Source organism: Eulemur rufifrons, chromosome 27, assembly GCF_041146395.1.
Source record: "Eulemur rufifrons isolate Redbay chromosome 27, OSU_ERuf_1, whole genome shotgun sequence".
Taxonomy (NCBI): domain Eukaryota; kingdom Metazoa; phylum Chordata; class Mammalia; order Primates; family Lemuridae; genus Eulemur; species Eulemur rufifrons.
Genome location: NC_091009.1, coordinates 26670360 through 26793861, shown reverse-complemented (window position 1 = coordinate 26793861; position 123502 = coordinate 26670360). Strand labels below are relative to the sequence as shown.

The 123502-nt window shown below is 38.4% G+C and overlaps 2 protein-coding genes across 8 annotated transcripts; both read left to right on the top strand.

Moving 5' to 3' along the window:
• The first annotated feature begins 8829 nt into the window (after positions 1-8829).
• Positions 8830-86609, top strand: LOC138375702 (complement receptor type 1-like). The gene is made up of 31 exons (XM_069459495.1): positions 8830-8929; positions 15980-16163; positions 16816-16911; positions 21380-21465; positions 21920-22315; positions 23375-23551; positions 23638-23740; positions 25077-25162; positions 26992-27210; positions 30255-30438; positions 30999-31094; positions 34246-34331; positions 36230-36628; positions 38027-38203; positions 38295-38397; positions 38815-38900; positions 40808-41035; positions 42736-42915; positions 43539-43638; positions 54099-54184; positions 56112-56510; positions 58606-58782; positions 58876-58978; positions 60303-60388; positions 62555-62782; positions 64149-64325; positions 67244-67429; positions 71228-71251; positions 72013-72088; positions 77199-77303; positions 86447-86609. The coding sequence occupies exons 1-31, from the start codon at positions 8830-8832 to the stop codon at positions 86607-86609; spliced, it is 4896 nt and encodes a 1631-aa protein (XP_069315596.1).
• Positions 86610-86769: 160 nt separating this feature from the next.
• CD46 (CD46 molecule) lies at positions 86770-117938 on the top strand. Of its 7 annotated transcripts, none has more exons than XM_069459729.1 (12): positions 86770-86973; positions 94657-94845; positions 95167-95269; positions 97265-97350; positions 98192-98389; positions 100697-100879; positions 101353-101397; positions 102208-102255; positions 108679-108714; positions 109235-109295; positions 113356-113448; positions 116288-116348. In XM_069459729.1, the coding sequence occupies exons 1-11, from the start codon at positions 86853-86855 to the stop codon at positions 113405-113407; spliced, it is 1122 nt and encodes a 373-aa protein (XP_069315830.1). In that variant the 5' UTR covers positions 86770-86852; the 3' UTR covers positions 113408-113448; positions 116288-116348. The 7 variants fall into 7 exon arrangements, with proteins under 7 accessions (XP_069315830.1, XP_069315829.1, XP_069315826.1 ...); XM_069459728.1 differs by lacking the exons at positions 101353-101397; positions 113356-113448 and adding exons at positions 105646-105687; positions 115257-115411 and having other exon boundaries at positions 116288-116335; XM_069459725.1 differs by lacking the exon at positions 113356-113448 and adding an exon at positions 115257-115411 and having other exon boundaries at positions 116288-116335.
• The last annotated feature ends 5564 nt before the right edge of the window (positions 117939-123502 follow it).

The following is a 123502-nucleotide window of genomic DNA, read 5'->3' as shown; positions in this document are numbered from 1 at the left end:
CTTTGACAGGTGGGTATTACCCTAAGATAATACAATGATGAGGAAATAATATCCAAGATAAGAAAACCAAGGCTGAAAGGTTCTCTTGGCCAAGGTCTTGGGTCCAGTAATTGGCAAAGGTAAAATTTAAGCTAAAATCTGACTTCAAACTGCTTCCTCCTATATAATCTATAAAATATAAGAAGGATACCACCTCTGCCCTCTTGTAACTTATTTTAGTAAGACAAATAAGACTTCTACATGTCCTAGTGTAAGAATAAGTACCATAAACAAGCTACAGAAAAGCTATTGTGGCAGTTGAGGAAGAACAGGTTACTTGCCCCTGATGAGTTGCAGAAAAGAGGAAGAGGAGAAGGGGGAGGGAGGATCATGCCAGTGACCTCTAAATCCAGACCAGTCAGAGTCTAGAGTAAAGCTATCACACAAATATTTGTTGAATGAATATGTGAATGAGAATGAGAATATTGCTTCCATTTTCCCCTCATTTAGTTTTACTCATATTTATCAATCAATTTCAACTATATATGTATAAAATGTAGTTATTATTTATTCCAGGTCATGTTTTCTGAAGAAGGATCTCTTAAAAGAATAATATCCTTCAATAGCCTTGATGCTTTATTGATTATAACAAGTATAATTGGTGTATGTAGAGAATGTTGACATTCTTATCTAAACTCGGAGTTGCATCACTGCTATTTATGCTGCCTCCTAAACAGAAACGATCGATTTCACTGTGCCTCGTTGCTTGAAATCCAGCTAAACATTGATTGGAAAGAAACCACTCTAATATCAGCAAGTCTCTTTGTGTGGTCTCAAGATCAATGAAACGATTTCATAAGCTATCACTTCCTATATGCACTTATTGTCAAGAAGAACATCTTTGTGGTAAAGATGGGAGCCCAGTTTCACTGCCTTGTGCTCGTCAATGACTTTCGGAAACCTCACTTATGATGTGCCTGAAGCCAGGCTATGGCCATAAACAATTACATGGCTCTAAAAGTGTTGCTTTTTTAAGGAAGGCACTAAAAAGAGCTGTCTCATATCTCGACCCATCTTGTTTTTGTGAACAGCATACTCAATGTTACCATATGCTTTGGGTTATAATGTGGTTTTAATTATTTAAACAAAGCATAAATGTTTCCCACGGTTCTGAGGGGTACACCTTTTTATTTGGATGTCTAGCTTTATTTTAACAGTAGCTTGCTTCTTTGATATCCGTAAACAATTCAGTTTCATCCCCACTTGGTTTGAGATTTTTGCACAATGCTGTGATAATCTGCCTTTCCATAGTCACTCAGTGATTCCAATTTGCACAAGTTTTTTGAAATTATGGGAGTCAAGTTTTAATTCCAAAGATTTGGTATGCAATTCAAGTTTTGGATATTTCCTCAGCAGTTTTGTCATAAGCTCTAGTTGTTTATAACGTGGCATTTAATACTATGTCCATTAGCCATTCAAATAAATTGTATGTATAAAAGAACATTTGCCTTACATGATTTTTGTGTGTGTGGAGTCAATGATCAATGCACTCTTGAATAACAGACATAGTCTCCGGGGTTTTAGAGTTCATGATCTAATCATTATTCAGTCTGGATCCCACCTCTTGGTCATTTTAGCCAAACTCTCAACCTACAATTCTGATTCCCTCGCCTTCAAGACTTTCTCCTGTATTTGTCCAGACAACACATTCACCTGGCCCACTCATCCTCTCCCACCACACCCTAGATCTAGCTGTGAATTTTCTGTTCCAGCCTTTAAACTATTGAGAAAATAAATCCTTGTTCACTGGTGACCGCAAATTTACTCTCTCTACTTTCCCCTAGACTAGGTATGTTGTTCAGCATCTTTTTTTGTTTTCTGAGTTGTGGTAAAAAAAAAAAAAAAAATCACATAACATAATATTTATCATCTTAGCCATTTATAAGTGTATAGTCCAGGAGGGTTAAGTATATCCACACTATTGTATGAGAGCTCCAGAATCTTTTTATCTTGTAAAACAGACTTTACATCCATTAAACAATAACTCTTCATTTCCCTTTTCTCCCTGCCCCTGGCAACCACCATCCTACTTTCTGCCTCTACGAATTTGACTACTCTTGGAACCTCATATAAGTGGGATCATACAGTATTTGTCTTTTTGTGACAGGCTTACTTCACTCAGCATAATGTCCTCAAGGTTCCCATTGGTTGTAGCATGTGTCAGAGTTTCTTTCCTTTTTAAGGCTGAGTAATATTTCATTGAATGTATATACTAAGTTTTGTTTATTCATTTATTGGTTGATGGGTTGTTTCTACCTCTTGGCCATTGTGAATAATGGTGCTACAAGCATGGATATGCAAACATTGCTTTCAGTTCTTTCAGATCCATACCCGGAAGTGGGCTGCATCTTTTATTCATTCACAGTCAGTACCATTTCCATCTCTCCACATTGTCTGTTCACTCACCTCAAACCATCTACTCTATGCTACCTTCATCCCTCCTTCCTCCTCTTAGGGGATGATGAAAACATCCCAGGGTCATTCTCTCAACTGCTCCCTCCACCTCCAAGCTTATCTACACCCACTGTCCCTTACCCTCACTTCCACCTACCACCTTTCACAGACTTTATCTTTCTCTTCTCATCCTTTTCTGCCACTTCCAGGGCATGGTTCCGTCAGTGTCTCCCCCCACCAGCTCCTTCTTTCCACCTACAAACTTCTTCCAGCCAGGTGTGCCTGCAAGTGGCAGTGAACCATCTCCCACTGGCTTAGACCAAAAACGAATTGTGTTATATCACATGACAGAGAAGACCCAGGGCGTCCTTGACATCTGTCAAAACAGGAATTAAATATTCAAATCATATCTTCGGGAATCTATCATATCTCCTGGTTCTGCTTTCCCTTGCTGGCTTCATCCTCTGACAGAAACCGAAAAGTTGGCAGAGTAGTTGCTGACAGTGTCAATGCACATCCTGTCAGCTTAGCATTCCAGTGTAGAGTTTCCCTTGTCCAATAACTCCCTCCAATGTCCTTTCAATAGCTCTCATTTGTCCAAATGGAGTCACATGCCCCCAAATAAATCAATTACTAGGGCCAGGGCAGGGAAACAAGCAGGTGACAAGGCCTGAGTTGCCTGCCCAGCCTCGGAGTAGTTCTCCAGTAGGGTGATTTTGCCCCCCAGAGGACGTTTGGTGGTGTCTGGAGATATCCTTGGTTGCTGCAACTGGAGGAGGGGAGCATTATTGGTATCTAGTGGGGAGAGGCCAGAGGTACCGCTAAACATCCAACAATGCACAGGACAGCTCCCCACAACAAAGAATTATCTGGTCCACAACGTCAATAGTATCCAGGTTGAGAAACTGTAGTCTGCCTGAACCTCACAGCACCTGGGGGAAGAGAGGATTTCCCAGTGGAAAAATCTGGGGGCAAACTGCAGAGGGTGGAGCCCATTTAAAGCAACAGATGTACACCATAACCTCCACCTGAAAACAAATCCTCCCCCAAGCCATCCATGCTTCTTTTTTAAACCATCTCTCTCCTCTTTACCACCAATCTTTCTGAAAGAGTAGTTGATCTTAGCTGTTTCGACGATTATAGTCATTCATTCAATAGATAATTACGGAAATCATTTTGTGTGCTAAGCACTATTTTAGGTCATGGAATTTAGCAGGGATAAACTGCCCTGTCCTCATACAGCTTTTATTCTTGTGGGAGAAACATGCAATAAGCACATTGCAGAGAGTAATAAAGTGAAAACATAAGTACAATTTTTTAAAATTATATAAAGCAGAGAAAGAGGAAAGGGATTTCTGAATAGGTGCACAACTTTAAATAGTGGCCAAAGAAAGTTTCATTGACAATGTCACATTTGAACAAAAGAACTCAAGGAGATGAGGTAGCTAGCCATGCAGACAGATCTCTGGGCAAAGAACATTCCAAGCAAAAGAAACATTAAGTGGAAAAAGAGCTTAAGAGGAAATACACCTGTTTATTTGGAGAAATAATTTGCATGCTAATGGTAAAATCCAGTAGAAAGGGGAAAATAATGATGCTAGAAAGAGGAAAAATTCCTGGAGTGATGTCTTTGAGCAAATGATAACAAAATGAATCCAGGGCACAAGTGGAGAGGCTATCCTTAGATAAAGGTGTGAACAGTATAACTCTACTAACATAGTTAACATATAGATAAGAAGGCTATATAGGCCAAATACAGCTATTTGGGTGGAGTGATGATAGAAGATTGTGGAAGTTTCCCTTGATTGCCTCTATTATTTTCAGTGAAAAAGAAACACAAAGCTAATAACAGAGATTAAAAATGATGGAGGAAATGTCAGAGTTCAATATCAAAATAAAAATATTCAGGCTCGGAGTAGTGGTTCACACCTGTAATCCTAACACTTTGGGAGGCAGAGGCAGGAGGATTGATTGAGGCCAGGAATTTGAGACCAACCTGAACAATATAGTGAGACCCTGTCTCTACAAAAAATAGAAAAATCAGCCAGGTGTAGTGGCTCATGCTCGTAGTCATAGCTTCTCGAGAAGCTGAGGCAGGAGAATCACTTGAGCCCAGGAGTTTGAGGTTGCTGTGAGCTATGATCATGTCACTGCACTCCAGCCCAGGCAACAGAATGAGACTTTCTCTCTAAATAAATAAATAGTCATTTAGGAGTATGGGGGAGTAAATGGACTAGAAAATAATAGTGGGAGTACCAGGCAGAATTATAACGATCAGTTTGAAATGAGTTGCCATTAAATTTAAACTAGTCATCATGGATATGTGTTTTTTCCCGGCCACATTCAGTTTCACATGTATAGGGGCAAAATAATGGGGAATTGAATCTAACCAGGATTGCTATTTTGTCTAATGAATATGGTAAAGTCAGAAAAGGGCAAGGGAGCTTAGGTTTTGTGCAAGATGGTGATTATAATAATGCAGCATGGAATTTAACCAGGATGAAAGTGAAGACATGAGAGACCAAAACATAATAGTAGGATCAGTGGGCTATCCTGAGTGAGACAAAGCTTGCTGGATTCAGTTTCAGGGTACTAGGAATGAACTAAAGGATAGGATTGGTAGTTGGAGAGTAGGACAGTTGAAATTATGCAGGGGTGTGACAGCTTCCAGGGTATGGGCATGAACATCAGTGGCAGAGTAGAGTGGAGGACAAGACCATTGGCAGAGAAGAGGTCAGGGCACTGACAGTTCAGGGATTTGAAAATACCATTGTTACGAATATTGAAATCACCAAGGAATATGACAGGAGTCATAATGGGGAAGGTGGCCATGAGCCAGGAGCTAGAACCTTCAAGGAGTGAGGGGAGAAAGCAGATGCTAGGAGATGAATGCAAACACGTGGTAAAAAGTGGCACATTCTGACGGCATGTGATGTAGGTGTGGGGAATTGAATCTTCTCCCCTTCTTTTTTCCTCAGCTTAATACAATCTGGCTACATCTCCAACTACTCTGTTGAGAATAACTTGAAAGGATAATATCAGATCCCTGAAAGAATGGCATTGGATGTATTAAAAAGGTGATAAGTGATATGATCAAAGTAGGTATTTCTGGCAAAGAGGCCCTGGGAGAGAGCCTAGTGGAAACCAGTGAAAAATAAGAAACATACTCAGCCTTGGAACACTTGACACTTTCTCAACTGATGGGGGGGGGGAGCTGACTTGAGTAAGAGGGACAGATGAAGTAAGGCAGTATTCTGGCATGTCTGTGTGAGCTAAGACTATCCATGCTGAGTGTATACAATTGTTGGACCATGCATATGTGTCTCCATTACTGAAGCTGCATTCAGTAGAGTATAGCTTTCTGCCTTAAGCATCTTGACTTCAAATGAATCACAGTTATACATGGAGGAGAAAAGAACTAACACATTTACCAAAATATCTGCTACAATATCTTTTCAACCATCATCCTACTTCCTTCTCTACAGCATTTGATATTTGGAATTACTCACTCTCCACACTACTCATTCCAACTCTAGCATTAGAAAAACCTGACTCTTGTTTCTTTCTACCAAGCCATAAACCCAGGGTCTTGTCTTAGGACCCACAGAATTTCAAAGGTCCATAACTAGAACTCTATTTCAATATAATTGGCTTTCTTTATAACCCCGTGTGCTTTATTTTATGTATAAAAAAACCAGCTCTTAGAAGGGATTTATAAGATTGACCAGCCAGGCAAAGAGATATACATGACACACAAAGATGTTAAGAAGCCCTGCATGGATGTCACTCATATATTTCCATTCTGATTTTCCTTTTATTTATTCTATATATTCTCACTTGAGAATATCACCAGTTCCTGTGATTCTGACCATTTCCCATCCATTTCCTTTTTAAAAGTCCTCTTCTTGTACCTTTCTGGAAGTCCAGAGTCATAAACAACAAATTAACCATATTCTCAACCTTTTTCTTAGTATTCCCACACCTCCTGGCCTTCACAAAACCCCATCTGTCCCATGCCCAAGTCTTTCCCCAGTTTAAAACAACAAAAAAAACCACCTTTGATGCTCTTCCTCGATGGAGTGACCCCTCGCCCCATTAGTTTCCTATTGCTACCGTAACAAATGAGCTTGTGGCATAAACCAACACATATTTATTCTTTTACAATTCCAGAGATCAGAAGTCCAAAATGAGCCTTACAGGGCTAAACCAAGGTGTTGGCAGGACTGCTTCTGCTATAGTAGAAAATGTATTTCTTACCTCTATCAGCTTCTAGAGGCAGCTAGCATTCCTTGGCTCATAGCAGCAATACTCTGACCTTGACTTTTCTCCCCGCCTTCTGAGCTACTGCCTTCCTCTTATAAGTATCCCAGTGATTATATCAGGCACACCTGGCTAATGCAGGTGATTCTCTCCCTACCTCAATATTCTTAATTTAATCCACCTGTAAAGTTCCTCTTGCCATATAAGGTAACACTCATATAAGGTTCTGGGGATTTGTATGTGAATATCTTTAGGGGGACATTGTTCAGCATACCACACACCTCCATTTCTCTCATTCTTGAATTTTTTATTATTAGTATGTTTTAAATTGACACATAATAATTGTACCTATTTATGGAGTCCAGCAAAGGAAACAACAGAGTGATGAGAAAACCTACAGAATGGGGGAAAATATTTGCAAACTATACAGCTGACAAAGGTTAATATTCAGAATATATAAGGAACTCAAACAACTCAATAGCAAAAAGACAAATAATCTGATTTTAAAATGGCCAAAAAATCCAAATAGATAATTCTCAAAAGACATACAAATGGCTAACAGGTATATGAAAAAAGGTCAATATCACTAATTACTAAGGAGATACAAATCAAAACCACAATAAGATATCATCTCATGCCAGTTAGAATAATTATTAACAAAAATACAAGAGTTAACAAATGCTGGCAGGGATACGAAGAAAGGGGAATGCTTATACACTGTCAGTGAGAACCCAAATTAGTACAGCCACAATGAAAAATAGTATGGAGGTTTCTCAAAAAATTGAAAATAGAACTATCATATGATCCAGCAATCCCACTACTGGGTACATACCCAAAAGAATTAAAATCACTATGTCAAAGAGATATATGCCCTCCTATGTTTATTGCAGAACTATTTACAATAGCCAAGATATGGAATTAACCCAAGTGTCCACCAATGGATAGACGGATAAAGCAAATGTGGTATATATACACAATGGAATACTATTCAGCCACAAAAAGAATGAAATCCTGTCATTTGTGGCACCATGTATGAAACTGGAGTACAATATATTAAGTGAAGTGAGCCAGGCATGGAGCGCCAAACATATAACTCGTACGTGGAATCTACAACAGCTGGTCTCATAGGAGTAGTGGGTAGGGCAGTGGTTCCCAGAGGCTGGGACGGGGTAGAGAAGGGGGAGAGACTATTAAAAGGGTACAGAGTCAGAGGTAGGTAGGAGGAATAAGTTTATCCTTGAATTCTTAACCCCCTACCCTAAGTTTGTCACTCCCTCCTATTTCTTGTTCCATTAAGTAGCACCACCATTCATTTCTAATCCTGGGGCTAACTCTTGATTCCTTTCTTTTTTTTCACCACCAACTTTAAGAAAGGAAGTAACCAAATCCAACTCACAAGCAAATACTGTTCCATCTCCAGTATCTTTGTTAATTGTCCACTTTATCAACCCAGCCAGGGCCACCATCAAACGTCACTTATATGATGGCAAGAGCTTCCTTACTGGACTTCCCCATGTATTATTGCCCCAATCTAATCTATTAATAGTCTCCTTACCACACACAGAATTATATTTTTAAAATGTAAATCTGATTGTCACTGCCTTTAAAAAAAAATCTTTCAATAGCGTGGCATGTCTCAGTGCGAGTTGGTTCTTCATATCCCCTGCACACACCGCCTGCAATTGCCCTTCAACACAGAGAGCAAGCACTTTGTTAGCTGTCTACCCACACGCATTCTCGCAGAGGGGAAAAAGCCATGCACGGCTGTGCGCAAGCCGAGCTGCGACGATCCGCCGCCTGTGTCTGTGTCTGGAAGCCCAGGTCCCCCTCGCGCCCGCGCGGAATCCATCGGGCAGCCGAAGCATTGTCCTGTTTTGCTGCTGTACGTGGGTCCCTAAGGTGGGCTCTGGGAGGGAAACTCCTTAGAAACAACGCAAATGGAGAGTAAACAAGACTTTGCCCATGAAGGGGAAGCTGTGGTCAAAAGCCTTTTGTCCCGGAACCCCGGAACCCCGCAGCCCTCCCCAGACAGTGGGCGCGGTGCCCAGCGATTGGTCTCTCTTGTTTTCGCTGCGCTTTTCTTTTATAGCGTTTTTCCTCCAGGTCATATCTGGTCTCTAGATGTGCTTGGGGAGGATGTCGGAGCCTGCCGGGCCGCCGGCGTCCCTTCTCCGCTTCTGCTGCCGAGGAGCCCGGCTGGCGGTTCTGGTGCTGCTCGCGCTGCCGGCGGCCTGGGGTGAGACGCGGGCGGGCGCGGGGAGGCGCCGGGCGGGCGCGGCAGCCGGGGCTCCGCGGGGGACGCGCGCGGCGCGCCGGGCACCCAGGTGCACGGGCATTGCCGCAGGTGGGCTGAGCGCGCGAGAAGGCAGGGCGGTCCGGGATCCCTCTGAGTACCGTAGATCCTCGCTGCCTCTGGGCCAGAGTGGAGTCCCCATCTGCAGGGGTTTGTGTCGTGCCCAGCGCAGAGGAGCGCAGACAGGTTAAATTGGCGCAGCAGGAATTCCTTGCCTTTGTCCGGACTGGCTGTAGCGGAGTGTGGCACGGATCACAGTGAAGAAAGGGGGTTGGAGAATCCGACAAACCTGGGTTCTAATCCCAGAAATTTAACCGTGAGGAAGGTCAATACATCTGTCTGAGTCTGTTTATTCATCTGTAAGATAGGGACTGCTCCCTCTATGTCATGGTGTTGCTACCTAAATGGCATATAGCGTGTCAAGTGCCAAACACAGTACCTGTGACGGAATCAATTTCTATCCTCCAACCATTATCTCTGTGCGTGGCTCCCAAGGGTGTCTAAACAAGCAATCCTAGGGATGCAATTCTCACCTGAAAACCGCTCTGCATCCAAATGGACTCACCCCTCAGCCCAAAACACCGCCACCATCATCACCGTGCACTCAGTTGAGAGCCCACTTTAAGACAGATTTCAGGCCAGGAACTTGGGGGTTAGAAGAGCAAATGAAGCTCCAGAACGCTCAGTGCAACTATTTGCAGGTAGAAGGGACAGGAAAGACGTTTACATATGGCAATTTAGTGCTAAGTGCAGTACAAAATAAAGCCTATTATAACTGTATGGAAATTTTGAGGCCGCATTTTCTTTTCCTCTCTTGTAATGTCAAATAGGTAAACATCTTTTATTAGAACACTTCTCTTACTAGTTTTGGCCTCCCCAGAGCTCTTCCTGGTTGCTTAGACTCCTTAGCAGCATCTCAGTTGAAGTGACAGTCTTGATTATTTTTGTCCAGCCTTTTCCTGACATCTCAGGGTTTGCTCTTCTCTGCCACTAGATATTTTGCATTTATCCTTTGAGTGTTCCTCTCTTCTAAGAGAGTAAGGAAAAAAGAAAACCAAGTTTCCACAAAAGTTATTACTATTTTATCTCCTTAGACAGTAGAAAGTAACCTGTCAGGTGAAGAGATGTGATAAAATTTAAAATTTTATTTTTAGAAGAGAAGCATCCCAAGTGAGTTAAGCAATCTGTTGTCAATATTTAGGTACTGTTGTCATTCTTTCAAGTATGTGGCCCCCTTCTTACTGGAATGTTGTTATAGTTTGCCCATGTTTATTAGGTTACTATTATAAACAATCCCAGGCACTATTAATTACAAAAATAATATTCATTGAGGTTATCACAACAACCTCCAAATATGAAACATCCTAAACTATCTAGTAATTTAGTTGCTGAAGTATTTTAAATTTCAAAAATGCTGTTAGAATGCCTGCAGTGTGCACCATACTCTGGAATTTAAAAGAAGCGTAAGAGTGAGCTATGTCTCCAAAGTGTATGCATATAGAAGTAGGTGGTGGGGTTTTATGAAATCTTAATTAGGAGACTTGAGCTCTGATTTTCCCATCCTCTGCTATTTACTGGCTGGAGTCTTGGACCCAGCAAGTCAACTCACATCCCTGACCCTCAGTGTCCACTTGTATAAAATGAACATAATTGACACTCTGCTCTCTGAGAGGGTTATTGTGAAAATCAGATGTGCATGTGACAGAGTTTTGTAATCTGAAAACCCCCATACATATCTATGAAAGCTTGGCTGAGGAGTCAGACAAGACTACAGGATCACTGAAAAGGGAGAAATCTTACCCCTAAGGACCAGAAAAGGCTGAGTGGAAGGAACATGGCTTTAACAGTACTTAAAGAGTGAATCCCAAAACAAGTTGTATAATTTGATTCATGGGGATATTTATTTTTACATTAAAAAACAGCAGAGAAATTAGGATTATTTTGTTATTATAAGAAATAAGACCCATGAAGTGGAATAGTGTTATTTGAAAGAGCACTTGGATTAGTTGTAAATATATATATATATATTTCAAACCCTAGGAAAATCACTGAAAAAAAGCACAAAAAGAAATATAACTGACATGCTAATAAAGGAGAGAAAATGGAATTATATAAAATGTTCACTTAAAACCATAAAGGGGGAAGAAAAAGCAATGAAAGACAAAAATTGGAACTAAGAACAAAGGCAACAAATAGAAATCTACAAAAATCATGGTAGATATTAAACTGACTATATCAATAATCACTTTAAGCATCCATGATCTAAATTCACCAATTAAAACACAGTGATTGTCAGACTGGATCAAGAAATAAGACCCAGCTATATGTTGTCTCTAATAACCCCACTTTAAATATAAAGACACACATATATTAAAAGTAAATGGATTGATACAGATATACCATGCTAACACTAGTCAAAAGAAAGCAGGAATAGCATATTAATTTCAGACAGAGCACACTTCAGACCAAGAAAAGTTATCAGGGATAAAGAAGGCATTACATAATGCAAAAGGGGTCAGTTCTCAAAGAAGACATAACCATCCTTAACATGTATGCACCTACTGATTGTGAGGCAAAAACTGATAGATCTGCAAGGAGAAATAGATGAATCCATAGTACAGTTGGAGACTCAGAACTCCTTTATCAGAAATAGGCAGATCTAGCAGGCAGAAAGTCAGTAAGGACAAAGTGGAACTCAATAGCACCATCAATCAACTGGGTATAATCGACATATATAGATTACTGCATCCAACAACAGCAGAGTACACACTCTTCTGGGGCTCACATTCAGGGAAGCAGACCACATGCTGAGGTATGCAAACAGCACACTAGTTAGGCACGTCCAGGACAATGTTTAATATAGGGTGGACTCTGGCGCCCTCACCTGGTCTCCCTGTTGAGTCCTGTTCTGTTCTCCCTACCGTGTAAAGATGCAAAGTAGAAAGAAGGGGCGTTGCAATATGCTTTCTGTGCTGGTGATCTATTTCAGTTTACATATGCTCAGATGAGTAGATTTGTGGTTTATTATTTTCTATTTTTACCTAAAATGAACTTCACCTTTGGACAAGTAATTTCAAAAGTGTCCTGCACAAAAATACTGGGTGAAGATATAATAATTCTAATAATGCCAACTCCAGCAGACAAGATGGCAAAATTGAAAATCTCCTCCTCCCTGACAAGGACACATACACATACATGCTTTTTAAAATTTTTTAAAATATATTTTTTAATCTTTTAATTTTTAATTATAATGGATACATAATTGTGTATGGTGGGGGTACATGTGATGCTTTGATACAGGCATTTAATGTGAATTAATCAAATCAGGGTAATTGGGGTATCCATCACCTCAGGCATTTATCATATCTTTGTGTTAGGAACATCCCAATTCCACTCTTTTAGTTATTTTAAAGTATACCCTAACTTATTGATTATAGTCACTTTGTTGTGCTATCGAATATTGTTCATTCTATCTAGGTATCATGTTGAGGTAAGTTCCTTCTATACTCAGTTTTTGGAGAGTTTTTATCATGAAGTGATGTTGAATTTTATTGAATGCTTTTTCAGAATCAATTGAAATGATCATATGGCTTTTGTCCTTCATTCTGTTGATATTATATATCACATTGATTTCCGTATGATGAACCATCCTTGCGTCCCTAGGGTGAATCTCACTTGATCATGATCAATAATCTTTTAAATGTATTCTTGAATTTGGTTTGCTAGTATTTTGTTGAGGATTTTTGCATCTATGTTCATCAGAGCTACGGGCCTGTCATTTTCTTTTTTTGTTATGTCTTTGTTTGGTTTTGGTATCAGGGTGATATAGGCCTCATAGAATGAGTTTGGGAGTATTAACTCCTCCTTGATTTTTTGGAATAGTGTAAGCAGGATTGATATTAGTTCTTCTTTGAATGCTTGGTAGAAGTCAGCAGGGAAGCTATTGTGTCCTCGGCTTTTCTTTGATGGGAGACTTTTTGTTACTGCCTCTATCTTGTTACTTCTTGTTGGTTTATTCAGGTTTTGGATTTCTTCCTGGTTCAATCTCAGTAGATTGTATGTGTCTAGGAATTTATCCATTTCTTCTAGGTTTTCCAATTTATTGGCATATAGTTGCTCATTGTAGTCTCTAATGATCCTTTGGATTTCTGCAGTATCAGCTGTAATTTCTCCATTTTCATCTCTGATTTCATTTATTTGGGTCATCTTTTTTTATTAGTCTGGCTAAAGGTGCGTGAATTTTGTTTATCTTTTCAAAAAACCAACTTTTTATTTTGTTGATCTTTCGTATTTTTCTGTTTCAATTTCATTTATTTTTGCTCTGATCTTTATTATTTATTTTCTTCTACTATTTTTTTGTTGGATTTTGTCTTGTTATTCTAGTTCTTTGAGATACATCATTATTTGAAGCTTTTCTACTTTTTTGATGAAGGCACTTATTGCTATAAACTTTCTTCTTATTATTGTTTTTGTGTATCCCATAGATTTTGACATGTAGTGTTTTCATTTTCATTGGTTTCAAGAAATTTTTTAATTTTTTTCTTAATCTCTTCACTGACCCACTGGTCATTCAGGAACATATTTTTTAATTTCCATGGGTTTGTGTAGTTTCCAATGTTCTCTGTTACTGATTTGTAGTTTTGCTCCATTGTGACCAGAGAAAATCTTTGATACGATTTCAATATTTTTGAATTTTTTAAGGCTTGTTTTGTGGCCTAACATGTGATCTATCTTTGAAAATGATCCATGAGCTGAGAACGTGTATTCTGCAGCTGTTACATGAAACGTTCTGCAAATATTTATTAGGCCCACTAAGTCTATAATGCAGATTAAGTCCAATGTTTCCCTGTTGATTTTCTGTCTGGATGATCTGTCCAATGCTGAAAGTGGAGTGTTTAGGTCCCCAATGATTATTGTATTGTGGTTCAATACAATGTGGCTCTCTCTCTTTAGCTCTGATAATATTTGCTTTATATATCTGGGTGCTCCAGTTCGTTGCATAAATATTTAGAATTGTTATGTCCTCTTGCTGCATTGTCCCCTTTATCATCATATAATGACCTTCTTTGTCTCTTTTTACAGTTTTTGTCATGAAATCTATTTTAACTTATAGAAGTATAGCTACTCTTGCTCTTTTTTTGTTTCCATTTGCCTGGAATACCTTATTCCATCCCTTTATTTTCAGGCTCTATGTGTCTTTGTAGGTGAGGTGGGTTTCTTGTAGACAAAATATCATTAGGTCATGGTTTTTTAATCTATTCAGCCACTCTGTCTTTTGATTGGAGAGTTTAGTCCATTCACATTCAATTTCATTATTGATACGTAAGGTCTTACCACTGCCATGGTGTCATTTGATTTCTGGTTCTTTTGTGGTCCTTTATGTCTTCCTTCCTTCCTGTCTTCCTTTGTTAAAGGTGATTTTCTCTGGTGGTATGTTTTAATTTCCTGCTTTTTACTTTTTGCATACATGCTTTTTGTCAGAGTCATTAAGAGGAAGAAATGCTGTTAGTCTAATCACAACTGGCCAAAAAATTGACAAAAACAAACAATCTAAAAAGTATCAAGAAGACTAGTTGAAAAACAGCTTTTACATTCACTAACAGAGAAACTCACTGTGACTGTATTTTGTCCCTCCAGATGTTAGTTAATGATCATACTAAGTCATCATGATTAGCAAAGCATTTAAAATGTTAATTTCATCTGCATCACATTTGTTTAAATTTCTATTTATGCATATAATTTATGTAATACATTTGTGTACTTATATAATTTATAACTTTATATTTTTAAAAGTGCATGATTTTTTTTCTGATAGAGATGCTTAAGCAAAGCATGTGCAGGTCCCTTTCTTAAAGAGTACGATATACAGAATGAGCAGCAGAGTGTATTTCAGGTTGACCACTTATATTTGGACAGATATAGAAGTGATGATGTGTTAATTGTGCATATATTACAGAATAAATCAATCTTTCTTGAATGGAAGGCTTGTATCAGGAGTATGTGAAAGTGGGCTGACTCATCCAAGACAAAAACCACAATGAGATAACAATATTTACCCACTAGAATGGCTAAAATTAAAAAGACTGACCATACCAAGGGTTAGCAGTCAGCTGAAGTAACTGGAAATAAAATATGCTGCTAATTGGCAGGTAAACTAATAACAATCACTTTAGAAAACAGTTTGGCAGTTTCTTAAAAAGTTAGACACACACCTATCATATGACTCAGCATTTCATTCTTAGGTTTTTACCCAAGAGAAATGAAATCCTATGTCCACGCAAAGACTTGTACATGAATTTTCATAGCAGTTTCATTTGTAATAGCCAACAGCTGGACACAATCCAAATGTCCTTCAGCAGGTGAAATTAAATCTACTGGACCTTAAGGGGCTTAGCTGTGTCTAGTATTTAATTTGAAATATGTATCAGAAAAATACACGCTGTCATAAAGTGAAGTGTAGCTTTACTTGTTGAGCTTTGTCTGCTTTCTCCTTGTGCTGAAATGATTGATTTGGCAACAGAGTTCCAACAGTCTCGACGGGTACCGAGGGCCAGAGAGGAGGCTTGTCATCCCGCTAGGTCTAGGTGCACCACCGAGACCAAAGATCGATGGTAAAATGCGTGAGTCCATCTTGCTACACGAGAGAAAGACAAATGAGGGTAGGATAAACGAAGCCTAAGCACAGGCACTTCCTGATCAACTAAGGAAAGCTGTGAACTGGAGTTTCTTCTTCAGTGAAAGATGATATAAATAGCTGAATTGCCTCCAAAATAGCAGGGACTGTTTAATAGGTGGAGGCTGATTTTTTATCTTTCAAAAAGAGCTCATTTCTAAGGTCTCTTATAAAGGAATAAACCCTTTGCCATTATTGAAGAGTTCCTTTTCTTTTGCTTTTTTAAAAAATCATGTCTATGAAGAACACTGGAGAGAAAGAGGCAATAGCGTAGAAGGTTCTCCATTAACGCTGTTTCTTTGGTCTTAATCTCCATCCAGGTCAATGCAGTGCCCCAGCCCAGCTCCCGTTTGCTAAGCCTACCAAACTAACCGATGAGTCTGAGTTTCCTATTGGGACATCTCTGAAGTATGAATGCCGCCCTGGCTATTACGGAAGACCGTTTTCTATCACCTGCCTGAAAACCTTGGTCTGGACAGATGCTACGGACAGATGCAGACGTAAGTAACACTGGACTGAGAACTCCCTTGTGTCAGTCAAATATCTGTAAGATGTCATTCAATTTGTTCAAATTTTGGACCTGAGACACATATAACAATAAGTTTGCCCAAAGAACAGTGCAGGTGAGAGTTATTCTTGTAGATCACATCTTTTACTGCGTTGACTTCCTGGCACCTTCATTACAAGTTCGTTTCATGAGAAATAACCATCACAGGCATGACTGAGGGAAAAATCCCTATTTTTTAGGGGTCTCCCATTTTCAGGACTAAAATTAAGTAATGAATAACTCAGACAAGAAAGAGAACTAGAATGGAAAACTAGGAGATAAGACAATCTCAGGCTTTGATATCTTTGAATTACACTGGTTGAATTACAGAGTATAACATTTTGGTAATAAACAAAGTTCACATTTTTCTGGGAGGCATAATGTGGTTATGAGACAGATCTGGATGGGGAGATTTTTTGAAAGTGGTGCTTAGTAGGCAGCTGATCCTGAGGCAGTCTGGTGAGGTTTCTCAAGGTGCAAAACTCTGTGGAATCATCAGAACTGCATATGCTCTTCAGTAAGCTACAGGCAGGTTGGTACTTTATGTACCAAAAAAAGTTTGGATTACCCTACCTGGCTCCAAAATTCTGTTTTCTTTCTCACAGGTAGATCATGTAACAGTCCTAAAGATCCTGTGAATGGCATGGTGCATGTAACCAAAGACATTCAGTTTGGATCCACAATCAGTTTTTCTTGTAATAAAGGGTGAGTTGGAAAAAACATCTCTTGGTTCAAGAATTCTAGGACAGGCCGGGCGCGGTGGCTCACACCTGTAATCCTAGCACTCTGGAAGGCCAAGGCAGGAGGATCGCTTGAGGTCAGGAGTTCGAGACCAGCCTGAGCAAGAGCGAGACCCCCATCTCTACTAAAAATAGAAAAAAAATTAGCCAGTCAACTAAAAATAAAAATAAAAAAATATTAGCTGGTTGTGGTGGCTCGCACCTGTAGTCCCAGCTACTCAGGAGGCTGAGGCAGGAGGATCAATTGAGCCCAGGAGTTTGAGGTTGCTGTGAGCTAGGCTGACACCACAGCACTCACTCTAGCTCAGGCAACAAAGCAAGACTCTGTCCCCCCCCCCCCCAAAAAAAAAAAGAATTCTAGGACAGTAATACTACCTTCTAGTCACATCTCAGAAAGAACAACTAGGCTATTACCACCTACTTTTAAAAGGCTTGGACATGGTTGTTTAACTCCTGATTGAAATGAACAAAGGTATGATATGATTAGGGGTAAAATCTGTATCCTTGCTGGAAACCACAGCAGTGAATATAAGAACAGTGTGGCATTCACTGGGAGGGAAGAAAGAAACTGGTGGAAAAGTGTGGTCAAAGCACACAAACAGCCTTAACCCAGAGTAAACATTGCTAGAAGCAATGGAAGCCATGGAGCAGTTGTGTTAGAGAATAAATCTTAATGTTAAAGCTCTATCAGTTTGCTAGGGCTGCCATAACAAAGTACCTCAAAATGGGGGTCTTAAAACAAAAGAAATTTATTCTCTCAAAATTCTGGAAACTAGAAATCCAAAATCAAGGTGTTAGCAGGACCATGCTTTCTCCAAAGCTCCTAATGGAGAATCCTGCCTTACCTCTTTCAGCTGTGGTAGCCCCAGGCCTTCCTTGGCATGTGGCAGCATAACTCTAATTTCTGTCTGTGTTGTCACATGGCCATCTTCCCTCTGTGTCTGTGTCTTCACATGGTGTTCTCCTCTCTGTGCTTGTCTAGGTCCAAAGTTCTCTGTTTTTATAAGGACACTAGTCATATTGGATTTGGGCCCATCTGAATTACCTCACCTTAATTGATTACATCTACAATGACTCTATTTCTGAATCAGATCACATTCACAGAGACTGGGGGTTAGGACTTCAACATACACTTTTGGGGAAGCAATTCAATCTGTAACAGAGCCCTCTTCGAAAATGTCAAGCATAAAGTACTCACAGGGCCCAGTCCTGCTGTTGATGCTCACCCTTGCTCAGTACACAGTGGAGGCACTGCCTCAATCACATTCTTAATGTGAACAGCTAAGCCAGTTAGAAATATGGGCTAAATTTGTGCTGCTACACAGGCAACCAAAGAAAAAAATTGATAAATTGGACTTCAAAAAAATTAAAAACTTTTTTGCTTCAAAGGACACTATCAACAAAGTGAAAAAACAACCCACAGCATAGAAAACATAATTGTAAATCATAGCTCTTATAAGGGTCTTGTATGCAGAATATATAAACAGAGCTCTTAAAACTCAACAATAAGAAGACAAATAACCCAATTTAAAAATGGGCAAAGGATTGAAAAGACATTCCTCCAAAGAAAATATTCAGATGACCAATAAGCACATGAAAAGATGCTAAACATCACAATTATTAGGGAAATGCAAATTTAAACCACAGAGAGAGAGAGAGGGATGAGCTACAGAACACAATGACTAAACTGAAAAATTCCTTAGAGAGTTTCAACAGAAGGAACAGGGAAAGAAAAAGTGACAGAAAGCTTTTTTAAAGAAATAGTGCCAAAAAATTCCTAAATCTAGAGAGGGACAAGAACATTCAGATACATGAAGCCAAAAGAACCCCAAAAAGATCAAATATAAAGAGATCTTTACCAAGACACATTATAATAAAATAATTCTCAGAAGACAAAGAGTAAATTTGAAAGCAGCAAGAGAAGCACAACCTATCACATTCAAAATAACATCTGTAAGACTATCAGCAGATTTCTAAGCAAAACACTTGTAGCCAGGAGAGAGAAGGATGATATATTCAAAATGACGGGAAGAAAAAAAAAAAACAAAAACCTGCCAACCTAGAATACTATACCCAGCAAGGCTATTCTTCAGAAACGACAGAGAGACAGATTTTCCCAGACAAACAAAAAAAGCTGGAGTTAATCACCGCTAGACCTTCCTTTTAAGACAATGATAAAGGGAATTTTTCTAGTTGAAATGAAAGGTACTAACTAACAACCTGAGAACATATGAAAGTATATAACTCACTATAAAGGTAAGAATATAGTCAAATCCAGAATATACCTCTACTGCAATGGTGATGTATAAATCACTTTTAATTGTAGTATAAAGGTTAAAGGACAAAAGTATTAAAAATAACCATAGCTACAATTTATTAATGGATAGGTAATATACAAAAGATGTAAATTGTCACATCAATAATGTAAAATGTAGGGGGAAGAGAAGTTAAAATGTAGGGTTTTATATGCATTAGTTAAGTTGTTATCAACTCAAAATAGACTTATAATAACTATAAGATATTTTATGTAAGCTTCATGGTAACCACAAAGAAAAGACCTGTAGTTGATATACAAAAGCTAATGAGAAAGGAATCAGAGCATAGCATTACACACACAAGAAAACCCATCAAAGCACAAAGGACAACAGCAAGAGGAAAAAAAAAGGAAACAAATGAACTAAGAAACTATCAGAAACCAATTAACAAAATGGCAGTAGTAACTTCTTACCTATCAATAATTACTTCAATGTAAATAGATTAGATTATCCAACCAAAAGACATAGAGTGGCTGAATAGCTTTAAAAAAAAAAAGATCCAATTACATGCTGCCAAAAGAAACACAGCTTTAAGGACACACATAGTCTGAAAGCAAAGGGATAGAAAAAGATTACAAGAAAATGGAAATCAAAACAGAGCAAGAGTGGCTAAACTTATATTTAGATTAAATTGACTGTAAGTCAAAAACTATCACGAAATACAATGGTCATTGTGTAACAATAAAGAGGTCAATTAATCAAGAGAATATATCAATGTAAATTCTTTTGCACCTAATATCAGAGCACCTAAATATATATAGCAAATACTAACAGAACTGAAGGGATAAATAGACAGCAATACAATAAAAGTGGTGGACTTGAATAACTCACTTTGAACAATACTAGATCATTCTGACATAAAATCAATAAGGAAACAACAGTCTTGAGCAATACCATATACCGAATATATATAGAACATTCCACCCAATAGCAGCGAATACACATGCTTTTCAAATGCACATGGAACACTCTCCAGAATAGATCATAGGTTAGGCTACAAATTCTTCTTAACAAATCAAGAAAATTAAAATCTCATATCAAGCACCTTTTCCAAACACAATGGTATGAAACTAGAAATCAATAACAGGAGGAAAATTAGAAAATTCACAACATTGTGGAAATTAAACAACACGTTCCTGAACAACCAATGGGTCAAAGAAGAAACCAGAAGAGAAGTCCAAAATATTTTGAGACAAATGAAAATAGAAATACAATATACCAAAACTTATGAAATGTTGCAAAAGTAGTTCTAAGAGGAAAGGTTATAGTAATGAACACCAACATTAAGAAAGAAAAAGTTCTCAAAAAACAACATAACTTTACACCTCAAGAAACTAGTAAAAGAAGAACAGACTCAGCTCAAAGTCAACAGAAGGAAGGAAATAATAAGTAGTAGAGCATAAATAAATGAAATAGAGACTAGAAAAACATAGAAAAGATCAATGAAACTAAAAGGTGTTTTTTAGAAAAGATACAAAATTGACAAACTGTTAGCTAAACTAAGCAAAAAAAGAGAAGACTCAAATAAATTAAATTATAAATGAAAGAGGAGACATTACAACTGATACTACAGAAATACAAAGGCTTATAAGACACTACTATGAACACTTACACACCAACAAATTGGATAACCTAGAAGAAATGGATAAATTCTTAGAAACATATAATTTTCCAAGACTGAATCATGAAGAAATAGAAAATTTGAACAGACCAATAATTAATTAGAAGATTGAATCAGGAATCAAAAAAAAAATGTATACATGTGAAAGGTTCCCTGCACTCAAGAAGCTTATTATATCTTTTTGAAAAATGAAGCTTGTAGGAAATAACTATGATTGACCTTAGATTTATAAAAAAGTGTGTCCTAAGGTAATAAAGAAGATAAATAAGAATAAGGAAGATAAAGAAGATAAATCCCATCCTGTTGAGAAGGCATGAAGAAGAAAGTAAAAAATTCCCAAGAAGAATGGGAAATTTTGGAAAGTGACATATAGGGCTTTGAGAGGTGGAAAATGTCCTTCTGAATTCTCCAAGATTGTAATCTCTGGGAAGTGGCAATTTGAGCAGGTGGACGACCTGTGTGTTTAGAATATAACATTCCTTATTCTCTGCCTCCAGATTCCGTCTCGTTGGTTCCTCCTCTGCTGCATGCATCATCTCAGGCAATACTGTCACTTGGGATGATGAAACACCTATTTGTCAGAGTGAGTTGAAATATTCCTTTCCATTCCTTTTACCAATAAGTTCTAATCTCCTCTGGAATTATAAAAATTTTAATCAAATTCCTTTTATGCAGTCTGTCCTTCTGACAGCTGAAGACAGTAATGTTTTCAAAATTCCTATGAGGACAGCCGGGTATGGTTGGTCATGCCTGTAATCCTAGCACTCTGGGAGGCTGAAGTGGGAGGATTGCTTGAGCTCAGGAGTTCAAGACCAGCCTCAGCAAGAGCGAGACCCCTTGGGAGACTGAGGAAGGAGGATCCCTTGAGCCTAGGAGCTTGAGACAAGCCCAGGCAACATAGCAAGACCCCGTCTCAAAAAAGAAAGAAAGAAAAGAAAATAATGAATGTAAAAATAGTTACAGTTTAGTGACTTGTTAGATTTTTCTTGTTTAGTATTTAAATTCACTATTATTTAACTTGTTTTCCCTTTTTGCAGGAATTTCCTGTGAGCCACCCCCAGCCATCGCCAATGGAGATTTGATCAACAATGGAGAATATTTTGAGTACGGAGTGGTGGTGACCTATCGCTGCAAACCTGGGAAGAGAGGGGAAAAGGTGTTTGACCTTGTGGGTGAGGCCTCCATATACTGCACCAGCGAGGACGATCAAGTCGGCGTCTGGAGCGGGTCTCCCCCTCAGTGCATTATACCTAATAAGTGCACGCCTCCACACGTGGAGAATGGAATCATGGTATCTGACAACAGAAGCTTGTTTTCCTTAAATGAAGTTGTGGAGTTCAGGTGTCAGCCTGGCTTTGTCATGAAAGGACCCGCCAGAGTGCAGTGCCAGGCCCTGAACAAATGGGAGCCAGAGCTGCCCCGCTGCTCCAGGGGTGAGTGTGCCTGAGGCCTGGAAGGGTCTACAGATTGCATGAGTTGTTGGAGGGTCAGGAGGTCAGTGTTTGTTCCAAGGGAGGGATGTGTGGTGAGCAGGGTGGGGGAGGAAATCTTCTTGGGGGGGAAACAGGAAATTAAGAATGCATGTGTGTTTATACATGTGTGTACCTGCTCATGTGCTCAAATTGAGAAGCAACGATAAATCTTGGCAAGGAATGTGATGTTTCCTTAGAATTCTCATAAACAGGTCTATCCATTACTCTTGAGCATAATAATTGCTAATATGTAATGAGTGATTCCTCTAGTCAGGCACCATAATACAGGCTATGTGTGCATTTAAGTCTTAAAGCTATGAGGTAGTCACTATTCTTTCCGTGTTTTGCAGAGAAAATGCGTCTTAGAGAGAGGTTAGATAACTTTCCAATGTGAAACAGACACTAATCTGCAGACTAAAACTGGAAGCCAAGACTGTCTGACTCCAGAGCCTTGGCTCTGCCAGTCAGCATCGAGTCAGGAAACCAAAATCCAGTCTAGGGGCTCAGACCTGTAATCCCAAGGCTTTGGAAGGCAGTCAGGAGGATCATTTGAGTCCAGGAGTTTGAGACCAGGCTGGGCAACATAGCGAGACCCCATCTCTACAAAAATGAGAAAAATAAGCAAGGCATGGGCGCACGCATGCGTAGTCCCAGCTACTTGGGAGGCTGAGGTGGGAGGATCACTCGAGCCCAGAAGTTCAAGGCTGTAGTGAGCTATGATCGTGCCAATGCATTCAAGCCTGGGTGACAAAGCGAGACCCCATCTAAAAAAAAAAAAAAAAAAAATCCCTCAAATCAGTCTGGATCATTCAAGGAGTGGGAAATTTCATCAGGGGAAGCTGCTGCTACTCCTGGGCTAGACTGCAATAAACCTCCCTCATGCTGAAATGGCCACCCCTGCTGCTGAGCAAGCACCTCCTTGAACCCTGCTAATGCTGCAAAAGCCACCACTACTGCCAGAATATAACTGATCCTGCTGAAGCCAGACTCATTGGCATGGCTTTGGTTCTCTTTCCCTAGTATGTCAGCCGCCTCCAGAAATCCCACACGGTGAGCATACACCAAGTGACAAGGACAACTTTTCGCCTGGACAGGAAGTGTTCTACAGCTGTGAGCCCGGCTATGAGCTCACAGGGGCTGCTTCTCTGCGCTGTACACCCCAGGGAGACTGGAGCCCGGGAGCCCCGACCTGTGCAGGTGCCTAGACTCTCGTTGGGTTTCCAAACCACTCTCTTTCCCCCTCACATGGGAATCTTATTCCTGTTTTGTTTTGTTCCTCCTAGTGAAATCCTGTGATGACTTCCTGGAACAACTCCCTAATGGCCGGGTGCTAGTTCCTCTTAATCTCCAGCTTGGGGCGAAGGTGTCCTTCATTTGTAATGAAGGGTGAGTATGAGCTTGCCTCACCTGCTGGGCATTGAAATTAGGATTTGGAACTAGTCCAAGAAAGGGAGGTTTGGTGTGGCTTGAATATATATATGTGTGTGTATATATAGATATATACACACACACATTCATACATACACACCTGCACACACACATATATATATTCACAGAGATAACTTTTGAAAGTGTATGTAGGAAGAGAAGGAACACGTAGAACTAATAACATGAGATATGAAGAAGAACCTGAGACATACATTAAATGGCAAGTTCAAAGGCAAATATATATAGGTGACACATTAAGTGAAAAAAAATTATATTTTCCAAGCTGGAAGGAATATACAAGTAATTTGGAGAGTCCCAGAAAAAAAATCTGATATGTAATGAAAAGCTTATTACAAATAGCTAATTTCATTTAACAATCATTTCAGGGATTTTTTTTTTTTAAATCATCAATAGTGAAATACATAATGACAGTGAAATTGTAAAAATAAACATTTTTTAAAATCCAATCATATATTATCTGGTAAGTAATGGGCTGTGGGCTCTGAAATGGGACCATGATGGCTGATGTTCGTACTCTGGGGAAGGCCATGAACTTGTTTATGTGAATCTAGTGTTCTTCACAGGGGTGCATATCCCTACGTGGGAGCTATCAGGCATGGGCAAAAAAACACATGCTCTGGAAATGTTCCAAAGAATCCTTGGTGGGCTCCAAATACCAGCACCCAGTAAGATTTAGGCGGGCATCAGGGTTCACATAAAGAATTTTGGATGATTTCATACAAAAGCCATCTCTGTTCTTTCCTTTTTTCTCCTGGAATATTCAAACTTACTCTTTGATAGCCCAGCATGCTGTTGTGAGCCCTCTTCACAGCCATCACAAATGTAGGGACAAAAGGACAGTCTGTGTTCTCGTGCCAGTTACTCTCCACAGTTCAGTGCAAACCGGGAGCTGTTTTACTTGCTGTTCCAGGGTCAGAGTTAGCAGGATGCTACAGCAGAAAACTGGCTTTCCAGTAATGACAAAGTGTAGATCTATCAGGGTCGTCAGTGAGACTGAGTCTGGGTCCAGGGTCAAGGAGACGGCGCCTATGCCATGACTGCCTTCCTCACTGCAAGCTAGAACTATCGTGTGACCAAGTCACCATGCTTTGGCATTCTATATTGCTCCCTTACTGGAGGCTGAGATTTTTCCAGAATGATGTGGCCTCTGCATCTCTGCCACCTGCTGGTTTCAGATCCTCAGGATCCTGAGGTTTTTGGCTGCCTCAGAGTGTGAATTCAGTGGCCTTTTGACTGAAACAACTCACCTATTTACTACCATTTTCTTCTTCAGGTTTCGATTAAAAGGAAGTTCCGCTAGGCATTGTGTCTTGGTTGGAATGCAAAGCCTTTGGAATAGCAGCATTCCTGTTTGTGAACGTGAGTAAAAGGAGCAACATTTCAGGCCAATCTTGCTCCTTAATCTGTTTACTATTTTGATCGATGGCTTCCCCCAGTGTGGTTCTTCTATTTTCTAGTCTGTATTATTGCTTATTTTAATAATATCTTGGTGTGAGTCAATGTGTGCATCACATCTGATCAGTCTCTCTCATTTTGAATTCTGTGTTCTGTTGTGATAAATCCTATGGCAGCTTGCTTCTAGGTCAGGGGAGATTAGACAATGTGAAGCTTTGACAAATTTTCTTCCTTCCTTCTGTCCTCAGTCCATCCTTCTCTCACTCCCCTGTTCCTTCCTTTCTTCCTTCTGTCTAGTTTTGCTCCCTCATCAAGGTGCAGTCACTCTGTGATGTGTATATATTTGCTAATACACAAGTATTAAATGTGCATTTAGTCAATTCATTATTTATTGAGCACATACTATGTGCTGGAGTTATAGCAATGAACAAGATGAGCTAATTCCTTGTCTGTCCCCATGTTGTTTATACTCAGGTGGAGAGATGGACAAGAAAAAAAATAAACAAATTAAATGCTATGGAGATGATAGATCTGAGCACAGAGGAATGAGGGAAAAGTAGGGATTAACATTAGACAGGGTAGGTGGTTTGATTCCTTAAACTCTCAAAACTTGTCCCTAAATAAATTATGCTGAGAGATCCATAAATAATGAGTTGATTTTAAAAAATGAGTCTCATGTTCAGAGTCACTACTGATTTCTCCTAATCTACCCATTTATGTTTTCCCCAATAGAAGATAGGACTTTGCTTCATTTCTTGATGCTAAAGATTGGAAAATATCAGCTTTTTTAACAATCAATTTTTACTAAACTATTTACCTTGCTAGAAATCTACTTGGACATCTTATGGTGCTTTTCATAATAAAACTTTATAAGAACACAAATTATATACATTAATACATCCTTGCTGTCCAAGAAACCCAGTGCTCCTTGAAGTAACATGGCACACGATGTTCTACTGTGCTATATTACAGTTCAGTTACTGATTGCACTACTCCGACTTTTTCTTATTTTTCACAACCCTTACTAGTTGAAGTAGCTTCTTCCAAATTCCAACCCTAATTAAAAATACCAATTTGAAGTAAGGAGGGGAGTAATCTAAACAAATAAGCAGATGCTAGAAAAAATTAACAATTTGAAGCTTGTCAGAAAGTAAAGAGAGAAAACAAATCATAAACAGACCTAGAAATTTTAAAAAGCAAAGGAGTATGAAACCATTTAGAGTTTTTTTTACAATGACTTTTGCATGTTTTAACTCATCGTGACAGTGCTAAGGTAGTGATTAGATTAACAGTCAATATAAATAAGTGATCAAGGAAAGGTTTCATCTATTTAGGGTGATTGGCACACAGGCATACATTTTAGAAATACTTCCTGGGAATGGAAGGCCCTTGGAGGACAAAGACTTTGTTTGTGCTACTCAGCACTCTGTCCCCAGGGCTCTGATGAGTGGCTGACACAGAATAAATGCTGAATTAATCTGTGGTGACTGAATGAGTCACCCTTTAAAATGGCAATTTTTCTTCTTTAAAAGTTGTGGTACTTAATTAAAGGTGTAAAGTTTCCAGAAAACTTAACTATCTGGAAGATAAAGGGTAGGCAAATTCCTTTTTGTACGATTGCAAGAAACTTTGATGGAGATCTCATTTCATTTGGTCCATCTCTTCAAAAGCTTAATGTCTACTGTCATCTCTTAGCTTTTTTGAAACAGCACCAATCATGGCATCCTGTGATTGTAGAATACCTCTGATAAAAACTCCCTGATGAAACTTAAGAGTTCTTGCCTTCTTTTCAGCAATCTTTTGTCCAAGTCCTCCAGCTATCCTTAATGGGAGACACACAGGAAAACCTCTGGAAGTCGTTCCCTTTGGAAAAGCAGTAACTTACACATGCGACCCCCACCCAGACATGGAGACGACCTTCGACCTCATCGGGGAGAGCACCATCCGCTGCACAAGTGACCAAGAAGGGAACGGGATTTGGAGCAGCCCCGCCCCTCGCTGTGGACTTCCGGGTTAGTGCACTTTTCCCCACATCTCAAATGGGTTCAGAATATCTAAACCAGGCCCTCTCCATATTTCTGTAATTACAATGTGGTATTTATAATACTTGTGCACCTGACACAATTAAATGCCAAACCAATAATAAATGGTTCCAAGATATGTCAACACATAAGATTCTGATGACCTTTGCACCTGGAGGGCTGGTGAAAAGGGAGGGAAGTGGTGGATGGTGGGAGTGTCCTTAATTAGAATTAGAAAAAAAAAATTTCAAACCATAAGAATTGAAAACAAATACCTATGAATCTTAGCTAGTGTAAGCTATACCATCTTCACAGATTTTGGAGGGAAGCACAGGCCAGGAGGAAGCAAAGTCAGGCAAAATCTATTTTAATTACCTATTTGTCCTGAGATCCCTGTGTATTCTTTTTGAAAATTGGGCTGCATTATCGACACACCACAAAGACTCCCTTAGCCCTCTTGGACTAAGTTCTAAATTAAAATAAGGTTTAGCCCCACACAAGTTTTAGCCCTTGCAGTCTTCCTACTTTGGTGGAAAGAAAAAGCAAAGGGGAAAAAGCAAAATAAAGAGACTGTGAATTTCTAAGATCCGGAGAAGCTTGATTAAGACATCCAATCCCCTAAGACACCCACCTTCAGGAAGTGAAGACAGGAAGGAGGAAGTAAGTTGTAGAAGGGATCCTAGTCCTGGCAAAATACACTGACCAGTGGGGAATTCTAAGAGAGAAGAGCTGTTCTAAAAGGAAAGGGACCTTCAGGTGTGGTGGTGCACACCTGTAGCTCCAGCTACTCCAAAGGCGGAGACGGGAGGATGGCTTGGGCTCAGGAGTTCAAGGCTTTAGTGAGCTATGATCACACCTGTGAATAGCCACTGAACAGTTTGGGAAATATATAGAGGCCCTATCTCTAAAAGTAATAACAATAATAAAAGGAAAGGAAAGGACAGGACAGGACAGGAAAGGAAAGGGAATGAGTACTAGTCACTCAGAAGCCATTTTTGTCCTCTCTCTCCCATCCAACACTCTTGGGCACCTATGAACCTATTTACAATGCAATACCTAGATTTACCAAATCGAGGGACAGAGGCAATCTTCTAAGTTCTATGATGCCTAGAAGAATTTCTCCTGCATTTTCTTCTCAAATTTTTATGGTTTCATGCCTCACATTTAAGTCTTTTATCCATCTTAAATTAATTTTTTTATATGGCAAGAGACAGGGTTTCTGTTTCATTCTTCTGCATGTGGCTATTCAGTTTTCCCAGCACCATTTATTGAATAGGGCTTCCTTTCCCAGTGTATGTTGTTGTCTGCTTTGTCGAAGATCAGTTGGTTGTAGGCAGATGATTTTATATCTGAATTCTCTATTCTGTTCCATTGGTCTATGTCTCTACTTTTATACCAGTATTATGCTGTTTTGGTTACCATATCCTTATAATATAATTTGAGGTCAGGTAATGTGATGCCTCCAGATTTATTCTTTTTGCTTCAGATTGCTTTGGGCATTCGGGCCCTTTTTTGTTCCACATGAACGATAGAATTATTTTTTTTAGATCTGTGAAATATGACGTTGATATTTTGATGGGAATTGGGTTGACTCTGTAAATCACTTTAGGCAGTATGGACATTTTAACAATGTTGAAATCTACCAATCCGTGAGCATGAGGTATTTTTCCATTTTTTTTTTTTTTTGTCACATCTGCAATTTCTTTCATCATGTTTCCTAGTTCTCCTTGTAGAGATCTTTCACCTCCTTGGTTAAGTATATTCCTAAGTATTTTATTTTCTCTGTACCATGTGAATGGTATTGAGTCTTTGATTTGACTCTCAGCTTGACTGTTATTAGTCTATAGCAATGCTAATGCTTTTTCTGCATCTATTGAGATGATCATCTGATCTTTGTTTTGATTTTTTTTCATCAGAACCCCATTTTGAGACTGCAGCTCTAATCTATTTGCTAGATTTTAGACTGGAGACCTGCCAGGTCAACATCATGTGTGATTTGGCCTGAAATGGTAGGTTTCAGTCATGATATAGACTCCTTGAACTAGAAGCTAGTAGAGCCGATATTCAAGCTCTAAGATAGCAAGAAAATAGGCAATTTGGTTGATTTCCTGTAAAGATGCTTTAAAAAAAGACAAAATTTTATACTGAGAAAAATTATTTAATTATGGTCAAGAGATGAAAAATTGTTTTGTAAGTTTTCTTCCAGGGAATTCTCTGGGTGCAGAATTAGCTCTAGGATGACTTTTACTCTTTGAATGATAATTGGAAGGGAGGTGGAGAACTGCTAAAACAGAAGCTAAAAGAGAAGGTGTTGCCAAAATCAAGTGAAAATGATTCCTAGTTTTCCAAGCATACATATTTTTCTGATTTCATTTTTCTTGAATTCAAATTCTTGAGCCTAAAGCTAATGGGCCAGAGGGCTGTGGAACTAAAGCTCGGTATGTTTGATATATTTGATTCAAAATATACTCTGTGCAATGCTTTGTTGTAATTAGGACTGTAGTTTTTTGCTGTTTGTTTTTGTTCTAAGGAGATGCTATTTATCTCCTCCTTGTTTTTGTTCTAAGGAGTCTCCTCCTTGTTGAAATAGCTGGCTTAGGAATCAGACCTAGAAGACTGGTAGCTGCTTCCCAGTTCCAGAAAACACCTTGAGTTCTTTGCCTATTGCTCTTGAGCCTCCCGTGGGAGTTTAGATGCCTTGAAGTACAAGGAAACCAAACAGAAAAGGTGGAACCTGGGCAGAGGCACTGTTTCTGGGTCCCTAAAAATGTGGAACATTAAATTGGGGCTATCTTTGCATTAAATTATATGAGCAGAAAAACAAGCTGGCAACCTAGCCTTCCAGATAGTATTAATATATTTTCTGATGAGAACATGGTAATGGAACTTTCACTCCCAAAGTTGTGAGGAAATTATTTTTCCATAACCAAAAGTTTATTTTGTTCTGCCATCAAATTTAACAAGGGAGAGAGAAAGAGGAAAAGCATTAGGTATCTTTTCATTAACTCAGACTTTCTTGATTTCTTGGTCTCTAGGTCACTGTACAGTCCCGGATCATTTTCAGTTTGCTAATTTGAGAACCCAAACCAACAAATCTGACTTTTCCATTGGGACATCTTTAACGTATGAATGCCGCCCTGAGTACTATGGGAGGCCATTCTCTATCACGTGTCTAGAAAACCTGGTCTGGTCGAGTCCCAAAGATGTCTGTAAACGTAAGTAACCCTGCACTGGAGCTTCTCAGTGTCTGCCAAAACATCTGTAGGACCTTATTTAATTTTTTCCAATTTTGTATATGAAAAACCTTTCCTCAAAAGTGTTCAGATAGGGGGATGTAAGAAGTGGTCTTGTAGGTCAGACCTGATTGTTACTTGAAATGCTCATTTCATGAGAATGTTTCAAGGAATATTTGCTGAGAAAATCTCCATTTCCTATGGGAAAGTAAATAATTCGTGACTCTCTAGACCAGGAAAAACAGTTATGTAAGGAGATGTAAATTCTGTTTGAATAACTAGGTGGGAAGAAATCCTTTGGGAACTTTAAAATAGAGTGGGAGTATATAAGGCCATAAATGACTTGCATTTTGATAAGGGATGCAAGGTGGAGATAAGACAGATCTGGAGGGAAGGTCCTTTTGAAAGTGGTGCTGTGACAACATGTGTGAGTCATCAGAACCGCATCCGTCTTCAGTAAGCTACAGATAGGTGGGACCTTATGTACTAAAAAAAGTTCAGATTACCCTACTTGGCTCCAAAATTCTGTTTCTTGCTCATAGGTAGACCATGCAAAAGTCCTCCAGATCCTGTGAATGGCGTGGTGCATGTGATCACAGACATCCAGTTTGGATCCAGAATCAATTATTCTTGTAATAAAGGGTGAGTTGGCAGAAACATCTCTTGGTTCAAGAATTCTAGGACAGCAATACTAGCCTCTAGTCGCATCTCAGAAGGGACAGCTAGGCTATTGCCACCTGCTCTTAAAAGGCTTGAACATAGATAGATGTTTAACTTCTGATTGAAATGAACAAAGGTATGATATGATTCGGGGGAAAATCTGTATCCTTGTGAAAAACCAGGGCAGTGCATATAAGAAAAACGTGGCCTTCACCGTGTGGAAAGGAAGAAAGTGGACGAAGAGTGTAGTCGAAGCACGCAAGCAGCCCTACCCCATTGCTGGAAGAAAGGGAAGGCTGTGGAGTGGTTGTGTGAGGGGACAAATCTTCATGGTCACAGCACCACCCGTGTGCTCCGGCTGCTGAGCGGAGGGCAGGCCTGCCTCGCTTTATTGCGCTTCACTTCTCGTGCATTGCAGATACTATATTTTTAAAAAACTGAAGTTTTGTGCAACCTTGCATCAGGTAAATCTATCAGCACCATTTTCCCAACAGCATGTGCTCACTTCGTGCCTCTGTGTCCCATCTTGGCAATTCTGACATTTCAAACTTCGTCATATTATTATATCTGTCACGGTGATCTGTGATAAGTGAACTTCAAGATTACTGTTGTCATTGTTTTGCAGCACCACGGACATGTAAGACGGCAGACTTGATCGATAAATGTTGTATGTTCTGACTGCTCCATGCACAGGCCACTCCCCCATCTCTGTCCCTCCCCTCAAGCCTCCTTATTTTCTGAGACACAACAATATTAAAATTAGGCCAATTAACCCTACAATGGCCTCTCCGTGTTCAAGGAAGGGTCACATGTCTCTCTATTGAAATTTAAAAAAATTTTTGTTTTAAAAAGCTGGCCATGATTAAGCTCAGTGAGGAATGTGGAAAGCTGAGCTAGGCCGAAAGCTAGGCCTCTTGTGCCAAGCAGTTAGGCAAGTGGTGAATGCAAAGAAAGAGCATGAAGTGCTCACAGGTTGGTCCCGCAGCTGTGCTCAGCTGGGCTTCAGCACACAGTGGTGGCGCTGCCATGGCAACAGCTAAGCCAGTTCGAGAACATGGACTACATTTGTGACACCACAGCAAACACTGAAAAGATCTCACACATTTGCCACCCTCGGCCTCGCAGTCCATAGTACCTAGAATCTGACAAGATAAAATTAGAATAAATCCAAACTCTTCTTTTCTCTTTTTTTTTTTTTTTTTTTTGAGCATTTTTAAGTACAATCTAAATTCTCTGACTACACCGTCTTCACGCATTACTGAATAAGGGTGAACCTCTCTATGGTATAAAGCAGAAAACCATTGAGCTTATGAAAAGTAATAAGAGATGAATATAAAAGAGAGCAACCTGAAAAATCAGGATAGATTTCCCCCTACAAAACAGAGTGAGAGCTAAGAAACAGAGAAAACTTTCAGAACAATCTCCTGTTCGTATTTTTAACAAGATTCGGTTGTACCATTGCTTCTGTGAAACTAGCCAGGAGAGTTTGTACATGAATGAAAGCATGATTTTCAAACTAAAATACACACACACATATGACAAACACACTGAATATTGCAGGAAATTAAAGCAGAGAGTAAGAAGAAGAGTTAATCAAATTCTCCCTGAATTCAGTGGGAAAAGATAAAGAAAAAAAGAAAAGAGAAGGCGTGTAAGACAGTACTAGGATTCAAAATTGATGTAACAGAAATTTCAGAAGCAGAGACACGGCCATATCTAGCCATCACTAGAGAAACTTCTGCATTTCAGGGATACACGAAAAATTTCAAGAATCCAAAATAAAATTTAGAAAATATACTACCTGCAAAAGAAATTAGTTTATATTGGCACCACATTGATTGTACATGAGACTAAATTGTAGGAGATAGTGCTTCCAATGAGCCAAGCTAGAATTCACATCTAGAGGCTTCAGATACACATTAAAAGATAAGCTAAGACCAAAATCATACTATTTAAGTATGCTTCTCAGGAAAAAAAGATTAACCCAGGCAATCCATATGTAAGTTTTTAAAAAGGAGAATGATGAATTCTAAGAGAAGTATCAATGAGAGAGAGAATTGATTACAAAAACCAAACATACATAGACAAAACATGGTCAATTATTTTTAGTGAAGTTATGAAACTAAATACAATGCAGAACTATTAATAATTCTTAAAAAGTGAAACTTTGCACTGTAATTATAATTTAATAATAATCTCTCTAAGGTCATAGAATAAATCAATAAAACTAGAAAATGAGACAAAGCAAGAAAAAGTAGGCTAGACTTATACTACAGAAGAGAGTGGTAGACTATACATATTTTGACTCTAGATTTGAGAAAATAGGTTTAAATATATGTGTTGTGTATGTATATAATACACATGCACATATATGATTCCTAATGGGGAAAAAATAGAATGTTTAACTTCCAAATTCTTAGAACAACTTAAAGAGCCGAACCTATCTGGTCCATATAGCAAATGAGAGGGAAAGAAAGGGAATATCAAGGAAAGTATCTTTCTCTTCCTCCAGAAATAAGCCCTGTCATGTTTGGGAAGATCCGTTTCATTCTTTGCTTCATCCTCACCACAATGAAAGGGGTAGTAGAATGATGACAACAGCAACATCAGACATAGCATTTATTAATATCTCAGCACATGTGGTTTAATCTCCTTTTTGAAAGACAAAGTCTTCTAAATAAGATCAAAAGTTTCAACTTTTTTGATATTTATAAGGAACATGCCTCAAGTCAAATGACATAGCAGTGTTGGATATATAATTATATACACAAACACACACACATGGAAAATGCAAATGAAAATGGCAACAATAATATGAGAAAAAAACAGAATTGAAGACAAACATTATCAAACAGATCTACAAAAGAATTATTTTATTTTGATGCCAGGTACAATGCACAATGAAGCCAAGAGATTAAGAAGCAGAGTAGGACAGAAGTTAGAGAAGAAAGAATGCTTTCAATAGAGAGAGAATAGGAAAGAGAAATAAGAAAAGCAGGATACAACAGGTGGGGTTTAGGCTAGGCTTTAGACTTCTCCCAGATTGTAATTTTTCTGATTTGTCATGTATGCATGCTGTGAGGAAGTTGATGAGGTGTGTACTGCATAATTATTTTTCTTTTTTTACCTTTAGGTACCGACTTATTGGTCACTCATCTGCTGAATGTATCCTTTCAGGCAACACTGTTGATTGGGGGACAAAGCCACCAATTTGTCAACGTGAGTTAAAATCTCATTCCCCATTTACCTTACCAGTTAATCCAATAGTTGCTCCCCTGGAATTACAAAGAATGAATCTCATCCCTTTTGGAAATAGTGTCCTTCTGATATTTGAAGGATACAGTCATATCCTTAAAATAGCTCACAGTGTTCCAAACTTCTAGGTCCACCTAGAAATGTTTTTTTTTTTCCTTATCTTGAGTTGTAATTTATTTTAAACTATAGTCTTGAACTCATTTTAAACAGCCCCCAATTTCCTCTTTTGTTGGTTGGACATTTGCCAGGTCGAAGAGCATTCTCCTTCGTGAAGTAAATAAAGACAAAGTTAGTGAAAGTAGCCCTATTTCCTCTCTGCAGCTCTTAATATCATATCATATATTTAAGCAGTGCAGCTCTCTCTTCCTTCTTATTCTGTGTCTAAACAGGGATGCACCATCTTCCCTGCGAGTTGCTTGGAAGATGAGCTTTCTACACTTTGGGGAGCTTAGAGGACCAAGCAATTGCAAGTTAACAATGAATATAAAATGGATATAATCCTGAGTTTGATGGCATAAGGAAATTAGCAACTGAAACCCAATTGGTGGGAAGATAGGTGGAAGCGAACTATAAGGCCAGTAAACAACATGTATCAAAACCCTTTACTGTATGCATGCCTTTAATTCTGGAGTTCTGCAGTTTATAATTTATTCTTAAAAAAACGTCATGGGTTTTTGCAAGGATATTACTATACAAATGTTATGTACATTATTGTTTGTGATAATGTCATGAAAAAGGTAAATTAACATAAAAGTTGAACATATTCTAAACAATATTTTGGAAATAATCTACTGAAATGAACAAGGCATGTGTTCTATTAAAAAAAATTTTTTTCAACTGTTCCAGAAGGCATTACAGTAGAGCAACTCTTCCAAATGGAATTGGATAGTACATCCTTACAGTGGAATATTATCCAGCCAACGAAGATATTTTAGAAAACTATGATTTGTGTATGTGTGTGTGAAAGATTATATATTAAACCAGTAACAGTGGTTCTTTCTTGATGATGGCCTTAAATATTTTTATCTATATTTTATGAATTTCCATAATAAATATGCATCTTCTTAAATATTTTCTTAAACATTTAAGAAAAAATAAGTGCATATATTAAAGTATACCTGCCAAAAATGATAGACACATTCTATTGGTATACATGTTTTGGAATGATTTAAAGTGCCTAGGAGTCAGCCATTACTTAAAAATAAGATTAAATTTGTCTGTAAAATTAGCTACGCCTTGTATCTTTTTAGGAGTAGCATTCGTTGTACATTTTCCATGTCTTCTACATTGGTGGGGTTTTCAAAATTTCTACCTTTTCTTGAGTTGATATTGGTGAAATATATCTTTATCCCTAATATTCTCATTTTCAAATGAGCATGGGACACAGTATTCAGTTCTTTTTTATTACTTTTGAATCTGCAATTAATGTGTTGATTATATGTAATGTTGCATATTTATGCTTTATCTTTTTATTAGTTCTGCCAGAGCTTTTTGTTCTCATTTATTTAATAAAGATGCTATAATATATGCTTTACCATATTAATAACCAGTAGACTAAAGCCAAGTATCTTCTATGGAGAGAGAACTAAATTAACAATGCTGAAATAACATAAGTTCTCACTTAAAATGAGAAATAAATATGTGGACTATAATAACATGGACAAATTTATTGAAATAATGTTAACTGAGAAGAGCAGAACTCAAAAATATTATGGTTACATAATCTGAATGAGAGTAGCATTGTGAATATTTACTTTTTGGTAATTTGGAGTTTTTTTTTAAAAGCTGGTTACCAAAATTTGTAATTAAGTATAATTTTAAGAAACCAAGGTTTTGTTTAGCTTGTTCTCTTTTTTTCCCAGGTATTCCTTGTAGGCCACCCCCAGCCATCGCCAATGGAGATTTCTTTAGCACTAGTAGAGAATATTTTGAGTACGGAGTGGTGGTGACCTATCGCTGCAAACCTGGGAAGAGAGGGGAAAAGGTGTTTGACCTTGTGGGTGAGGCCTCCATATACTGCACCAGTGAGGACGATCAAGTCGGCGTCTGGAGCGGGCCTCCCCCTCAGTGCATTATACCTAATAAGTGCACGCCTCCACACGTGGAGAATGGAATCATGGTATCTGACAACAGAAGCTTGTTTTCCTTAAATGAAGTTGTGGAGTTCAGGTGTCAGCCCGGCTTTGTCATGAAAGGACCCGCCAGAGTGCAGTGCCAGGCCCTGAACAAATGGGAGCCAGAGCTGCCCCGCTGCTCCAGGGGTGAGTGTGCCTGAGGCCTGGAAGGGTCTACAGATTGCATGAGTTGTTGGAGGGTCAGGAGGTCAGTGTTTGTTCTAAGGGAGGGATGTGTGGTGAGCAGGGTGGGGGAGGAAATTTGGGAGAAAGAAGCATGAAATTAAGGGGGTTGGGGGTGACTGTGGACCTGTGTGTATGTGTCTTCATTTTGAGAAGCAGAGGCTTACTTAGCCAAGAAAGGAGATATTTGGGACTCTCCAATGAGCAATTCTCAGGGCAAAGTGCCAGCTGCAATACGTCTCAATTATGTTGAAGACTGATAGGGAGTTTCCTTATGGTCAGCTGTGTGATAAGCATGTTATGTGCATTATCTTATTTACTCTTTGCAACGACACTTTGAAGTAGTGCTACAGTGGAATTAGCTTGGTCTTTCAGAGGTCAAGTAAATTGTCCAAGTTACATTCTATTAAGTGACACACCCAGGATTTAAAAAGGCATGTGTGTCAGACCCCAGAGCCAGAATACTGTGGTTCTTGCCATACTTCTATCAGTATCTATAGGTGAAAAAAGAGACTGGCTTGTGGAGACAGGTATCATAGCATCAGAATGCTGACAAAGGCATTAGAGTTTGTCTATAATGGTCTACCTCCTACATTTTATAATTAGGAATCTGAAGTCAAGAGTGAAAGTAAGCCGCTCAAAGCCAAACAGATTTTTTTATTCATCTTTAATGAGGTATAGATTAGATTGATGTTAAATGGCTTATGATGCTCTAAGCATGCACCTAATGGGCTATAAATGATGGTGGGCCTTGAGTCAAGTACACTGTAAATAGTATGCTCCCTCATGACAAGGACTGGCTGACTAAGGGGCGTCCATTCTTGATGGCTTACCTTGTCTGCTTATGCTGTGCTTTCTGGCATGGCGTGAACTGCTAGGTGTGGTGTTTGACATGTAGGTTCAGAGAAGGAGCTTACAATTCTTCTCTAACCTGGGCATGTCAGCCATGCAACCACTGAGAGAGCAGCTGGGAGAACAAACAGAGATATAAAGATGGACACAGGACTATACTTCAGCCACAGGAGTACAATAAGAGAGATGAGAGGAAATCCACTGAATAGACTTGGGCCCAAGTGACCTTCTCATTACCTGAACAACGAGGCTGAAAGTTGAGATTGCCTTCCTAGGAAATATGTAAGTGGAGACTCCACTAATGCCGGTAACTCCACACTGGATAGACTGGGCGAGGAAAAGCAACATCATGCCTTGTACACGTACGAGTGAACTTGAGACCTTGTGCTGGGAAGAATTGGACTCTATTTCTCTGCCTCTAACTAGCTATGAGGACTTCAGAAAGCACAGGGTATATCAAAAGAGAGTCCCCCATGACTAACAGGTAATTTGGAACTGTTCTTTCCACAGTGTGTCTGCCACCTCCAAAAATCCTGCATGGTAAGCACACCTCAAGTGACAAGGACAACTTTTCGCCTGGACAGGAAGTGTTCTACAGCTGTGAGCCCGGCTATGACCTCACAGGGGCTGCTTCTCTGCGCTGTACACCCCAGGGAGACTGGAGCCCGGGAGCCCCCACCTGTGCAGGTGCCTAGACTCTCATTGGGTTTCCAAACCACTCTCTTTCCCCCTCACATGGGAATCTTATTCCTGTTTTGTTTTGTTTTGTTCCTCCTAGTGAAATCCTGTGATGACTTCCTGGAACAACTCCCTAATGGCCGTGTGCTAGTTCCTCTTAATCTCCAGCTTGGGGCGAAGGTGTCCTTCATTTGTAATGAAGGGTGAGTGTCACCCGCAATACAGACCAGGGACTCAGTGCTGCAGAGTGACTCTCTTGAGTTGAGGGGCCAATGTAGAGGGGGCTGACCTAATGGAAAGGAAGTACCGAGGAAATGCCCGTCTCTATTTGTTGTTCTTTCTTCAGTTCAGGCTGGAGGGATAGTGTCTCTCTGGCCACCGAGATTTACCAGTGGTTACTGCTTTGCCCCTCACTGGAAGCTGCTCTTTTTCCAAAATGATTGGATTTCTGAGTCTCTGTCAGTAAGAAACCAAGTGAGATGAGTTTTTTCACCTGTGCTTTAACTTAGGCATTAAATTGTTAATTAACTTAGGAATTCTCAGGGAGGAAGCTGAGATCTGTCAATGAAGGGAAGAGAGAAATGGCTGCTCACTCTGTCACTACTGCCTTTGTTCTCCAGGTTCCGTTTAAAGGGCAGTTCCACTAGTCATTGTGTCCTGGCTGGAATGAGAAGCCTTTGGAATAACAGTGTTCCTGTGTGTGAACGTGAGTACAGGAATATTTGTTCAGACCTGGGTCTTTCTCTTTGTTTTTTCCTTAATGTGTTTTGCCCCATGGAATTTCCTAATGTCTGTCCCTCTGTTTATGTCCATTTTTGATAGAGTTTTTTGTTAGAATAGTTACAAGAAATATTTGGGGGGTGGGAATAAACCTGAGCATCATGTGTTTTGGGTATCATCCTACAAATACTATTGGAGGTATCAATAATAAGCGGCTTGACAAGGGCAGTTCTGATAGTGGGCTGGAGCCAACGCCTGGCTGGAATGAGTTCTGGGGAAAATGAACGGAAGGAACTGTCAGAGGTCCTAGACAACATCTTAGAGGAGTTTTCATGTAAAAGGAGTAGAGAAATAGGACGATAGCTGGAGATGGAAATGGGATCAAGGAGATTATTTTTAAGTTTTAAGATGACAGAAAAGTAGTGTGTTCGGCCGGGCGCGGTGGCTCACGCCTGTAATCCTAGCACTCTGGGAGGCCGAGGTGGGCGGATCGTTTGAGCTCAGGAGTTCGAGACCAGCCTGAGCAAGAGCGAGACCCCATCTCTACTAAAAATAGAATGAAATTATATGGACAGCTAAAAATATATATAGAAAAAATTAGCCGGGCATGGTGGCTCATGCCTGTAGTCCCAGCTACTCGGGAGGCTGAGACAGGAGGATCGCTTGAGCTCAGGAGTTTGAGGTTGCTGTGAGCTAGGCTGACGCCACGGCACTCACTCTAGCCTGGGCAACAGAGTGAGACTCTGTCTCAAAAAAAAAAAAAAAAAAGAAAAGTAGTGTGTTCAATAGAGAAACACTACTAATATATCCAATCTGTCCATTTAGTTCTTCACTCAGTTAAGCAGGATATTGCTTTGTCTTCTGATCACAGCTATTGAAAAATACATGTTTACAACAGAATTTTGCTCCATGAATGCTTTGCTTTAAAATTATTTAGATGTCTTGTACTGACTTATATATGAAACTTGATAATCTCTTCTTTCATATTTGGAAGTCAGCTATTTGACAGTTTTAATTTTCTTGGAACACCTAAGTGTGAAAAAAAGAGAAAATAGCCTCATGAACCAAAAGATATACCTAAAATCACTTACTGGAGTGTAAACATTGATTAAGCTATTTTAGCCTTTGATTAATTTATCTATAATTCTTTGATGTTGTAAGAGCCTCTTCCCAAATCCAAAGAAAATGAGAATGGGGAAGGAGGGTCTCCAAATAGAGACACTCAGAGGAATAAATGTGTGTTTCTTCAATGACAAAAATACCTGCAAAACTCAATGAGTATCTCAAAAGGTGTAACATTCTTGGGACTTTTGAAACACATACAGGAGCATGCAGTATATTTCATTTCATTGTGATAGCATTACTGTAATCCTTCATTTTTATTATGAGAATCCTAGCCTGGCATCAAGAAAAATTAAATCACTAATACAAATATAGTAAATGTATTATATATTCTAGAAAGATGTCTCTGGGATGAAGATCTTTGATGTCAAAGATCATGTTTATCTTGTGCTAAAAATAGTATTTCACATGTAGTAAGTGCTCAAGAAATGATCATTGAATTAATGGGTGATTTCCCTTTAATGTGGCTAAGAGAATTTTTATTCATTTTAAAGGAATACACTCAATTATTATTCAGAAATCTTAACTCGTTGAAGAATTCAAGATGCTTGTTACTTTTGGACTTTGGTAATAAATATTGATTGAGGTGTCATTTCATTTAGCTCCATCTCAGCAGAAGCCTAACACATTTATTTTGTAGTTTCTACTCTCCTTAAGAAAAAAATTTTGACTTAACTGGCAAGACAGTCACAGCACCCCATAATTGTAGAGTCACTTCAGAGTAAAGTTTAAAAATTTTAATGGAACTTAGAGCTCTTGTCTTCTTTCTAGAAATCTTTTGTCCAAATCCTCCAGCCATCCTTCATGGGAGACACACAGGCACTGCTCTGGGAGATATTCCCTATGGAGAAGAAATATCCTACACGTGTGACCGCCACCCAGATACAGGGGTGACCTTCGACCTCATCGGAGCAAGCACCATCCGCTGCACAAATGACAGTGGAGGGAATGGAATTTGGAGCAGCCCTGCCCCTCGCTGTGAGCTTTCTGTTCCTGCCGGTCAGTACCTGGACCCAATCCTGGGGTTAGAACACCGGACCCAGTCCTTTATGTGTCTATAATAAGAGTATGGTGTTTGTGAGCTTAGCTTCGTCCTAAGTGGAAGTGTCAAAATCACACGCCACAGCTAAAACAGATGGATTCCAGCAGTGCCAAGGTGTGTTTGAATAGGTGAGGTGCCGTCAACGCTTCTTGTCGGCGACTGGAGCGAGGTGGGTGAAACGAATGAGGGGAGGGGTGGAGGGGAGGCAGGAAGGCACGGATTATACAAATCAGGAAGAAAAATGCATTCATTGGAGAGGACATGAGAACAACTGCCTGCGAATGCTGAGCGGTGTCAGGGTAGTTGATGCACACTCTCCATGAGTTCGTGAGGGCCACACGTGCATGCGAAGGACAAAGCTGGCAATATGGATTTTATTTAGCTCAGGCTTTAGCTAGTCTTCTGCTGGATGGGCTATGTAACCAAAAGGTTCTCCTTGTCTTTGTAACTTACGACCTTGCTAAAAAGTATGCCCATTTATCAGCCCGCCTCTGGGCCCCATCTACATCCTTGTACTTGAACTGTTCCAGTCTGGGGGTGAGAAGCAAGACAAGTGTAATCCAGAGAAAAGAGTACAAAAAGGAAGAAGCTATTTCTTCCTAAGGACGGGAAAGTTGCCTGGTCCTTTAGGCCAAACGTCAGGGCTTTCTGAGAAGGGAAGCTAGCGAGATTAGGGCTGTGATAGCAGCCTTGGAACACCACACCATCCTCAGGGGATCCCTGTTTTGTTCTTGTCCTTAAATGCTTGGCTCAGCATCAGAAGAGTGGTGTATTAGTTTGCTAGGGCTGCTGTAATGAATTACTTTAAACCAGGTGGTTTAAAACAAGAGAAATTGATTAACTTACAGTTTTGTAGGCTAGAAGTCTAAAATCAGGGCTACACTCCCTCCTAAGGCTCAAGAGGACACTCACTCCTTGCCTCTTCCAGCTTCTGGTGGCTCCTGGCATTCCTTGGCTGGTGGGTGTGTCACTCCCATCCCTGCCTCCATCCTCCATGGCCTTCTCTTCTGTGTCTCTGTGTCTCAACCCCTCCTCTCCTTTCCCTTATAAGGACACCATTGGATTTAGGGCCTTCCCTAAATCCAGGATGATCTCATCTTGAGTTCCTAACCTTAATTACGTCAGACAAGACCATTATTCCTAATAAGTTCCCATTCTGAAGTTCTGGGTGGGTATATATTTTGGGGGGACAACATTCAAACCACTACACGTAACTGCTATTTAGTGCCACAGAGGCAGCTTACAGTGAGCACCCTGAGAATGGAGTAGGGAGGAGGAGATGGAGAGAGATGATGAAATATGTTCTGCTACATATGAGTGCATTAGCACCAATAAATGAGGATATTAATGGTTAACTCTGCATACAGTCACTATGGTAGGAGGCCTGATATGTGACACTGTGGTCTGAAGTCCTCACTTTGGTGAAATAAGAGCAGAAAGACCAGAAGCTGAATTGTCTTTCAAGTAGTAAAAATTTCCTGATAAGTAGATACCATTAAAAGCTCCATCCTAAGGTAACTTCTAGGGGAGGAAAAGCTTTTACCATTATTGTAATTCTCTTTGTTTCTGTGGTCCTATCAGCTCAATTGAAGAGAAAGAAGAGGTATGGTGGAAGTCTTTCTGCTAATTTTGGTATTCCTCTGGTTTTGTTCTCCAGGTCACTGTGAAATCCCAGAGCAGTTTTCATTTGCCAATCCTATAACCCCAACCAATGGGTCCAAGTTTCCAGTTGGCACATCTTTGAACTATGAATGCCGCCCTGGGTATTTTGGGAGCATGTTCTCTATCACCTGCCTAGAAAACTTGGTCTGGTCAAGTGTCAAAGACATCTGTAGACGTAAGTAACCCTGCCCTGGGAGCTATTTCCTGTCTGTCCAAGCATCTGTGGGATCAGATTTAATTTGTTTAAAATTTAGAAGCAAGATGTCCAAGTTTGCCCAGGGTGTTTACACGGACAGTGGTCTTGTACGTCACTCCTTCTTATTGCTTGGAGTTTCTACACCTTGACTATATATTCATTTCATGGGAATGGCTCTCCTAGCAGGGATGAAAGAGAAAATTTCCGTTCACTGGAGATCACCCTTGATGGCTAAAACCATGAAATGAATGAAGGGGTATGAAAGAAAAGTCTATGCGTTGCAGTGAACCATACTTGGCTAACTAAAGACAGGGAGGAAATCCCAAATTTTGAGGCCTTTGATTTCAGCTGGCGGGATGAAAGTACAACTTTTTAGCCATAAATGACCTTTATTAAGAGAAGCAAGGCAGTCTTTTTTTTAAAGTGGTACTCCCTAGCTGCTTGACTCTGAGGTTGTCTCGTAAGTTTCCTCAAAGCAGCCAATCCCATGGGACAATCAGAACTATATATGCTGTTCAATGTGCTACACTCCAGTTTGAACCTTATAAGCACAGGTAAATTGAACTCTACATTGAGTCCTAAAATTCTGCATCTTCCCCTAGGAAAATCATGTGGAGCTCCTCCAGAACCCTTCAATGGAATGGTGCATATAAACACAGATACCCAATTTGGATCCATAGTTAATTATTCTTGTAACGAAGGGTAAGTTGGGAGCACTATCTCTTGAATATGAGCTCCAGAACAGCCATGCCAACCTCTGACCCAGTCATAGATAAACTAGACTACTGCCACTGGTACTTTAAAAAGTAAGCAATAGGACTCCTGGACAGAGATGGTAGCTTGGACATAGGCATATGACCAAAGGGATATAAAAAGGAAGGAACAATCTGCATCTGTATTGTAAACTAGGTGAGTGGGCCATGCTCCTGCCAGCAGGACATGTAAAACCTGATGAGGCAATTATTGGACGAACAGGACCAGCCTGAAAATAAGTAAAAGGAAAAAAGTAGTGAAACATGCAAACCTCCTTACCTGAACTCAGTAAGTGCTATAAGTTGAGTTGGAGAACCCCGAAGCAGGGGTTGGAAAGGTAAATCTTAAATGTAACAGCAGCTCTGGGAAGTGTATGCATTCAAGTGCACACGAGGGGTTAAGGGAACATGAATGGGGTTCTTGCTCTCGACTTTCTCCTGGGACAGGTAACCATATCAGAAGCCATTGCCTCAACTTAGAAGGAGCTACTAAACAATGTATACTAATTTTCAGTTGCCACAATAAATTCAGAGAAGAAAAAATTACATATATTTTAAATTTTCCTGCAAAAACTGCGCATGGTCATCAGCTCTATTCTCTGCCCTCTGACCAATGATCCAGCTAGTTTAAAGTTGGGTAGAGTCATCCTTTCTCTCTTTGTTTGAGCCTAGGAGATTTAAACCACTTTTCACACAATCTCTTGACCAACCCTTTCTCACTTCCCACTGTGAATAAGCATAGATCTCTCTATGGAGAGCAAACCAGAATATCACCACATCTAAGGTAAGATACAGCAACTGAAAATAAAAGAAACCAATCTGAGAAGTCAGAGAAATACTCATCTGCAAAACAGTTTATCTCCAATAAACAGGATAGGATCTTTTAGAAATCTCTCCTGTGTTTGCAGCATAGAATCTGTGGAACTATAAGAGCAGTTTATAATATTGAATGATCTAATATGAGAACAGTTTACATATGGATAAAACACACAGGAGTCTATAAAGAAGTGGTGACCAGTAAATCAGATCCTATGGGGAAAAAACCAAAGAGATAATGAAGAAACAAGTTTAAATTATCCAGAATTCATCAAGGACCAATCTAGAAATTACACATACACACAGAGAGAAATAAAAGCAAACCCCATAAAAAATAAAAGAAACCAGAATGAGAAGCATTTAGAAGCATAAAATGTAAGAGAATTTCTCAGACTAGAAAGGAAAAGACTAGGTTATTTGATTCTTGAAGGCTAGACTAATGATAATGGGCCCTGGCCTGGCATGGAAGAAAAAATACAAAATTCAGATATAAAAAAATACTGTCACTATCCAGAGATAAAATCAACAAAAAATAAATTCATATTAGTATCCATCTTCTATTCTGTAACACTAAATAGCAGAAGTTAGTATTTTGGGAGAGAATATTGTACAATTGTACTCAGCCAAGCTACCATTCATCTGCAAGGCACAGATACGTAGTCTTACATGAGCAAAAACTGCAAACATATACCAAATAGATATACTGCCTACAAAAAGAAAATTTCCTGGCCTGGCGCAGTGGCTCACGCCTGTAATCCTAGCACTCTGGGAGACTGAGGCGGGTGGATCGTTTGAGCTCAGGAGTTCGAGACCAGCCTAAGCAAGAGCAAGACCCTGTCTCTACTAAAAATAGAAAGAAATTAGCTGGACAACTAAAAATACATAGAAAAAATTAGCTGGGCATGGTGGTGCATGCCTGTAGTCCCAGCTACTCGGGAGGCTGAGGCAGTAAGATTGCTTGAGCCCAGGAGTTTGAGGTTGCTGTGAGCGAGGCTGATGCCATGGTACTCACCCTGGGCAACAGAGCGAGACTCTGTCTCAAAAAAGCAAAAAAAGAAAGAAAGAAAATTTCCCACAAACCTATCCATAGACTTTTTAAAGAAGAAATGAAAATTTAGAATGGTGTCATATCAAGGAAATACTAATGAGGCACAAAACTAGTTAAATGGGGTCACCAAAATTGTCATTTTTAAGGTGAATGGCAGGACTAATTCTTGAAAGAGAATTTATTTACCATGAAAAGAAGCAGAATAAACTTGATATAAAATAGTAGATTTATCACTACAAGTAGGAAGTTAGGGAAGCAATAATAAAAACTACGTTAAACTCATAATACATAGGGGATAGGTAGATAATACGTATTTTTGACATAAAAAATAAAGATAAAATGGTACTCTTTACCAGTATAAAATCAAAATATATACATTCAAAATCACAAAGACAATCCAAAAAAGTGAAACCACTTGGTCCACACAACAAAAGAGAAGTGAGAGAAACAAGAACAAGGAAGTTTTTCTTATGGGAAACCTGCTTCAGCAGAATGGAGTTGGCCCTCTACAATGCTGAGTTGCAGCCTTTGGGATTCTTAAGTAAATAAAAGGGAAAGAATGCTGTAAGCAATATCAAATTCATCAGTTCTGACAGTAAATGCGAATGACTTAAATTCCCCCTTTTCAAAGATGATGAGTTCTAAATATAGTAAAAAAAAAAAATAACATCTAACTGCATAATATTTAAAAGAAACATTCCTAAAATAAAATGACATAAAATTTCCATTTGCAGTAACATGGAAAAGAATAAGATAGAAATAAATTTAATCAAGGAGGCATAAGGCTTGTACACTGAAAACTACAAAACACTGCTGAACAACATGAAAGAAGACCTAAATAAATGGAAAGCCACCTGTGTTGGTGGACTGGAAGACGTAACACTGTTAAGATGAAAATACTGCCCAAAGTGATATATAGATTCAATGCAATCCCTATCAAGCACTATTCACAATAATCAAGAAATGGACTCAACCTAAGTGTCCATCAACAGATGAATGGATAAACAAAATGTGGTATATATACACAATGGAATATTATTCAGCCATAAAAAGGAATGAAATTCTGTCATTTGAAGCAATGTGGAGGGAACTAGAGGTCATTACATTAAGTGAGATAAGCCAGGCACAGAAAGACAAATATCACATGTTCCCACTCCCTTGTGGGAGCTAAAAAAGTGATCTCATGGTAGTGGAGAGTAGAATGATGGTTACAAGAGGCTGGGGAGGCAGAGAAGGGAATAATGAGAAGTTGATTAGTAGATACAAAAATATAGTTAGATAGAAGGAATAAATTCTAGTATTCAGTAGTACAGTAGGGAACTTATAGTTAATGATAATTTATTGTACATTTCAAAATAGCTAGAAGAGAAGAATTGTAATGTTCTTAACACAAAGAAAAGATCAATGTTTGAGGTGATGGATATCCCAATTATCCTGACTTGATCATTACACATGATATTCATGTATCAAAATATCACACATACCCCGAAATATATGTATGACTAAGATATATCAATAAAAAATACAAAAAATTCCCAACAGTATTTTTTTTACAGAAATGGGAAAAAATTGTAAAAGTGCATATGAAATTTCAAGGGACCCAGAATAGCCAAATAATTTTTAAAAAGAACAAATTTGAAGGACTCATATTTCCTGATTTGCAAACTTACTGCAAAGTTATGGTAATTGAAACTGTGTTCTTACATGAGGCTAGACGTATAGACCAAAGGAATAGAGTTGATATCCCAGAAATAAACCTCACATATATGGTCAGTTGAATTTTTAATAAAGTTGCCAAGACCATTCAATGGGGAGAAAGCAATCTTTTTAGCAAATGGTCCTGGACAAACTGGATATCCACAAGTAAAAGAATGAAGTTGCACCCTTAACTTGCACCATGTACAAAAATTAACTCAAAATGGATCAAAGACCTGAATTTAAGATCTAAAACTATAAAACTCTTAGAGGAAAATATACGGACAAATCTTCATGACCTTGAATTTGACAATGGTTTCTTGAATATGACACCAAAAGCATAGGTAACAAAGGAAGAAATTGATAAACTGGGCTTCATTAAAATTTTAACTTGTACATCAAAAGACACTATCAAGAGAGTGAAAACACAACCCACAGGAGAAAATATTTTCAAATCATATATCTGATAAGAGTTTAATATTCAGTATATATAAAGACCTCCTAAAACTAAATGAAAAAAACCCAATTTGAAAATGGGTAAAGGACTTGAATAGACATTTCTCCAAAAAAGATCTACAAATGGCCAATAAACACATGAAAAGATGCACAATATTATTAGTCATTAGGGAAATGCAAATCAAACCCACTTCATATCTGTTAGGATGGAATAATAACAGTAATTTTTTTAAAAAATGGAAAATAAAAAGTGTTGAATATATGGAGAAACTGGAACCCTTCTTCACTGCTGGTAGGAATATAAAATGGTGCAGCCACTGTGGAAAACAGTTTGGCAATTCACCAAAAAGTTAAACATAGAATTACCATATGACTCAGAAATTCCACTCCTGGGTATTTACCCAAAATAATGAAAAGAGGGATTCAGATACTCAAATACCAGTATTCATAGCAGCATTGTTCATAATATCCAAAAGGTAGAAACAACCCAAGTATCTATTAATCGATGAATAGATAAACAAAATGTGGTATATATTATACATTCAGCAGAACATTATTCAGCTATACAAAGAAAGAGAGTTCTGATACATACTACAAGATGGATGAAACTTGAAAATATTATGCTAAATGAAATAAGCCAGACACAAAAGGACAAATACTGTATGATTCTACTTATATGAGATACCTACAATAGGCAAATTCATTGAGACAGAAAGTAGGTTAGAGGTTACCAGAGTCTCGGGCAGGGGAGAATAGGGAGTTATTGCTCAATATATGCAAAGTTTCTGTTTAGGGTGCAGAAGATTTGGGGAAATAGTGATGATGGTTGCACAACATTGTCAATGTAATCGATGCCACTGCATTGTACACTTAAAATGGCTTAAATGGCAAATTTAGTTATATCTCTTTTACTACAATAAAATAATGACAGACAAAATTTTTAAATATATGATGTAAATATCAGGAAAGAAAAAAAAGCAGGGTGACAATATAAGGAAAATAAGAATTTCAATCAAAAATATCAAATAGGATTAAAAGATTTTGTTTATTTTAAGATATGGAGACCCGGTCCAGTGCAAGATGAAAACAAAAATATCAAAAAAATATTGATATATATAGGAAAGCTCATTCAGTAATTTTAAAGATAAAGTTCTGCAACACACATACTCTTAACTAAGGAACTATCTTCCACCACTGGAGAGGAGGTACTTTCTGACCAAACACACTGCTGCCTGGGGTCAACCAGAGTTAACCAGGGTTAACTTGGTCATCTGTCTGGCCAGAAAAGGAGTGCAGAGGGAGGAAGAAGATGGTCACATTCCCAACCAGATCAGCCATTAGATCGAAGTATCAACAGAGTGACATATGGAAGAATCAAAATTTTAATGCAAAAATACACCATATATTAAGAGACAAACAATAGACTAGAGGGAAATTTGCATTAGGTAAAACATAAAGAAAGCTAAGAGCACATAACAATTGACAAACAATAGACAACTCAATATAAATATGAACAGGGAATATGCACAGGCAATTCAGAAAGGGAAAAATAGAAATGGCTACTAAATATTTAACCAAAAATGTTCAACTTCACTATCACTTAGGGAAATACAAATTAAAGCAACAACGTCTCCTGTTTCCTTGGTAACACTGGTAAAAGTTAAAAAGAGGGAAATAGATGTAAAAGGGAATTTGGGGGTAATGAGCCTCTCATGCTGACTCCTAGGAATGTGAATTACTACAGCCTTTAGAAAAATAACCTCACACCACCCACAAACCGTGAAACCACAAGTATCTTATGACCTGCTAATGTCATTCTTGGGAAAAGGAGTATTGCAAAAGGTCATTTACTGCAATATTGTTCATATAAGCAAAAAGAGCAAACCCTGACATTCTTTTTATTAGTGGTAGATTGAATGACTTGTAAGATACCTACATTATGACCTATTTGGCAGCAATCAAAAAGACTTAATTAGATCTCTATTTAGTGATTTGAATGGGCGAACATGATGCAATGTTAATTGGGAAAAACAATTTGCAGGAGAAGCAGAGTTTGTTCTAAATTTGGAAAAATCATGACAAATTTGGAAAAGATAGCCTGTACACATACGTGTGTTTGATGGGGCTTGGAAAAATTGGGGTTACCTGAGATAAGGGGGGGTGACAAAATATACATGGTATTTTAAGTGAATACATAGATTGTAAAATTATGTTTCTAAGTTTCTGAAAACAAGTGCGACTTAAATAAACATATGATCAGGAGTAGATGTTAATGTGGACAAATGAAACATAGATTGTTTTGATCAACGAATGGCAGAATTTTTTGCTGAGAGCCAGATAACAAATAATGTCAACTCTGTGGGCCATTCAATCCCTATTGCGTTGCATCTGTCCGGGTCTGTTTTTGCAGTGGAAAAGTGGCTCTGGACAACACATGCATGAATATGTGGCTATATTCCAATAAAACTGCATTTATAAATTACAGGCTACAGGACACTCTTGGCGTGGGAGCTTAGTTTGCCAATCTCTCATTAGATGAAGGGATTGTGAACATTATTTTTCTTTAAATTGCTGTCATTATTCAAAGCCAGAGAAATTTTTAAAATAAAAAGACAAATTGGTAAAATGATAATAATAGTTGAAAACTTCAGATTGGGCAAAGAAGTGTATAAAAAAGTAAGTTGTTGAAGAATAAGGCTGTTCTGATCCATGTGTGTTCAACATTGTACCTTTTATAAAAGTTACAAAAACCATTTATAAAAGTTGATATTATATCACTCCACAGAGTTTGTCCTTGACAAATTTGTACATAGGAAAAATCAAAATGTCTATATTCTCTCATCACAATATATCAAAATTAGGAATTGATAAAAGAATAAATTTAAAAATTTAGTTTTAGAAGACAGAGTACCTTGGATCTTGATCAAAAAGGAAATTAAAACAGCCATTGCAGATTACCTGCAGAATAACAATTGCTGATGATTGATTATTGAGTACATGTGCCAAAAGCACTCTTCTAAGTATTTTGCATGCATTAACTTACTTAATCTTTAAAATAACCCTTTGAAGTAGATATTATGCATAACCCTCATTTTACAGAAGAGAAAACCTGAGACAGATTTAACTAATTTAAGTAATTTGCCCAAATTCATATGACGGAGGTTGAGGTTAGAATTTGAATATTGCCAATCTGTCTCAGCAGCCTGTAATGGGTCATCCCACCTCATTTAGCTTCTTAATTATGAATGCTGAAACACACATTACTGATAAAAATGTCTGGGTGCTGATGCCAAAACTATCCTTAGAGAAATTTTCAATGCTTTTGTGACTTGACAAGAAAAAATGTCAAATAAATGAACACAACATTTTGCTTATGAATTTTTCAATGATTAAAAACATAGCCGGGCGTGGTGGCTCACGCCTGTAATCCTAGCACTCTGGGAGGCTGAGGCGGGTGGATCACTGGAGCTCAGGGGTTCGAGACCAGCCTGAGCAAGGCGAGACCCCGTCTCTACTAAAATTAGAAAGAAATTATCTGGCCAACTAAAAGTATATATAGAAAAAATTAGCCGGGCATGGTGGCTCATGCCTGTAGTCCCAGCTACCCAGCTACTCGGGAGGCTGAGGCAGGAGGATTGCTTAAGTCCAGGAGTTTGAGGTTGCTGTGAGCTAGGCTGATGCCACGGCACTCACTCTAGCCTGGGCAACAGAGCGAGACTCTGTCTCAAAAAAAAAAAAGAAAACATATATATATATGAAGACTGCTGCACTAAGGAATTAATAAAGAAATTAATGAATAAAAAAGGAAATAATAGAAATAATAAATAAATTGAAGAGCAAGTTCTTCAAAGAGACCAATTAAAATGAACAGAACTGAGTCAATTATACCTTCACAAAATAACAAATCTACAAATACACATGAATGATAATGAAGATATAACCATAGATATTGAAGAGATTCAATACTTTATAAAAATATTATTATATATTTTCTATCCTAATAAAATTGAAAACATTCATGAAATGTACCATTTCATAGAAAAAATACAATTTACTAAGATGTACTTAAAAATAGGCAAAACACCTTGATAAACCCGTATCTGTTTGAGTCCCTATTTTCAATTCTTTTCAGTATATGCCCAGGAGTGGAATTGCTGGGTCCTACGGTAATCCTATGTTTAACATTTTGAGGAATTGCTAAACCGTTTTCCACAGCTACTGCACCATTTTACGTTACTACCAGCAACGCCCAAGGGTTCCAATTTCTCTACATCCTCACCAGCACTTTTTATTTTCTGCTTTTGTTTTTAAATTATTATTATACCATCCTGATAGGCATTCAGTGGGTTTGATTTGCATTTCCCTAGTGACTGATGATGTTGAACATCTTGTGCTTATTGCCCATTCATTTATCTTCTTTGGAGAAGTATCTAATCAAGTCCTTTGCCCATCTTTTAATTGGGTTGTTTATTTCATTGTCATTGAGTTGCAGCAGTTCTTTATATAGCTGAATAGTAAACCTTTGTCAGGTATATGATTTCAAATGTTTTCTACCATTCCGTGGCTTGTCTTCTCACTCTCTTGGTAGTGTCTTTTGACTGCAGGAGACTTTAGTTCCTCACTACATGGGCTTCTCCAAAGGACAGCTGGCTTCTCCCAGAAGGAGCAATCTGAAAGAAAGAGGAAGACATGCATATATATTTCACTCTGCCACTCTAGCTTAGCCACAGTGAGCATATTAAGAGCAACCTCTATTAGATCAAAAGTCAGAGGACACCCAACTTTTAAATGTATGATAGGATACATGCAGAGGGAAAGACACGTAATGGAGGGATTATCATGTTCTTCCCTTATCCCAGTGGTTCTCAACGTGTTTGTTTGCATCAATTTTTAAAATTAAGGTTTTTTTTGGAATACTTGAAAATATCTGACAACATAGCTAATGCTAAACAGGTTAGCAATAAGTAAAATTCAACCACTACCTAAACATGAAAGTGCCTCACTGTGTCTCCAAAACATTCACTGTCATTGCCATCCTCACATGGTTCCCTCCAGTTTCATGTCACTGTTTTGGGAAGAGCTGGTATATCAGTTAGGATTAGATTCAGCTATAAAAGGGGAAAAAAAAACACAACAGGATCTTAAACATAGATAGTAGTTTACTTCTGTCTTAGGTTAAAAACTCTGAAGGGAGGCAGCCCAGGGCTCATACATATGGTGACTCCATAATTCATAGAAACCCAGGTTCCTTCTATTTTGCTACTCTGACCTCCTCAAAATGAGAGTCCATATCATCTCATGGTCCAAACTCCAGATAGCAAAGAGGTAGAGTGGAAGAAGGGAATGCGAACCCCTTTAAAGACATTTACCAGAAGTTGCACAAGACACTCACTCCACTTACATTCCTCTGGCCACAAGTCAGCGTAGCTCTACCTGGCTGTAAGTGAAGGTGAGAAATGAAGCTTTCATTACAGATGGCCAATGGCCCAGTTAAAAATAGAAGGTTCCATTACTAATGAAGGAGAGGAAAGTGGATACTGGGGATGACACCAGTGGCCTCTGCTACAAACGGTTGCTTTCCTGATCACATATCTTACATGATCAAGAGGAAGGTTCTTCACTCTTCTAGGAACTGCCTCATTGCTATATGACAATGCATTATGCCCCGTAACTTTCGCTTGATCACTTTTAGCCCTTCTGTACACTAGAACACATGAATAGCTTAGCTCAGCATTCTCTGTGACATTTCTCATGGTAACATTATAGATACCTAATAAAAAAATAAATGATAATGAAATGTTCCAAGTTGTGTGGCCTCCTCTGAATAGTTTTATTGCAAAATGAGTATCCTTCTTTTCATTTTATATTTAAAGTGTGAAGATGTTTCGCTGTCTCCTCTGGCTTTCATGTACTGACTCTTCATGGTAAAGGCATCATTCTTTCCTCCATGCAACAGATACTTTTTGAGCACCCCATGCTTGCAAGTCTTTAAGCTATATATTGTAGAGTGTTAGGTATTTCAATAAGACATCTTCCCTACCAGTCAAGGAGCTTGTCTCCTGGATGAAGTACGCGTGGAGAAAATAACTCTGTGAGGTTTCTTAAAGACCAAAATCATGATTTTGGAATCTCCCATGATGAATAAGAGAAATAGCTCGTTCAGTTGTGAGGGACTAGGAATACAGGTGAATTGAAGAGGTAAAACATTTAAACTTGTCCCTTAAAATACAGGAATATTTAGCAGCTAGAGACGGGGTTTCTTTCTTCCGAGGTCTGCCATGTTGCAATCTGTCCTGTAATTTGTAACGTCTACTTGCCATTATTTTCTAAATGGTGACTTAAATGGGAAATATTAATATGTGTAGAGCATAATCATTTTTCATTCTTTGCTTTAGGTATCGACTCATTGGTTCCCCATCTACTGTTTGTGTCCTCTCAGGCAGTAATGTCACGTGGGATAAGGAGGCACCTATTTGTGAGAGTGAGTTGAAATATTTTTCTCCATAAATCCCTCTGTTTGATCCTGACTTGCTCCTGAAGTTACAAAAAGAAATCTAGTCCTTCCCGCACAAAGCAATCTCTCAGATATTTGCAAATAGGAATGAGGTCCTTCATGGTCTTCCTATCTTTTCTTTATCTTAAAAGGTGATTTATCTGAACTGTGAACTTGAACTCAGGTAAAATAGCCCTACTTTCCTACTTTGATAATAAACTCCTTCCAGTATAAAGATCATTCTCCTTAGTGAATAAATTTTGAAGATCTGAGACAAAATTAGATCTATCTTTGTCAACTCTTACTATCACATTACAATTCTAAGAAGTGAGCTATTCCCGTTCTTATTACTCTGACTCTGAATGATGAAAGGAGATTTTCTCATAATCCTTGCAATTTCCCCAAGCCTCTGGCCATTTTGAGTTCTAATATTCCTTCAAATTCTTTCAGGCTCATGCTCTTAGTTGTATTTGTATTGTAATTGATTAGCTGACCCTCCATCTTTCCCATGTGATATTTTGAAATGAACCTCCACAATTTTGAGAACATGAAAGTAAGACTAATTGCAATCTGGCAAAATCTTAAGGTTGTAAAGAAATTAGCATCACACACAAGAGTCTATGGCAGCAAAAGTGGGCGCAAACTTCTGGAAGGCTAATGACCAACATATACAAAAGCCTGAAAGCAAATACACTTCGACCCTGCAATTCCATTTCCCGGAATTTATCTCCCCAACCCCAAAATCATGGTCTAAAGATACTAATGCAACAATACCTATGATAGTGAAAAATGTTAAACAACCTAAATGTTCAGCATGTTTGAAAATATCTAGTAGAAGAAATAAGGTTTGTTTAAAATGGCTATGATAAGGTTTTAAGAAAGGTAACAAAGTGTAACATGAGAAATCAAAGATTGAGATGCCTACTCCAAGTGGAAATAGATAGTATATCTATACATTTACATGCCTGGATGTTATTCAGCCACCAAATATGATATTATAGAAAATATATCCATATCCATCCACGCATATGCATGTACACACATATGGCTCTTAAAAGATACACATTAAATTAAGAATAGTTGTCTTTCATATTTTTCTTTTTTTCCCCATATTTTATAAATTTCCAAACATTTCCAAACTTAAAATAAAAGACTTTTGGAGATTCAAAGAAATGAATGAGAAACTATACAAGGTGCCTCCTTTGCCTGCCAAGAATTTAAAGTTCTATGAAAAAATTCAAATCACTAAAGAATTATCAGTTTACTATAAAAATTTTCTAGGCCTGGCAACTTTTTTAGGGGGCTATCTTCCACAAAACATGTTTCCATTTCTATAACTATAGGTCAATAATCATTTGATTGAGTCAATTGGTTATATGTGTGTCTAGTCACTTATACCAATATTTTCAACATTAGTATCTTAGGATAGAACATAGTATACATCCATCATTTTATTACCCCTGAATCTATTATTATTTCATTTTTCATGCTTTATCTTTTATTTCCTTTTCTCTCTTTTTCTTGATAAGTAATACCAGAAGTAGGATATTTAACCTGCAAAGATATTATTTAATAACCAACAGAATAAAGTATTCCAGCAGTAAATACTGATACTTTATGATAAAGTCGCATGAATTTTCCACTTAAAATCACAAATATGTAAACCTTAATAATACAGGGATATTTTACATGAAATATTTATTATGAGCAGAAACCATATCATGCACACTTAAATTTCAACTATGTAAAAACATGTCTGATTATTAGCAAATATGAGAAGAAAATAACAGTGTTGTAATTAGTTATAGTTTAGGAAATTATTTGACTTTGTGTATTTGTGATTTAAACTTATAGTAAAATAATTCATAGTTATAAAAATAACCGGCTGTTTTTACCACATTCTCCCTTTTTTCAGGTATATCCTGTGAGCCACCTCCAGCCATATCCAATGGCGACTTCTATAGCAACAATAGAACATTTTTTCACAATGGAGCAGTGGTAACTTACCGGTGTCACACTGGGCCAGGTGGGGAAAAGCTGTTTGACCTCGTGGGAGAACAGTCAATACACTGCACCACCAGAAATAATCAAGTTGGTCTTTGGAGCAGCCCTCCTCCTCGGTGTGTTTCTGTTAATAAATGTACAGTGCCAGAAGTTGAAAATGGAATTAGAGTACCTGGAAACAGGAGTTTATTTTCTCTCAATGAGATTGTGAGATTTAGATGTCAGCCCGGCTTTGTCATGCAAGGGTGGGACACCGTGCAGTGCCAGACCAACAACAGATGGGGACCTGAGCTGCCACGCTGCGTCAGGGGTGAGTTAGAGCCATTGAGGTTTTGCCAGGGGGTGAAAGTGGATGTAAGTGATAGGAGTTGTTGAAATTAAGGAAGAAGTGCATGTATGTGCATGGGTGGGGGTGTGTGTGTGTGTGTGTGTGGGCTTTGAAATTGGTATAAACACTCTAAAATTAATACGAGCTCCACTATCTGTTATCTCTGCTAATAATTGTCCAAAAGTATTGGTTTATTCTGTCTCATATATAATACACACATTCTATGTGCATTGTTTAATTTAATATTTGCAACAAATATATGGTGTAGCAACTATTCTCATCTCCATTTTACACTGACAAAACTGAGTCTTAGAGATGTTAAATACCTTTTCCAAGGTCAAAGAGCTAGTAAAAAGCAGAACAAAGCCTGGAATTCAAGAGTCTTTCTGACACCAGAGCCTAATGACAATGTGTAGTGAAATGTATGATGGATAATAATAATGATCATATCTCTATTATTGGAGGGGGGCAGTAGGCAAATGAGCCATGGGACCAAAATGATAGCATCACCTTAAAAAGGCCTTGGACTTCCACTCCTCCACATTGTTACTGAAAAGTTGAAGCTTGGAAAGGGGCAATGCCTTGCTCAAATCCAAACACATTTTTTTTTCATTTTCCTTCAGTTATATTATATACGGTTTGGATTGAGGTGCCGATGCACTCTGATATCCTGAGCACACACCAACTGGGCTGCATATGGACACAGCCAAATTTGGGGTCGAAATATGCTCTAAGCAATAGGTTCTCTCATTTTAAAAGTCTGCAGCTTTTTTTTTCCTTTTAGTGGATTTTGTTCTCAATGGTCTCTCTCGTCTTCCCATGCTGAAATGGCCGGCTCAGCGGCGGAGTGGGAAGAGTCAGGACCGGATAGAGACAGCAGGGAAGCTCTAAAGCAGCCCCTGGGTAACTAAAGGACGAGCAGGGAGGGAAAATGAAGGTGTCATGACTGGCTGCACAGGAGGCCAGGTGAGGGAGTCTGGTAGAGGACGCTCGGGCAAAGGCTGCCTTTCTAGGAAGGGGAGGGGGACAAGCCACCAGTACTTGAAAGCAGGAGGAGCCGCGCTGCCTTGTAGTCTTAGGAGCGTGTTTCAGTAGAAAAAAACCACAAACAAGGTGTTGGCCAGACCTAGATGCTCTGCTCTGCGTCCTTAGTTTCCTCGGCGGTGAAACGTGAGTACTGGAAGCTCGTGTAGCGGCTGCAGCGATGAGATTTAAAACACTGTCTCGCACCCTTTTGCTGGTGCAGCCTCCCACAGGGCCAGAAGGCAGAACTTACGCTGACTACGAATCCATGAATGGGTGCGTGGAAGGTGTTCGTAAAATGCATGGAGAACATCTGAAGAGAATGAACCCAACAGCCCTCCATCACGTAGGATGTCAGTCAGGTGTTTGATTTTACTGATGACCTGGCAGACCTCAGCCGCCTGGTCGACAGCCTGATACCCAAACCCACCAGCCTTGTAACAAAGCTTGGGTTAAAGAGAAGATCTACACAGGCCCAACAGGCCGGGAAATAATCGAGTTGGAAGCATCAGGGGGCTGGGGATGGGCTTGGAACACAGGTGTGGACAGCGTGCTCTAGTGGAGGGTTTGTGTTAGAGTAATCCTGTTTCCATTTGGTTACACTCTAGCCAAGATTGACTATATTAGATGAAATGAGAGGATCTTATTCAATCTGGAACCCCTACTGCCCCCCTTTTTCCTTTTTCTTTATATAAACATTTTTATGATGATGTAGGTGGAAGTTGTTCTTCGTCACTCAGTGTTGGTTCCCGTCCTTCAAACTGTTCATATCTGCTTTATAACATGCACTGTACTAACTCTTCTTCAGGATGGGGTGGGGGGTGGTAACACAGTTATGTCCCCAAGATAAAGTCTTAGTGAAAAATAAATAAATGTTCTTTAGTTATAGTTCCAAAAAAAAAAAACCCCAAAAAGTGAGTACTGCACTACCAGATCTTTTCCTTTAACACCTGCACTCTATAATTATGATTTTCAAGCTCTCTGGCAAGCATAAGGGATAGCAAAAGAAATTTTCCCATAACTAACAAGTACATTGGAACTGTCCTTTCCACAGTGTGTCAGCCACCTCCAGAAATCCCACATGGTGAGCAAAGCCCAAGCAACAAACACGACTTTTTGCCTGGGCAGGAAGTGTTCTACAGCTGTGAGCCCGGCTTTTACCTCACAGGGGCGGCTTTTCTGCGCTGTACACCCCAGGGAGACTGGAGCCCGGAAGCCCCGACATGTGCAGGTGCCTAGACTCTTATCTGGCTTGGCATTTTTAGCTTGTGTCTTTATTCTCCACATGCCACTGTTATTTCCGTTTGTTTTTCTTTTTCTCCAGTGAAATCCTGTGATGACTTCCTGGACCAACTCCCTAATGGCCGGGTGCTAGTTCCACTTAATCTCCAGCTTGGGGCCAAGGTGTCCTTTGTTTGTAATGAAGGGTGAGTGTCATCCAGAATACAGACCAGGGACTCAGTGCTGGAGAGTGACTCTCTTGAGTTCAGGGGCTAATACAAACAGGGGGCTGACCTAATGGAAAAGAAGTACCCAGAGAGATTAACTTCTGGAAGGGTAGTTTTGAAGTAAGGGTAGGGACTCGGTGGCACTTCTACCAGGAGATAAAGAGAAAATGGCACGTATAACTCAATGTCAAGTACAAACATATATACAGTCATTGATCTTGATTTCTCAGTTGGAACTTGAAGTGAATGGGTAAGTAGTTATTTGGAGGCAAAAAAAAAAAAACCCACGTAATTTAATGGAAGTTTTTCTAGAAAAAAATGTTTGATGAATAAGGCCAAAATTTTTTGCCCTATAATGAGTCAGACAAGGATTGTTTCAGGAAACTTAAAACCAATCAGTAGTGGAATTTGTAATAGCAGATGGATAAGTATGTTTTAATCCAATCATTTATCTTCAGTGATGGCTTTGACACTGGGACCATAATAGCTGACGTTACTGTTTCAGGTAGTGTTATTAGTTGTTTGTGTGTATTTGTTACTCTTGGTGGTGTGCAGTATCAGTCTATGCGAGATAACAAGATTGGGAAATCAAGTAGTTATTTCTAATAATTTCCAAGGAATCTTTGGCATCTACAAAGTCCACCACCCAATAACGATTTCCAATTTCAGAACGATTTCAGATTTCAGAAGGACAGCAGGATCCAATAGTGCGAGGCATTTCAGGGTGGCAGAGACTCCTTCCCTCACCCTTCTTTTTGTCCTAGAACATTTGGTTCAGTGTCCTTCTGTGAGCCTCCTTTTGGCCCAACAATTGTAGTAGCAAAGAGCACAATGCCCATTCTCTTTCCAGATGTTCTCTGCTTTGCTCACCAAATCGAGAGCTGTTCTTCCTCATAACCCACTAGCGAGCACATGTGGGATGTCAGAGGCCATCGGCGAGGGATGACCCCTAAAGGGATGGGACTAGTGCACACGGAGAAGTCTGGTTCTGTGGGGGAAGGTTCACTCCCTTCTGTAGGTGATGCTGGGCGATGCCATCTGTATGATTAAGCACATCAGCTCTGATTGCTTTGCTGGTCATAGGCTACTGTGATTCTTTAGAATAATTTGGCCTCTGAGTTAGTTGCTGCCAGCTACTGAATTCAGATCACTAATGAACTGAGACTTTTAGGTGAGCCCGAACCTGAAAACCAAATGCTACTGAGCGAGGAAGGTGCAGTGAGGAAGCTGGGCATCTCTCAGTGAAGAAATGAAAAGCGGGATGGGAATCGCTCGCACATTTGCTACTGCGTTTTGTCTTTAGGTTCCGATTAAAAGGCAGCTCTGCTAGTCACTGTGTCTTGGTTGGAACGGATAGCCTTTGGAGTAGCAGCGTTCCTGTGTGTGAACGTGAGTAGAAAGCACAACTGTGCAGCCTGAGTACATCCCCTTATTTTTTAAATTTTTTTTCTAATGTGTTTTGCCTCATGGAATCACCTGTTGTCTGGATCTTTATTTAACTAAATTACTGATAAGAATATTTCTTTATTGGAAGAATTGCAAGAAAGGTCTTGCAGGTCTTATAGATCAGTGTTTATGTTACTAATTTGTAAATCACTAGTTTAACGACAGTGTTGAATTTTGTGGGGGAGATGTGGGGAGAAAATAGATAAAGGTGCGCCCGATTTTATTTATTCATTTTTTTTTTTTTTTTTTTTTAGTTTTGTCATCAAGGAGTAATCTGTCTTAAGTTCTCATGTCCTTTTATCCCCTCACATATCTATTTAATCAGCTTGTTATTGAGTCTGTAGTATTTACTGATGGGAGGCCTCCCAGGTGCCGGGACTTCCCATGTGTGGGAAGAGCAATGAACAGGAGAGATTTATTGCTGCTTTCACGAAGTTTGTTTTCTAGTTGGGAAGCAGATAATGAACATGAAAATAAATAAGTAAACAAATTTTTTAAAAATTAGAATATATAAATGTTATGTTAAATAGTGATGTGTTACAGAGACAATAAAACAGAGTTATATGATAAATCAATACGGTGCAGGGAGTTGGGGTGGCGAGTCAATATTTGAAATGATGAGATGCCCTAAATTTCCAGACCACTCACTTCATTAAGTAAAACACAGCAAAGAGTCAGAAATTAATAAATAGGCTGGGCACAGTGGCTCATGCCTGTAATCCCCAGCACTTTGAGAGGCCAAAGCAGGAGGGTGGCTTGAGGCTGGGAGTTTGAGACCAGCCTGGGAAACACAGCGAGTCCCTATCTCTGCAAAAAAATTGTTTTTTTAAATTGGCCAGGCGTGGTGGTGCACACGTGTGGTCCTAGCTAGTTGGGTGGCTGAGGTGGGAGGATCGCTTGAGCCCAGGAGTTCAAAGCTGCAGTGAGCTGTGATCACACCACTGCACTCCAGCTTGAGTGACAGAGTGAGACTCTGTCTCTAAAAAACAAAAAAACAAAAACAAAAAAAGAAATTGATACATAGATAAAGGTACATATTTTATATTCCAAGACATTATTGATTTATTCTACTCTGTTTACTAAAGCAAGGCAAGAATATTTTTTAAGTCTCTCTTTCCTGATGATTAGAAAATGTATATTTTAATTTGGATTTTGTTAAAATACCCTACTTTGGATATCCTGTGGTGTGTATAATGATGAAAGTTTATAAGAACATTTAATACATAGGAAAACTCGGGTATCTAACAAACTCAACCTTCCAGAGACACATAAAGCTGAAAATAAATATGTAAGTAAACTTTGGATAAACACAGACAGATAAAATTCAGGCACGAGAACTCAATCATTGTTTGATGGGCTAAGGCTCTTACTTTGTTTATATACACAACTATGATAAACTTCAGTGTCTATTCCTAAATTCACACCCTATTAGAAGCATCAAATTAGTTTTAGGGAGGGAACTTCTCCAAGCAGATGTACTAAAGCAGGAAGAAATGACAGCTGGTTGTTTGGAAAAAAGGAAAAAAAAAAAAAGAAAGAAAGAAAATAAAAGGTCTCTGAAGCCATTTGATCTGGGTCTAAAGATCCCTCTAGTTACCTATATACTTTGATGACACTTTGGGCTATTTGGTATTGGTACTGATGATAATGGTCTTGAGTCACCAAGAAACATTTACATTTGCTAAGGATGGTAATGCATATTTAATAAACTTCACAAAGATTTCCCTGGAACTTAAGGTCTCTGAGGGCTGAAACCTTGTCTTTCTTGAACCCCATTGTCAGCCCAGGACTCTTACTATGCCTGATGTAAAGTAGACAAACAAATGGTTGTTTAAAAAAAATAATTACTTTCCAAATTCATCATAAACTTGGCTACCTGGATGCTCCAGGAGTGATGTCTTTTGAGCTTTTGCAATAAACTATAATTGAGGTCTCACCTCAGTTAATTCCTTCACACACACAAAAAAACCTTACATATTTAAATTCCATCCACGTTAGTTATGTTTTTCTAAAAGAAAAATATTTATTCATGGCACACAGGGCACCATTATTGTGTAGTCATCTTCACTGAAAAGCTAATAGAACTTAAAGTGTTTGTCTTCTTTCTAGAAATCTTTTGTCCAAATCCTCCGGCTATCCTTCATGGGAGACACACAGGCACTCCTCTGGGAGATATTCCCTACGGAAAAGAAATATCCTACATGTGTGACTCCTACCCAGACACAGGGCTGACCTTTGACCTCATCGGGGCAAGCACCATCCGCTGCACAAGTGACAGTCGAGGGAATGGGATTTGGAGCAGCCCCGCCCCTCGCTGTGAGCTTTCTGTTCCTGCCGGTCAGTACCTGCTTCCAAATATCCTAAACAGGGTCAGACTCTCAAGGGAAGAACCTGCATATTTTATAGTGACAATCAGTTTTGCTTGTGAACATGGCTTTGCTATGAAGGTCAGAGACAGAACTACCTCTCACGTGAATGACAGGTGGGTTCTGGAGGTGCCATGCTGTGTCCCAATTGGTGGCATTCTAGTGGCCCTTCCCGTGGGCTGCGGAGTGTGGGGTGGTTAAGGAGAGGACGGCGTGGAGCGTGGAGAGAAGCACTGAGGTCAGATTTTGTAGAGAATATTTTCAAAGCACTGAAAACAAATACCAAAGAAAAGACCCTTTTATGCCATCTCTCCTCCTAGTTGTCTTTGGACTAGCTAGATGGGTCTGCTGGCAGAAACTATGTGCTGATGGCAAAATTTATTAATATTTCAGAATTGATGATGCTATAAAAGTAATTAAAGAAACCCGGGGCCGGGCGTGGTGGCTCACGCCTGTAATCCTAGCACTCTGGGAGGCCGAGGCGGGTGGATCGCTCAAGGTCAGGAGTTCGAGACCAGCTTGAGCAAGAGCGAGACCCCGTCTCTACTAAAAATAGAAAGAAATTATATGGACAACTAAAAATATATATATAGAAAAATTAGCTGGGCATAGTGGCGCATGCCTGTAGTCCCAGCTACTCGGGAGGCTGAGGCAGGAGGATCGCTTGAGCCCAGGAGTTTGAGGTTGCTGTGAGCTAGGCTGACGCCACGGCACTCACTCTAGCCTGGGCAACAAAGTGAGACTCTGTCTCAAAAAATAAATAAATAAATAAAAAAAAGAAAAAAAAAAAAGAAACCCGGATGTAGGTATTTGTACTCTTTTTGTTACTTCCAAGTGTTTTGTTCAAGCCGCTGACTGCATTTGGTTGGCCCTCCGCCTCACCATTAACCAAGGGCACTCAGGATACCACGCAGAAGTGGAGTTTAAGGCTGTGCTTTTAGCCTCTGTAGCTCATTCCTTCTACATATCTGTCTGGCTTTAAATGACAACACCTGACAGTTGTAGGCTCATTTGTGGCTGCGATTGCCCACACAAGTGTCATCCCCTAGTCAGGACAGAAGAGCATTGAGTTGGTAGCTTATAGATCCCTGAGGTGTATCCATCAGATACAGGTTTCAGGTAGAGAATACAGAGGATGGTGTTTAAATGCCAAGAGGTCTAGGTTTAAAGAATCAGTCTTCCACTGATCAGCTGACACTTAGTGGCTCACGACCTACCTGACTCAGGTCTTCATGTGCCTCTACCAGCCCGAGATTTTATTAGATGAGTTAGCATGTTCGTACTTCTGTGTTTAACTTACTGTCTTTTCTTGTGTTTATGTGGGAACTTGCTCCTAGCATGCCCGCAGCCACCCAAGATCCAGAACGGGCATCTCATTGGACAACGTGCATCTCCGTATCTTCCCGGGATGATAGTCAGCTACACTTGTGACCATGGCTACCTGTTGGTGGGAAAGGCCTTCATTTTCTGTACAGACCGGGGAACCTGGAGCCAACTTGATCATTATTGCAAAGGTGTCTCATTTCTTGGTATTTCTTATCCCTGCTGAGTTTCTATGGAAAACGGATGCATGAGGCTAATAAGGCTGAGAGGTCATTCAAAAGATGGTGACTGAATAGGGCCCAGAGGGTAGTGACTCGAGTGTCAGTAGGGGAGGAGAAAGCAGGACAGAAGGCAGAAAGGAGGGTTGCCTCAGGATCCTCAGCTCCACAGAGTAAGTGGGAAGAGTCGATGGAATTGCCAGTAACACGATAGACGTTAGACACCAATTTTAAATGCTTTACTGGCTTTTAACTAATAGCTTTAAAAGACCTCAGAGCATCACAGGTAGTCCTCAGAAATATGCTTAGAAGGTAAATAAGGGACTGAAAGTTTCTTTGTTTAGAGGAATACTGAAGCTTAAAGCGAGGCAGTGTCTCATCCAGCACACATGAGCGAAGAGACCCAGCAGTTAATTCCTGGAATAGTATGAAGCCTCATTACCACCCTCAAAACCAAAGGGAAAAGCATTTATTTCATCTGTTCCTTGGAACAAGTCCCCAAGAGTTATTTCCTTTTATTGTTTGTTGTTTATGGGTTTTTATGTTTGTTTGTTTATTTTTGAAACAGGGTCTTGTTCTGTCTTCTGGGCTAGAGTGTAGTGATGTCATCATTGCTCACTGTGACCTCAAACTCCTGGGCTCAGGCGATCCTCCTGCCTCAGCCTCCCAAGTAGCTGAGACTACAGGCACACGTCACCATGTCCGGCTAATTTTTCTATTTTTTGCAGAGATGGGGTCTCCCTCTTGCTCAGGCTGGTCTCTAATTCCTGGCCCCAAGTGATCCTCCTGCCTTGGCCTCCCAAAGTGCTGGGATTACAGGCATGAGCCACCATGCCCAGCCAAATTATTTTCTTTATTCCAGTCTATGTTTGTAAAAACCCCACCTGATTTTAAAATCTTTCTTGTCCATGTTCTAAAAGCTATAAAATGAGGAATGAAAATAATATTGTATGACTAGGATGGGTTCTGAGGTGTTTACAAAATTTTTTTGTGTTAGTCTCCAAAAGAATCTGATGAGGTGGGATCATTCTTTCTATCTTACCGAGGAGCAAATTAAGCTCAGAGAGATCCAGTAACTAGTCCACGTCACACAGCTTGTGAGCAGTGGTACGAGCTGGACCCCAGCTCAGCTCCTGCTTTGAAACACTGCACTGTATACTTTTTTTAAATGTGGTTCTTTTGACTTTGCAAAACTATAAGTTAAGTGATTTTGCCTTTTGTTTCTTTTTTTGTCTATGCTTTCTTTTTAGAAATACTATACTAAGGGCAGGGAGGGACTTCAGACATGCCTGTGTTTCAAATATTAAGGAGCAGGTCTGGTTGCAGGAGCGTAGGGCCCTCCCTGTCCTCAGAGTCTCAGAATCTTTTCCTCTTTGTAGCCTTCTCATTTTAGAGGTAGGGAAAGTGGGGCCCACCGCAGAGCAGGTAAGTGACTCTCCTGTGCTTATCTGCAAGAATAGACTGCGCTAAATAGAGTCCCTGTGACTCTGGCTCCAGCTGAAAGTTCCTCCCTCTTTGCTCTCATCACATAAGGAGGTATGAAGATTCAGGAAATATTTTAAAGATTAATTATACAAGTCAAGACTCTGGGAAGATCCTTCTCCTGAAAATAAAATGGCAATATTCTATTCTCTTGGCAGCTGCTTTCTTTTCATTTATATAAAACTCATTTTGGGCCGGGCGCGGTGGCTCACGCCTGTAATCCTAGCACTCTGGGAGGCCGAGGTGGGCGGATTGTTTGAGCTCAGGAGTTCGAGACCAGCCTGAGCAAGAGCGAGACCCCATCTCTACTAAAAAATAGAAAGCAATTATATGGACAGCTAAAAATATATATAGAAAAAATTAGTCGGGCATGGTGGTGCATGCCTGTAGTCCCAGCTACTCGGGAGGCTGAGACAGGAGGATCGCTCGAGCTCAGGAGTTTGAGGTTGCTGTGAGCTAGGCTGATGCCACGGCACTCACTCTAGCCTGGGCAACAGAGTGAGACTCTGTCAAAAAAAAAAAAAAAAAAAAAAAAAAACTCATTTTGTCTTATAGATGATCGTCTTCAAGCATGCTCTACGGCAGGTTTCTCCATCCTTAGCATTAGCAATATCAGCCAGGAACCTTGTTAAAAAGACAGACTCTCAAGCTCCATTTAGTGGCCTCTGATTCTGACTTGGATTCCGTTTTGAAGTGGGGTCAGAAGTCTATTTTTAACAAACTCATCAGAGTATTCTGATGTAGGAACACCACAGACCACACTTCAAGAGATACCACTTTATTGGTTTATATAAAGGGAAAACCAATTTTAGGCTAATTTTGAGACTATTACAACTGAAAAAAAAAAGGCTTTGCTTGAAGTTGAAAGAGGTACTGATGGCTGGGCAGAAAAAGAAAGCAAAACAAAGGATGAGTTAAATGAGATAAAGTAAATGAAGCAAAAAGATGATATCTTAAATTCAGAATCATGATTTATCAACTTCTTTGTCCTATACATGTAGAAGTGGGCTAGCAGCATGCATTTAATCAAGAGCAGAAACACCAGTATTTCTTGTGAAGCCGACAGTTAACAAGGTGCTCCCGATTCCTCATGGTGTGGGCCACGCGGCCACAGGGCTAGAACCGGTTGTCCTAACTCCTAATCTTTCCACAACTTTCCAGTTCCAGAGCTGTTAATAATAAAAAATGGAGATGCAGTCCGGTCCATATTCTCTTACTTTACATTAAGAAATGAAAGTCAGAGAATTTTAAATGTTTGGGGGAGGAAAATCAATAATTCCGGATTGAAAATCTTCCCCATCTTTGCCAACGGCAGAGTAGGTTTGGGGTCATAGATCTTTCTATTATGGCAGTTCAAACCAACAATTAACAAGCAAATATCAATTTCCTCCTGGTTTTTTAAATTTCAGAGGTAAATTGTATCCTCCCACAGTCTACGAATGGAATCCGGAAGGAGCTGGAAGTGAGAAAAGTATATCACTATGGAGATAATGTAACTTCGGAGTGTGAAGATGGGTATACTCTTGAAGGCAGTCCCTGGAGCCAGTGCCAGGCGGATGACAGATGGGACCCTCCTCTGGCCATATGTACATCTCGTAAGTGCAAGCGCAAGGAATGTAGGCCCTTCCCAGTCATGGTTACTGTTCATTCATTCACATTGGCATCCAGTGTGGTGTGATGTTTATGGCATATGCTAGGAGCTAAGGAGTACAGTATAAGCCTCCATCTCTTCCCAAAAGCCCATCACAATGAGAGGAAGGCCAGCCTTTCTCTTCTCACAGTTCTCACCCCATCTCTGCACCTTTTTTTGTTCTTATCACGCTACAGTTGCATGCATCACACAGTAATGATTTATTTACAGCCTGTGAGCCTTAAAAGCCAGAAGCACATCCATGGTAGAATAGGCCTTCAAGAAATGTTTTCAGCATGAGTCAGAGAGCGCCTTCCAAGCTGCAGAGAGCAACCGGCCAATCTCCCTCACTGTTATAAGTTACAAGATTTTAAACTAGTACAGCTGGATGCCGCAGATGTGGACATCACGCATCTTGAGCTCTGCAGGAGAGCAGCCCTCTGCTGGCAACTGGAGGGTACCGTAAGATAGAAAATCCTGAAGTGTATACTTGTGCACATCAAGGAACAGATGAGCAAAATGAATAATGAATGACCTTTCTTACTCCAAGTTAGTGCTATACTTTCCCCTCTCCCCAGCTCTTATGATTATAATTTATAACACATGGTTATCTACCAAGATTGTGCACATCCATTTTTACAGTTAATCCCTTAATATTTCTACATTATAAACTTGACACTCCCTTGATATCCAATTACATCCACTACTTGGGCAAAAAGCTCATGGGCTGACCTACTGAATGCCTTTGGAGTATCCTGAAGATCTGTCTGGGACTGATAGAAAATTCAGATTATTGGGGAACCAGCCCTACCAGATATTAAAACAAAATACAAAGCCAAAATACATAAATCACTTTGTGCCAGCACAAGAATAGTTATAATAGATCTAAAAGTTATACTAGATCTGAAGGACCACAGAGAGTCAAACCATAGAGAAGCTAAAGTTAAAAAAAGAATATTTACCAAACAACTAGAAGGAAGCCAAATTTTTGAACTGATAGGAAAAAAAGAATCACAAAAGATATTGACTTTTTTGACCTATTGACCAATTTGACTTAGAATTTATGTACTTTGAAAAAGAAATAAGAAGTCAGTGGATAGATGGGACATATGTTGGCGTTAATAGTGTTACCCTGCAGGTAGCAGCAGTGGGGGTTGCAGTAAGATCAATAGTTGTAACAGTTAACACAGATCAAGCACTTAGTGTCACTGTTCAAACATTAGACAGCTAGGTTGATGGGTTATAATGTAATGCACACAACAACCTATGAGGAGGGTAGTATTCTTGTTATTCCCATTTTGCAGATGTGGAGACTGAGACATAGAGGGTTTAGGTACTTTGCCCACAAAATGAGGTAGCCTGGATCTAACCAGGCAATCTACCTATCTATAGGGACTGCGTACTTTAGCAATAAATAAGTGGACAAAGAACCTATATATATAACTCAACAAGAGAAAATAATCTAGTATTGTCATAATGAAATGGAAAGGTATTAAGCCAAGGTGCCAAACACCAGATGATAAGCAGTTCTTCAGATTGATGAAGGAGATATATACAAAGAATAAGAATGGGCCAAATAACTATTAACCAGCGGGTTCTTGGAGCTCAGATGTTAGTGTAGACTCCTCGAGAATTAGGCTGGACCATATGTGAACTCTTTCTGTCCTTCTGGACTCAGACGTGGACGAAAAGCAGCCCCCTTTGCATTCTTGTTCCTCATCTCATTACCCTAACTAGTCTTGTTTTTAAAATCTTACCACTTTGTAGTGAGAAGTGGCAAAGAAAGATGAGAACATGGAAAAAACAAAACAAAACAGGATTTCTTCCCAAGGCTTGGGATGGATTGCTCGAGATACTAGTCCTAGGCCTCCTAAAGTAGAAGATGAGGAAGTAAATTGGGGAGGTGGTCCAGGCTTGGAATAACATGCCATAGAGAGTTTTGAGAGAGAATAGCAATCAAAATAGGAAAAGTACGAGCATCGGAAAGTGAAGAATTTACTCGAACGCTCAGATCTACTATATTCTGGTTTCAATGGCTTAATTACATCAGAGGCCTGACACGTATCAACATTTTCCTCAATGCAAGGAGTGATCTTGAGCTCCCTTTTAAGACCAGAATTAATACACATAACCCATATTTAACCATGCTACCTCAAGATTACTTTGTAGTTAGTATAATGTTACATGCAAGACAAAGAAGTTCAACTCCAGAAAAGATGTAAAAGCTAAGAGAAGTTTTTATAAGAATCCACCAGAGAGGCTTAAAGAAGCATTATAATATGTGACACTCATAAAATGTCCTAAAATCTGCTTCACCTATCTCTGTCCCCAAGGGTCCCATTCATTAGAGCAACTGCTTTCCTAGAACCTAGCTTCTCTCTCTTCCACCCAGACTGTTTCTCAAAACCTCCAACACAAGTGAGCTTATCTGTCTCCTAATAGTCCCCTCACCTTGTGGATCTTCTTAGTTCACAAATATCTCCAAGCCATTTCTGAGGTCAATGGCGTTTCTGCATTTGTGCACAGTTAACACAACGCAGCCCTAAAAAGGGAGCAGGGAAACACAGAAACGGTCTTAGAATGCAGGATTTGGAGAAGGAGTGTAAATATCTTTTTACCTTGGCACATAAATATATAGAAACTGTTTAACCTCACTAGAACTGAAAAATGTAAGAGAAAAAGAACAAGGTATCATTTTTTATTGCCCATTATATTAACATCAAAAAAGGTTTTTATATGAACACCCAATAAAAAGCAAGGATGTGATGAAACAGATATCCTTGTATGTTGAAGGTACCATTATCAATTGGCAAAAACATTTATGAAAAAACCAGGCCGGGCGCGGTGGCTCACGCCTGTAATCCTAGCACTCTGGGAGGCCGAGGCGGGTGGATCGCTCAAGGTCAGGAGTTCGAGACCAGCCTGAGCGAGACCCCGTCTCTACTAAAAATAGAAAGACATTATATGGACAACTAAAAATCTATATAGAAAAAATTAGCCGGGCATGGTGGTGCATGCCTGTAGTCCCAGCTACTCGGGAGGCTGAGGCAGTAGGATAGCTTAAGCCGAGGAGTCTGAGGTTGCTGTGAGCTAAGCTGACGCCACGGCACTCACTCTAGCCTGGGCAACAAAGTGAGACTCTGTCTCAACAAAAAAAAAAAAAAAAAAAAAAAAGAAAAAACCAATTATCTAATATATGTAGAGAATAATATAAATATTTGTGCCAGTTAGCCCTCCTAGAAATCTAATCTAATGATATAATGTAAAATATAAAAATGATTTATGCATTTTTATTAAGGATTTCATGAGCAAGAAAACTAGAAACAACTTAAATACACATTAGAAATCATGGAATACACTATGCTACATCTACTAGAATCGATTAGTTTGCCTCAGTTGTAATTTCCATTTCTATTATATAATCATGTGAAAACTTAGAAGCATGAGAAAATGTACCAGAAGAGAATGTACCAAAACGTTTTTGAGTATTAGGATTATGGGTGATACTTTTCTTTTGTTCTGTTTTACAAATTTTAGGGTATAATTATATAACTGTTAGGATAAGAATTTTAATTTAAAAAGAAAAAAGTCTTCATTGAGTGTACAAGATAAAATGAGACTGTGTGAGTGAAACCAATGGCTTTTTATATTAGAAAAAATATTAGCAAGAGTACTGAAGAAAAATTAGGACTAATTTTCACTAGGGATCCTGTTAAGCATATGTGCCAGACTGATGTTTTCATGGCTTTTGTCGTCCTTTTAGGCTCACGTGATGCTCTCATAACTGGTAAGTTTTATGGAGGGTTTGCTGAGGAATTCTAGCATCTTTAACAGTAAGTGTAGTGTCCATTTATAATGAATGAAATGTAAAAAGAGCAAAATATCTTGAACTGTCAATTCAGTTAGAAAGAAAAGAATGATGAGTTTAGGGTGTGGTGAAACTGGCATCCTCACATGCATGTAGAGTAACCTTCATCAAAAGTCCTTACCATCTTTGAGCCATTACAAATGAATAATTATTAATCAGTGTAAAAAATTCTTTATTTTAATGTGGCTGAAGAATGCAACTTCCTCCTTGGTTTATAACCTGGGAGTATGCTTGCGGATGGTGGTCATGCCTAATTGAAAGCCATGAGACCAGTTTTGTGAGCCCATTTCTGCAATCTGCCTATATATGAAGAAGAGTTTTGTAATTGAGTTTGCTTCCACGGGCATTTCTGTTGCACAGAATAGCCTGTGTCTTATGTCTTGCACAACAAACACGGGCAGGGCGTGAAGAGCTGGAGTCTAGCAGCCCCACTGCTGGTTCTCACCTGCTTGTTGAAAGGTTGCTATTGGACCAAAGATTACAGGACTGCTCTGCTCACTTAACTATAACCCTGTGGTAGTAAGACTAGTGCTCTAGATAGAACCCAGAGTAAAGCAGAATTTATAGTTACATCTAAAAAAATCATTGGCAACCCCTAGTGGGACTGGATATTAAGATCGAGTGTAAGACCTCTGTGTTATATTTTCCATGCATTTAATTACCTTGTTTTACTGCCCTAGGCACTATCTTTGGTATGATCTTCTTTATTTTATTCATCATTATTTCCTCTTGGATAATTCCAAAGCACAGAAAAGGGTAAGTACAGCCATATCTTCCTGGAAAATATAAATTGTACTTGCTCCTCTTGGAAGTCAAAGGGAGGTAAAAAACTTAAAAACAAAACAAAAAACATTGCTCCATAAACAGATGAAGTAATTCTCATAAAGAAGGTCCTTTACACATTTTATAAACAGAGAAGTAGTCACACTAAAGGAAATATATATGATACTAAGAATACTTCTTTTAAGCTTAGTATTTTAAGAGGGAATTGAGTTTTACATGAAGAGAAAATACAAGGAGTTTTTTAAAAAGATATGCAAGAGGCTGTTGATATCCTAGTTTTGCTAAGACATTGCGGACACTGACCTCTAAACCCAGATCCTATCACAGCACTAGAAATTAGACTGTGTTTCCCACTGGCACACGTATCACAGGCTGCCAGTGTGGAAGAATTGAGACTTTCCAGAGGGTATTTGAAAAAAAAAAAAAAAAATCTCTGCTGTAAGCACCATTTTCCTTTGAAGCTTGCAAAAAAAAAAAAAAAAAAAAGGCCTGACAAAGATTAAGATCTGAATAAAGAAATGTTTTGGCCAGGGAAGAGAACATACACACCTTTGGTACTGACTGATTTATTTATAGCAAAATTAGTAAGGTCAGAGTTGCTAATATCAATGTTATAAAGCTGATGAGCAAATTCTACACCCATGAGAAACATAGTTCATAACTTTTCAGTGAATAGTTCTCTATAACAAACATTCTAAATGTAGTTTCCTACCAGAAGTTTTGCAGAAATTGAAGTTTTGATATTTCACAGGGAAGCCAATACACGTTTTAAAAAGTCGATTGTCACGGTTAAACCTTCCTGCAAACAACATAGTTGTGAACTGAATTTCATGAAAAAAAAAAAAAAAACAAATTAGTAGAGATTTAAATTTTAAGTTAAATTTTTTTTCTTCCTGATGTTCTCCATATTTTGTGGCTTGACATGTAAATATTCTTTGCCCTTTTTGATTACAAAAAGAAAAGGTAAGTAGCCTGATGTTTTACGTTAATAAAAGTACTTATGTCAATATACTTTTCCTCTTAAAGTTTCTCATTAAGTACCACTATAATCTGTGAGTTAACTTTTAAACATTTTACGAAGGCTGAATTAAAGAAGTTAGGGCTTTTAATTTTTCTAGATCTTTACCAGTCTCTAGTTAAGCCACCCAAGGAAATGATTACCTCTTCCTCTTGAAAATACCTCTGTCCTTCTAACTACTTCATTCTTCATCTGCTGTGGCCTATTCCTGGTTAATCAACTAGAGGGTCAAATTCCCAAATCTCATTACTGACTTGTTTCACCCATGTAATTTAAAATCATTTCCTCCTATTCATCATCTTTAGGCACAAACATGACAATAATTATTTCTTAAAATTATGTCCTTAGAAACGATTGTCTTGTCTAATCTAAACAACCTCAGAACATATATCATTTCTACATAAGATGTTTTCCGTCCCTTAAAACCTGCCTCCTGTTTTTTCTATATTCTTTCAAAGTGTGATAATGCCCATTGCACAGCCAGTCTTTCTCCAGCCAGTGGCAATCAGGGATGTGGCAGGGAGGAAGATCATGGTCCTCTTTAGCATTCAAGGTCAGGGAGGTAAACCTCCCGCACATCCAAGTAAGCCACAATGAAACCTGTTACGTATGTGTAATCCAGGAAATTTTCAGAACATTTTCTGAATTTTTATTTTTGGCCTGTTTCACTTCTTGGGATAGTGAGTGCATGAGTGTAACAAAATGCTGTTTATTTGCATGTTAGAAGTAATGCATGGCTAAAATTGGGGAGAGGAAGGACTAAACTTGAATAATCAGAATGCAGAAGGCCCTGCTCCTGGAAGCAGTTGGTCTGATTAATCATCCAGCGGGTGTAGCCAGTAAGCGGAGTCGGTGCGGCTGCGTGGGGAGGACTGATTATTCTTTATCTGGAGCTCAAGCTTTTCCTACAGGAAGGCGAGGGCATAGAGGTCCTCAAAGTAAAGAAGAAGGAATTTGAATGAGAAACACAGACTATAAAAGGGGGCAGTACCTAAGTAGTCATCTCGCCCAGAGAGCAGTTTATCTCAGAACTAAAAAAGACTGACAGAGATATTAATAGACTAGTTTAGAACAAGGTGACCTGCTCCATGGGAGACCTACAATCAAACCAAGCCTGGAAGGGGGCAGAATGAAGTGTCCCTTCCACACAGGAGACAGTTCAGGAACTGCATAAGCAGTCTGAAGATTTACTAAGAAACTGAGACAAAAATAGAAAGAATACACACGCACACAGAAATGATCTCACCTTCTTCAGAACATTCCTCAATGAGGCCCACTTTATCCTATTAAAGACTGCATCTCCTGATCTCTCTCATCCTGCTCTATTTTCTTCATAGCCTTATTCCCTCTTATAATTAAGTAAGCAATTAAGTTTCTTTTTTATTGTCTCTCTCCTTCCACTAAAATGTAAACTGCATGAGGTCAGGGGTTTTTGTCTTACCTTCACCGATAGATACAAAACAAACTTGAACTGTCCCTCACACACAGAGGTGTTCAATAAATATTTGCTAAATGAATGGGTATGCTAAACACCACTGTGAGTGTTGGTGCAAAAGGAAACATTCTGCTCTAACTTTCTACCAAGTTAAATAGTACATCTTTAACTTGTCCTAAATTTATCCCTGGTTCCAAGGATGCTTGTCGTTCTAATATACCAGCTGTCTTAGTCTGTTTGGGCGTCTGTACGAAAAGTACCATGGACTGAGTGGCTTAAACAACAAGCGTTTATTTCTCAGTTCTGGAAGACGGGGAGTCCAAGATCAAGGCACCTGCAAATTCATTATCTGCTGGGGGCTTGTTTCTTGGCTAACAGGGTGACAGTCTTCTCATTGTGTCCTCTCATGGCAGAAAAGGAGTGGGCGAGCTCTCCAGGGTCTGTTTTACAAAGGAACTACCCTATTTATAAGGGCTCCACCCTCATGACCTAATTACTTCTCAAAAGACCCCACCTCCTAATACCATCACATCAGGGGTTATGATTTCACCATATAAATTTGGGGGGACACATTCAGTCCCTTGTATCAACAGCAAAATTTGTTTAAACTTACATCACATTATTGATGATTTCATATACCTTCTGCATCCTCAGCTTTCTCGGATTCGAAATATCTAATTACTCTCTGCATTTCCCCCTCCCCCTCCTCCCTGGCCTTTCCACACTCTATTAACATTATCTCTGTCTTCTTGGTCTGCACTGCACTCACCCTCACTGTTCCCCTCTCTAGACTGTGAGTTCCTTGTGAGCGGGGACCACTTATAGCCACTCAAAATAATTTTTAAGTAATGCTTTTTGATCTCCCCTTGCACACTAGCCAAGATTAATAATGGGAGTAGCAACAGTTAACGTGTTGGTTTACAAAATGTTTTCCCATTGATCATCTTCTTTGGTCCTCAAAGCGGTCCTGTGAGGTAGTTAGGCCCAATAATGTTCTCCCAAAGCAGAGAAGACCCTGAGGTGCAGAGAAATTCAGGGGCTTGTTTAAAATCATATCAGTAGGAAGCTGTTAGGAATTAGGGCTTTAGTCCAGATTATATGACTCAAAATCTTGAACACTTTATGCTATTCTTTTGATAATGTTATTCTAGTTGCCCGTTTCTGAATCTGATTCTATATTACTGAAATTCAGCATCTAGAACTATGTATAGTACAAAGTTAGAGAATATTTCCTTTTTTTCTTTCAACATTCTTTTCCCACCTATATTTTACTGGACTTGTTTTAGCTACTCTGGTTTATTGAACCAGTATCTCTCTAGAGAACAGTATTCAGTCTCTCCTTTTTGACTTTATATTCTGAGTTATTAGCCTATAAGAAAATTAAAATGTTTCCTTACGGGCATCTCTCCAGATTTAGGGAAAATCTTCCTGTTTGTTTGCACAAACTTGAAAGTTCTTCCTGTGATTTAACCTTACTGGCTCAGCATTTCACTAGTGAAAAAAATGCTATCTGCATATTTCAATATTTCACTATGCTTTTACTATGACAATAATTTATGATAAATTTAAGATAAGTCATGCACTGATCGCGGAAGAATAATACTGTCTAGACTTCTCCATTCAGAGCACATTAATCCTTTCGTCTTGTTACTGCCTCTAACCTGTTCCCATTTCTTTCCCTCCTTCCCTTCCTTCCTCCCTCCCTCCCTCCCTCCCTCCCTTCCTTCCTTCCTTTTTCTTTTCTTTCTCTCTTTCTTTCTTTTTTTATTTTTTATTTTTTGAGACAGAGTCTCGCTCTGTTGCCTACACTAGAGTGCAGTGGCATCATCGTAGCTCACTGCAACCTCCAATTCCTGGGCTCAAGTGATCCTCCTGCCCCAGCCTTCCAAGTAGCTGGAACTACAGGCAGGTGTCACCATGCCCAGCTAATTTTTCTGTTTTTTTGTAGAGACAGTGTCTCACTCTTGCTCATCCTCTTTAAACTTCATCTTCCTCGCCTGTGAAATAGAGATAATAATAGTACCTACGTCACATAACTCAGTGCCTTGCTTACAATGAATATTAGAAAATGCTAGCAGCTATTTTACACATGATTGTTATTACTGATATTAAAAAATGATTAAATACTTATTTTAACTGTCAGTTCTTATATATCTTCATGACAGCTACTGCTGCTCTCCTAACTGTGGCTATTGCTTGTACAGAAAACAGAACATATATCTTTACTATACAAGAAAAAGGAAGCCTTGTGTAAGATTGTGGTGCATAGCCACTTATATTGTGAAGCTTAAGTGTCAAAATCTTGGGGGTAAACCATATTCACTTATCCAAATTATCTTAGAAATTGTGAAATGTGTTTTTTTTTTAAGGCATGGACACCTGTCTACAAATAATTTAAGAGTCTTCGGACACAATATCTAGGGTCGTTTGGGTATTATTTCCTATTCCAGGTTTTACTTGGTATCGAAAGATGAGATTTGGTTATGATTTTCCTTTTAGACATCTTGCAAAGATATCAGGAACTTGAGGCAAATTATAGCTTAAATTTCAAAATGAAGGTCACTAATTTCTTTCAAGACAGAAACTTAAATGATTAAGATAGTTTTTTTCTATTTTTTCCTGCCAATTAGCAATAAAACAGATGAAAAATCTAAAGAAGTGATTATCCAATTACATCCTCAGAAAGGCAACTGCGATCATCCTCAAATTCTGCAAACAAATCAAGAGAATAGCAGGTACCTAGACACACATTCAATTCAAAATGTTTTCAACAACTCAAATATTAAAAATGTTAACGGGATTTGAATAGGATCTTACACTAGGTAGGTCATTGATACCAAAGAAGTTAGAAAGTACTTCAGGAGGTGGAAATTCCTTTATTTTTTTCCCCTTGGATTACTGTTATTTCCCATGATTTTGGGCGATGACTCTGCTGGTGCTGTGCACAGGCACTGTGTGTTCAAAGCATTCCTGTACTTCTGTGTACTCATGCTGTCAGCCTTCGAGAATAGCATGTTTTTCTTTTCCTTGTGGAATCCAAGCACTTGCTGCCTGGGTGCACCTCCAAGTCATCCAACTTCCTTTAAAATGTGCAGAGTCTCTTAATGGTCCTCCAGAGACTTTTATTTTGCCTCCCTGTGCCTTGCCGCCTCCTTCGTTTCCGACTTTCACTGACTGCTCGACCTCACTTGGCCTCACGTGGCTCTCTTCTATCTGTCCCCCTCCACTTGGGCTTATTTCAGTATCTACCCCTGCATTCTGCCAACTCAAAGCAGCCTTCCCACAAGCTGTTGCATAGTACATGTTTGCTAAAGGTGTGGGGCAACGAAGGAAATTAAACCACAATGGCAAGTGGCACACAACAAAAAACTGAATGTTAGAAATCACTGAACCAAAAAGCTACTAGCTCTACTAGGGATGGGAAAACTACTATCTGTGAGTCAAATCCGGTTGGCCACTTGATTTTATAAACAATGCTTTACTGGGATACAGCCACACCCATTCATTTACCTATTGTTTGTGGTTGCTTTTGCACTACAGCAGAGTTGAGCAGTTGCAACAGAGAGCCAGAGACTGCATGGCCCCTAAAGCCAAAACATTTACTATTTGGCCTTTTAGTGGAAGAGTGTGGCAACCCCTGAACCATATCCTACTATGAGGAACTTCTCACTGGCTAGTCCTCCGTTGAGTCTTGGCTTTCCATCCTTTTCCCAGGCCTCTCTCTCTTTAGATACCCTTCCCTTTTGCTCAAACCTTTACTGCATTCTCAGGATACTTCATTTGACTATTGGGCTTCTTGCAAATTCAAAACTCAATTTTTTTTTTTTTTATCATACAGAGCAATTCACTTGGTTCTTGCTCACTCTGGCTATGCCCAGGAATTCTAAAATTTCCTGACCACAGGTATTCAGGACACTTTCAGAAACAATATCACCATATGCCCTAGAAAGGAATTAGGCCGCTCCTATAGAAAGTGAAAGCAAAAGTATCACATTCATTACTAAATTTCTTTTTATGTCCTACCTCTTTCTTATATCAATGTGCATTAATCTAAACTGGGCATGTTATACCTGCATACATGTCAGAAATCCTAAATTTAACAGAAAATAGAAGAGGCCACAGAAAAGGTAAGGGGCATTTTTATAGTTAACCAAGATATAAGTATAGGCAATTCAAATTTTTCCAAACAAAACAAATACAGGTTATGTCCTATTTTCTTCTGTAATAGAAATGAATTTGCAATGACCTGTTTAGCATCTGGTTTCCTAGTCACTTGGCTTCTATCTTATGGCTTATTTTTCATTACTGTTTGTGAAAATAAATGAAATAGGCATTGCTTTTATAAAAATTCAGAACTGATATTTTACTTTTTTATAATCATTTAGTCTGATCCTTCTTCAAATGGGCACTCATGTATGCCTTGGGGATGCCTGGTTAATATACCAAGGGGAAATATGAAAGTCATGAGATGAAACTGGCATGGTTTCCTAGGAGAATATCTTTTTCTAATGTTAATCCAATAGTTCCAAGGAAAATAGCATTATTTCTATATTAACACAAATACATATATAAGGGAACAAAAGGCAAATAATGCAGGAGATTTTAAGATAAAATAAGATAGATAATACCATGCTTTCCGGGGTGCTTTAACTTATGCCTGCAAGGTTCTTAGGTGAGGCATCCATTCTCCTTTACTATTGGGATGCTCTGAGGGGAAAGTTGTGCAGAACTGATTCAAGGCCAGCTGTGTTGCCACCAAGTATAAATGGACAAAATAACAGCAGACTGTAAGGGTAATGATTATTCTTTATAAGAGTTCATTTTTAAAATATTCCACAGTACCAAATAATTTGATTTTGTCTCATTCTTGGCAGGTTAGCTGCTCAGAACACTGTTCAACTTGATTGCTATCTAAATTTCTTTAACCCAGCTCAGAATTCACTCACCCAAGAAGCTTTCCCAGTAACTCCAGTCCAAAATTATGACTCTCTTTGAAACTCATACTTCTGACTGTACCATTTTTAAAATGAACTGTTTTCTTTTAAGAGTAATATGAGCCTATTATTAAAAAGAGGAAATAGAGAAAAATATAAAATATATAAAAATTACCTGTAATAACCTCCACACAGTAGTTAACATTCTTAAGCTTCTTTGCATATTATTTTCCGTTTGAGATTATATTGATGGTACGATATTAAATCCTGCTTTTTTTCACCAAATGACAAATATTTTTCCCATTGTTAAAACTGTATATAAACATACCTCATAGTATTTGACATTTCATGTGTTGTATTTTGCCTATTCTAATGCATTCATCTATTAATACTTGACGTTTATTCTTCATTCATTAACCACTTATTGTGTACCATACATTGTGCTTTAGGTGTTTTCTTTCCCATGCTAAATTATTAATTCTTATAAGTAGAGACCATTTTTTAAAATTTCCCCAAACGTCTAAGTATAGTGAATTTAAATGAGAAATGTTCAGTAAATACTTGAGAATGAATTCATCAAAATTTCACTTATTCTCAACTTTTTGGAAACATTCTTTTATATAAAAGTCCACCTCAATTTGTGTACATTGACTATTGATTACCTTTTAATAGGAAGGTAGGATGTCCTTAATAATTTTGTCTCAAATTTCCCTTTTAAGATTGGCATTTTTATCACAGTGTTCCACGGGAACGAGGTTAATCATTTGTGGCAAAATATGGTAGGTGAGGAATGAGTTAGAGTCTGTGCCAAGCGTAAGACCTGTGCAGCCGGACCAGGTGCCGGGGCGGAGTGGGTGACACAGTTAAAGAGGCAGGCTGCAAATACACAGCCATGTGTGGAAGGACATGAGAGTGTTTGGAGGAGATGCAGGTAACAGGTGGTATCGGGAAGTCTTGTGAGACAGAGAATAATGATAAGGAATCAGGCGGCTATCGTAAGGGAAGGTCAGGTGGGCTGGTGGGCTGGGGTTTGTCCACTGGTGGAAGGACTTCATTCCTGGCCTTGAGAAGAGAGGCTCCAGTATGGCCAGAGAAGCAGTCGGGTATCTCATACTGAGCACACGACCCTGGGTCATTCTTGACTGTAATTAGAAGAGGACATGCTTTCTGAAGCTGACCCTCCTCTAAAACCACCAGCTCCTATTTCTGCTCCCTGATACTACCTTGGTTCAGAAGAGACTCAAAAAATATCTTTTTGTGTTATGAGTGACCTGTATGTTTTCTGGGAACAAGGTTCATTTTATTTAGTTGCTCAACTCTGAGAATACTTTTTTCTTTGACAAAAGAAAAAAAAGGAAAGGGTCAAGTTACTCATTAATCTCTTACCTACTCAATGTCTCACTTTATGCCATACTTTCTTGTGCCCTACACAGCAATCGCCACAGAGGGCAATAAATATTTCTAATAACCTCGTCATTTATGTGTAATGCTAGCATGATTATCAGCATATAAATTCTGAGTAGTTCAGTTGGCGATCGTGCTGTTATAAAAATAAACATATCCTGCTATTTCAGTGTCCTTGCCTGACAAAGTATGCTATGAAGCCGGGAACACCTTGAATTAAATGTTGGTTGGAAAGGAGCCAATTCATTTCAACAGAGTAAGATCTGAGAGTCATAAAGTCTTTGAAGTGACTTCACAGAGATGACGTGTACTTGAAGATGCTGAACCTCTCCCAGCATCTAGCGAAGCTCCTTCTTCTTTAGGCTGCTTTCTTGTGACACCCTCACCCTCTGTCCTCGTGCTAAAAGCACACGTCATCTAGTCAGGAGAAAGACTGCAGTTAGGATACAGAAAACAGCTTGGATTACTTAAAGGAAAACGGTGTCGCCTAGGATTTCTGGTTTACAAGTTTGTCATTTTTTCTTATTTTAAAATATTCATAATATGGAAAGGGCTCATTAAGGAGAATTGGAAAATCCAGGAAGATATGAAAAATAAATATGTCACATATAATTATACTACCTAGTGATGACCACTGTTAATAATTTAATTCATTTTCTGCCAATCTTTTTTCATATATGTTTCTTTACAGATGTTACATATTTATCTCCTTTTTTCTTAGTTTGCTTTTATTTTATAGAGCAGAACTCACTTCTTTTAAACAGATTGGAGTAAGATGTATGCTATATCAGTTTTTACTTTCTCTAGGGAAGAAAAGTAATTTCTGTTTAACAAAAACGTATTAAATGATTATGGGGCGAATGGTCGAGACGACTCAAGAGAAAAAAATTAAGCTGTGGATATTTCCTAAGCTCTATTTCAAAAGCACTTTGTACTATATTCTGCATAAAAACATACTAAAAATTAAAATAAAAGAATAATTGTTATTTTAAAAGTAACTAGCTTACTTTTGTATGGATTCAGAATATACCAAATTAACTGAAAAAGCACAACTTTTAAGAATTTATCAAAATAATAGACATGTACTGACACTTTTTAAATAAGTGGCATTGTAGTTTTTACCTAGTCCACATCTTCATAGATCAAAATTTTGTTACGATATATCATTATATACTAATGATCTCTAGAAAATATCAGAATATTTCTGGATATTTAATAATAGTTTTGTATATGACTACTGCTAATTTTTATGTAATTCTGTGTTTAAATGGTTGCTTTAAAGGTAGATTCTGTAACATTTATTTTGACAGAAATATAAGGAATGGGCTAGATATCAACTTGAATTTCAGTTTAAAATCATGCAAATTAGGAAAAGAAAAAAACCCAGCATAAGCAAAGGTTAACTTACAAACTGCAAGGAAAAAAATGCAACTTATATCACAAAGGGTAATTGTCTTATTATTTAGACAGTTCTTAAAAATTCAAAGACCTGGGCCAGGTGTAGTGGCAAACCTATAATCCCAGCACTTTGGGAGGCCAAGGTGAAAGGATCGCTTGAGGCCAGGAGTTCAAGACCAGCTTTAGCAACCCAGCAAGAACCCATCTCTACAATTTTTTTTTTTTTTAAATTAGCCATGCATTGTGGTGTGCACCTGTATTCTTAGCTATTGAGGAGACTGAGGCAGGAGGGTCACATGAGCCCAGAAGTTTTATGCTTCAGTGAGCTATGATCACTGCACTTCCGCCTGGGCAACAGAGTGAGATCCTGTCTCAAAAACACAAACAAATAAAAAAAAAAATTTAAAGACCAAATCTCCCCCTTCCTTAAAACATAGGCAAATGACATACAGCCAGCTCACCAAGAAAGAAGGGCAAGTAGCCAAGAATATATGAAAATATACTCAATGATAGAATATTTTGCTCAGTTGGATCTTTTAGCAAATCTCTTATTTTTTGGGATTTTGAAGAAGTAACTTGTAAAGGAGGACTAGAAAATAAATGCTTGAGAATTGGCCTTTCTTAGAATTAAAATCCCCTATCACAAGAAAAAAATCTATGTTCTTTTCTTCCAGAATGGAGTAGGCCAGTGAGCAGTATGATTAATAAATATCTGATGCCTGTGACCTTTTAATTGCAAGAAAGCCACAAGATTTTTTCCCCATTATATCTGTTATCATGGGAAATACTATATATACTAGCTATGGGTAAAAATACTATGTTGTCGAACTTTACTTGTATTATTAAGAAATTCTGTTAATCTCTGGCCTTACATTTTCATCTGAAAGGCAGGGGCTGGACCAATTGCTCTCCAAAGCTATTCCTAGTGCTAACATTCAAACTTTGTTTTATTTTGCTTTTTTTGTGCACTTAAGTGTGAGGGGTTAAAGTCTAAGATCTTTAAATGAAATTTTCTATCTCTACCATTATAATGAGAAATGAATAAAAGACTATATATTTGCAAATCTAATTATAGAATATAGTTTGTAATATATTAATATTTACCTTTTAAAAGCTTTCAAAAACCAAGAGGAGACAAAATTAATAATCTCTCTGTACTTGACTGTTTGTGGAATCCCTGTGTTGGGTGTGGCATGCCACATTAATGCTCTTGCTTCTAACAAGAAGCAGAATCAGACACAGCTAAGCATGAAGGTCAGTTGGCTGGCAGGTGCTTACCAGGTGCAAATAGAGGCCCATTCATGCTGTTACACTCACTTCTGAAAAGCATAGTGTAAATACAGTTTACCAGTTCAGGAGGCAAAGAATCATCTAACATTAAATTTTAACAAAGAAGTTGGCTATGATTTAAACGACATCGCCTCACGCCAACCTCCACCCCCACTACCCTTCACAAAGCCTTAAAGGAAACCCACGCTCTCCTTCGCTTCTCTTTAGCAGTTTGACAAAATCTTTAGGGGGAGTTGGAGGAACCACTAGTGTTTAATCCCCTACTTCATTGAAAACGTTGACTTGTTGAGTTCTACTCCTGTCAGGGCCTCAGGAAGTTCACTGTCAACATTCTCCCTTTGAACTCAGTCACTGAAATGATCTCAAGGCTAAGGGATAGACACTAGCTCTTCACAAGTAATACGCTTGCAATGCCTGACTTAGGACAGTTTTCTGTGCAGACAGTTGTAGCTCATTCCTTTTAGAGACAAATCCTGCTTTATTTCCTAGTGTTTAAAATTATTAAAATCAAAATCTCTCAGAACTTTACCAGCATTTAGTACATTCATGCTGGGGGAGAACTGGCCGAGACATGTAAAATGCACCTGACAGCAAGAACCATTTATTTCATTCGATAGTTACCAGGTATTCATTGTACACCTACTACAGATTTTGGCACTGGAGACACTGTAAGAAAACTCTATCCCTGCTTTGTGGAACTTGCCTAGAAAAAACAGGGAACAAGGCTCAGAATCTTTCAAATGGAGCCTCAGTTGGGTCAACTCAAAATAAGCTTACAAAATTCAATGTCAAAGTCTTCAAGTATATTAAGAATGGCTTGATGAACCCTAGCGACAGAAATTTCACTGAAAGACAGTTCCAATAAAATACCAATCTTTGAATCTAATCTAGCACCTGAAACTAGGAAACCAGACACTAGCCATATTTTTTCTCCTATTTTTTAAATTTTCTCACGAGCAAAAAGAAATCTTTCTTCCAAGCCTCGAAATAGATGGGGAAATTTTTTTTTATTTCATCTTATTATGGGGGATACAGAATTTCAGGTTACATACGTTGCCCATGAACCGCCTGTCAGACGGGGAATTTTTAATATATATTTTTGTAGAGAACAATAGATTGTTTTCACAAAGAAGTGCCAACATTGAGCCACAGAACATGTCTGTCACATCACTCTTTCACAACTATAAGCATTAACACAAAAAATAATTCTCCCTCACTGAGTTTCCTATTTACTGTCTCCTTAATTATACTTCTTTTAATTGCCATCATGGACTATCTGGACTTTATAATCCAAGATACTAAGGTGTTTATTTTATATACCTCCTCCACACTTCAAGTTTTATATTCTCTGCCAAGAATTTTAAAATTTTTGTTGGTCTGAAAGGAAGAAGAAATTCCATGGTTTGATGAACCCAGTAAGTTTTCAGTGACATCTCAGCTATAGGGCTGTATTAAATACATATAAATTCTATAAGTCCAGAAGACACATTTGAGGTTTATGCAGTAAGCCTCTATTTCCTCACCGTCCTCTCGTACCTTAACCTTGTGCAATACAAGTTTCTACCCCCATTGTTCTATGAACAAAACAGCCCTTGATATATAGGTTGGATTTTTAAATTTTTTTTCTTTGCCTTATTCTAAATATAACATAGGGTTAATATAGAAAACTTAGAAAACTGAAAAGCACAAAGAAAATGAAATATCTATAATACTATCAACTGTATTGTTAATTTCATTGTATTTCCAACTAGTCTCTTTTTTGTGTATCATCAATATGGTACTTTTGTTTCAATAAAAGGAATGCCAAAAGGCACATACTGATTTGGAGTCTGCTTTTTCAGCTTACAAATATAGTTTCTCATCTTTTTCAATGCTTGCTGCATAGAGTTCCATTATATAAAGGTACCTACCTCAAATTCCTTAATACTTTTGATACGTAGGGTTTACATTTTTTCCAATATTTTAAATCTTTGCTCACAGCTTTGATGATTTCTCTGTGACAAACTCTAAGTGGCACTGGTGACCTAAAAATCATGTCTACTTTAAGACTTTTAACATACTGAAAAGTTGTTAAACTTTTCCCCTACACTATAGCGTTTTTTTTTTTATTATTTGCCAATCTGAGGGGAAGAAAATGTCAACTCTATTTGTTTACTCTTTTAATGCCAGTTCTGTTCTTCTTTTTCCCTTTTGCCAGTCAGACAGGATTACTCACAACTCTACAAATCAATCTTCCTCATTGTATTATAATTTTCCAGCATCTTCCAGAGATTGTTTCACCAGAGAAGTTCTCCCCTTTATCCACTTCACCTAACCAATTCCCACCCACTCCAGATCCTATGGAATTTATTGTTTCCTGGAATTTGGCACTTAGCACACCCTTGTCCTTACATTTTTCATGAATGTATATTCCATCTTCAATAACACATTTAGTTGCTCAAGGACGAGGGCCCCATAGAGTCCCAATATACTACTGGCCCGGTGTTGGTTAATAATTTACATTCCCATGGGTCCTCTCAAGGGAGTAGGGGGAAGAGCAAATTACATGAGGGGTTGGGAGTGCAGTGGTCAAATCTTTGAGATTTTGAAAATTAGCAGGCTCTGAGACAATTCAGCAGCAGGCATTTAAGCAAGGGAAACTCAAATACAGTCCCTAATAATGCCTGACTAATAATGACAAATATCGAGTAAGGGCCCAGGTAGTCCGGATGGCCTGGAGTACCCCAGGATAAAAGGAACCCTGAGGGGTGCTGGCCCATGGTGACCCGCTGCCTGGTCTCTGGATCCCTATTTTTAGGTCGATGTCTTCTTATTATTCAATCCTGAGTTTCCGGAAATGATGACCGTGCCAGCTGTTTCCTTTTCACCCTTCCTGAGCTTCAAACACCGCGGGGAGCCAGCCCTCTCCCGCAAGTCGCTGCTGACTTCCGGGGGGGTGGGTCTGTAGGGGACCTAGCAAGTGACCGTCCGACCCTCGGGGAGGAGCGGACAGCACCCACGGAACCTGGCCGGTAAACCCCGTGCCGGCCGCGCCCCTCTGCTCCAGGCCCCGCGGACCGTGGCCTGCAGCCTGTCGCCTGCCGATTGGCGCCAGCCCCTGCGGCCGGGACTCATTTCCGCCCCGGGCGCGGCCCACGCCACGCCCATCTGTTTTGCTGCCCTTGATACTTGGTCAGTGCGGGGATTGTTGCGTCTGATAACTGGACTCAGAAGGGACGTCCTCGGCTGGCGCTCAGTTTGCCGCTCAGCGCCAGAAAAATGAAGGCGCCTTCCGCGCCGCGCAGGGCGCCTCCCCGCCGCCTGGAGCGTCGCTTTCCTTCCCCGACCTTCCTAGGGATCCTTCTGGTGGCCCTGGCGTTGCTGCTTTCCACAGGCTCGGGTAGGATCCTGGAGAGCGAGTGCGCGCCCCCCGCGAGGCTGGAGCCTGGCCCGGCCGGCCCGGCAGGAGGCGCGGGGCTGGGGCAGCGCCAGCGCCGAGGACTGGCCGGGGTTCTCCGGGGCGCGTTTGGAGAGTGTGTGTGTGTGTGTGTGTATGTGTGTGTGTGGCGGGGATGTGGGGACCGTGCCGTGCCCGAGGTGAAGGCTTGCTTGGTGGTCTGCATTGAGCGGCGCCGGTGTTTACCCAGGGCCTACCTGTGTCCTCCAGTAAAAGCCGGCAGCGTTTTCGGGATTGAGCCAAGTCGGAATGGGGAGTGCGGCCCGGTGCCCCAGGTGACGGCTTGCTCCGGAGTGTTGCTAGGGCCCGTGCTGTGCCGGCTGTGACAGTGGTCCTGTGTTTCCTGGGCGGGATAGGTGGAGCCTTGGTGATCGGGTGTTCGTTCTTTAGGGCCCAGAGCTTAGGGTTGCAAATGCGTCTGCTGCGCTTCGGCGGGTTGGGCGGGGCAACACGCTGGCCAGGTGTTGCTCCGAGTGTGCCCTGCGCTACAGGCCTGCCCTGGGGAGCCCGCGTGGGGCGAGGACGCTCATTGTGTGCTTCGTGCGGGGTGCGCGCGGGCTGTGTCTGGGGAGGGCATGTTGGGCTTATTGCACTCGGGCTGAGAGCAGGTTCTTGGTGCCTGGGGTAGAGGGATGGGAAGGGTGCGCCATGCTTTTTGTACCTTACATGAACAGTCTCCTATTTGGTCTTGGTTTACGAGTGGCTGCTATTATCTTGAGTATTAGGAGAGGCCTCATGGGAGGCCTGCCATCTCAGAGGTAGTTGCCAAATGATACACGATAGTAGAGAGGGAAGAAGTCAACTTTCGGGACCAGTTGCATGCCTCTAGAAGGGGGGCTGCTTGTTTTGGACAACACCCACAATCTCCTATTGTGTGTGTTCTCTTCTACCTATTTTAGGTCTTTTCCTTCTTTCCAATTAAGGAAGCCAAGATCAGTAAGTGCTCACACAGTAGTTTCTTAGTTTTCTTACTTTATACTGCAATGCAGAGAGCAGCCCTTATCTGGTCATCTGCAAATTACCAGAATACTGGGAGACAGGCAACAAAAGAAATGGCTAAATCTCCTTTCTCCAATGTGTAAAGCTTTAAGATGGTTATTTTCAATATGAAATTTGTTACAGCAAATTCTTCACTATTATTGTTTGATGTTTGACAGCAGTGGTCTGCTGAGTACCAAATGTTTTTGAATTGCTACTATGAGGAACATACTGTGCTATGTGTAGGCCATATGGATGAATGGAGTCAGGTATGTTAACTGATAAACACAAAAGCATGGGAAAATTACCTGAGAGATCCACGCAGAGGAGAGGCCAGAGGAAGGCAATTGATCACTGCTTCCGAGAGGGAGGCAGAAAATGCTTCCTAGAGGAGATGATGGGTAGATTAACACATTGACTGCCATACTAGAAAAAAAATTTTTCCTTGGGGCCACGGTGTTTTATTATGAAAATAGAATAAAAACTCTGAAAACAAAATGATCCTTTCTAATTTAATAAAAAATTTGTTTTTTATTGTTTTCTGTGCGTGACTTATATGCAACTTGAAAAATAGTTCTTGCAGCTCCTGCGAGTCATGTGAGTTACATATGCTTCATGAGGCCCCGAGCCCCAAACCAGCATGAATTAAACACAACTCACATGGCAGTTAATATGTTAAGTCAAGGAAAACAAGAGTTGAGCAGAAATTACAGCTGACCAGGGAGGAAGGGCATTCAGAGAAGAAGCAGCAGTGTGAGCAAAGGCACCAAGATGTGATACAATTGGACTGCCAAGCTACTCCTGTGGCAGCAATAGGGCAAAGGAGGCAAGAAAATGGGAAGGGACTAGATCACAGAGTGAGCAGTTGTGAAAAGTAACCACTCATTAGGAATAGACAGTTACTTTCATAAATTCAGACTCGGATGTTATTACCTGTCCTGTTAGGACAACTTGAGCCCTTTTGTTTGACTTGGCACATGAATCTAAACTAGGGTTGCGTTAGTTTCCCCAGGCATAGCAGAAGACGATTTCTTGAAGACTAAATTGCAGATAGACTGTGTGCACGTGGGGGTTCCAGATGAGTGACAGTAATGGGAAATAGTTTGGTGGTGGTTCACTAGTGTGGCCTGGGATCTGGGTGGCCTGGCTTGATTACTGGGTCTGCCACCTGCAATGTATTCTTGGGCAAGTTTCTTCACCTTACGATACCCTAATTTGTTCATCCCAAAGAGGGGGAAATAGTATGATTATGAAGAGTAAGTTCCTTTAAAACACTTAAAATAATGCATGGCACAAGGAGTGCTTAATGTTTGCCATTTCTCAAATAATTATCATCACTATTGTAAGAAACAAGCTGAAATCTGTCATTTCCGTACTTCAGAAAAAAATATAAACCACAGTATCTTGAGTTCACCTTTGATAGTGTTAAAATACCATTGCTTAAGACCTGGTATTTGATATATCAGTGGGGTGACTATAGTCAACATTAATCGATTGTACATTTCAAAATAGCTAGAAGAGAATAATATAATTTATTCCTAGCATAAAGAAAAGATAAATAAGGTGATAAATATCCCACTTTCCGTGAATTGATTATACGAATATATCAAATTATCACATGTACTGCAAAAATATGATAGCTGTATCAATAAAAATTAAAAATTTTAGAAAAGAAAGAAAATACGATTTCTAGTAATACCAGGAATGGAGAATGGGTTCATAATAAACTAATAAAGTATAAATATTTTGACATGAAAGAAATGAAAACTCTCATAAAGGGAAAAGTCTATAACCAAGCTAATGAAAAAATGTTGAAGACCTGCATAAAAATAGCAAAGAAAAACATTACGATTTGCAGGTATCACTGAAGCAAGTTGGCTAATCAGTAAAGAATTTGAGTTTTGATCTAAGAATGTTTAGAACTGATAACAGTACTCATTCAGCTCATTCAGCTCTGGCACTTGGTACTTGAAACGCAGTGATGAATGAGACCTGGCTGGTCCTCAAGAAGATGACAATCTCCTGGGGGATCTAAACAATAAATAATCAAATATGAAAAGTGCTATGAAAGGAGTAAATTAAGGCATCATGAGGGCATGTAACCCAAGTTTTTGCTGAGAGATGTCAAGAAAGTAATGGTATCTAAGATGAAACTGGGAAGATGAATGTATGGGAGGAACAGCCCAGTCTCTGGTCAAAACCGAAATGAAACAATGCAAGGAGGCTTAGAGTACCAAAACAGAAACCACTGGGCACTCCAAATAATTGAGTATGGCTTGAGAATAGTGTGCAAGAGTAAGCAGGGTCCTGATAGTGATGGGCTTTAAAAGTGTCTTAGCCATGTTAAGGAGCCTCTGATATTATCCCAGGGAGCCACTGAAAGGTATCTGTCTTGGAAGAGCCTTGATTACTGTATCATATACATATTACTGTAATAGTAATGTGAAGAAATGAATTGAATGAAAGGTGACAAGATAGGTAAGGAGAATTATTCAGAAACTCTTGCAGCAATTCGGATAAGAAATGACAGTGGCTTGAATTAGAAGTAAAGGATAGGGCTGGGCATAGTGGCTCAAGTCTGTAACCCCAGCACTTTGGGAGCTCAAGGCGGGAGAATCACTTGAGCCTTGGAGATGGAGAACAATGTAGGCAACGTAGCAAGACCCCAGCTCTACAAAAAATTAAAATTAAAAAATTAGCTGGGTGTGGCGATGCATGTCTCTAGTCTCAGCTATTCTGGAGGCTGAGGAAGGAAGATCTCTTCAGCCCAAGAGCGAGCCATGATTGTGCCATGGACTCCAGCCTGGGTGACACAGCAAGACCCTGTCTCTAAAAATAAATAAATACATAAATTTTTAAAAAAATTAGTAGTAAAGGATAGAACTGAGAGACTGAACAGCATTTCATTTTTGGCAAAATAACTTGTTTGCTGGGTACATGTGAGTGTGAAGAATCAAAAGTGACCACGTTTGGGCATCACAGTGTTATCTGAGGCAGCGTTACTCATTCCAAGTGGAGCCATGTAGGGACTTGAACATACAGACTTGGCACCCCACCTAGAGATCTAGGATGGACAGAGACATCCAGCTGGGAGGCAGCTGATAATCAATAGTCAGGAAGTCATAGGAGGGTACATACTCACCCAGGGGGACCTGCAGAAGGAAATAACAAAAGGTCTTTCAACAGATCTGTCAGAGACATTACACTATCCCATCAGGCAGAAAAGGAAGAGTAGCCAGAGGACACTCAGAAAACCAGGATGGTGTGCTCTCCTAGAAGCCAAGGAGAGAGAGCTCTTCCGGTAGATGAGAATGAACAGAGAGTGCCCTGTGCTTTCCCTCTCTTCCCTACCCAGCACAGGGACTATCTGTAGAGACAGGGAGAGTCAGAGTCAGTCTACCCACCCCCCACCCCCATCAAGGCCTGCATTTCCTGTGCCACCCCAGGAAGGGGCTGAGACTCACAACTTATGTAATCATGAAGCTCCTCACAAGAGCCATACTGGTTTCTCTGGGGCTAGTTTCTAGGGCCAGGAGGGCTAGCCAGTTTCACTCCTCCAAGTTCAGATCGCTGCTGGGTGGTTTCCCTCTACTTCAATTTCTTTCTCCAGTTCTGTCTCTGTTCCTCTTCATTTTTCAACCTACATTTGTGGTTGTGATATGCTGTGATATGCTGGGGTATAGACAAACCACAGACATGGTCCCTGTCTTTGAGGGTCTTGGTAGGGTACACAGACACCCAGATAAGTGTGGTCAGCACCATGTTAGCGCGATGTTTAATCAGTAGCTTCAGCTATTATTGAGAGGGTAACTAAAACTACTGAGGAAGAGACTGTTAGGATAAATTTAACAAGGAGGAGGCCATTTAATGACTTTAAAAGTAATTGAAGTGATTTTTGTGGGCCTAAAAATGAGTGGGAGGTGAGAAATAAAGTTGACAGATGTAGATGTCAGAGTCTGTGTTTTGAGGAATGAAGAAGGTTTAAAAATAGGTTGTGTGGACAGTGGGAGAAAGAGCAAGACGGTCAGGTTTCTTTGCAATTCCAGTTGTGGTCAGATACCATGAATTTCTGGTGATAGCAATCTAGGCAGGGGTCTGGGTATATGCCCACTCCAGAGGGTTAACTTTGCAAGCAGGTGTGAGTGTAGCTAAGGTGAACAGTTGAGTATATCCAGTGCAGAGAAGTAATTCACTTAACTGAAACAGACCTGGAACTTTGGGGAATTTTCTGAATGCAGCCCATCATATTATATAATGGCATCTATTATTAAAGTATAGCATTGCAGCTTAGTATTAATGATATTGTAAAATATCTAGAAGAAATGACACAAGATACTATTTTTCTGGAGCTGAGAATGTTTAATTTGAAAATCTCCATAGGAAGAAAATTCATTGTTCTTGGGCAGGGGAAAACATTTTATTGTAATATAAAAATGTGATATTGGGCATAATTATTACAGTGTGTAAAACATTTAATCCACTGGTTGACAAACCAAAAATTTTAAACTCTGCACATTGTTGAAGACATGCTTTTTTGGTGTAGGTTAGGGAGGAGAGTTAGTTGAATGGACTAAATCATCTAACTGATATTTCTTTTTCCATATAGAGCACTACATGTGAAAGTAAGGTTAGAAATCCTCTTTGTATCTGCTCTCAAGAGAGTTACTAAACTTAAAAGCATAATACAAAGGATACTGATTTAACTCTGGCATGCTGTTAGTTGATTTCTGTCTTGGTGGTTCCAAGAAATTCTAGAATGATGTTAAACATTTTTTTCTAAAGCAGAATTATGTAGCATTTCTAGCCCTTTTTATTTCCTAGTGTAAAATGACAATGCCTGGCTCAGGGTAGTTTGCAAGTTTAATGTTAGCAATAAAACTCAACTCTATACTGATTTTCTTTTTAAACAATGCTTTTAATTACTAGGGCTTTTTGTTTGCTTTTTTTGTTTGTTTTAGGCAGTTGATTGAGGAACATTCAGATTTCATGGTCAAGCATAGTGGAAATGTCGAAAACTTATTGCTGATAGGTGGACTGCAGGGCATGACGTATATAAAATATTGGACAGCATACACATGGAGAATTTAGAATATAACATGACATGAGGGTAACATTTCCCTTGGTTAGAGTTCTCTTAACCAATCTCTCAATCTGAAATATGACCGAGATCCAGGGAGTAAAAATGAAAAGGCTCCTCAGAGATCAAAATAGATCTATCTCTTTGGGTCCTTCCCTCGTGGGAGAGAGTTTTGTATTACTTCAGCCCTTTAGGCCTTTACTTCACGTCTCTATCATCTTATTTTACATAAATGTTCTAACATATTTGTTAAGTTTACAAGCCCACAGATAATTAAAAGGAAGATGAATTGCAGAAGTAGAAGTGATACCACTCTAGGGAGGGGAAAAAAAAAAACCAGAAATAAAAAATTCTGAAAGCACAGCGATATAGTAGCTTTACTATAGAGATATGTTGGATAAACAGCCCAACAGCTACCTGAGGGCCTTCTGAGGGAATGCACGATGCAATGATCAGTGAGGAAAGATTAAATTATGTTTAATGTTCAAGAAAACAAAACCAAACCGAATTCATGTAAGGCTATCCAAAGTAGTAAATTTTCTTTCTTTTTTTTTTTTTTTTTTTTTGAGACAGAGTCTCACTCTGTTGCCCGGGCTAGAGTGCCGTGGTGTCAGCCTAGCTCACAGCAACCTTGAACTCCTGGGCTCAAGCGATCCTCCTGCTTCAGCCTCCCGAGTAGCTGGGACTACAAGCATGTGCCACCATGCCCAGCTAATTTTTTTCTATATATATATTTTTAGTTGTCCATATGATTCCTTTCTATTTTTAGTAGGTAGAGACGGGGTCTTGCTCTTGCTCAGGCTGGTCTCGAACTCCTGAGCTCAAACGATCCGCCCACCTCGGCCTCCCAGAGTGCCAGGATTACAGGCGTGAGCCACCGCGCCCGGCCAGTAGTAAATTTTCATGCTTCAGTGGCATCTGTTCACTTACAAGATGCTCAATTCATTTATATGAAACAAATGAAATGAAGTCTTGTATTTTGAAATACTTTGGTCCGTATTTATTTTGATCTCCGAAATCCACCATGTTTATTTAATAATCACCTCCTACCATAGCATTTCTTGAGCACGCACTGGGTATAGCATCGTAGGAAAAGAAGACATGGTCCTTGATCTCTAGGAACTTGCCTTCTAAGAGGAGACAGAGCCTGAAGTCACAAGGTGTCATAAGATTTTGGTTCAAACTGTGGGAGAGTAATCTGAGCAGAGTGCTATAAATTGTAGAAGATTTCTTAGAGGAGAGGTTAGTTTTTAAATGACATTAGAAAAACGTGGAGAAAGATGCATACCTATGTGTATTTTTTAAGACCAAAGACATTGATGGTGTCTCTTCCATTTACTGTTGAATGAAAATTCAGTTTATTCCCAAACAAACCAAAAGCTAATTGGATGTTACTAAAACAAGCAAAACACTACTACCACTACTTTAAGCATGGAATTATCATTTAAAATCTTGCCAAGGACCTTTCTATTTTTTTTTTCTATACTACCTGCTGCCAGACCACAGTCCCTGGCTGGTGAAAGTGATATCAGTACTTCATCTTCATGTTCTTCTTCTCCTCTTGTCCCTAGATGCCTGTGAAGAGCCACCAGAATTTGAAGCTATGGAGCTCATTGGTATACCTAAAACCTATTATGAGGTTGGGGAGGAAGTAAACTACAGGTGTAAAAAAGGATATTTTTATGTGCCTCCTCTTGCCACCTATACTTTTTGTGAGAAGAATCATTCGTGGTTTCCTGTCACAGATACACCTTGTTTTAGTAAGTACACAAGCCTCTTTTTTTCTGCTTGCTCTAGACCTTTTCACACATTTTATAGTGTATCTTCCACTACTGAGATGATTTTTTTCATATGAAACGAGATTTAGGATAGCAATATATTTTTTTCAGGCTTTGAGACGTTTCCAGGGAATCTTTTTCTTGGCATTTGATTGCCTGAGTAAAGGAGAATCTTAAGTTTGCCCGTATAATAAGGAAGTAATATTCCTGTGAATTAAAATAGCAATGTAGAATTTGGATTTTGATTCAAATCCATTTTGAAACTGGATTAAAAAAACAAATTTTGAAATTATTTTCTTTTAGGAAATACATGTCCATACGTAAAGGATCCTGCAAATGGCCAAGCACTGCTGGTAAATGGGACTTTAGCGTGGGGTTTTCAAATTCACTATAGTTGTCAGCCGGGGTAAGTTGTTCCTTAGAGGAAATAAGGTAAATGTTAAAAATTTTATTTTTGTTTTGCTTTTCTTTTTAAGCAGTCATATGAACTTGATTTAATTTTGCTTTCTGTGCGACACGTTGTATTTTTAGCCAAACAACTCTTGGGTGTTTTATGGAGGTAGATGTGTAATAAATAGAAAAAAACTGAAATTGAAGAAAAGCCAAACTATGTAATACTTGCTATGTCTAATAATAAGCCTATTGTAAGCATTAGGAATGCAGTAATCATGGTGACTTCATCCTTTATGACAAAGTGCACCCTATTTAAATCTGCCAACTCTTAGAGTTGAAGTAGGGCTCACAGAAATGGGAGGTAGAATTGTCAACCAAAGATATTCTCATATCCACATAACTCAGTAAGGTGTAACCTGACCAAAATTGACCTGGTTAGCCCTTTACCACCATGTTGATTAAAATCTCTCAGTTGGGAAACGTTATTTTTGAGACTGCTGCAAAGAATTGAAGCATCTCAAAGGGGCACTGAGCGCTTAATAATAACCTTTGTTGTGTAGGGCTTTTTTAATAGTATATATTGGGGAAACTGGGCATTTGCGGAAAATGTGCATTTGGAAGGTGAATGTAATATTCTTAGTCTGTTTTCTGTTGCTATAACAGAATACCTGAGGCTGGGTAATTTATAAAGAAAAGAAGTTTATTCAGCTCACAGTTCTGGAGGATGGAAGGTCCAAGGACATGGCAGCAATGTCTGGTGAGGGCTTTTGTGCTGCATGATAGCATGTCGGAAAGTGAAATGGAAAGCAAGTGCATATAAAAAAAGACAAAGCATGGCAACCTGCTCTTGTGGTAACTAATCCGATCCTGAGAGAAGGACAATTCACTCACTCCCTCAAGAATTAACTCTGAACCTCCCTTGAGAATGGCATCATCCCTCTTAACAACCTAATCACCTCCTAAAGACCCCACTACCTCTCCATGCTGTTACACTGGCAATGAAATTTCACCCTGGGTTTTGGTGGGGACAAACCACACTCAAACCACTGTAGCAGTAACACACTATAATAAGAAAAAAAAAAAAAAGAGTGAGCCTTGGGAGAAAAGTCAGCTGTGACTATGTAAGGTGGTTTCACTGACTGCTTTTTAATTTAGTCAAGTAAAATATTGGAACATTCAGTTAATAGTTACACAGAGCTTGCTAGGCTCTTTGAGAGATAGCAAAAGTTTAAGACATAGACCCTTCCTGAAGAAGTTGTAGTCTTATTGGGAAATACAATATATACCCAAAGCGATCAAGGCAAAATAGTAAATGAAAAACACCAAGTAAGTGGAATTATTCATGACAATTACAGTGAGAGTCCAGAAGGAGGAGCAATTCTGGTGAATTTAAATCATCTGGCAAGATTTCACTGAGTAGGGGTATGCCTCAGGAATTCCTAGAAAGATATTCTGATCTAAATAATATTAGTAAGAGCTAAAACTTACCTAGTACTTACTGTGTGTCAGATGCTAACTCATCTAATCCTTTGAACAACCCCATGAGGCATATACTTTTATCCCCTTTTAATTGATGTGGAAACTGAGCAAGAGAAATTTTGTCCATGCTCAAGTAACTACTAAGTTGCGGAGCAGGGACTCCAATCCAGGCAGTCCAGGTCCACGGCCTGAGCTCTCTACATGGTCATTGTCCTCGTGAGCAGAATGGCATGAGCAAAGGCACAGAAATGAATGTGTAATGTTTTTGCAGGAGACAGCAAGACAGCCAGACTGACAGGCGCAGCAGATTCACTTAGACATCTCTGCTCTTGGCCAATGCGTATTCAAATGGAGAAATTATTTATTTGATTAAATTGCAGATTTATTTAGCACTTTCATCAGATAGTATGTTGTTTAAGAAACTTCTCCCTCAAACTACTGCAGCACAGAAAAATGACTGTATACAAATTTCATTCATTATTTTGTACATCTTAACTGCTAAAGAAAACAGTAACCTTTTTTCATTTAGTTATTACTTAATTGGCGAACCAGTTGCACATTGTGAACTTAAAGGAGAAGAAGCACTTTGGAGTTCCAAGCCCGCAATATGTGAAAGTAAGTAAATTCTCTTTTTAAAATTTAGACCAACAGTTCTCAAACTTTTTGACCTCGGTATCCCTTTATGCTTTAAGATTAATAAGGATCCCAGTGATCTTTCCTTTATGTTGGTTATAGCTATTGATATTTATTATATTGGGATTAAAACTGAGAGGTTTTAAAATAATTATTGATTCATTTGTAAGAACAATAAACTCAGTACATGTTAACATATGTGATGCAACTTTTATGAAAAATAAAAATTTTCCAAAACAAAAAAATTAATGAGAATAGTGGCATTGCTTTACATTTTTGCAAATCTCTTCAATATCTGGCTTAAAGGAAGACATTTGGATTTGGTCTGTTATGTTATCAGACAATATGTAGCCTCTGGAAAAAAAAAAATCACTGAATACTTGTGAGGATGAGAGTGAAAAATGACAATATCTTGGTATTATTGTGAACCACCAATTTAGAGAATGGATATATCTACAAATTATAAAGCATTTCTCAACTAACACTCAGTTTTGTTTTTAATCACAAGCGTATTTTCTCATTAAATCATCAGCATCTTTTATGATGACTAGAACAAAGCTTAGCCTGGCTTTGCAAATAAATATAGGTATTCTATACTTCAAGAAAATGAATTGTTTTGTTCCTAAAATTCATTACTGTGTTAATGATTTGAACTGGAGATCATATATTTTCTCATAGAAACCCTCTTATAAATGGATATTGAATTCCCAACCAGCTCGTAGAAATCCTAGGTAGATGAATTTATTGAAGGCAGTTCATAGAACTTTATGAATGCTGCCTTAACCCTTTACCTTTCGTTTCCTCTTTTTCTCCCCTTTTCAAGGGATTTTGTGCCCACCACCTCCAAAAATAGAAAATGGAAGACACACCTTTAGTGACGTAGAAGTATTTCATTATCTTGAAGCAGTAACTTATAGTTGTGATCCTATACCTGGACCAGATGAATATTCAGTTGTTGGAGAGAGTACGCTTTATTGTGCTAGCCACCAGAAATGGAGCAGTGATGCTCCCGAGTGTAAAGGTAATAATCTTTCCTTTATTTCCTTCTTCATTTGTAAATACTGTGGAAGCATTTTGGAAATAGTTTTACCTAACAGTAAACAACACAGGCATATGTGCTTCCTCCTCCCGTAAAATTGGTTTCTAATTTAATTTAATATCTTTCCATTTGAGTAAAAAAAGTAGTTCTAGCCGTAGAGTTCCCTATTGCTTACGCCCATTGTTCTTGGCATTTCGTTTTATACATTGTGAGCTACTGTGTATAGGCATGAATTAGGATTTTTTTGCTTGAAAGAACCAAAAAAAAAAAAAACCAGCATACACTGGCTTAAATATAAGAAAGTTTGATCTCGTATTACAAGAAATCTAAGAGTTCTGGCTATAAGTAATGGTAGAGTGGATTGTAATAGACTAACCCTTTCACCAATAGGAATGATAAACTCTGGATAAAATTTATTTTAAAAATCCCAAATGTGGCCGGGCGCGGTGGCTCACACCTGTAATCCTAACACTCTGGGAGGCCGAGGCGGGTGGATCGTTTGACCTCAGGAGTTCGAGATCAGCCTGAGCAAGAGCGAGACCCCATCTCTATTTAAAAAAAAAAAAAAAAAATTAAAAAAAAAATCCCCAAATGTTTAAGGCACTGGAGAGTGACCAAAAACATGGAGACACAGGAGATTTGCCCCTTGAAAGAAAGGAATCACTGAATACCAACAAACATACTTCATGATAAAAAAAAAAATGTTAATACAATTTATTTCTAATTAAGAAAGGGATTACTTAAGGCAAGAACAAGGCAAGGATGGCCATTCTCACCACTCTGTTCAGCATTGTGATGGAGGTCCCACCCAGTACACTAAGGCAAGCGAAAGCAATAGGCATACTTATCAGAAAGACAGAAATAAAACTGTCTCTATTCACAATGAGATACCACTAAGCACTTATTAGAATGGCTAAAATTTAAGCACACGCACACACAAAGCTGACAATACCAGGTACTGGCAAGGATACGGCACAGTTATTATAGAACTCTCATACATTGAGGGTGAGAATGCAAAGTGGAATGATCACTTTGGAACACCTTTGGCAATTCTTATAAAGTTAAACATACATTTACCATACAACTCAGCAACCCAAGTAAACTGAAAACATTTTCACACAGACACCTACATGAGGATGTTCATAGCAGCATTATTCATAATCACCCCAACCTGGAAACACTCACATGTTCTTCAGCTAGTGAATGGATGAACAACCTGTCTCAGCAATAAAAAGGAATGAAATCCTGGTTCATGTAACAACACAAATGAATCCCAAATGCATCATGCTAATTGAAATAAGCCATACACAGAAGGCTGTGATTCCATTTATATGACATTCTGAAAAAGCAACACTACAAGGAGAGAAATAGATCATTGGTTGGCTGGTTGGTGGGGGAGGAAGGGTGAATCACAAAAAGGCATGAGCAAATTTGGTGAGTAATGGGACTTTTCTATATTTTTACTATGGTGGTAGTTATGTGATTATTATTTGCATTTGGCAAAACTCATACAGCTATACACATGAAAGGGTGACTTTTACTGTGTGTAAATTATATCCAATAATCCTAACTTCAAAAAAATCATTAGGTGCTATTGGACACAACAAAAGAACAGTGAACCTGAAGACAGGTTAACAGAAATTTAACATGTTTTAAGAAGAAAGATGGAGAGAGAGCCTTACAGAGCTGTGGGAAAGTATCAAGCAGTCGAGCATACATGTAATTGAAGTTTCAGAAAGAGAGGAGAGAAAACAGTGTAGAAAATTATTTGAATAAATATTGGCCAAAAATTATCCAAATTTGATCCAAAACAGCAATCTCAGATGTAGGAAATTCAGTGAACCTTGAGCAGGATGAATAAATTATTAAAATTTACAAAAGAAATCCCAGTAGTTTGGCAGTTTTTACCAAACTACTGAAACCAAAAGTTTAAAAAGCAACCACTGAGAAGAAATAAAACAACAAACAAAAGCCTGTTACATTCGGGAGGGTGGGGGACAAGGAAGAATGAGGCTGCTTAAGAAACCATTGAAGCTAGAAGACAATGATGTCTGTTAAGGTGCTGGAAGAAAAACAAAACCCTTACCCTAGAATTCCATATCAAGAAAAATACATCAATTAAAATGCTTTAATTTTTTAAAACATAAAGTCTTTAAAAAAATTTTTTTAACATCTTGTATTCCACTCCTTGTCTCTTTGTTGCCACTAGAAATTACTACTTTGTACTACTTTTTCTGGTCCTATGCCAAAGCAGATTTCCATTAATTCTTTGGTTTCTCTACTTTTCAGTGGTCAAATGTCCATTTCCAGTAGTCACAAATGGAAAACAGATATCAGGATTTGCAAAAAAATATTCCTACAAAGCAACGGTTATGTTTGAATGCGATAAGGGTTTTTACCTTAATGGCAGTGACACTATTTTCTGTGGTGGTAATAGTACTTGGGAACCCTCAATGCCAACGTGTCCTAAAGGTACAAAGTTTGCCTTTTTTCCTTCTTGTTTTTGTTTTGTTTTAGACTTTATTTCTTTGACATTAAATATCAGTGATACAGAATAATTGAAAAGAAGCAATTTTAGTATTTAACTATGGTATTTATTTCTGTGCCAGGTATATCATATAAAATTCACAAAGAATTCTGTTGTGATTGTGTAGATTTTTCCAGGGTGCTTAGCATGTTGCGTATATCACATGGGTATGTAAATTTCTCCTGTTCAGTATTTTTATTTATAATAGGTGGATTGCAACAACTTTTTGGAGTAAATTGAAGCATGGGCGTTTTTATCTAAAAAAGTCAAGAATGAAAGGCATAATTCATATAAATGAAATGAAAGCAATAACTCCCAAGGGGTTGATCCAGTCTACAAATCTTGTCAGTTCCCGGTGGAAATGCCAGCAATAGCTCCCAACTGTTTGATCCAATCTACTTATTATTTTGTTTTCCAGTGCCAACTCCTTCCACTGCAAAACCTCTAAGTCCCAGTGTCTCAGGTTTAGTAACTTTCTGCTTATATTTTTAAAAATTCTTGGTGATTTTTTTCACAGCTCCTTTAAATTCCTGATGATCTCCACTCATTCATCAGTTTTAGTAATGAAAGGAGGTAGCACATTTGTACAGATATTTTAGTTGTTATACATAGTGATGCTAAAATCATTTGCCGTAGTCCACGGATATAAACAGAACTGTGAACCTGAGAAAGTTATGTAAACTTTAAATGTGTTTACTCATATAAAAATGATCTAGTCCCTTCTTTACTGGGTGATAGTAAGGTTTAAATGGGAAGCATTTAAAGCACTTAGCACAGTGCCTGGTACATAGGAAGCTCTTAAAGGTAGCTTGATATGACTTATGTCACCACTAGAAGTAATAATGGTGTTAAGGTAGATCTAAGTGTTGTGCTAGTATGAAAAAATGTCCAAGAAATCCTCAATGGAAAAGAGTAAGATGCAAATTATGTAGTATGATACCACTTAGATTTTATTTTCAAAAAAGATGTATATGTTTACTTCAAACACATTACTTTTATGATTTATTAATAGTTAACTTCTAGTATTTCCATTATAAAATACAAAGCTATAGTTAACATTCTTATGCATACAATGTTCTATACTTCTGCAAATATATACGTAGGTTAAATTGTGAGAACTAGAATTGCAGAGTTCGCAAAGTATGTGTATTTTTCATTTTGATAAATAATCTTTTTTAAAAATCAAATATCAAAATTAAATCCATAATTTTGTATTTAAAAGGCTGGTATCCATAAGAATGGTGAATTTATAGAATCAAATTTATTTTTCTAGGTCCGAAGCCTACTCATCCCAAAAAGCCTCCAGTTTCAAATTATCCAGGTTCGGTAACTCTTTATCCTATGGATATTAAGAACTTTTTAAATGATGGATGAAAACTGACATCTTGTTGTAATTTGCATTTCTTTAATTATCAATTAAGCTTAACTTTTTTTGGTTTACATTTATTTATTCATATCCTTTGCCTATTTTTCTAATAGGTTTCTAATTTTTTTTTTATTTTTGAGAGTTCATTATGAATTAAAGCCCTTTTAATATGAAGTGACAATTTTTTCCAGGTTTTTTTTTTTGTTTTATTTTAACTAGTCAGTTTTAAGTTTTTTATTCTATTGGATATAGATTGCTTTTTATAACTTTTAATTACAGAGTAGTATATCAATATATCTTTGTAAAATTTCAAACATTACAAAAGTATACAGAGTAAAAGATTAGTTCCCTTTCTAGTCCATAATCCAAGTTAATCACAGTTAATAGTTTGGGCTTTTTCTTTTTTTATCTATTTCTGTATATCAACATCTTTTTATGTGCAGTTATACATGTAGTTTGATATTTTTTCTTTTCTTAAAAATGACATCATGCTGTACATATTTTTCTGCAACTTGTATTTTTTCCATTTAGTGTCTTGGATTGTGATTGTGTTTAGATTTATTCTCATCCTTTCTAATGATGACTTGAATATATACCATATTTTATTGAATAACTGTTGTATCAGTGGTCATTTATATGTCAGAAGCTTTATATTGATAGGTAGTTGGATGTATCAGTCTTTTCCATAATGGCTATGAGTTTTGTATCTGTCTTAAAAAAGCTTTAGGTCTTCCCCAAGATGAAACTGCATTTGAATTGTTGGTACATCTGAAATCCATTCTGGCATATGGAATGAGATAGGGTTCCTCCCCACCCCGCCTACCCCATCCAATAGCTAAATAGCACCATTTGTTGAATAAGTTGTCTTCTTCCCAACTGATTTGACGTGGCACTTTTTATCATATGTTGAATTCATAGGTGTTCTAGCCTCCTTTCTCCTTTGAGCTTTGTCCATTCCTGTACCAGAATCAAGTCTTTTTTTACATACATTTTAATATCTACTAGAACACTTCCTTTTCAGAAATTACCAAGCTACTCTCATGTTAATTTTTCCAAATCAACTTTTTTTTTTTTTTTTTTTTTACTATTTTAAGTATATAATTCAGTGGCATTAAATACATTGAAATTATTGTGCAACCATCACTACCATCTATCTCCAGAATTTTTTCATCATCCCAAATGGAAACTCTACTCATTAAACAATGAACAGAAAAGGATTTCTCACAGTTCTGGAGTCTAGGAAGTCCAATGTCAAGATACAGGCATCTCGTGAGGGCCTCCTTCTTGCAGCGTCATAACATGGCAAAGGCATCACCTGTTGGAAGGGCAGAGACAGGGTGAGAGAGAGCAAGAGGGGCAAAACCAGTCCCTGGATAACACACATACTCTTCAATAACAGCATTAGTCCATTCACGAGGGCTCATAAACACCTCTTAAAGGTCCTACCTCCCAGTAACTTTACATTTGCAATTAAATTTCATCATGAGTTTTAGAGGGGGCAAACATTCAAACCATAGCACCATCCTAATAGATATGAAGGAGCATGTCATTGCAGTTTTTATTTGCATTTCCCTAATGATTAAGAATGTGTTGAGCATGTTTTCATGTGCCCATTGGTCATTTGTATATCTTCTTTGGAGAAATATCTACTTAAGTCCTTTGCCCACTTTCAAATTGGGTCGATTTTTGTTTTTGAGTTTTAGGAGTTCTGACTGTTAATCCCTTATCAAATATATGATTTGCAGATATTTCCTCCTATTCTGTAGATTGCCTTTTCCCTCTGTTGATAGTGTCCTTTGATGCACAAAGTTTTTTTATTTTGAAGTTCAGTTTATCTGTTTTTTCCTATGTTGCTTGTGCTTTTGGGGTCACGTCCAAGAAATTACTGCCAAATCCAACATCATGAAGCATTTCCCGTATGTTTTCTTCTAAGTGTTTTATAGTTTTACGTGTAGGTTTTTGATTCATTTTGAGTTAATTTTTTATATATGCTAAGGTCCAACTTCATTCTTTTGCATGTGGATATCCAGTTTTACCAGCACCATTTGTCGAAGACACTGCCTTTTCCCCATCGACTGTTCTTCACACTCGTACTGAAAATCATTTGACCATATATTCGAGGGTTTATTTCTGGGCTCCCTATTCTATTCCATTGGTCTGTATGTCTGTCTTTATGCCAGTACCACTCTGTTTTGATTACTGCAGTTTTGTACTAAGTTTTGAAATCAGAAAATATGAGTCTTCTTAACTTTGCTCGTTTCCAGGATTGTTTTGGTCTCTTGAGGTTTCATGTGAACTTCAGAATGGATTTTTCTACTTCTGCAAAAAGCATCATCAGGATTTTGATAGGGGTTGCACTTAATCTGTAGATTGCTTTATATAGTACTGACAGTTTTAAAATATTAAATCTTTCAATCCATGAACACAGGATGTCTTTCCATTTATTTATGTCTTTAATTTTTTTCTAGCAGTTTTCTGGTTTTCAGTGTACTAGTTTTGTGCCTCCTTGGTTAAGTTTATTCCTAAGTATTTTATTCTTTTTGATTTTGCTGTAAATGAAATTGTTTTCTTAATTTCCTTTTCAGATTATTCATTGTTAGTGAATAGAAATACAACTGATTTTTGTATGGTTTTGTATCCTGCAATTTTGCTGAATTCATTTATTAGTTCTGACAGGTTTTTGCATGAGTGTGTATGTGGTATCCTTAGGGTTTGCTACCTAAAAGATCATGTCATCTGCAAACAGAGGTAATTGTATTATTTTCTTTCTAATTTGGATTCCTGTTTTTCCTTTTCTTTGCCAAATTGCTCTGGTTAGAACTTCAGTACTATCTTGAGTAGAAGCGGCAAATGTTTACACCCTGTCTTGTTCCTGATCTTAGGGGAAAGCTTTCAGTCGTTTACCACTGAGTATGACATTAGCTGTGGATGTTTAATATGTGGCCTTTATTAGGTTGAGGAAGTTTCCTTTCATTCCGGATCAATTTCTAAAGCATTTACTAAGCCCTCGTCTGTCTTTTAATTTTATTAATTGTTAGAATCACACTGAATTCGTAGACTAATTTTGAGAATATAGTAAAGATAAATTTGTATGCTATACCATATTATCACAGGAAATGTGAGTGGGCAGGAAGAAGAAAGATTATATTGAATATAAACTTATAAACTTTTATGATACTACTTTAAATGAGAAACATTAATACAGTTTATAAAGAAAATGAATTTAAAGAGATTTTGTACAATGGTGAAAAAAATCAGCCTATGAATATTAAGGATAAAATACTTAAAAGCTTCATTTTCTTTTCTTTTCTTTTTTCCTTAATCTATCTTTCTTCTTTTTTTTAGGATATCCCAATCCCAGAGAAGGACTATTTGACCTTGATTTGGGTTGGTACAGATATCATGACAAATATAAGTAGTAGTAGTATGGGTAGGAACATATAGGTAATTAACAGTTTTTAAGAGATGCCCCAGTATAGAATTCCTAGTCAGGTGAGGCAAATTTCTTAAATGCTATGGTTATATGTAGGTTAAAATATATAAAACATAACTTGCTTTCCACATGATAGTGTTATTTTGTTGTGATGGCAATTTATAGATAAATTCTCTTTTTATTCATAATCTTCTATACACAAGCCTTAAAGTAATATAAGTTGGGTTAGTTTTTTTCTATAACAGGCTGTTTTAACATACTTTATGTAAGCTTACACAAGTCACACAACATATATATGTATATATTTATAAAAGAAAATAATAAAGGCTAGTTGTAACAGTTAAAGTTCAGTGAAATATGAAGATTTTTTGATAAGTAAAAGAAGACAAAAATCTATTACTTTTCATTTCTTACATTAGTTTAATAATGGTTAATTCTTTTATACAGTGCATGTTAGGCTTATTTTTTAGCATATGCTTTAGCTCCAAACTCTATAGTCAAACTGTCATTGTGCCAGTAAATCCAATGTCATCTTAAGCTGTTAAACACTTGATAACTGTTTATGAAATGAGACAAGCAGATATAACATGACACTTCATGCTTTGACTTATAGCCAGCTAATAAAAATAATGGCAGCTTAGAAACAGAGGTACTACTGAGAGAAAAACTTCTAAAAATTAAGATTATGTAGAATTTAGTGTTCTCTAGATAAGCAAGAATGCATGCTCAAGTTTCTCGGTATAAGTTTTATCCATGTGCCCTGGTGTTTCATTTGTATTTTTAGAAGAAATCTTCTTTGTATTTAGGACTATGTCTTAATTTTTTTTTGGGGGGGGGGGTGGGGAGTTGGGAGGTAAGGAGGGTAGGAGAGGGATTGATAAGATTATTTGTGAAGACTCTGCAAGTACCATCTGTGTGATAGATTAATAGAAATTTATTAATGACTTATTCTACAGATCCACTTTTGGGGGAAAAATATAAATTAAATTTCTACCAAAAATCATTAAAAAAAAATGACTGAATATTGAACTAAACCAACTATAATGGGATAATACTTTTAAAAATGATTTTCCTCTAATGTAGTGAATTCTAATTGTTCTAATAACAAAAAATATTAATCTATAAAATCCCTTGATTTGCCTGTCTGTTACTAATTTTAACATGTAATAAAGAAAAGGAACTTTGTTGCAAAAAATTAAAAAAAGAAAATACTCTTTCAAATAAATTTAACCAAGGAGGTGAAACATCTATACACTGGAACTACAAAATATTGTTGAGAGAAATTAAAAAAGACAAAAACAAATAAATACACATCTTGAGTTCATGATTTGGAAGACTTAATATTAAGATAAATTATTATCTAAGGTAATCTATAGATTGAAAGCAACCCACTGTCCAAATCATGAGATTTTTTTTTGGCATATCTTGAAAAATATATGCTAACATTCATGTAGAATTTCAAAGGATCTGAAACAGCCAAAACAATCTTGTAAAAGAACAAATTTGGAGTATTCATAATTCCTAGTTTCAAAACTTACTACACAAACCAGCAGTAATTAAAATAGTTTGACATTGGCCTAAGAAAATTCTTTCAACCAATGCGATAAAATAATAATAAAACTTCATATATATGGTCAAATGATTTCCTACAAGACAGCAAAAATTTCAATGGGAAAAAGGCCATCTTTTCAGGAAATGGTGCTGGGAAAACTGGATATCCACATCCAATAGAATGAAGTTGGACCTTTATCTTACACCATATGAAAAAACTGACTCCAAATGGATGAAAGACTTGCAGGTAAGTACCATAACTATAAAATTATTATGAGAAACATATGGAGAAATCTTCCTGATAATGGATTTGGCAGTGTTTCCTTGGATATGAGACCAAAAAAAAGCACAAGCAACAAAAGAAAACAATTATTCTGGACTTCATCAAAATTAAAAATTATGTTTATCAAAGAACACTAACAAGAGAGAGAAAAAAGAACCCACAATATGGGGAAAAAATGTTTGTACCTCATATATTGCATAATGGATTATTATGCAGATGTGTAAGGAACACGTGTACATCAAAAATAAAAAACCAAACATTTTTAAAGTGGAAAAGGATTAGCAAAGATATTTCTCCAAAGAAGATAAAACAAAAGGCCAAAAGTACGTGAAAAGTTACTCAATATTACTAGTCGTGAGGGAAATGCAGATCACATACATGAGAATCCACTTTACACCTTGAAGATGGCTATTATTCAAAAAAAAAAAAAAAAAGAAAAGAACATGTTACAACATGTGTGAACCTTAAAACCATTATGCTACGTGAAATTAGCCAGATCTAAAATGACAAATACTGTGTGTTTCCACTTAAGTGAGGCAACTGGAATAGGCAAAATCATAGAAAAATAAAGTAGAATAATGTTTCCTTGGTCTGGGGAAGAAGGGAGTTATTTTTAAATAGGTCCAGAGTTTTAGTTTGAGATCATGAAAGTTCTGGAGATGGATAATGGTGATGGTTGCAGAACATTGTGAGTGGACTTAATGCCATTGAATTATACAGATAAAAATAGTTGAAAAGGTAGATTTTTATGTCTACATATTTTGCTAAATTTTGAGTCAAAAAATATTAAAATTTCACCACACACACACAAAAAGTAAAGGTGGCTACAGAGCACAATGAAGACTGAGGTTCCTATTAAGAGTTTTCTGAGCTGGACCCTATACTTGAAAACCGGTTAGAAAGGTTCTGGATCAAAATGACCTGGGTGCACTAATAGTCATGCTAAAACTAGATAGATAGGTTAGCTCAGTTGGTTAGAGCGTGGTGCTAAAACTAGATAGATAAAAATTTTTTTTGCTGTAGTGTTTAGATGATCTGATTGAAATAAAAATACAGCTGCTATCTAGAGACTCACGTGTTCAACATCTTCAAACTGTTTTTGTTTTCTCAGATGCTTGGGTCATTGCCCTCATTGTTATTATTGCAAGTAAGTATCCCAACTCTTGACATCACTTAAAATATTACTTGTGCAGAAGCACATGATTTTTTTAAATGGTTTTTCAGTTTCTATAGCTTTTACAGCTTGAGATTAAGTAAACCAATTTATAAAAACCTGACCTTTTATATGGTATATTCTATTAATTCTACCTTATGTTGGTGATTTTATATCCTTTTATAACTTACATATCCACTTAGTAACAAAGTGTAAGTAATACACATTTTCTTGAGATGATTAGTAATATGAGTTTGTTTCCCAAAAGTGCTTCTGATAATTTACTAAAGTAAGCAAGGACTATTCTCTGACTTACTGAGGACTCTGTAAGTGATGCCAGGGAATTAGATTTAGACAGCAAAGAGTCTGCATGGAATATAAACCTGTAAGTGCTTAACTAAAATAACATTTTCTGACCACTGAAATGTAACCAACATTATTTCTTCTGCTGTATTTTGGATCTTGGTAATTAGTTTTCAGAGTCATATATCATCTGTTTCCTGGTTTCTTGTAGTTCTTGCAGTTGCAGTAATAGTCGTCGGCCTTTACAGATTGCTTCAAAGAAAGAAGAAAGGGTAAATTAAAGCACATTTCTTCTAACTTACTGGTCCTTTTTATCCTTGACATGCTTTTGTGCTGCTTAAGTTTGTACTCTGTATTGCATACCATCTTTTTTTTAAAAATGTGCCTGCATTATCGTGTCCTACAAATTGCATGTCTTTGCTGAAGATATTTTCAGCTACTTTTAACATCATTGGAACATGAGGAATCTGTGCAGAGTTGCTTCAGAGTTGCTTGAGGTTATTATGACCTCAAGAAAAATTTCTGTGGGATTTGAGGTTGAAATTCTTTAGCAAATCAGGCTTTCCCTACCCTAAGTATACCATATTTCCTAAATTGGACTATTGGCCCAAATTAAATTTAAAGTAGTTCACTGTGGAGACTTTGACAGTTCTAGTCACTGGGATTTTTATAATGAAAGTTTTCATTTGTGTATATAACTTACTTCTGAGAAGCTCTGTAGATGTCTTTTTCAAATATCCTATTTGATTTCACTCCCAGTAGTTATTTATATGTGTTAAACTGGGGAATTAAAAACAACATTATTTGATTTCCCTCTTATGTTCTCTTAATTTACTAGACTGCAGTAAAACTGAGGAGGTTACACTAAAAGTTGCTGAGAGGAGTAAGATTTACAAGGCACCTCAGTTAACTTTTGTGTGTCTTTTTATCTACAAAAATGAAAAAAGGAGAACTTAGAATAGGGAAAAATGTGTAAGTACATACCTTCTAAAGAAAATAGGGTTTTAAAACATCAAACATAAATTTTAGTGAATGAGTTTACAATTTAAGGAAAGATTTAGAATAAATCCTGGAGCATAAACCAAGATTAGGTGCTTTGGAATTTCTGAACGATAATATGCATTTTTATTGACTTGTTTTCCCTTGTAGCTTTAGAAATAGCTTTGAAATTAAACCTAATAATTTTAAGACTTTTGGTATTCATGGTTTTACGATACATGTTTCTTTTGTATTAGTCGTCAGATTTGGGCTATGCCATAAAAGTACATTCTTCATGTATAGGGACTCAAACTTTTTCTATATTACTTGGTTGTTATCTTTTTAAAATGCCCACAGCCCCTTCATTTGAATCTTAAATCTTGTATTTATGGAACACATAATATGCATATGTGATTTCTATATCAGTTATTTATTTTAAAAAATTATATGTATACAACAATGTGAGCGGGAAATACTATCAATGGAATATTTTATAAGTCCGAAAGGTTTGTGTAGAAATAACTTCTCAAGAAAGCAAAACAGGCCGGGCGAGGTGGCTCACGCCTATAATCCTAGCACTCTGAGAGGCTGAGGCAGGTAGATCGTTTGAGCTCAGGAGTTCGAGACCAGCCTGAGCAAGAACGAAACCCTGTCTCTACTAAAAATAGAAAGAAATTAGCTGGACAACTAAAAATATATATAGCAAAAATTAGCCGGGCATGGTGGCGCGTGCCTGTAGTCCCAGCTACTCGGGAGGCTGAGGCAGGAGGATCACTTGAGCCCAGGAGTTTGAGGTTGCTCTGAGCTAGGCTGACGCCACGGCACTCTAGCCAGGGTGACAGAGCGAGACTCTGCCTCCAAAAAAAAAGAAAGCAAAACGAAGTCATGTTCTGCTCATTTTCCTTCTTTGTTTAAAACATCACTGCATCGGGATCCTTACAGGTTCTCTAACAAGTACTGGACAAACTGTCTAGCTACCAGTTAATGGGTCTTTTAAAGTTCAACAGTTACCTGATCATTATACTCCTCAAATAAAGGTTCAAAAGCAATAGTGATCTGTGATTCCAAAATTAATTTGTTGGGTGATTTTTCAAAAGCCTATGTTTTACAGCATAGGATCCAACAGAGCATTGTTGTATTAAAATTTTAAAATATTTTGGGAAGATATTATATCTTTAACCAATGCAACATAATCCTGTATACAGTAGCACAACTTGAAAAAAAAAATTCAAAAAATAGTGTGGGAGAAGCAATTCATAGTTGCCTTTGAACCAAAACATCAACTGCATGAGAATCTTTCAGGATATACGTTGTACTTTCTATGACAGGAACATACTCAATTATTAATAGAAATTCAGTATAATGTGTAACGAATGGCCAAATCAAAAGTTAGGCTCTCTCTGTGCATTCTTTGGCTTCAAGACAGTGAAGCTCTATTTAATTTCTCAAGGTCTATATTATTTTAAGAGCTGAAGTTACTCTAATGCAAGGGAGGTATGTTTTTCTTCATTAGAGCATACAGCATTGCTTCTCTGACTTTAATGTGCAAATTCATCTCCTGGAGACCTGTTAAAATACAGATTCTGATTCATGACATCTGGGGTGGAGCCTGAGGTCCTGACTTTTCGAGGGTCTCCTAAGCGCTGCTGCTGCTGGGCCTGGACTATCCTTGGAGTACCCAGCATGTAGACGATTATGGATGTGCCCCTATTGTTGAAATTTAAAGGAATACCGTCAAGCTTATTGGCAGATTTTCCTGATGTTTAAAATAATAGGAGTTTTTAAGACTCCTCATCTACGTGTATTTTTTTTAAAAAGGGTGTGGGGTAACCCTCCCCCCCAAAAATTGGCTTATTACTGCCTTAAAACCTTGTTACCCAAGACCGTAAACTGTATGACGTTATTTCTCCATTCCGAGGGGTAACTCTCGAAGCAGGGTAGCAGGCACAGATAATCCCAAATTGCTGTTAAAGCTTGGTATAGAATGGATTTGATGTAAACTAATACGGTGATTTCGGAACACAAATTAACCCCCCCTGCAGCCTTCATCTCGGAAAGTACAAAAATAGTGTAAGTAGTCCTTTTAAGATCCTCCCACACCATTTAAATAGTACAGGCTTCCAGTTGGTCCGGCACAGGCCCCATCTACATGCTCCTTCCTTTTCCCGTGCAGCTTCCTTTCTGAACTAATTCTTTTACCAGACTTTCTAGGCTTGGAAGCCACCGCCCTTCCCCTGCCTCTGGCACTGCTTGAGCCTCATCCTGTGTGTCATGACTGTGTGGTTCTCAACAACAGACGTCTTTTGTTTACATAATTATTTTCATGACCTGTAGTGATTTTTTTCCATAAAAGCATGATTTTGTTTTTCATCCCAGTTAAATTATCTGTGGATAGGTGACAGTTGGCTACATTGATGAGAATTATTTGCACAATCCATATTTTTTATGACCTGTGGCAAAATAGTCTTTCTTTTTTCCCCCATTATCTGGCATAACTTCAACCTACTTTTAATGGTGCATTCATATGGACTGATCCAATGACGCTGTAATTTTTAAGCTGTCAGTGCTGAAATGAATGTTAGAAAATATTGTGGTTGAAATTGTGGTCAGGGCAGGTAACCCGGGAGTGTGATGACAGAGGGCAAGAAGGATCACATGAACGTGAACATTTTTCTAGGTGGCTCACAAATTCTTGAGCATTTAACAAACCCTTCAAAATTTTTTGAACCAAAAAAAAAAAAAGTACGTAACAAAAGATTTTGTAATTAGTTTAGAGAGCATATTTGCGAAATTAGATCCATCCCAGAAATGCGGGAAGTCGTGTAATATTAAGCTTCACAAGGATCTTCCCTTAGGTTGAAAACAAATGTGCCACAGGAAGAAACTGTACTCCGTGCAAAAGTCTAGATGCATCTGCAAACGCATGACTTGTCATAAAATTGATTTCTAAGACAGTATTACATGGATTTAATATATACTCTGTGTATTTCCTCAGAATTGAAGGTGCTAGAGACCAGGACCGTTTGTCCCCCCTAATCTGCTATTCTTTGAAAGAATTTTTACATTATTTGCTTCAGGCAAAAATGGTTTCAACAATAAACATAATGAACAGAAGTTTCAAATCTGTTCATCTGCTGGATGATCTAGAAGACTTCAAAGGTCAAGCAGTTTCTCACACAAAATTCATGTTTCCAGTCCCTTGGTGAGAATCAGAAAGTCTTGACTTATGAACCTAATTCTCAGCTTTCCTTCCATTCTGTTCCATCGTGGATTTTTCTCCTACTTACACTACACTTGCTTCTTTTTGATTTGTTGTCACTATTTTATTCAGCTATTTTCCTTTCCTCTGTTCAGCACATACCTAACTGATGAGAGCCACAGAGAAGTAAAATTTACTTCTCTCTGAGAAGAAGAGATGAGAGAAAGGTTTGCTTTTATCACTAAAAGGTATCTGCTTTCTGTTCCTTTCAGAGATGTCCTTTCTTTCGAAAAATATTCAATTGATATTTAGGTATCAGTAACCTGAGCTAAGATATGTTGGCAGTAAACATCCAAAAGGAAGCTTAGATTCCTGTTCCATTTGCTAAATGATTGATGTTTGTTTATGCCAGTCTTTTAAAAAATTTAACGTAGTGTGTACTGACAGCCTTTGCTTTGACACAGGCTTTAAATAGAGTTATGTTTCCCTTATCCTTTTATCAAACTATCTAGCTTCCTCTACCTTGTGGAGCAGCTGTGAGTCCAAACGTAAGAGAATTTGTGAGCCTTTAGAATCACAGAATTAATTCATTTTAAGTACAGGGAGGAAAAACACCCTTTTACAGAAACCAAAATATATTTTACTTAATTTTCTAAATTTGTTCAATTCCAACTTGTAAATAACTCTGTAAAGGCATTTTACCTGTTTCCCTGGACTTAAGTATATTTAGTCTGTTAGAGAAAAACAAAAAAATTATCAGATTTTGAAAAATTATGGATTACATTGCCTTAAACCCTTTGACCCCATCCACCTTCTGTCTTTGAATTGAAAGAGTTAGAAGTGTTCCTCTCTTTGTGCTAGAGTGTGTCTGTGTAGCTGGGAAGAAAGGGAGATCTGTATCTCACCTCTTATAAGGTGAGACCCTACCCTAGAGTTTTAGAGTAGGCGCCTGACAAAGACAATGAGATTTATAAAAAAAAAAAAAAAAAAGGGTTTTGGAGTAGGATCTACAAAGGCCAATGGGAAGGCCAATTTCTTAGTGAAAGCAAAATGGTGTCTTTGATCACAGGGACACAGAGAAAGATCAAACAGACCAAATAGGATTGGCAGGCTAGGCCTCCCCAGTCCTATATACAGTAGTCCCCCCTTATCCACCAGGGGATACAGTCCAAGACCCCCAGTACTGGACAGTACCTAACCCTATATATACTGTGTTTTTTCCTATGTATACATACCTATGATAAAGTTTAATTTATAAATTAGGCACAGTAAGAGATTAACAGCAACAACTATTAATAAAATAGAGTTATAACAATATGCCAGCATCACTACTCTCGTGCTTTGAGGCCATTATTGAGTAAGATAAGGGTGATTTGCACACCAGCACTGTGATAGTTTGACAGTCAGTCTGATAACCAAGACGGTTCCTAAGTGACTAATGGGCAGGTAGTGTAGACAGCAAGGATACACTGGACAGAGGGAAGATTCAAGTCTTACATGAGATTTCATCACGATACTCCAAATGGCATGCAATTTAAAACTTATAAATTGTTAACTTCTGTGATTTCAATTCAAAGACAGAAGGTGGATGGGGTCAAAGAGTTTAAGGCAATGCGGTTCACTAATATGTTTGGACTGTGGTCGACCATAGGTAACTGAAACCACAGAAAGCACGTGGATAAGTGAGGACTTAACTGTATCTTCTTAAGTCTCTCAGGATACTTTTGAGGCTAAAGCCAACTAGGGAAATTGTTTTCAGACTCTGGGCTGCAGGGTGTCTGTAAACATTTGAAGATAATTTAATAAATGCTGAAGTTAATATAAAATAACTGTAATTAGTAATTCAGTTTCAAATTTTTACTATCCTCAAAATAGCTTCATTGTTATAGCAAATAAATGTTTCTTTAAATTTATGTTAATGTTTTTTATAATATATGTTAGATTTCTATTTAAGACTCTACTTAAAGAAAAAGATTCTACTACTACAGAAAGAAAAAAAGAAAAAGAATTCAGTGACAGGCCAAACTACTGAGTCCCTTATCACACCCTTCCCTAGGAAACTGCAATGTCACAAGTACAGTCACGTGATGTTGGAGCACCCCCATGGTGGCCTCCCCCACAAAGGGGAATATTAAAATATCCAAAATTAACGTGGTTATTAGCTGTTGCACTGTACACGTCCCTGGAGTGTTTGCTGTGGCACATGTCCTGGTAAATAACTCACCAGTTCAAATTTAGTTTTCGTTTGTCTATTAAAGTCAATTTACTACGGCAGGGCCTGGAGCTGCGTTGTCCAAGTCAATAGTCAGTAGCCATGGCTGCTGCAGACCTCAGTAGCTAGTCCAATGTAAGATGTGCCGTGAGTATAAAATACATACTGGATTTCAAAGACTTAGCATAAAGAAATGTAAAATGTATGTCAAAATGATAATATTTAGGCTATACTGGGTTAAATAAAAATAATATTAATTTTTCCTCTGTATCTTTTTTTAACGTGGCTTCTAGAAAATTTTAAATTACATATGTGACTGGCATTATATTTCTTTGGACAGCAGTGGACTAGAATAATAGATTTTACAAAGATACGTATTGTTACAATGCAAGTGTGATGCAAACTTGAGTTGTTTAGGAGAATCTCTTACCAGAACACATGATGTTCTTGACAGCGAGGGGTGAACAAGACATTCCTGTACTTGAACACTGTTAGAACCACTGCCTTTTTAAAAGGTCTTGTCTCAGAGCCACAGCCTTAAAATTGTGATAATAGGAAAACATGTGTTTTTCTCCAATCTTTCACATTGGCCTTCAGTCAAATGGAGGAAGTACTTACTATTTTGTATGCTACTGCTCTGCTTCTTGTTTTGGAGAGGATGGAAAATACAATCCAGAAGAAGCGTTTTTAGAGTGAGAGTAGTTGAACATTTGGAAACATTTTAAAACAATCATTTATTTCATAGTTTGGAGACTCAATAGTATAAACTGGGGGAGGGTGGTTTAATTGTCCATTTTCTATATAGGCTTGTGGAATTTAATTTCTGTATATAGCCATATTTATCTTTGATGCTATCTTTATACCTTGCCTTGTAGGAAAGGAGAGGTTAGAGCTGAATACACCACTTACCAGCTTAAGTCAACCACTCCGGCAGAGCAGACAAACTGAACAGTTTCCACAACCTGCTTTACCAGTTTATCTTTTGATACTGTTAAAATCTTCAGATGTAAAATAGTTATTCTTTAGTTTCACTCTTGTGAGCGCAACTGTTAAGTCATAACTCTAACATTTTTATGGCACTTAAAGGTAGTCACCATCCTTTGATGCTTCTTTGGAACGTGTATGAATTTGGGTGTGAACATATTGCCTGTTTTTCCTCAAATAACATTTGTATTTATAGAGCAGATCAACACAGCATCCGTGGTAGTATGAAGGTGGGGAAATGATTTATTTTATAAAATTGGTAAATTTAGAGAAATGTATTTCAAAATGAAATCACATAGTGATCTTGAGATACAAAAAAAATTAAATTACATTTCATTTTGTAAAGAAAGTTATTTTAAAACCTTTTTAATTCAAAGATTAATGTCAATTCTTAAGATTCATTTTCCTACAATTCTAAAATTTATTGTATATATTGTTCACTGTAAAAACCCTTTACAAATATGTCTATACTCCTTTGGCTCTTATTTATTAAGAACAAGAACACTATAAATTGAGAATATGGACAAGTTTGACTTCCTTAACTAAGAATATTATTGTAAAATTCTCTAAAAGTTAATGGGATAAAATTCTGTATTTTAAATCATCTTTCGTGATTTAAAGGAACTAGAATGTCTATGTGTGGCACTTATTTTCACCTTTTTAAAAACATCAGTCAACCAGTCTAAAAAATGAGTAAGATTTCAGAATCAGTTACGTACTTCTGTGTAAAGTTAGAAGCCCCGATGCCCATAGCAAGAATGCTAGTTTGTGGTGCAAAGTGAGCACTGTGGCCTTGTGGTTTTCTTTCACTACTTAAAATCGAGAGGTTTTACTTTAAACAATGCCCTCTAAAAGTAGGTCGTTTTGGAAAGAATAAATTCATCAGATAACCTCAAGTTGTGTTAGAATCTTAGTCCATTTACGTTGTCCTTGCTAGTAGAAGCATCTTATCTATGTATATATCTTACCTCATCTCCTAAAAGGCAGAGTAAAAAGTAATTTATGTATTTCAGAGAAGGAAACTTCACTGTTGTCTATTTGCTGTTGGTCGTGCTAAGAGATAAAAAAAAGTAAACGTAGGTGGCATGTTACGCTCAAGTAGAATAGAATAGGAGGGCCCTCTCCTGAATCCCCTTACTTTAGCAGTCTCTTTCAAAGAAGCCAGTGGACAAAGAGAAGGGGCGACCACTCTAGTTCAAATTACATTGTTATAAGTTGTGTTTTGAACTTTTGTATTTAGTAGCTAGCTCAAGTTGGGCCAAAGAAACCTTGCCTTGAGAAGACTATGATTGGGGAATCAAGGGTGGATCAGAATAAATACTGTTTTACTGTATAAAGACATGTTTATAGGTACTGTAAGTATTCATTGCCTTTGTAATCTCTTGTGAAATGAGATGCTTTAGGAACATAAATGTTTGAGGAGGAATAAACAGGAATTCTGAAAGCATGGAGTTGAAGTTTATACCCATTCTCACATGGTTGTTAAGAATGTAGCAGTTGCTTAGAGGCAAGGAATGGCTGGGCTATTTTTTTTAAACTTAACTGAAATATTTTCAACTAAATACTTTTATGCTTAAAATAATTATACTTTTATAGCAGTTTCTGTCTCAAATTTAATTTTTTCCATTTTTATATTTGAGATTTATGTATTTATAAATATATATTTTGTCCAATTTGTCAATTACTTAAATATATGGAGAGACCAGTTTTCTTTAGAACTTTGTTTAAATGACAGAGAAAGCAGCATATTTGAATTTAAGAAAAAAATCTTAAACTGCAAAAATGTATTTGCAGTAAAATGAGAAGTCTCATGTATAGAGGTTCTTCAGTGCTCATTTTTTGAAAACTGGCTCTTCAAACCTGTTAAAATAAAATTGTACATTTGGAGAAGCTTCATTTGTGATGATGTGTTTCTTTCTGGTGTGCTCTGTCTCAGATCGGAGTGTGTGTCTAACTGGGGCCTCTCTTCCAACCATTCCCCTCCCAGGCGTCACTCTGGCTCTCACTGCTCAGACCCTTAAGTGTCTCCAGGGGTCTCCGACCCACCCCGTCACACAGATGTTCAGTGACAACACAGGATGAAGGCCAAATTTCTTGGCCGATACTTGAAAACCTTTTACAATTAAATCCCAACTTTTCCGCCCGAGACTTTCCTTTCTGCTCCACTTCTTCAAATAACCTACTTTCAGTCAAGCCTGACCCTTTGCCCTGTGCTTTCTGCTGGATCCCTAGCTCACTGTTGCTTGAAACATCGATTGTTCTGTCCAGATCCTACGCATCTTCCAAGGCCCAGCTTGAATATTACCCCTTCCATGAAACTTCTCCTGATCTCCGCCCAGCTCTCACAGTCTTCATTACCTACCCTGAGAATAGCCATATTTAAATAACTATATACAGGTGTCTAGTAGATCTAGCTTCCACATTGCTATAGTGCATCAATAGGGCTAAATAAAAATCAAAGTCCCAACAATTAAGGTATGAAATTCATTTGTGCAAGAGGTTTGGTTTTCTTTATCCAAAAATCATTCTTGCTGTTTTTGCAGATTTGAATTAAATCACATTGCTGAGTCTCTCAGATCCGGCGTGTTTCTCAACCATGGCCGCACTTTGGAATCACCTGGGGAGATTTACTGACACCTGGGTCCCACCCCTAGCGATTTCTAGTGTAATTGATCTGGGATGTAGCTTGGGTGTAGGGATTTTTTAAAGCGTCCCCAATGAGTCTAACGTGAGGCTAAGACTGAGAACCTCTGCATAGTGATTCCCAAGCCCCACGGTCAATTTCTTCATATAAACTTATAAATACAAAAGATAAAGGCTTATTTTACAAAAGAAAATTGTGGCTTTATTAATTCATCCTATTAAAAAAAATCATAAAATTTCAATTTGAATTAAGGTCTTGTTGCCTGGCTAACTGAGCAAGCTATCTGTGGTTGAAAAATACAGAAGCAATCTTTCTATTTAATAACAACACTGGATGAAAATTATTTTGATTATGCATAAAGCACTTCAGAAAATTTTATGTCACCTTACCTTGAAACTATAGTGCACTCTTAAATTTGGCATAAAATATATAGGGAGAGTAAGGTAACTAACGTAACAATACAGGTCTGCAAGAATGCTGAAGAGACCTGGGATTGGAAGGAATAGGAATTTGCATTGTTAAAGTAGATTTTAGGATTTAAGAGAAATAGGCAGCTCTATGGTATTCGAAAACTTAGTAATTCCTTGCAGCTAACATTTTAACCAAGCATGAGCTTTTCTGTATATTTAAAAAATTTAAATACTTGTACTCGAGCAGAATTTAATAGTCTACTAACTTCCAGAAAATGATGGAAAATTGAGTGACTGTGTGACTGTACAGAGGGATTTTTTTTTTTCCCCCTGAGCTATGTTGCTTTCATTAAAATTTCTAGGCTCATTCGGAAAAGGTTACAATAGGAAGCGAAATTCTTTGTACATTGTAGCACTGCTGCCCTCCTGTGGACTGTTAGGGCATTTGACAATTCCTTCCTTACCCATTCACACTTGGTCATTCAGAGTTTCTGACATTGCTAATTCTCAGAGCCATTTTTAATTTCATTTTGGATCTGGTATAAACTAGCTCTCTCCTGCTGCCTCTGTGAAATTCACATTTGCAAAAGGGTTAATGTCTCAGAGCTGGGTGTGGTGGCTCACACCTGTAATCCCAGAGCTTTGGGAGGCTGAGGCTGGTGGATCACTTGTGGCCAGAAGTTTGAGACCAGCCTGGGCAACCTGGTGAGACCCAAGCCACCCCATCTCTACAAAATATTAAAAAAAAATAAAAAAGAATGAGCCAGGAATGGTGGCACACGTCTATAGTCCTAGCTTCTTAGGAGGCTGAGGCAGGGGGATCGCTTGAGCCCAGGAGTTCGAGGTTGCACTGAGCTATGATCCTGCCACTGTACCCCAGCCTGGGGACAGAGTGAGGCCCTGCCCTAAAAAAAAAAAAAAAAAAAGGCAGGGGGGAGGGTGTGTTAAACTCTGCCCCTTACTGCTTAAATATGGGTGAAGTATACATTGAGAATCTGTGGCCAATAAACAATTTTTCCTTTCTTCTCAAAAACTAGCAAAAGGTGAACAAATTTGCCACAAGCATAGGTAACATGAGAAGGTTATCCATCTTGATTCCTGATTTGCTAGACCCAGAAAACCTGTACAGAGGTAGTAAAACTGACATTAGGAGAAGCCACTGAAGTTTATAAAATTCAGTTCCCTTGTGTAGCTTTTAAAGAATTGGACTATTACTGCATGTTGTAGTGGCAAACCCTTTGCCAAATTACTACAAATAAGAGCTCTGGCCTCCTGGTGCTTAGGGCTTATGGCTTGAGAATTCAGGGGACTAATGCTCAGAGCAGCACTAGGTGTGGCATTTGGGAAAACTGTCCACATCTGATTGCCCACCTTCACCTGAAAGGGCAAAACACTCTCTTTGAGGTGGGACTCAATTATTGAAGAATTCCTTGGCTAGGAGAATTCCACAGCACCATGCTTCTCATTTCAGTGTGCCGGTGAATCACCTGGTGATCTTGTTAAAAAGCAAATTGTGATTCAAAAGGTATCAGGTGGGGCCTGAGGCTCTCCATTCCTAATGAATTCCCGAGCACTGCTGTTGGTGGTGGGTTGTATAATGGCCTCCAAAGATACCCAAGCCCTAATCTCTGCAACCTATGAATGTTACTTTCTATGGCAAAGGGTCTCTGCAGATGAGATTAAGGAGATCTTGAAATGGGGAGATTATTTTAGATTATCAAGGTGGTGCCCTAAATGTGATCCCAAGGGTCTTTGAAGGTGGCAGAGGGAGATCTGGCTGCCACAGAAGACAATGTGACCACCTAAGCAAAATGCTACAGAAGAAAGACGGAGGGGTGCAAGCCAAAGAACGCAGTTCCAGAAGCTGAAAAAGGCAGAAAACCCTGCTCCATGGCTGCACATTGGAATCACCTGGGGAGATTTACTGACACCTGGGTCCCACCCCTAGCAATTTCTAGTGTAATTGATCTGGGATGTAGCTTGGGTGTAGGGATTTTTTAAAGCGTCCCCAATGAGTCTAACGTGAGGCTAAGACTGAGAACCTCTGCATAGTGACTCCCAAGCCCCACAGTCAATTTCTTCATATAAACTTATAAATACTAAAGGTAAAGGCTAATATTTACAAAAGAAAATTGTGGCTTTATTAATTCATCCTATTAAAAAAAATCATAAAATTTCAACTTGAATTAAGGTCTTATTGCCTGGCTAACTGAGCGAGCTATCTGTGGTTGAAAAATACAGAAGCAATCTTTCTGTTTAATATCAACACTGGATGAAAATTATATTGATTATGCATAAAGCACTTCAGAAAATTTTATGTTACCTTACCTTGAAACTATAGTGCACTCTTAAATTTGGCATAAAATATATAGGGAGAGTAAGGTAACTAACGTAACAATACAGGTCTGCAAGAATGCTGGAGACCTGGGATTGGAAGGAATAGGAGTTTGCATTGTTAAAGTAGATTTTAGGATTTAAGAGAAATAGGCAGCTCTATGGTATTCGAAAACTTAGTAATTCCTTGCAGCTAACATTTTAACCAAGCATGAGCTTTTTTGCATTTTTAAAAATTTAAATACTTGTACTCGAGCAGAATTTAATAGTCTACTAACTTCCAGAAAATGATGGAAAATTGAGTGACTGTGCGACTGTACAGAGGGATTTTTTTTTTTCCCCTGAGCTATGTTGCTTTCATTAAAATTTCTAGGCTCATTCGGAAAAGGTTACAATAGGAAGCGAAATTCTTTGTACATTGTAGCACTGCTGCCCTCCTGTGGACTGTTAGGGCATTTGACAATTCCTTCCTTGCCCATTCACACTTGGTCATTCAGAGTTTCTGACATTGCTAATTCCCAGAGCCATTTTTAATTTCATTTTGGATCTGGTATAAACTAGCTCTCTCCTGCTGCCTCTGTGAAATTCACATTTGCAAAAAGGTTAATGTCTCAGAGCTGGGTGTGGTGGCTCACACCTGTAATCCCAGAGCTTTGGGAGGCTGAGGCTGGTGGATCACTTGTGGCCAGAAGTTTGAGACCAGCCTGGGCAACCTGGTGAGACCCAAGCCACCCCATCTCTACAAAATATTAAAAAAAAATAAAAATAAAAAAGAATGAGCCAGGCATGGTGGCACACGTCTATAGTCCTAGCTTCTTAGGAGGCTGAGGCAGGGGGATCGCTTGAGCCCAGGAGTTCGAGGTTGCACTGAGCTATGATCCTGCCACTGTACCTCAGCCTGGGGACAGAGTGAGGCCCTGCCCTAAAAAAAAAAAAAAAAAAAAAAAGGCAGGGAGGAGGGTGTGTTAAACTCTGCCCCTTACTGCTTAAATATGGGTAAAGTATATATTGGGAATCTGTGGCCAATAAACAATTTTTCCTTTCTTCTCAAATACTAGCAAAAGGTGAACAAATTTGCCACAAGCTTAGGTAACATGAGAAAGCCACCCATCTTGATTGATAGACCCAGAAAACCTGTACAGAGGTAGTAAAACTGACATGAGAAGCCACTGAAGTTTATAAAATACAGTTCCCTTGTGTAGCTTTTAAAGAATTGGACTATTACTGCATGTTGTAGTGGCAAACCCTTTGCCAAATTACTACAAGTAAGAGCTCTGGCCTCCTGGTGCTTAGGGCTTATGGCTTGAGAATTCAGGGGACTAATGCTCAGAGCAGCACTAGGTGTGGCATTTGGGAAAACTGTCCACATCTGATTGCCCACCTTCACCTGAAAGGGCAAAACACTCTCTTTGAGGTGGGACTCAATTATTGAAGAATTCCTTGGCTAGGAGGATTCCACAGCACCATGCTTCTCATTTCAGTGTGCCGGTGAATCACCTGGTGATCTTGTTAAAAAGCAAATTGTGATTCAAAAGGTATCAGGTGGGGCCTGAGGCTCTCCATTCCTAATGAATTCCCGAGCACTGCTGTTGGTGGTGGGTTGTATAATGGCCTCCAAAGATACCCAAGCCCTAATCTCTGCAACCTATGAATGTTACTTTCTATGGCAAAAGGGTCTCTGCAGATGAGATTAAGGAGATCTTGAAATGGGGAGATTA

Bases quoted from the DNA above. Each gene is read 5' to 3' on its own strand.
- LOC138375702 (XM_069459495.1), top strand. From the start codon at position 8,830: ATGTCGGAGCCTGCCGGGCCGCCGGCGTCCCTTCTCCGCTTCTGCTGC. The intron at 27,211-30,254 runs GTTAGTGCACTT...CTTGGTCTCTAG, and splicing joins CCCTCGCTGTGGACTTCCGG to GTCACTGTACAGTCCCGGAT. The intron at 41,036-42,735 runs GTCAGTACCTGG...TTTGTTCTCCAG, and splicing joins TGAGCTTTCTGTTCCTGCCG to GTCACTGTGAAATCCCAGAG.
- CD46 (XM_069459726.1), top strand. From the start codon at position 86,853: ATGAAGGCGCCTTCCGCGCCGCGCAGGGCGCCTCCCCGCCGCCTGGAG. The intron at 86,974-94,656 runs GTAGGATCCTGG...TCTTGTCCCTAG, and splicing joins GCTGCTTTCCACAGGCTCGG to ATGCCTGTGAAGAGCCACCA. The intron at 94,846-95,166 runs GTAAGTACACAA...ATTTTCTTTTAG, and splicing joins CACAGATACACCTTGTTTTA to GAAATACATGTCCATACGTA.